The 144,179-nt window shown below is 38.1% G+C and overlaps 1 protein-coding gene across 2 annotated transcripts; it reads right to left on the bottom strand.

Annotated features, from left to right (window-relative positions):
• Positions 1-76,732: 76,732 nt before the first annotated feature.
• On the bottom strand, positions 76,733-143,337 carry LOC149796369 (uncharacterized). 2 transcript variants are annotated; one of them, XM_089961044.1, is made up of 5 exons: positions 143,300-143,335; positions 83,698-83,717; positions 82,941-83,012; positions 81,668-81,853; positions 76,733-78,021 (listed from the first exon to the last, which is right to left on the bottom strand). In XM_089961044.1, the coding sequence occupies exons 1-5, from the start codon at positions 143,317-143,319 to the stop codon at positions 77,876-77,878; spliced, it is 444 nt and encodes a 147-aa protein (XP_089817170.1). In that variant the 5' UTR covers positions 143,320-143,335; the 3' UTR covers positions 76,733-77,875. The 2 variants fall into 2 exon arrangements, with proteins under 2 accessions (XP_089817170.1, XP_089817171.1); XM_089961045.1 differs by lacking the exon at positions 82,941-83,012 and having other exon boundaries at positions 143,300-143,337.
• Between the last annotated feature and the right edge of the window lie 842 nt (positions 143,338-144,179).

Below are 144,179 nucleotides of genomic sequence, written 5' to 3'. Positions count from 1 at the left end.
AAGAACTACCGCCCAGGTTCTAATCTACCATTCTTGTCAAAAGTCTTAGAAAAAGTTGTTCTATCCCAACTTGTATCTCATCTGAATTCAAACAGTCTTTTTAGCAATGTACAGTCTGCATATAGCCCTTGCCACAGTACTGAAACTACTCTTGTGAAAGTAGTCAATGACCTTCCTCTGCGTTGGATAGAGGAATGATTTCAGTCCTCACCCTCCTTGATTTGTCTGCATAATTTGACACTATAGACTATGATATATTACTTCACCGTCTCCAGCATGTATTTGGCATTCATGATACAGCCTTACTGTGATTCAAGTCTTACTTGGTTAACAGGACACACATTTTGTTCGCAAATGGAATACACTCCAGCCCAGTTGATCTATGTTGTGGTGTTCCACAGAGGTCTGTTTTTGGACCTGTTCTCTTCATTTTATACACTCAGCCGCTTACAAGTGTCATAGATCATCATCCAGTGTCTCACAATTGTACGCTGATGACACCAAAATATACAATTCTACCCACCCAACTGAAGTTGATGCTATCATCCAAGGTGTAGAGAGGTGCATTTCTGATGTGAAATCATGTATGACATGTAACAAGCTGCAGATGAATGATGATAAAACTGAAGCCATTCTAATCACAATACAAATACTTTCTCATTCACATCCTTTATCTCCAACAATAAATAACAGCAAAACCAACATTTAATTCAGAGATTCAGTACGAAACCTAGGTGTTACTCTCACATTGTACCAACATTGTATGAACATATGCAAGCTGCATAACTTGAGCTGAGACGCATCAGCTCCATTCGCACATATCTTTCAACTGATGCCACTAAAACATTTCTGTCTTCATTAGTACTTTCAAGACTGGATTATTGTAACTCCATTATGTCTGATTCGTCTCAATATCTACTCAAGAAACTTGAAAAAGTTCAAAACACAGCTGGTCGAATCACCCTTAGAGTATCATGATCAGAGCACACATGCCCCTGCTCTGTACCCTACACTGGCTATCCATTCGATCCAGAATCAAACACAAAATTTGTTATCTGTGCTACGTTTCAATGACGGACTCCACTCCGATATACCTATCCGACCTCATCCATGTGTACACACCAGCAAGATACTTACGCTCCTCTTCTGACAATCGTATACTCATTATTCCCACTATGAAAACAAAGTGACATGGACAGCGTTCTTTTGCATGCCATGGCCCAGCAACGTGGAATGAATTGCCCACTGAACTTAGACACAAAGACACAGTGATCACATTCAAGAGTGCTCTCAGAACTCACTTATTTCGACTGCAAGAACAAACTTAAAGACCTAATAATGTTTCCTACCTTAAATATTCCCAGCATGTTTTTGTAATGTTTTCTAATTTCATGGTGTTTGTTTTTGTAATCATACCTTAAATATTTTCAACGCAAAATGCCTGTAGTGAGTAACTCAATTGCCACGATTTCTCTGGTCGTAGACTTCACTGCAAAAGGATACAAGTACTTATATCCCAGGATTATCTCTGTATAACCACTGTACAACGAGTTTTATAAGGCAGCTCTATACTTCACGGAAAAAAATCTTCAGCTCTAGAGGTATGCAAAATTTAAATCTGAGTTGAACAATGCTGTGCTAATTGTCTTTTAAGAATCTCTCTTTTGATTCCATAATATCCCAATATTATAATTGGAGAGGGTGGGGATAAAACATTACTGTTCTAAGAATTTATAATGGCAGGAATTGTTCTTGTCCAGGATAGAACGTGTGCATATGTCTCTGGATTAATTCCCAACCTGACTAATTGACCAGGACATTAAATATGCATGTGTCCCTGGATTACTGCTCAACCGGACTATTTGTCCAGGGCATTAAATACTCGTATGTCCATGGATTAATGCCCAACCTGACTAATTGTCCAGGAAATTAAGGATCCACGTGTCCCTGAATTAATGCCCAACCTTACTAGTTGTCCAGGACATTAGGTATGTACGTGTCCATGGATTAATGCCAAACCGGACTAATTGTCCAGAAAATGAAGTATCCACGTGTCCCTGAATTAATGCCCAACCTTGCTAATTGTCCAGGAAATTAAGTATCCATGTGTCCCTGAATTAATGCCCAATCGGACTAATTGTCCAGGACATTAAGTATGCACGTGTTCCTGAATTAATGCCCAACCGGACTAATTGTCCAGGACATTAAGTATCCACGTATCCCTGAATTAATGCCCAACCGGACTAATTGTCCAGGAAATTAAGTGTCCACGTGTCCCTGAATTAATGCCCAACTTTACTAATTGTCCAGAAAATTAAGTGTCCACTTGTCCCTGAATTAATGCCCAACCTGACTAATTGTCCAGGAAATTAAGTATGCGCGTGTCCCTGGATTAATGCCCAACCTGACTAATTGTCTAGGACCTTAAGTATCCACGTGTTCCTAAATTAATTCCCAACCGGACTAATTGTCCAGGACATTAAGCATGCACGTGTCCCTGGATTAATGCCCAACCTGACTAATTGTCCAGGACCTTAAGTATCCACGTATTCCTGAATTAATGCCCAACCTGACTAATTGTCCAGGAAATTAAGTATGCGCGTGTCCCTGGATTAATGCCCAACCGGACTAATTGTCCAGGACATTAAGTATTGACGTGTCCCTGAATTAATGCCCAACCGGACTAATTGTCCAGGAAATTAAGTATCCACCTGTCCCTGAATTAATGCCCAACCTTACTAATTGTCCAGGACATTAGGTATGCACGTGTCCATGGATTAATGCCCAATCGGACTAATTGTCCAGGACATTAAGTATCCACGTGTCCCTGAATTAATGCCCAACCTTGCTAATTGTCCAGGACATTAAGTATCCACGTGTCCCTGCATTAATGCCCAATCGGACTAATTGTCCAGGACATTAAGTATGCACGTGTTCCTGAATTAATGCCCAACCGGACTAATTGTCCAGGACATTAAGTATCCACGTATCCCTGAATTAATGCCCAACCGGACTAATTGTCCAGGAAATTAAGTGTCCACGTGTCCCTGAATTAATGCCCAACCTTACTAATTGTCCAGAAAATTAAGTGTCCACGTGTCCCTGAATTAATGCCCAACCGGACTAATTGTCCAGGAAATAAGGTATGCGCGTGTCCCTGGATTAATGCCCAACCTGACTAATTGTCCAGGACCTTAAGTATTCACGTGTCCCTGAATTAATGCCCAACCGGACTAATTGTCCAGGAAATTAAGTATCCACGTGTCCCTGAATTAATGCCCAACCTGACTAATTGTCCAGGAAATTAAGTATGCGCGTGTCCCTGGATTAATGCCCAATCTGACTAATTGTCTAGGACCTTAAGTATCCACATGTTCCTGAATTAATGCCCAACCAGACTAATTGTCCAGGACATTAAGCATGCACGTGTCCCTGGATTAATGCCCAACCTGACTAATGGTCCAGGACCTTAAGTATCCACGTGTTCCTGAATTAATGCCCAACCTGACTAATTGTCCAGGACATTAAGCATGCGCGTGTCCCTGGATTAATGCCCAATCGGACTAATTGTCCAGGACATTAAGTATCCACGTGTCCCTGAATTAATGCCCAACCTGACTAATTGTCCAGGACATTAAGTATTGACGTGTCCCTGAATTAATGCCCAACCGGACTAATTGTCCAGGAAATTAAGTATCCACGTGTCCCTGAATTAATGACCAACCTTACTAATTGTCCAGGACATTAAGTATCCACGTGTCCCTGAATTAATGCCCAACCTGACTAATTGTCCAAGACATTAAGTATCCACGTGTCCCTGAATTAATGCCCAGCCTGACTAATTGTCCAGGACCTTAAGTATGCACGTGTCCCTGGATTAATGCCCAACCTGACTAATTGTCCAAGACATTAAGTATCCACGTGTCCCTGAATTAATGCCCAACGTTACTAATTGTCCAAGACATTAAGTATCCACGTGTCCCTGAATTAATGCCCAGCCTGACTAATTGTCCAGGACCTTAAGTATGCACGTGTCCCTGGATTAATGCCCAACTGGACTAATTGTCCAGGACATTAAGCATGCACGTGTCCCTGGATTAATGCCCAACCGGACTAATTGTGTACGACATTAAGTATGCATGGTTACATGGATTAATGCCCAACCGGACTAATTGTCCAGGAAATTAAGTATCCACGTGTCCCTGAATTAATGCCCAACCTGACTAATTGTCCAGGACATTAAGCATGCACGTGTCCCTGAATTAATGCCCAACGTTACAAATTGTCCAAGACATTAAGTATACACGTGTCCCTGAATTAATGCCCAGCCTGACTAATTGTCCAGGAAATTAAGTATGCGCGTGTCCCTGGATTAATGCCCAACCGGACTAATTGTCCAGGACATTAAGCATGCACGTGTCCCTGGATTAATGCCCAACCGGACATATTGTGTACGACATTAAGTATGCATGGTTACATGGATTAATGCCCAACCGGACTAATTGTCCAGAACATTAAGTATCCACGTGTCCCTAGATTAATGCCCAACCGGACTAATATGAAACTGATACACGAATCAAACCAGAACTGACAGATTAAAGAACTATAACATTGGATTGTCGAAGAGAAATAGATCATGGTCCACTGTGTCTTATATACGGAATACGGTGTCGTGTAGATAAACATTCTGAAACTTACAATTAGTACCAGAGTTTACTATTTCTGCTCGTGCATTACAATATTTAACATAAGGTTATGTGCTTTTATTTTCCATATACCAGTCTGTTTACTTTCGGATGTATAGTTGAACATATTCTGTCAAGGGAAGTAGATGCACTTTCGTTTCAGGACACCAGATTATGTAGATTTTGATTACAGAGTAATGCACAATATAATTTTTACAAACCTCTGAACACGTGCTACAATTATATTGCTAAACCCTGCAAAATAAAAACTGCTTATTTTTCACGTAGTTTAGAAATGTCTACATTAATTAGTTTTAGGAATTATTCTTGGTATCTAGATGATATTCTTGTTAGAGGATTGGTGTCTAGATGATAGTCTGTTAGAGGATTAGTGTCTAGATGATGTTCTGGTTAGAAATTATTGTTTAGATGATATTCTTGTTAGAGGATTGGTGTCCAGATGATATTCTCGTTAGAAATTGGTGTCTAGATGATATTCTTGTTAGAGGACTGGTGTCTAGATGATGTTCTTGTTAGAGGATTGGTGTCTAGATTATAATCTTTCTTTAGAGGATTTGTGTCTAGATGATATTATGGTTAGAATATTGGTGTCTAGATGATATTCTTATTCGAGGATTGGTGTCTAGATGATATTCTTGTTAGAGGATTGGTGTCTAGATGATATTTTTTTTAGAGGATTTGTGTCTAGATGATATTCTTGTTAGAGGACTGGTGTTTAGATGATATTTTTTTAGAGGATTTGTGTCTAGATGATGTTCTGGTTAGAAATTGGTGTCTAGATGATATTCTTGTTAGAGGATTGGTGTCTAGATGATATTCTTGTTAGAGGATTGGTGTCCAGATGATATTCTTGTTAGAGGATTGGTGTCTAGACGATATTCTTGTTAGAGGATTGGTGTTTAGATGATATTCTTTTAGAGGATTTATGTCTAGATGATGTTCTGGTTAGAAATTGGTGTCTAGATGATATTCTTTTAGAGGATTGGTGTCTAGATGATATTCTTGTTAGAGGATTGGTGTCTGAACGATATTCTTGTTAGAGGATTGGTGTCTAGATGATATTCTTGTTAGAGGATTGGTGTCTAGACGATATTCTTGTTAGAGGATTGGTGTCTAGATGATATTCTTGTTAGAGGATTGGTGTCTAGATGATATTCTTGTTAGAGGATTGGTGTCCAGATGATATTCTTGTTAGAGGATTGGTGTCTATATGATATTCTTGTTAGAATATTGGTGTCTAGATGAAATTCTTGTTAGAAATTGGTGTATTTAATAGCATTTCTTACGAACATTTATTTTTTCTTAGATTGTCTAGAAATACTTACAGAGATTAGCATGATAATACATTTACTAAAGACGAAGTAAAATTTATCATTAAAAATGAAGGTATGTATAAAAAGACGGTTCAAATATACGATTAGCAAATGCATATTGTAGGCTTACGAAAATAGAAAAAAATTCACGTATAAAACATTTTTTAGAATATGACCTTTAGCAAAATTTGATCAGTAGAAAACATTGTACAAGACTGAATGTGCGAGGCTCGTGAATTATTCCTACAAACGTTCTATGTACTTGAAAACTGTATTGTAAAACAAAAAATACTGAAAGCTTTAAAACGCAAACAGAGGAGAAAAAAGCAACTAGCAAAGAAATAGTCAACGGCTCGACTCCTTGTATCGCTACTGAGATTTTTCAAAAGATATTTTACGATAAATCTTTCATTATACATTAAACTGGTTTTGTTTTGCTTTATGGTTGAACGTTCCATTTATTGAGGATCTATGTTGGTACGTTTTAGTGATGTTTGTATCGAATTGTTGACATTTACGTTTTACATTTATTCTTCATTTATTTCTTGATACATAAATAATGGATTTTATATCGAGTAAATGAGATGGCGATCTTTTCTTATTTTGATGGTGTATTTGCCCGGGTGTCCTATGGGTCATTTACACTGACTGGTCTTTCACCCCTGTAATCAACAATTTGGGGAAAGGAAAATGACACTTTGCTTGAGAATGAAAAACGGGAGTATAATGTGTGTTTATCAGATGAGGTCAGAATATGGTGAACAAAATTAATGATTGAAAATTCAAAAACAGGTAACGTCTTTATTTTTTGACCAAAAATAAGGTATCAAAGAAGCAACTGTGTTAGTGTTTTTTTTTCTGGGAGGGATTTTCCCGGTTAGAAAATATTATTTGCAATAAAGTGTACGTGAGTATGTCCATATATTCAAATTCTAAGAACCTTTAAGAGAATTATTTCAATTTTAAAAATAAATTGCGAAGATAATTGCCCGATTCTAGGCGAAGATGGGTATTACACAAATGAAAATAGGTTTCTAAGTTTGCAATACTTTAATGAGATGAAATAAATTATTAATTTCATTGTGTTTCAACGTTTTTTTTTTCTTTTCTGGACGAGTTTTACGGCTATAAAATAATACTTACGGTTATAATAGAATATTAACCATAAAGTGTAAGAACGTTCCGCCATATATTTACTCTAAAACATCCCATTGTAAAATAATTGGATTTAAAAAATAAATTACAAAGATAATGGAGTGTCATCAAGACGAAAAAATTATGGACTGAGTGACTGGACAGTTTATCACAAGTATCGAATTCGACTCTCAATGGAGTTCGTTTATCATTTATTTGAGCTGTTACAAAACATCTTTTATAGTATAATAACTCAGCCTCATTCTCTTGCTTGTTTTATCTTAGCTATAAGAACTTGGATTGACTAAACACAACTTGGATTAGAAATATGTGTGTTGGCTCATGATTCCAGGCACAAAGACAAGTATTTGTATCGAGAATATAAAACTTTAGGATAATTTGCAGAAGCGTTTAAAGAATTTTTGAAATATCCTAAATGTGAGGTTACAAATATATCATCACATAAGTCAGATCATAAAATGGTACGTGTTCTATAGTAGATCTTCCGACTACAAAATAATATATGTCAAATAACACAACTGATTACCTCGCACAGTTTCATCTGCAGATCCTAGTAATAAATCATTCTTACTTGAAAGATAAATTTCGTACATAATGTACTGCCATCTAGACGAGAAACATTCTTTCTCAAATGAAATTTGAATTAGAAAAATTATTATGCTTTTATGATGTAGTAAAATATTTCCACTTAGCACCATCTGCTCAAGGAATAGACCGCTCCGGTGGCCTAGTGGTTAGAGAGTCCGCGTCGGATGCGGGATTTCATGGGTTCGATCTCCGACCGAGTCATACCAAAGACTTTTAAAAAATGCTACTAACAGCTGCCTTGCTTGGTGCTCAGCATTAAGTGGCTACAAAATATAGTAGATGTAATCAGTTAGAATCTGTCGGGGCTCCTTAATTCTCATTTATTTGATCGCAATAAGGCTTTGTTAGTAAAATCATCATTATTAATTCACGATCTTGCTGAGGTCAACAAAATCACGCATGGCTGTCTTTTTTCTTCTGATTCTTAGAGAAGGGCAATAACTTGACAGTCTTATCGCATGCTTGCAACTGCCTCCTATTGGGATATAGGGCTATAAATATGCCATACACGTCATCTTCTTGAGAGAAAAAAAAAATGGTACTAATAGCTGCCTCACTTGGCGTTCAGCATTAAGAGGTTAGTGTTCGGACTGGTTGGCCTGGTTTAAGGATAATGTGACTGGGTGGGACACCATGCTACATGTCTGCGGCATGATGCCCCAGTGCTAGACATCACTATAAAGTGTTTCACTGCAGACATCGTAGCGATATGACTGAAAAATTGTCAAAGCTACGTTAAAAATCCAAAGCACACACACACTCATTAAATTAAAATATATCTAAAGTAGATTTTGCAGCATACCACGACACGATGTGAGTGACTAAGACTCTTGATTCTAGTACTTTTCATCGAAACACTTTGTCTTTACAAACAGCTAAAACGAGCCCGATAAGTCTGAAATCTATTCTTCTTGTTTGTAGTTCTTGCACACAGAATAACGAGACTATGACGGATAATTAATTTCGAAGGGAAGACATTGTTGATTCAAAATCCGACCATGTGCATGGACCACCCAGGTTGAATAACTATCCAATATGATATATCTTGACATCCCTTCCCATTTTAGAGCATTTTTCAAGCATTGCACTATAACCAGTCAGTAGTTGTTGTTTTTGTTTTTGTGGGGTTTAACGCCAATTTTCAGCACACGATAGGCTATACATGGCGGCCAGTATTAATGGTGTAGGAAGAACCCGGGAAAACCCCGGAAAGAACCACCGACCCACGAGAAGCTACTGGCAAGCTTTCTCACATACCCGCATTGGAATAATATATTATTTTTTTTACTGCCTGGAATTGAAATAACAATAATTAAGTAGTCATATTTATTTATAGTTCCAAATTGTCTTTTATTCTTGGAACGTCTGATAATTCCGGCTCGATTCGCTTCGTAGCTAGTATGCAGGGGATGCTTTCTAAAGTCATTATCATCACTAACTTGTTCAACTGAATCATCTCTAAGTTGTTCAACTGATTTGTCACTTACTTGTGCAACAGATTAAGATTCACAGTTCGATCAGTCTGTGTTACCGTCTGGTGTGTTTTACCTAAAACAATCGCTCTAACACACGATGAAACAAATTAGGTAAAAATATGACACCATCATAGATTAATTACTCCTTAATTGTTTTACAGTGTCGTCGGTTGTTGCTCACATTGCACAATAAAACAATCAATAGTGTCGAACAGCAAAGGGATTTCTCAATGATATATCACAGTCCTGTGTCGAGTTTGGCCAAGGCGGTCTCTGGAACACAAAATACAATTCTGCCGATATGATATCGTTTGATAACGTTGCTGCTTATCCGGCTGCTTTTCTTGGTTTTTGTTTGTGTAACCCGTATTTAGTATGATTCTACCATCCAACACATAAAATGAACAGAGCTGCAGTAAACAGACCACTGCCCAACATTGATCTTACTGGACTCAAGGAGATTGAATCGTTCGATTTTGGTCAAATATTCATCCGGTTATTCCAATTTGGTTTGATGGGTGGACACTTGAACAAACCTGATACAAAAATTAATCTAAACGATTATTGTGCAAATCTCAACGTGGTTGGGTTCCGATAGTTTTATAAAGATACTTATTAGATTTTGACGTAGTTAACAGTACCATCAAAGATTATTTCATACAAACCACAAAAATCGATTTGGTTACCATGTGATGACAAAGGGAACTGCGGGAAAATCATTGGAAAATTAACACAAGGGTCATAGCTCTTTTTTATAATAAAAGATACTACGACGCGTGATGTGTTTTCCACAATGGAGCGTGTAAACACAAAAGATGGTACACCTACTGGCACGATTGTTAGTTACAACGGCGGCGGATAATACGAAACTCATTTTTATTATAAAAGATACTACGAAGCGTGGTGTGTTTTCCACAATGGAGCGTGTAAACACAAAAGACGGTACACATATTGGCACGATTGTTAGTTACCATGACGAAGACTCGCCGCAGTTTAATCATCTTAGATCATCAATGTTCGCCTACGCGTCACGGAACCTGTTATCCATAATTAACCGGTTTTCAACGGATGCTGTTAGAATCGCCACGGATTCATTTTATATATACGAATAAAAAAAATGTATCTTATGAAATCATTTATCAATGACACCAAAGATTCTAGTTACGGTAATTGGAGAATAAAGCGTGAAGAAACACGTAAATGTTCTGGATCAGTTGACGTTAAAACACCAGAGATTTATTACCGCAACAATAAATTATCAAAACCATCATCATCTCGGTCAGTGAATGATCCAATCACAAGACATAGCACAGTCTATCTTAATGGTCATGGTGGTTTTGGTAAAACAAGAAGTGCGATATAATTATTTAAAAAGCTACATATGCTTGTGCTGACTCCTGCTCACCGTCTTCCCAGAGAGATGAAACAGCAGAGAGTTCAGTCATGCACATATCACAGTTTCGTTCGATGGCGTAGCGAATGGAACAAAAAAGCTGTTGAATCTTGTCTGAAGATTGCAGACTGCACAGAAGATCTTACCACGCTGTAAGTTTTATGTTCGGTTACACTCCAGTCGCGATCAGTTGCTCGTTCTGCACCAGGTTCATATAAATACCTGAGTTAGGATACTGCCCAGCACTGGTTGTTGTAATTGGTTTCCTGGTGATTTTCGTCGTGGTATATGTTTCTTTGCGATTGCCTCGATGAGTTTCATGTTAATTTTACGATTGACTTTCTTGTTTAACGTGGCCACCACGCGAGGTAGTCTCGCAACCCATTCACGAGATCTGTCCTTGCTTAGTAATTCCTGCGTATATTTATGTCCAAACAGTCGATGTGCAAGTGTTTGATTAAATCGTTCAACGAGGGCCTGATCATGATGTAACACGGTGTGTCCACGTCTGATTTTAACATCAGGTTGTTGGATCAGCGATGTTGCTTCACCGACAAATTCTTTGCCGGGATAAACCTGTAGCAACTTTGGCCCTCGCAGTCCGCCACGTTCAAAAATTCGTGCAAATGCTGCTGAGACTTCAATCACTCTTTTAGTCGATTGCAGTTCTGCTTGTTTGTATCTACTTGCAACGTCGACTACAGTCAACACATATTTGTATGTGCTTGGTTTACATGATGTGCCAGTGAAGTCATGTGGTACAAACAAGATATCTGCCTGATGAACTTCATTGGGCGTACTGACATCAAACCGTCCATGCTTAATCGTTTTGGTACGTGATAGATAAATTTACCGTACTGCCTGTCGTGACAACCAATTTGTGGCAACGGCATCTGTGACACCTATTGCATCAGCCGGTTTGCTAATAGCTGCTGTGCCTTTCCAGTATTCGATTGGACTATAATAAAATGACAGTTTGTAATTAACTGATAATTAGGTGCCCAGCATGGGAGCTTTGACACCCCCACCCCCCGCTAGTTTATCACTTATCGCCGATCTAATAAACCAGGTGGCGAGTTATTCTCGCATGTTTTTATTCTTCACTAACTTCACCGTGTGAATCAACTTAAAATCTGCAATATATCGTTGGAGATCTTTGTATACGCTACATCATGAGTATGGCACGCTTGATTTTTCGCATTTACCGGAAATTCGACTGGTTTTGGTTGATCTTTCTCGTCAAGTTTAATATCAAGTCAGATTCCAGGACCACAATAATTATATCCTGGAAGATATTTTTCTCCTGGGTACTTTGCCCATGGCGTTCCTGGTAATTTCCCGAGAGTCGTGGCGATATCACCGCCAGTGACTGTGTCGGCTCTCACAAACTTCTATTTTGTATGCCTCATCTCACACACTTATCTGTGAGCGCCCGAACGTTTTTCTTCAACATGGTTGTGCTTAACCTGGTTGTATCCGTGACCATCTTTCATCGAACACAATAAAAACTCATGACTATAAATAATGCTATATTTGTACAATATGAACGTGATCGACTTTTCAACGACACGCGAGCAGGCACCGGTCAAGCATCATCCCGTATTAAGAAATTATATTCGATCCATTATAATTGGTCCATCTTGGTCTGGTACAATTCATTTGATGCTCAACCTGATACTCAGGTGGCTAAAATGGGACAGCTTTATTTAGTAGAGCCATCTGTGGATGACCAGCGATGCTATACTGTTTTTAAAGAATATAATCAAAGTGAAGCGGCTGAAGATGATGTTATTGAAGCTATCACTCACATCGATGATGCACCATCCGTCGAGGATCTTAACGAGGATATCAACAATCTAGTGGTTTACGATGATGTCATGACTGACAATCAAGCAAATCCGGCTAGAATATTTTCATGAGGCAGGCATAAAACCACAGATATCATCTACGAGTAGTTAAGTGGGTCAACCTAGGGACAATGGGAATTAGTATTACAGACCCCCCTGGGTCACTCTGGGGACAATGGAAATTTAACATGGAGAAAAACGCTGGGTCACTCTAGGGACAAAGGGAATTTAACAGAGTTTGGGCTTGTCTAGGGACAATGGGAATTTAACATGGGGAATAGAGTTTGGGCTTGTCTAGAGACAAGGGGAATTGAACATGGGATTTTTTTTTTTTTTTTTAAATTTAAAAAAAAGGGGTAGGCAATTGAAAAGTCATTCTCTTTTCGAGAAATATGGCTGGCCCTGAAAAGGGCCTTTGGGTTTATGTTAATGTATTCATTAACATAAAGGGCACCGCATTGGTCTTCTTCTTGTTCTTAGGCTGCGTATCACTGTTGGTCCGTAAATCAGCACTCTTTTCAGGCATCCTTGTCTTTCAACGTAGATCCTACGTATCCACAGACTGGTGTTTGTCCTGTGGACAACGGTCCACTTGGATCGGACATACATGAGCATGTCCGTCCTAAACATCATGGAAGACACAAGGGTGGATGACTCAACTGTGGTTCACATCTTGAAGCGACGAGAACAGGTGAATTAATGCAGTGAACTGCGCTTATTTATAGGTAGAGGTAGGATTGAAACGGATTGAGTTCATTCACCAATCCGAACACGCGTTACAAAATTCAGTCAGCCCACATCCAATCCGAAGAGAGCAGTCTGTGACGTCACGTGGTCTATATAGATTCGCTAGTGCTTGTGTACAGTCAATCTATGCGACAGTGATTCAACATGACGCAAATTCAGAAAACGATCCATTGGGGTGCACCAGCAGGGGAGACTGCCCAAGGGAACCCGAACTTACTTTCAGAAGAGGTACATTGGGATTTTGTGGATTTTCTTACCTCGCAAGAATTTGTTCCGGAACCTTCGTTACCTTCTTCATTACCGCAAGTGGAGAATTTTAGACAGAGACAGAAAGAAGAATTGGAGAAATTTATACAACGACAAAAGGAAGTGGAACAAGCTTTTCTCCTACAGCAACAGCAGCAAGAAGAAGAGGTAAGAAAAAAACAACAGCAACAACAGCAAGAAGAAGTAGCAGCAAAGAAACAAGAGGGTGAAAATGAAACGGTCACGGTACTGTTGGACATTTTAGCGGAGTTAAGAAGTCTGAAACAAATGTATCAGACTTCTTTATTACGACCGAAGAGAATACGACCTTCCCGAGCTAAACACGTCAACCCTGTGACTAAGCCTACCGTACCACCCTTAGTGATTTCAACCCAATCATCATCATCAACATTACGCAGTCCAGAAGTAGGCCTTGGCCGTGGCAAAGGCTTAAGGCAGTTAAAGTTGATTGCTTAAACTCACCCCTACACCAAAATAAAAAGGCCCTTTTCAGGACCACCCATATTTCTCGAAAAGAAATACAATTTCAATTTGCCAATAACTCAAAAAAAAAAAAAAACCCACCCATTTTACCCTTATAGTACGTGTCTGTGTATGAGTGCATGAGTGTAGCTTCTTATTTTAAAATCACAACTCAAAGACACTTACCTTATATCATTAATTTATTCTTTTCTCCATTTTTTTACAATCCAATTCACAATTCTCAACAGAACACTTTAATTAAAAGTTCATTGACTTCTTCTGTCTCCTTGTTTAGTCTCTCTGTTTTTTGAATTTTTTCACCGTCACACTCTTTTCCTCTTCTTCTTCATCCTCCTCGCTTTCTTCCCTTCTTCTTTTTTTCTCCTGTTTCTTTTTCTTCACCTGTCTTCTTTCTTCCTCAGAAGAATCCCTCTCTTCCTCTGAAGAAGCCCTCTCTTCCTCTGAAGAATCCCTCTCTTCTTCTGAAGAATTCCTCTTTTCTTCTAATTCCTCTTGTTTCTTTTTTGGGCAATCTGGAGACCAATGTCCTTTTTCTTTACAATAATAACAGGTATCTTTACTTTTGTCTTTTTTAGCTCCTGTTTTTTTTTTTTGACGATCTGGACACTCTGAAGACCAATGCCCTTTCTTCTGACAGATATAGCAAGTATCTTGACTTTTATCTCGAAAGGAAGGAGAGTAGTCCGTGGGCTGGTCTGAAGAGAATTTTCTAATGACCCCTCGCAAAGCTCTGACGAAACGTTCGATTTGGTTAGTCTCTTCCATCGTTGTGCTCGGCTTGAGAGTGAAATGAATAGTGAAAGGACAAGACACACACTCTTTTATATACGCTGGTCTGCCATGACTATAAATTAGTCTATGGTGTTTAAACTTGAGTCATTTGACGTTTTGCACTCAAGATGAAACGATCCTATTCATTCGAGAAGAAAGAAGAAGAAGAAGAAAGTAAGAGGCAGAAACGTGATCTATCGCCTCGTACCAGGGCTGAAATCTTGGCACAAATTCATGCCAGTGATTTTGAAGAGGACATGAGTGAACCAGAATTTGAAACCTCTAAACCAAGTTCACCACTCTTAGTCAACCATGAAAAATATTATTCCATTCGAGAGACGGAAAAGCGCTCCTCTAGAAAATTTAGAACCACGGCTTACACCTACACGGTGAAGTTTAAAGATTTCAAGCCGACCTACCATTGGAGAAAGCAGAAGGGTTTATCACCGAGATGTGGGATTCTTTGCTCACCGCACTCAAGCGACAATGTCAACCCAAAGAAGACGATCGCTTGACACTATCCATAGATCACGACGGTTTGAAATCCCCTGTTTGGATCGAGTTTAGCAGACCCGCAGAACTAACCCCTTCCAAAGTCATGGACAAGATTCAACACGTACAACAATCTAATGACCAGTTTGACATCACCGATGGTAAAGCCACACTGAAAATGGCCCACGTCTCTCCTCCTCAAGGGACTGGACGCAAAAAGATGTTATTGGTGGACGACCTTCGCAACACCAAAACAAGTCTCGTCCGAATTAACAATCCTCAAGACCAGATGTGTTTAGCCCGTGCCATCGTGGTGGGACGAACCTATGCCAACAAGAACGACACGGTAGAATGGAAAAGAACCTGGGAGAACATTCGAAAATCGAACCGAACCAAACAACGAAACGAAGCAGAACTCCTGTTGCAACAAGCTGGCCTGTCCAAAGACACACCCTGTGGCATTCCTGAGATGCAAACATTGCAAGATGCCCTAGCTCCACGCTACACCTTGAAAGCACACCCTCAAGGAGTGCGTGGGCCTCTGTTGTTTCGAGGCCAAGATTTTAAGGATGGAAAATACATTCATGTCTATTATCACGATGACCATTTCGATACCATTACCAGTATCACCGGATTCCTGGGATATGTTTATTATTGTGAGAAATGTGACCGTGGTTATAATAATCGAGAGCAACACAAGCATTGTGGAATGAAATGCCCAGGATGTTTGGCCTCTCCACCCTGTCTGAGCGAAGGACCAGTGCCTTGTTCAACTTGTCTGCGCACGTTTGTCAGTCCTACCTGTTACCAACAGCATTTGAAAACACAAGGTTCACAGAAGAAATGTGCTTGTCAACTCCTGAGATTGTGCCCTACGTGTGGACAAGGCATACTTACCAATAATGCCAAGGCACACGTATGTCGAGGAAAGAAAAAATGTCACATTTGTCACCACATCGTGGACTTGGAACACCAATGCTACGTGCAAAAATAGCAACCCCCACCAGAGAAAGAGGACGGTCACAAGAAGAAAGGCAATTTCATCTTTTTCGATTTCGAATGCATGCAAGAGACCGGCATTCACATTCCTAATTTTTGCGTGGTTCATCGAGCGTGCGAGAAGTGCATTCAAGAACCTATCTTCAGTCATTGCCCTCACTGCAGCAAGATTCCTGGAGGGCGTGAAAAAATCTTTCGGGGACCGAACACGTTAGCTGATTTTGCCCAATGGGTCTTAGACCCCATCGACAAGACGTGGAGCCAAGAGGACATCGAACTTTACGGAGACTGTCATCGTCATGCCACGGTGATGGCTCACAATTTCTCCGGATACGATGGACAGTTTCTTCTCAGATACTATACGGAACAAGGCACCGACCGTTATAAAGTGACTTTGAACGGAGCCAAAATCATTTTCATGCACGTGGGACAAGTGCAGTTTAAAGATTCGATGAGCTATTTGGCCATGCCTTTGAGTCGAATGCCTAAAACGTTTGGAATGACAGAAATGGCTAAAGGGTACTTTCCACACTTTTTCAATACGGAAGCCAATCAACACGCCGTTCTACCCCATTTACCTGAGGCTCACTATTACGACCCCGACAACATGCGTACCGAACAACGAGAAGCTTTCTACGCTTGGTACCAGGCTCACGCCTCGGACCCTTTCGACTTTCAGGAAGAAATGCTAAAGTATTGTCGTTCTGACGTGGACATTTTACGGCGTTGCTGTGGAAAATTTCGAGAACTGTTCATGGAACACGGAGGGGTCGATCCTTTGAAAGAAGCTTGCACCATTGCCAAAGCGTGTTCCTTAGTGTACCGACAACGATTCATGCCTGAAAACACCGTAGCTGTCATCAGCCCTCAAACGACCCACTATGTCAAGCGTCAATACCCTACGCTGGTTACATTACTTGTGCGACAAGGAAGACAAATGGATTCAGCATGCCCGCAACGGAGGGGGTGAAACGACCCAGTGAACGTATTCGGTTGATGGCTGAGACTTAGAAAACCCCAAGATCGTGTACGAGTTTAACGGCTGCTTATTTCACGGATGTCCCGTCTGTTACCCTGACCGTAGCACTAAAAATCAGTTTTTACAACGAACCATGGAAGACTTGTACCAGGACACTTGTCAGCGGCGCCTAAAGTTAGAACAGCAAGGATACCAAGTGGTGGAAATGTGGGAACACGAGTACGATCACCGTATGAAAACCGATCCCGAGTTTAAACGCCTCGTGGAAAGTTACCAGTTCATGGACCCGCTGAACCCGAGGTATAGTTTGTACGGAGGAAGGACCAATGCCACCTGTTTGATGTACCAAGCCGACGAAGAGAAAGCAGAAGAAATCAAATACTTGGACGTGTGTTCGCTGTATCCCTACGTGTGCAAATATTGTCGCTTTCCTGTAGGGCACCCGCAATTGCTGACGGAACACATCGACCTGGTCAACATTCGACAATACGAAGGCTTGATCAAGTGTAAAGTTTTGCCTCCCACGAACCTATACCATCCCGTCTTACCTCACCATTGTCAAGGCAAACTGATGTTTCCCTTGTGCCGTACTTGTGCCGAAACGTGCAACCAAGATCAGCCTTGTCAGCACACCCAGGAAGAACGGGCCTTGACGGGAACCTGGGTCAGCGTAGAATTGTTCAAAGCTATGGACATGGGATACCAACTGTTAGAAGTGTACGAAATTTGCCACTTTCCCAAGACACAACAATACCACAAGGGTGACCCTACTCAGAAAGGCATTTTCGCAGACTACGTGGATGCCTTTTTGAAACTGAAGCAAGAAGCCAGCGGCTATCCTTCCTGGTGTCACACTCCCGAAGACCAAATAAAATTCAAAGAGAAATACTATGAATAAGAAGGCATCACTTTAGACCACATCGAGAAAAACGAAGGCAGGCGATCGTTTGCCAAAGTGATGTTAAATTGCTTGTGGGGTAAAATGGCACAACGACCGTGTTTACCCAAGACGGAATATTTGACAGAACCTTCCCGCTACTTTCAGATGATTCACGACAAAACCAAATACATGAAACACGTGGACGTCGTTCGAGAGAATTTGATCTTGGTCAATTACGAAGAAGATCTGGACTTTGTACAGGACGACCCTTTTGGAAATGTCATCATTGCGGCTTACGTGACAGCCCATGCTCGCTTAAAAGTGTACGAAGCTTTAGAACTGTTAGAAGAACGCGTCCTGTACTTTGACACGGACAGTTGCATTTACATCCATCACCCGATTCAACATCACCCTGACATCGAAGGAGACCGTTTAGGAGCCTGGACAGACGAGCATCCCGACGGCAAGATTCTAAGTTTCGTCAGTGGCGGTCCCAAAAATTACGGCTACGAATACCGGGACAAACAAGGAGAAGTGCACACGACGTGCAAAGTGAAAGGACTGACTCTGAATCATCGTACCAGTCGAGTGGTCAACTTTGGGGTATTGAAAGAAGCCTTGCAATCCGGAGAGGATGGAAACTTTAAAGTGACCACCTATCAACCGAACAAGATTGTACGTTTACCCACTCATCACATCGTCAGTCGGCCCTTGGAAAAAGTCTATCAAATCGTGTACCAGAAGCGAGTGCGACTTCCCAATCATTTCACCTTACCGTACGGACACGTCGGTATTGGTCTGTATATAAAAAGGAACCCTAGGCAAGATCGATAGTTCATTGTGACTACCAAGACCGAGCGAACAAGATGAATACTTTGAAAGAGACATCGTTCCAGTTTGGGGATTGTAAAAAAGTTGTATCTTCCTCTAGTGTGACTAATACTGGATGGATAAGACCCAGGCATTGCGACGGAAAATGTCCGGAAGGAAACTGCGATTGTCCATGTGGTTACCATTGTAATTGCGTAACGGAGTTTGCAGACGAGTGCGATTGTGAGCCTTGCGATGGGTACGATGCTGTACGTTGTGACCTTACCGATGCCGTAAAGCATCATGGGAACTTTAGTGTCCCTACCCCTATCATGGAAAGAGATGCTGTGCGTGTCAAACCTGTGGGATGCGAAAGTGATGCCGCTCGTCCTCTTGGACACTTTACTGGGTTTCGTTTTAAAGGGGAATGTTCACCTTCACGTCTACCCCCTACGGATGTCATCCACCCCTGAGCAAACTCCTGCCCATGTCACTCAACCCTCATCGAAACGAACCTGTGAAAGACGAATATTCGTTCCCTGTGCGTTTGTCGGAATACTGCGACTTTGAAAATCGTCTTCAATCGTTCAAAGGAAAATGGCCTAAGTATCTGGGAGGACCGACCCCCGAAGAATTAGCCAGAGCCGGATTTTTCTACTTGGGCGAAGGAGATAAAGTCAAGTGCTTCAGTTGCGGTGTGTCACTTCACCACTGGGAACCGCAAGATTCGGCCTACGTAGAACATGCTCGATGGTCACCGAATTGTCATTACTTACCCTTAGTGGGACCGAGACATTGAAGTAACTTCTTACCATAATCTGTTCATGGATACTTTAGAAGAGAACATTCGTGCTTTGCCTGTGGAGTTGAGAGAACGCATTTACCGAAAGCTGGTCAGAATACAAGTGAAACGTAAAGAACAATTGCATCCGTTACGTCACCGGTGTTTGAACCACTGGTACCTGAAGGCTATACAAGGATTGATTCAATTGAAAGTGTTCCATCGGACAGACATTGATGAACGATCCTCTAGTTTTAAAAAGGATTGGTTTGTTATGGACGATTCTACCTACATCATTGTAAACGTACTGCATCGAATTCCAGAGGAAGAGTTAACGAATTACCAACATCTTGAACACAATGTCAACTTGGTGAAAGAGGAAACTTCTGAACGAATTGTAATGTGCAAATTAGTGACTAAAGGATTTAAATTCGACACTAAAGTAAAACCATGTTTGTGGAAACAGTACATTTCTTGTGTCAGACCAAAGAGGATTTAGTATGACCTATTCATGGATACTTTGCTAGAGAACATTCGTGCTTTGCCTGTGGAGTTGAGAGAACGCATTTACCGAGAACTGATCAAAATACAAGTGAAAAGCAAACTCAAAGTGATTCATCCGTTTTTAAATTATGCTATGTTCCAAAGTACAAGAAGACTGATTATGAGTGGATATTACATTAGGCACAAAGTTAAACGAGGCTATTGGCCACCACCCAACGATTCCAAAAACAGTGTATATACTTATGGATACTTTACAAGAGAACATTTTGGGCTTGCCTGAGGAGTTGAGAGAAAGGATTTACCGAGAGCTGGTGAAAATACAAGTAAAACGTAAAGAACAATTGCATCCGTCACGTCACCAGATCTTTAACCACTGGTACCTGAATGGTATAAGAGGATTGATTCGTCAGAAATTTTTTCAGTGGTCAGACCTTGTTGAACACTTTCAGTTTGGGGATGATGATGGACCAGACGTTCGTAATTTTGGTTACTTAGAGATTCACTTACTGCAACGTATTGAGGAAGACGAGTTAAAGGATTACCAACATTTGTTACATGGAATCTGCTTAGAAAAAGACGAAAGATCTAGACAAACTCTGACGTTTCAGTTACAGTATGTAACATTTAAATTCCCTACTGGAGAACGAACATGTTTGGTTAGAAATTACCTTTATTGCTTCCGAAACAAAGACACTATAAAATCAAGTTGCCATGCCACGGATTATATCACATATCATTGAACAGATTCCGTGGAAGGTACTCAATGACCATATTCAAACCGTGAATCATTACCATCAATTATTACAAGAACTGTATCCATTCAATTTGGGACGACAAGTGGTGTGTGTCTTAGTGACTTGTTTTCTGGGATTTCGTTTACCAGCCGATTCTTTGTGGACTCTTTACGATCAGTACTTACCACCTCAATGGCCTTAAATGGTCACGAAAAACTCCTTTTGCTCAAAGCCTTGCGTTTTCATCTGGATACTTCTCGACCTCAACAGGAAAAAAAGATTCGTCAACTTTTAGCTACCCAAGACGTGTATGACGATGTGTGTGTAGCTTGTGACTTACATCCCCATTGGACCGATGTCCGTGCCTGGAAAGAATGGGGTTTTGAGGCTTGGACACAAGAAGTGGCCCAGTATGCACGAGAGTTGTTCAAGGAAAAAGTTACTTTTCAACCCGTGTTAGTGACGGTGCCAGAAGAACCCGTCACCCAGGACAGGACTGTCGTGGACAGGCCTGAAAGACCCTTTCGGGAGGACACTTGTGTGACCTTACCCCCTACTATAGAACTGGTTAGAACATTACCCAAAACATGTTGTACAGACACTTGTTTTTATTCCACGTTAATGGTTATCATGTGCCTTTTATTCTTGTACTTAAGCCTTTGGCTTTTATGTATTTTTGTCTTTCGTATTCATGTTTGAAAAAAAACATTCAATAAACGTGTTCTGAAAAAGTATATAAACTCTTGTCTTGTTTGTTTTCGTGTCACAAGTGACATTTCTCACACAATGGCTACCTCTGCTGTCTCTGCTCCCTCTTCCTCTATTGTCAAAGTCATCGACGAACACTTAGGTCGTGCGAGTTGGGAGGCTTTGTATCTTCGCCATCCCTTTAACATGCTCATTGCTGGACCTAGCGGTTCAGGCAAAACCGAATTCGTCAAACGTTTGATCGAACATAAACATCATTTGATCGATCGGCCACCTCAACGGATCGTGTGGTGTTACAAAGAGTGGCAATCGGCGTACAGCCTCTTGCGAGAAAGTCAAGGCGATTCCATCGTGTTTGTGGAAGGCATTCCTAAAGAAGACGACAGCATCGTCTCTGACTCCCGTCAAACCCATTTGGTCATTTTCGACGACATGTTAGGAGAAGACGAAGAAGAAATTAAACTGTGGTTCACGCGCAAAGGGCATCACCGTAATGCCAGTGTCGTTTACATCACTCAAAATTTGTTTCAACAAAGTAAAGCCCATCGCACCATCAGTCTCAATGCGCATTACGTGGTCTTGTTTAAAAGCCCTCGAGATAAATCGTAAGTGCAAGTCTTAGCCAAACAGTTAGGAACGCCTTGGCTGACTCAGGCGTACGACGATGCCACTCAAACACCACACGCCTATTTACTCGTCGATTTGAAACCTACGACCCCCGAGGATTTGCGATTTCGTACCCACTTGTTTCACCACTGGTGCCAAGACGGAGGACCTGTCCTGTACACGTCTCCGTCCTCGACTTCATTTCACTCCCCATGAAAAAAAATCTATAAAAACCTCAGACCCTTTTCGTCTGTCTCACACAAAGTCAACATGACGTCCCTTCAGTCGCATCTTCCCGTCAAATTGATTCGTGCCTTGTATGGCATCAGTCGAGAAAAAAATCCACAAACACGAGCCCGTGTCTTAGAAGCTAGTCTCAAAGAAGTCTTACGATGGTTCACGGTGACGGCACGTCAATTACTCCAAGGAATCATTCAGATTCTTCATCAAACCAAACGCTTTTTCGATCGAAACAAAGTCGCTTTGGTCCAACTGGCCGATCCCCGCATCGACACTCAAACCAAAAAACAAATCATTTTGAAACCTGGAGGGAGCGGTACTCTAGGAGGGGTCATCATTCGCTCTCTCTTAAGATGGGATCCTAATGCCCCCAAAGTTATCCCCAAGACAAAAGTCCAACGAAGCTCCAAGAAGAAAAAGAAAAAGACCAGGTCCCCAAGGAGAACTTCTCCAGTGGCAGGACCCTCCTCTTACCAGACACCACCCCGGAAAAAGAAAAGAAGCCCCCAGAAAAAGAAACAGAAAAAAAGTCCCCAGAAAAAGAAAAGTCCACAGAAAAAACTAGTCGCAAGAGAGGCACTTCGGCCAGGACGCAACCTTACACTCGCAAACCACGACCTGCCACAACGGTGACTGCGTCTCCGGCAGCCTCACGTTTATCCACTTCTCCGTTAATGACACCCAGAACTGAAGAGTACTTGGAGACGTTGATCACACCAAGAACTTCTCCGTTGATGACCCCCCAAAAGAACTTCCCCAGTGGCAGGACCCTCCAATTTAGCGGCAGTGGCTGCTGCTCACAAAGTACCTTCTCCCAAAATCAAAGTCCATGAAAGATCGGGCATGTTACAAAGTTTACTGGATTTGTCCAAGCAAGAACTGGCTCGATTTAGTCCGTTACGTACCCCTGCACGACGTGTCATGCCTGTCCTCAAACTGATACGACGTAAAGACAATCAGTGGCGACGCGTTTCAGTATAAAAAAGGCCTGTGACCAAGTAGGGTATCTGTTTTTTTTTTGGTGCTCCTGAAGACTCAAAGATGTCACCCTCCAGAAAACCCCAAGTAAAGAAAAGCAAAGGACTGCCACCACGTTTAGCCAAACATGGGGACATGTTATCTGTCCTGTCCAAAGCTTCTCCACCCCTACGAAAAAAACTCATTCAAACGGCCTCCAAAGAGGTCATCGATACCGTGTGCGAATGTTGTTTGAACGTTTTGAAAGGCACGATCCCTTTGTCCAAACAAAGGATACAATGCTTAGGCAAACATCGTCACGTTCGTCGGAAAATGGTTCAAAAGAAAATTCCCATTCGTCAAAAAAAGAAGATGTTAGTGCAACGTGGAGGCATTTTACCTCTCTTGTTAGGCCCCATACTGAAAGGAGTCTTGGGAACCATGTTGGGAGGACTGGTGGGAGCAAGATAAAAAGGCCCTCGGAAGTCCCAAGATCTCAGAATTGACCGCTGACAACCCCATGGAAGGACGAAAACTAGCTTTAGTGCCTTACAAACGATGGATGGAATACCATCGGTGGCAAGAACAACGCACTCCGCATTTACCTCCCAATCCCAATTTGAGCGAGATGTCCCAGTTACAACACGAATTGCAGTCCTTGATGGATCGCCAAGATTTGTCCGAAACAGAAAAATCTCAAAAGTACGGTAAACTCTTGCAACGACTGCTTTACCCACTTTGAAAGATTTTAAGACCTTGATGAAAAGTCCAGCACCATCATCATTACCACCACCACTACTACCATCCCCTGGGGTCACCAGAGATGCTACCCCACGAAGGCCTGAGGAAGAAGAGATGCGAGAAGTGTTTCAAACACCGTCAGCAGCTCCCATTTCGAGTAAGATTGCAGCATCCTTGTTTACCCCGTCCCCCACACCCCAACGAGAAGAAATGAAAGCTTGGGTTAAAAAGATGATGTCCACTCCTCCTTCGACAGAAGTGAAAAAGAAAGAAGGGAAACCAGAAGTGAAAAAAGAAAAGAAAACCAAAGCCATTCCATTGCCACCTCCACCACCACCACTACCTTCGACTTCTACTTCCGTAGCCCATCGGACACGTAAATCCGTTTCCAAACCACCCTTTCGACCCACCCAAAGTAACATCACCGAAGAGAGGGTGACTTATTAACACACCAAAAAAAATGGAAAAAGTCTTAGCCAGCATTTACTACGATCCCTCCCATCCTGCAGGTTACGCAGGAGTTCAAAAATTGTATCGTGCTGCCAAAACTCGATTGAAAAGTCTCCGTTTACCTCAAGTGCAACGATGGTTACAAGAACAAGCTACCTACACTTTACACAAACCCATTCGACGCAAGTTTGCCAGAAGTCGCACCCGAGTGGAAGACATCGATCATCAATGGCAAGCCGATTTAGCCGATGTCTCTCATTTGGCCAGCTACAATCGTGGCTACAAATATTTGTTTTGTGTCATCGACGTCTTTTCCAAATTTGCCTGGGTCGTGCCCTTGACTTCCAAATCGAGCAGCGAGTTAGTGCGAGCCCTGCAACGGGTGTTGAAACAAAGCGGTCGTCACCCTCTTCGATGGCAAACGGACAAAGGCACCGAATTTCTGAACCAAGCTTTCCAAAAAGGATTAAAGAAACGTGACATTCATTTTTTTACCACCGAGAATCCCGAAACCAAAGCCAGCATCGTGGAACGTTTTCAAGGCACTTTGAAAGAACGCATGTGGAAATATTTTACGCATCATCACACTCTGAAGTACATCGACATCTTACCGCACCTGGTGCAAGCGTACAACCAATCTTACCATCGAAGCATCGGACGTGCCCCGCAAGACGTGACTCCCGAGAACGAAGTGTTGGTGTTTGAGCGCCTGTTTGGTACGTGCCCGACGAGGGCTGTCCCCAAGAAAAGTGGAGTGTTGGCCGTAGGAGATTGGGTGCGCATTGGCAAAACCAAACGCACTTTCGACAAAGGTTACTTACCTAACTGGACGACCGAACTGTTTCGTGTCACTGGACGAGTGCATGGTCGTCATCCTGCCGTCTATAAATTGGAAGACATGAACGGAGAAGTGCTCAAAGGAACGTTTTATTTGCTCGAGTTACAACGTGTCACCAAAAAAGAAGACGACGTGTACGACATCGAAAGCATTCTCGAACGCAGAACCCATAAAGTGGGCAAACGACGTGCCAAAGAAGTCAAAGTACGTTGGAAAGGATATCCACCCAGTTTTGATTCTTGGATCGACGCTTCGCAAGTCATCGACTATAAAAAGAAGTGACCATCATGCCCTTTCACACAGACGCAGCTACGTCGACCACTCCTCCTTCACCCAGTTCTTCTGTGCAAGATTTACAAAAACAACTCTTGTGGGTGTGATGTGGAGAACGTGTGCCTAAAACGCAAATCGTCTTTTTCTGCCAAATCTTCGTGGTGTATTGTGTCATCGGGGCAGCCATTGCCAATTTGAGTTTGCAACAAGGAGACAAACAATTGTGGACCATTTTATTGAGCAGTTGCATCGGTTACCTGCTTCCCAATCCCTCCCTGAAATTCTTCTCGAACGGGAACCCCGGGAACCTTGTGTCCAGTGCCAGTGCCAGTCACCACTCCAACCACAATCAGAACCCCATTTTAGGCGGAGACACGCCTCTGACGTCCAGTAATAACCCCTCGGACAGCCACAGAACTCTGGAATTATGAGTCACGAAAACCAATTTTACTTAACCTTACCCAGTGACAGTTCCATGGAGGTGTTCCCCAACAACACGTTGTGCTGTTACATGGCCAAATTACCTCAGGCTATCCCCTTAGATCACGAAGCCCATTGGGAAGTGGCTTTAGTAGAAATGATTCACCCGACCCAAGTCCTCAATGTCCTTCCCAATCAAAATAAATTTGATGTGGAAGTTCATGACGAGCAATTGCAACAGGAATTGAATAAGAGAGCCACCATATCTGACATTAAAACCTATAATGAGAAAACTAAAACGTCCACCTACCACTTCTCCATTCTCCCAGGCTATTATTTTAGTGGTCATCATTTGGTCAGCACCATAGCCTCCAGGTTTAATGGAGTGTTTGGGAAAGCTTTTGAGAATGTCAAGAACAAAAGTGTCACCATGGAGTACCACAAAGTAGCTCGTCGCTTCTTGATGAAATTTGAGCGGAGTAAAATCATGTCCATTGTATTTTGTCCTGAATTATTTGACATGTTGGGCGGAGACATGGAGCTGAGGAAGAAATTAGAACAAAAAGGACAACCCGAATTACCAGTCATTTACGACAACGAGACTTTTGCCCAGTATTTTCGTACCCCGGTAGAACTGAACCAAGGACTGAATTTGATCTTTGTGTATTCCGATGTGGTGGAGTACAACGTGGTGGGACACACCTCCGTGCCGTTACTGCGTGGCATTCCTTTCAAAGTGGATTCTGCCACGAACGCTGACGAGGAAGGTGGAAACACTTACCACGTCCACCGCGAATTTGTCCATCCTCACTATTTGCCTGTCAGCAAGTCGTATTTGGACACGGTCAACATTACTATAAAAGGAGATTTGGGACAAAATATTCCATTCACCAAAGGAAAAGTCACGGTGAAACTCCATTTTCGAAAACGGTTTTCTCACGATTCGTAAGTAAGTCATGTATCCAGTGTACCGAGGGGTTGCTCGACAGCGAGGACACGGTTTAGGAGACATGTTAAAATCGGCCTTTCGTTCGGTGGCCCCAGTGTGGAAACCGATGGTGACACGCGGATTGCACGCCTTGAAAGATGCGGCACTGACGCAAGGCAAAGAATTTCTCCAAAATGTCATCATCGACAAACAAAACCCTAAAGAAGCCTTCATGAGGGCAGGCAAAAATGTCTTGCTGCAAACGAGTAAAGACATTATAGGCCGACGAGACACACCTATAAATGCCCTGCACGCTACCGAGTCAGGCATTCAGCAAGGACAAGGCAGAAAGAGACGACGACGAAGAAAACACCCTTTCACCAGACTTCAAGCTAGAACGGCCAAGAAAAGAAGAACCGTTCGAGACTTAGACGTTTTCGATTATTGAGAAAGAACAAAAAAAAAAAAAAAAAAACAGAAAAAATGATGCACCGAGAGTCTTGCGCTTGTTCCAAGACGGAACTGGATCTGTTTGCCATGCCCCCCACCATGATGACCATGCAAGAATCCCAATGGGTGGAATTTCACCCCGTCTCCTCATTGACCGATTCCGCTCCCATCGAGTTTGAAATCAAAGGACAGCCCGAAGATTACATCGATCTGAATAGCAGTTACTTGTACTTGAAAGTCAAAGTTCTAGATAAGGGAGGAGATTCTATAAGCGGCGAAGAGAAAGTAGCTCCCGTCAACAATTTCATGCATTCCTTGTTCAGCTCAGTGGACTTGTACTTGAATAACAAACTGGTCAGCAGCAGCATGGATACTTACCCTTACCGTGCCTACCTGGAAAATCTCTTGACGTACGGAATAGATGCCAAGGATACTCATCTCAATGCCTGTGTGCTGTGGGAACCTGACGAAGCGGGCGAATTTGATAAAACAGGTCTTGAAGCTGACCCCAAAACAAAAACAACCACCAATGAGGGATTTGTAGAACGAAGAAACAAAATCAAAGATGGAAAGAGTTTAGAACTGATGGTTCGTTTGCATTTGGACATGTGGTTGCAAGAGAAATATTTGCTGAACGGAGTCAATGTCCGCTTGAGACTGAATCGCAGTAGTGCCGCTTTCCATTTGTTGGCTGATGATGATGCTACTACTGGTGGCAATCCCAAAAGCAAAATCGAGGAGGCCAAACTCTACGGACGACGCGTGGAAGTGTTACCTAAAGTGGGAAACGACATCAGTCAGACGTTGAACAGAACGACCGCCAAGTATCCCATACGACGTGTGGAAGTGAAAACGTTCACCATTCCCGCTAGCCATCATTCCATGATCGAAGATCATCTGTTCCAAGGACAGTTACCCAAACGTTTATTCCTTGGTATGGTCGAGAATTCAGCCTTCAACGGAGCCTTCGCTGAAAATCCTTTCAACTTTGATCACTTCAACGTGAAGAAAATCGAAGTCAGTCGTGATGGCAAGACCTTGTGTACCCGAACTTTCGAACCTGACTTTAGTGACACGAAGATGAATTACTTGAGATCGTACTTGTCCCTGTACGAAGCCACCGGTCAGTTAGGAACCAACACCAGTCACGGCATTACGTACGAGGATTACGCAGGAGGCTATGCTTTGTGGGCTTTCGATTTTACTCCAGACCAAGGCAGCGACGAGGGACATTTCCACCCTATAAAATCTGGCCAGATTCGTGTGGAACTTCAGTTTGCAAAGCCACTGAACGAGACAGTGAACGTCATCCTGTATGCAGAATTCGATAATACGATAGAAATCAACAGTTTGAGAGAAGTCATCCTAGATTATTAGAAGCCATGGAAGACTGTTATCCCTCTTTACCTAGTAGAGAAACTTTAAAGATAGAATGTGAGGAGACCGTGGAAAAAGAAGAAGTGATCATGATGAAATCGAGATGGCCAGAACAAGAAGCCCATTTAGTCTCCTGTTTTGCCAAACACTTGGTGGAAAAAATGACGGAATTGATCAAGAAAAATTGTTATGGATGTCAAAACGATCATCCCAGTCAAATTCAACACGATAAATGCCTGATGTTGAGTCAAGAAGAAAAATTGGACGAGTATCTGGACGAAGCTTGGAGTCTCATCTCGAACAAAGACGTGTTGCACCAGTGGTATAAAGACTTGCGTGAACATTCTTGTCCACCATTAACCACTCAAGAGATCCATCGTATCGAAGCTTTCCTTAATCAAAGTGAGGAAACAGAACGAATAACCGTTTATTCGTCAGACATTTTCAAGCAAAAAGTCAGGATCGAATTGACGACTAATTATTACCTGTGAAGAAGAAGAAAAAAAAACCACACAAAACATGGATACCTGGGAACTTTATTACCTTTTGAACCACAGTTCGTATACTGCTTCTTGGAATCCTGTCGTCTGTGCTAAAGATGAACTCCCTCATCGCAAACCTAAAGACCATCAAGCTTACGTGATCAACACGGACGACAGTCATCTCCCAGGAACCCACTGGGTAGCCGTCTACTTTCCTCAAGAAGGATGTGTGGAATATTTCGATTCGTACGGATTGCCCCCTTTGGAAGACGATATCATTGACTTTATGAGAAGAAATGCTCAGACCACCCGATTCAATAACGTGAAATTACAAGGCACAGATTCCTTGGTGTGTGGACAATATTGTGTGTATTTTCTGCATCATCGCAGCCTGGGCTATTCCTTGGAACATTTAGTGACTCATTTTGATCCTCGTTCTTCTGCTAGAAACGATGTGAAAGTAGATCGATGGTTTTGTGACCATTATGCTTATCTTTTGTCTCAAGCTAGGAAACGTAGTGTCCATCAATGGCCTAATGATTTCCAACAGTGGAAATCACAATTTCATTCACAACGTTGTCAGCCCTGTTTAAAGTAGATTGTCAATTGAGAAAAAAATGTTTGTGATTTGAAAAAATTGTTTGATGTTATAGTGTTGGATTATTGTTAAAAATGTTAGAGTTGTTGTTTAGTGTTAAGTGATTTTTGAATAAAAAATGTTGTGTTTTGAAAAAAATGCCTTTGTCTTTTGTTTAGCTATAAGAATGTTGGATTGATGCTCTTTGATTTCTTACTATCCCTCTCATGACACTCATTGAACGTTGCGGCTCGAAAACCGTGTGGGGGATGTTTTCCTTCACGTCCGCGCTTTGACTTTAAGAACCGGGGTTGTTTCCAGTCTAACCATCCATTGTCGACTCATCCTCCTAAGAAGATGTGCTCCAAACTAGCTAAGCTCAACGAAGCCTACGTGAATTTGCATAGGGTCAGACACAGTCTGATACCGAAGCCAGAAGAAATAGAGAATGTGAGAATGTTAAAAGTCACTGAAGACCTGATAGAAGAGCTCTTCAGAGAAGAAATGAACAGGGAAAAAGAAGAATGGACAGAGAAGTACAGACTTCAGAGACAGCAGCAACAGCAGCAACAACAACAACAGCAGCAGCAGCAGCAGCAACCTGAAGCTGACAGAGGCTTTGTCGATTGTCGTATCGACACCAAAGAGTTCTTCTTCTCTTTCCGAAGAAGCAGACCTATCGCCAGAAAGTCCATCCTCAGAGGACATCGCATTCTTAGAAACTAAAAAATGATTGCCATAGCAAACAAAAAAAACAGCCCTTTTCAGGGCTACCCCAATACTCTAGAAAAGAAATAACTATCCATTTGCCAATGTGTGTAGGTAGAGTAGTGTGAAAATAAACACTAACTCTTTCTTAAAAAATGTGAGGGTATGTGTTTGTGTGTTTGTGTTTGTAAGTGCTCAAGTACGTTGGTATGGATAGTAGATTAAAATGATGTCTTTTTTGGTGTTTGAGGTATATATTAGGGGCTAGATTGGATTGCTTTGCGTATGTGAATAGTCTATTGAAGTGGTTAATAAAAAAATTCTTAGAATAGGAATGGGTAGCATAAAAAAGTGAGTGAGTGTTTCTTTTAGGTCCGCGCGTTGTTTTTTGGTCATGATCTAGGTAAGATCAATTTTATGTTTTTTAGGGGATGTTTTCCTTCACGTCCGCGCTTTCACTATAAATTGAAACTCGTTCGGCAGTCTATCTACCCTTGTTGATTGATCAACACCACCAGAAGAATGAACACCAGAATTGTGAAACTGTTAGAACTCCAGATGCACCTGGAATATGCCAGGCGCATACTAAATGAACTGGCCGCAGAGGCCATTGTCGAAGAAGCAAGAATGAAAGAGGAATAGGAGGAGGAAAGAAGAAAAGAAGAGGAGGAGAGAAGAAACAAAGAAGAGGAGGAAAAGGAGAGAAGAAGAAATTTCAGAATCCCAGAAACCGAAAATTGGGATTCTGAAGCCACATATCCTGCCTCTGCACTCCCAAGAAGAAAGGTGAAAGTAGACTGGGGAAGAAGATGCGTGTGTGGCGCCAGGCCAGGAAGGTGCAACCATTAGATAGGTGCATCTGGAGTTCAAAAAAAAACCAACAGCCCTTTTCAGGGCTACCCAATACTCTAGAAAAGAAATAACTATTAATTTGCCAATGTGTGTAGGTAGAGTAGTGTGAATATAAACACTAACTCTTTTTTCATTGTGTGAGGGTATGTGTTTGTGTGTTTGTGTTTGTAAATGCTCAAGTAATTTTGTGTGAATAGTAGTTTCTTTATTGTTTCTTAGCGTATGTGGAGAGTATAGTTTGGGTTTTATTATATGATATGAGAAAAGTGGGGGATGTTTTCCTTCACGTCCGCGCGTTGTTGGGTCATGATCTAGGTAAGATCAATTTAATGTTTTAGGGGGATGTTTTCCTTCACGTCCGCGCTTATCGTATAAGAACCTACAGTATCGGTCGTTGAAACCATTCTACGGAATAACAGATACAAGATGGAAGTGTCGGCGTTGTTTAATGACTTAAGAAATGTTTACTTTTGGATGATGGATGGAGAGTACACTATTGGAAGGATAGAAAGAGAATGGAGGTTGAGAAAAAGTCTTGACTATGTCAATGAACTACAATTAGCGAGGAAGATGATAGAGGAGATGATAGAGGAAGAAGTTAAGAGATTGAGAGGATTGATTCAACCAGAGTATGTAAGAGTGGGGACTATAAAAGAGTCTATGGACAAGGTAAAAGCAGTGAGATGCTATTTAGAAGAGCTAGAGAAATGGTCAGAGTGGAAGTTCGTGAAAAGGGGCATTGAACAACTAAAGAAAGCGGAAGAAAAGATGAAAAAGATAATAGAGGAAGAAGTGCAGAAAATTAAGGACAGGTGGGCAAAAGATAGAAAAGAACAAGAGAATAGAAAGAAAAAAGAAGAATATGAGAGACTGAACAATAACTGGATAAAAATCCAACAGAAGTTCCGAGCCATGGGTCACCCGGACTGGATACCGGACAATGAAAAGAAGAAGAAAAAAGGAATTTGGAAAAAAATTAGGGGCTGGATGAGTAAATGGAGGAAATAGAGGAAAGCCAAAGGCCCTTTTCAGGGCCAGCCATATTTCTCGAAAAGAGAATGACTTTTCAATTGCCTACCCCTTTTTTTAAATTTTTTTTAAAAAAATAAATAAAAAAATCCCATGTTCAATTCCCCTTGTCCCTAGACAAGCCCAAACTCTATTCCCCATGTTAAATTCCCATTGTCCCTAGACAAGCCCAAACTCTATGTTAAATTCCCTTTGTCCCTAGAGTGACCCAGCGTTTTTCTCCATGTTAAATTTCCATTGTCCCCAGAGTGACCCGGGGGGGGGGTCTGTAATGCTAATTCCCATTGTCCCTAGGGTGACCCACTTAACTACTTCTACGTTACACAGTGGTACACTCATATTCCCAAAGTAATCAGAGATAACTGTAATGTTTTTGGTTATTTTTAGCGGTGTTGACACACATACGTTACGCAATATTCATCAGACGTGGTGTCCGGATGTCATAGATATAAATAAGTTCAAAAACTTCTTTGCACATGCTCAGAAAACTCCGCATGGATTCATCACAATAATGTTACACGATCCTGTAACACGTTATCGAATTGGTCTCAATAAAGTATTTTATTAAAGAAATGCATATATTGTAAAATGAACTAGGAAAATATTAATGAAATTATCTCTGAGATTGAACAATTACAACAAGATGGTCTCGTGGTTTAACTTGATATTGAAAAAATCACCAATGATTTGAGATTATACAGCAGTGACGGTAGGTGGCTAAATATACACTTGCGACAGAGTACAGATTTATCAAATTTCCCTAATGTAGAATAGAATTGTAATTGGCGGATTTACGTCAGAGCTGTCTCGACAATATGAAACTCGTGCGGCTGAAAGTACGCGTGCCGGACAGTTAGAAAAACTTGTGTTGGAATCCGTCAGGATTCCCGAATCCACGGAATAGCAATGTCACCAGTACCACACACAAAAAATATATAAAAATGATATGTTAATTGTTTTCATGGTTGAGCGTTTATGGTTGGTCCTTTATGGCAGGTCATGCACATACAAACAGTCTTTAGTCTTTTCTTCACAGCGCGTGTCCAATAAATTACCGACTTGGTCGGTTAGACGAAAACGGATTCGTTGATTTACGGAAATCTTCGATATGATATTCCTGACGATACATGTTTCTTTTGGCAATAATTTGGCCATTAACATCTTGTTTTGCCCAATGCCGGATAGATCTTTGGAAAATATTATGACATCGAGATCTCCTAGCAATGTTTCGATATCCAACCCCGGTAGTTTAAATGTACGCAATTGCTCTTCGGTGATCTTACAATGATCAAAAAACTTCTTTTTGTAATTATGAGTAGAATCCCACTAAGGATGTACGATCAACAGAGTAAGCTACAGTTTCCAACACAGATTTTTGAAAGTATTTCACCTAGTTCAGATGTTGTATTGTCTTGATGATTCTTTGTTTAAGATTATCATTCGGATATTGATGATCATGCTGCTCAAAACTCTTTCTCAGTTTGAGGTGTGTATTTTCATGTTCAGCGCTATTTTATCGATAAGTGTTTTACTAGACTACCTTGATTTATGCAAATCCCTTAACCTTTCTTCACTAAAAAATACATTTCTGTAAAATCATTCTTTACTACCACCCGGGAAAAATAAGATCATATATCTCCGTAGAGCATCGATATCCGTCAGAAGTCTAAAATCTAACCTATCGTCTGCACCGCCAAGATTTATACAGGGTATTAAATACCCCAGTCTTCCCATAAATATTCGTTGATCTGATAAATAATCTCATCGCGTCGGTTTTGGTTATCCAGCATAAGCTTGCGCTTCTAGCGGCCATCCTATCACGGTTCTGATCGATGACTTATATACGTCAGTGGTTTAACCTGGTGTTTATATATCAATAGCGGCACTCAACGTTGGCTCATGTACTTTGATATCGATCTTTGATTCTTTTCCAGTTATAGATTTGATCCTGCGCTGAAGTTGATCTTTGATTCGCTCTACCTGATATGATCCTGCTGAAAAACAAACAACTTCCCAGACTGGTACTGGCTTGACCTCTCCAACATAGTTTTATGTGAGAATCCAAATGAATTGTTAGCGTCTAATCCAACAAATGATTTTTCTCTGATATTTGGCCAACTATAATGAAGTCGTAATTGTGCCATTGCTATCTCAAGTGACCGACTGGACCTTCCAGGTTCCATGGGAGCTTTTTTTTCGGAGCTGGAAAACCAATATCAAATAGCAGCTACTTTGACGTCGCTAATATTATTGTGGTAATCGGCGGTGTTGTGTTAGCGATGATCTGTTCCAGTCGGGTGGCTATTTGTGCGGTCATTATTATCTATGCGGAGGATTCTAAATGTCGCATTGGCAGAGTTGGCAATAGTATTGCATGCGCTGGTGTGTTTGCATTCTTGCGATACCGATAATAAATATATCTAATTGCAGCAAATTCATTATCTGATTTTGCACCGTCGTTGAACTCCGCCGTCAGTATCGACATTACATTTATACACGCATACGTCTCCGCGTAGGTTATTTCTGTGTGCTCATGTAATTATTTACCGGCACATGTACGCATTGATACTGATGCTACCAGGAACGCTGACAACTACACCGACACTGATTCCAATCACGGGCGATATCACGTGCGTAGCTGATAACGTGCCAATTAACGTCGTCGATGTGCTCGTCGATGTCTAGCTATGCCTTCCAAGCACATGCTTAATTATACCATGTGGAATTCATTATATGTTATACTAAGTTACAAACTGAGGTGTTTGCGCGACGGATTCCAGACACCACCGATATGCCGTTGCGGTTAAGACTTTATCTGCTGGTTCCAATATGAATGTTTCCTCTGTATTTTGGTTCAACACGACTGACACGGTTCCGGAAAATATATATGTGGAATGACGCCATGGATATGTCGTAAATATCCTAAAACACACATAGCTAAACACGGGGAACCTGTACACCACAATGACCCCAGCGGTATTTTATGGAGCTGTTTTGTTGTGATCATTTTGCTGATCCAGTCTCTACTGTTTATATAGCGTTGATGAACGGAGTCGTATGAACTACACCAGCGGTAATCGTTTTGATCTTTTCGGCGATGTCAGCGAGCTTAATGTAAACGATTGTTGGATTTTCAAAGAAATCAGTGAGGATTTTATTTATGGTTCTGCGATTATTCCTAAACGCCGTTACATGACTATTATACTCAGATCTGAAATTGGCCAATCTTTCAAATATTGTTGTTAACGAGGTCCTTATGGCGACGTCGTTGTTGTCCACGTATTTCTTCGTTTCAGCGTCATCGTCCGATTCTGGTTGTCTCAATTTAGCAATTCACTGTGGATAAAAATGAGTGATACGCCTGAGTCTTAGATTTTTTCCGTCCCCGGTAAAAACCACGATGTTATTATTGGTCACACTTGAAACTCGCAAGATACTTCTGGACCGCATATTGATGGATCCATTATAGTCTGTGTGTGTAATGTTGAATACCGGATTGTTTAGATTATATACATTAAAAATTATCTCGGTGGCGCCAACTAATAAGAATCGAAATAAACAACATGTGTATCAACTGCGTATGCAGCCCAGTGAGTACCTGGACCAGAACGTCCATCGAGAATAATGATATCAGTTTCGACAAGGCGTGCTCTTTCCTGTAAATGATCACGCATGAAAACAACCCTGACGTTTTTTACGTTTAATCGCTGAACAGCATGACGTAAATCAAAATTGGACATGAGGAACTTTAAGGAAGCGTCCTCGGCAGTATCAGACCTTGACAGTACCACGTATCTGGTAATCTTAGACCCCGTCCCTATTCTGAGGTATTTAGACCGTGTCATATTGCCTTTTACAATGCCATCAAGGCAGCTGTTTCAGCGGAACCAAGGGGGTTGCTTTTCCAACAGCTGGAGCCAGAGCTGCAATTAGAGATGGTATAGCCGCTAAAAGTTAAAACATAACACCGGTCTTTGCTGTGTCTCACACCAATTTTTTATTTCTTGGTGTCATTGTAGTGTGTGAGCTAACCTTCAGTGAACTATCATTTGTATGGGACTTGCAACGCTGATGATTTCAGAGATAATTTTGCCCTAGAATACTTCTTTGATGCCGCTTGCAGCTTTTTAATCTGACCGGGTGTCAGAGTAACATTGACGTAATGAAATGATATTATGATATCATGAATGATCAAATTACGCGTTTGAAAAACATTTACATGTTTGGAAAAGATTTACATGTTTTCTACGGGCGCATCAACCACTCTCATTCGTCCGCGAACACCTTCAAACAACATTGTTTTTTTCCGATAGTATTACAACGATTGCTCTGTAACCACCAGCTGGCATAGAACCAACAGTAGCTCGCACGTATACGTAAACGGCTGACTGTCTGAACAAATCGAGATATTCCAGACAAAAATATTAGATTAAATATAGCGTTGAGAAATCCCGCTGGGATAACTGCAAACCAGAGTCGACATTGTGATCACGCCCCATGAGTCATAAGATTATAATACTCCTGTGCAACGTTGTTGTGGTCAAAATTCAGTATTGTGTTTTAGGATGGTTCTTGATGTCCAATTTTTCACAGCGAAATCGTAGACACTGGAATGTTGCGAATATATGTCGTAGTGCTGACATTCCATGCTGTGATGCTATCTGACACGTGATGCGATGTGACATGTGATGCGATGTGACGTGTGATGCGATCTGGCACGAAAATGTTCCTGATGTGCCTATAACTGTGTCTGTGGTCATTGTGAGCCACGACAGCGTTGATTTACCACCACTATCTATCAATGATAACAAACGCGCTTCTTCTGTCACTGATGGAGTCATCGTTGGCATCCATGATGATAGTTTTGTGAGTGTTACTTCAGCAACACCCCACCACCACCACCAATTTCAGCGAGCTAGATTTCATCGTTGTCTATAGCGCTTCGTACCAGTGCAACCGTATGTTTTTACTCCAAAGAAAACTTTTATAACATGCCTGCAGAATATGAAGATATGTGACAGTAGTATCACGATTAGCGTTAACCTAAGATTGTTGTGCTGAACATCCTAGATTGAATGCTGTATTGGCGCTCTGCAGTGTCGTAGGACACCTGGCCATGGTCGGGGTATCAATCCAGCTGGCTGAGGACCAACAGTGCCAGCGTGTGTTAATTGTATCATGAAGTACTGTCTATCGTCAGGGTGGTCATTAATGGCCTTCGCGAACATCATGGACGTCATCAGATTATCTTGCAAGACCGATAATTGTCGTAGCAACATCAATGTTATCGAGGCATGCTTCGATTTCTCTATCATCAATGATATATCAGACACTGTTAAGCAACGCCATGATACCGTTATTAACGAATCCACATCGTTCATTTGCAGATCATGTGGTAACACTTTTTCACTACCATGAGTTTAAAAAATATCCTCGGCAAGAAATATCTTGATCTATTTTGGACTTGTAGTTCAATTCGTCCGCATTGGTCTGGTTCTTATGCTTCATAGAAATAATACTGATAATTACTCAAAGGCTCATCTTTGAGTAATGGTGCATCCGTGTCGAATGCGGGATCAGATACACGCTTGAACATTTTATTATATTTGTTTTTGTCTAAAACGATTTTCTAACACCGATCAATATCATCGACGACGCATGGCCAGACCACTACCCGCTATTAAATTTGAGGTTATATATTTTCCATTTCGGCTACGGCTTGTTATGTCATAGATGGCCCGGCAGCTAATTATTTCAACCGCTCATTTGCTGCTTGATTTATTATTTTGCTGACACTTGCTAGCATCATCTCGGTGCTGGTTAGATTTACCTGCTGTGGTCGGACCGCGTGCGGTCTGCGTACTAATCGTGCAAGCCTGTCTTTGATTGCTGAGATTGATTTACCAGCAACATTTCTAACAGCGCCAATACCCTTATCACGAACAACTTCGATTGTTTTCATGCCTAATGTATATTTTGATTCAGAAATACAGATAGTGCAGTAATACACAGTTAAGGTTATTGATTTATCTGTTAAGTAACTTTGCTGATAAATTTAACAAACTGTCACTGCAGGCACTTAGCCAACTGAATACAATTATACATAACGGAAGTGTTGTTCAGGTGTTATCTATTTTTTTTTGTGTGAACAATACAGCTTGTATATTTTATTTTAACAATTCTCAAGTACAGAGATAAATTATATATAGTCCGAAGATAAAGGTATTGATTTATCGTCAGCAGATATTTCTTTATATCTTAAATTTTAACAGATATACATCGAACTCACAGTAGTCTAGTGGTTAAGTAGGTCGGGTTTACATGTCGATTATGAATCTTCGTGGGTTCGGATCCCGTGCTGGCATATTTGTTAGCGGGTTATTGTTACGTGTCTAGGCTCTTACAAAAAGTAACAGGAAAAATTTCACAAATAATTTATTTCCCTAGAATATCAAGTGAAAAATGAGAAAAAAGAACTTCCGGTTTTACAAATCAAATCCAAAAATAATCCAAGAATTAAGAAATAGAAGTCCTAGTAATAAAAGGTCCTGGATGAAACTGAGTTCGAATCCCGATGAAATCCTAAATAGATGACGGTGACATCTGTTGTAACCTGCGAAGTGCTGCAGTGTCAACAGTCTCTGGATAATCACAGAAAAAATTATTTCATTTTTTGAATTCTATATAAATTTCGATAAGTTAAGATTTAATTTAGAACACTAGTATTTCCATGGAGAAGAATCACTTGAATACAAAATAATTTGAAGAAAATAAAATAATTAACCCAAACTGGCCACAACATAAACAACATGGCGTCTCAAGTGTTAAGGCACGGCTGACAATTCTTTCTCAATACATCAGTAATAAGTCTTAACTAAGACACAAAACAGATTCCCTGACGGGGTCAACCTTCTAGAAATGGAAGTTACATGATAAATATCACGTAATCCAGGTATGATCTTGACTTAAGTTAATAATTCTTACTCTGAGAAAGAATTTAAATAAGTGTTTATTAAAACTAAAACTGTCACTGGTTTTGAATCAAGGTAAGAAACTAAATACAGTGTTTCTATTATTAGGTATATACCAACGAAAATTAAAAACGTCAGGTCAAACAGAACTGAACTTTATTCTAAACATAATCGAGTCCAATAAACAATATTACATTACAATAGCATGTAATAGAAAAAAAAATAAACATCAGATAAACAATTAAATTAAATCACATATACATAACATTATAATGTTATCATAAGTTGGTGCCGCGCCCCAAGCGCTCGAAAGTCATCAGCAAAACGTACTGATTACCGATAATTTGCGTACAGCTTCCACCAGGTTAAGCAACGTGGTTGTGCGATTTTGCACCCAGCGGGTCTCACCTGGGGGTGGGGGTGCAACAAATCAACAGTGATCGGTACATGTCCTGTTGACGTTAGAGCCATGCGCGGAAGAACTGGACAACCTTCCGAATTTCGAGTATTTTATTCCTCATCTAAAACTTACATGAAGAGAAAACACTTTTCCCTTCCCTTCATGGTAAAAATAGACAGTAAAGGTAAAGACCACAAAAATAGCCAAACATAAATATAACCAATAATGCATAAAAAAGCCAGGAATAAATATAGCCAGAAATATATGGAAACGCCAAGAAATGAATATAGCTTGAAATACAAAGAAAACCCTCACTGAAGGGTATCCCATGAAGGGACCCAATGAAGGCACTCGCATAAATTGGCAAAGTTTGAAATTTGACAATAAATATGAAGGGCACCCCGAGAAGGGACCCCATAAATTGGCTACAAACTAAGCTGGCATAAATTGAGCTGTTACTGTGTATTTTCACTGCACAGTACTCCAAAGGAAGTTATGTTATACAAAAATTGTTTCTTTTGGCAATAATATGGCAATTGACATCAAATAAAATAATACTTGCTGAAAACATAACAAGACCCCAAAATTGAGTAACAAGGCTATTAACAATGGCCGGTTACGAAAACAGGGCCTTGTATATTTTGTTACAGGTAATATTCACCCAGTCTAACCTCTGTTAACCCCCCTTTGTAAATCATGTGTTGGAATACTCCCTGTGCTAAACTACCCCGAGTCTCACTATCTCGGGTTCTTTAGGATAGGTCCTTACATTTGGAGTGATATCTCTGCTGAATATGTCTGAGTACTGGCGCTCCAGAATGTGACAGATTTCTACCCAAGCGGGATGCCGTCTTATTCCTTGCTTCTTGTCGCTGACTTGGTCGCTGGGCGCTGAGTCGTCCTGTGGTGGCCGGCATTGTTGTAGACTTGGTCATAGAATCGCCGGCTGGGTCGCCGACTCGTTCGCAGAGTGGGTGACTTGGTCTTCCTCTGTTCGCCTACTTGGTCGCAGACTGACTTTCAGAGTCGCGGACTGGGTTGCAGACTTTTCGTAGAGTCGCCGACCGTGTCGCCGACTTGGTCGCAGAGTGGCCGACTGGTTGCAGACTGTCTCAGAGTCGCCGACTGTGTTTTCTTCCTGTCGCCGACTTTGTCGCAGGGTTGGTCGCCTAGACACCGACTTGGTCGCAGAGTCGCGTCGTTATCCGATCGAGAGAGAGAGAGAGAGAGAGAGAGAGAAATGAAAGTGCGAAATGATGAAAGAAGAGTTATCCTCACTCAAAATGTTTATTCTCGCAATACCTCTGCGTTTCTTGGATGAGCCTGTAGCGCCTGTATTTTGCTCAACTAAAGACCTCGTCCCTACACTTTTCCGATTCCATGGCCTTGCCCCTTCCGTCCAACGAAATTCTACCAAATGTGCTTGCTCTGGCCGGGTGGTTATACTTCTTCACTTGCAAGGCGACGTATTCACACCATACCGCTTCCTAACACACCACCATAGCATCCACAGTTGGCACGCATATATACTCAGGCACAATCTTGTGACCCAAAGCTAAGACGCTAGATGGCACTACAAAGCCAGCCAAACATTTTAAATCAGAACATAAACTTTATCGAAACGAAAATTACATTAACGAAACCACAATTAAAGTTGATGGGTTTTCCTCGTTACAGTACTATTTGTTTGATGCCCGAATTGGGTAACTGGCGTTTTAAAAAAATACTTCACTGAAACATAAAAGAAATTCGACGGTTAGTAACAGGGACCGGTTACGAAAACAGGGCTTTGTATATATATTTTTTTAACAAGGAAAATTCCCGTTCAATCGCCATATCCGTCTGTTCACCCCACCCCACCCCATCCGCTACTGCAACCTTACCTGCCTGTTAAAATCACAGCATACAAATCGTTTAAAATTTTTTTGCAATTAAAACCTTTCACAAAACTAGATCAGCAGAAAACATTTTATGACATTACATTTGTGAGGTTTGTGAATTTCACTAAACAGAATTATATGTACATAAAGCCTGATTAGTTTCATAGCAAAATATAAATTGAAATCTTCCAAAAAATCTTTTTTACCAACTACCACTAAAAAGGTCTACAGCTCCATTTCCCAAAGAGCTACTGGGAATTTGGTTTCCATTACTTTATACAGTCAATTCATTTTAAAATATTCAACAACTTTTAGTGTTCATCGTTACGAATTGTGCTACTTCTCATCTCTGTTAGTGTGTGCTAGTGATGTTTGTATCGGGATATTGACCTTTCAGTTTTAGATTTTGTTCTTGATACAAAAATAATGGATTTTACATCCAGTAAATGAGATGGCAATCTTGTCTTTAATGGTATATTCCCTGGGTGGCCTGAGATACGGCCGTAAGTGGTCTATCGCAATCACTATTCGGACGAAAGGTCATTGACACTCTGAGAGAGATTGATGGGTGTTGTTCACAAAAGATCATTATGTTTTTGACAAAATGACTGGCATTTTAGAAACAAAGCTAAACGGGTGAGGTAACACCTTTAATTTGAGATGAACAAAATTATCAAATAAATTATTTTCTTCCATTTTTGTTTTCTAGGAGAGTTTCCCGGTTGCAACATAACATTTCCTGTGTAGCGTGTGTACCTATACATGTATGACTGCACTGAACCTTATTGCAAAGTATTTTGATTTCAAAAATAAATTACACATATAATCACATGTTTCCTAGACCTTTTAAATAACTCAAAATATTTTTTTATGATATATTCTAAATGGAGTCTTCTGTAGCATGGGCAAATGTTCCCGTCAGGATATATGAAAGATAAAACATCCCTGACTATCGTGTTTAAATCTTTCATTATGTATTCAGGAACGAGAAAATAAAGAGTCATTATTTTGAATGAAGACGCATGTCGATATAGTGTTGAAATTGCACATTATAACCTTTAAAATGTCAAAAACACATGAATCATTGAAATTTGCTTATAAAAATAAATATTTGCAGATAAATGCTTTCAATGTATCTAGATCAGGAGATGACTTTTTTCCAACATAACAATTTTTATATTCATTACAATCACAATTTTTAGATTCATTACAATATTATATGCTTAAAAATAATGAGCTTTAAATAATTATACTGATACTTTGCTTTACAACGGATTACCAAGTGAAACATTTCCACTTTGCCTAAAGATATTATATGTTCGTTACATTTAAAGTCACTTCTATATAAAACTTTGTTTTTGGTATGTATTGATCACGTCTTTATAAAACATCCAGTCTGTTTTGACATGTATTGGTCACTTTTAAGGACATGTCATGGTCATGAGCTCAAATGTAAAGGTCCCTCATTGGTATTCTCCTCTAAACCGCTATACAGTCAAGCACATGGGACAAAATCAGGCAAGTGTGTGTCTGCCTAGTCATGGATTTCGTTGCACGAGAATTAACACTTACGGTTACTCATGATTATTTAGTCGTTTTATCTGCAAGTAAAAGCTGAATTTAGTCCAGCAATTATTACTTTGTGTTTGAAACCGTTTTTGTTATAGAAGTACGTACAAAACTGGAAACTAGCCAAATATAATTTGGGTAGTTCTTTTTTCCTTTTGCTCAAAGGGAATAATATAAAATTTTCTCTTTTGATAGATATGTTACATTTGTGTACAACTGTTGTTGTTATTAGGTTGCATATTGTCCATTGCCAGTTCATTAGCCCACATAGATGAATTTCATTTTGAAACTTTTTAAAAACATCGCATAAAAGAACGATGTTAATCTTTACGGTAAATACTAAACTTGACTTCCGGTTATAGAGATGCTTTATTGGTCGGAGTATAATGCTGTCATATATGTACATCCTACTGTATCAGTCATTACGGCAAGATAACAGTAAATGATTCCTTACGTAAAGTCAGAACGCTATGAAGACCGGAGGTACGGCTAAAACCGATACTTTTTCCATCTGAAATCATGTTACTACCAAGTTAAAATAAAAACGACTTACAAATATGACCATAATTTGTGAATCAGAAAAAAATCATTGACCTCTGAAAGACAAATCAATAGATTATACCTCATAAAGCTGTTATAACGAATAACTTCGCAGAAGACCGAATACTCTACTCACTTTGCGCTTAATAAAATGGGTATCTCACCATCGTTTTCCTTTAATAGTCAGGAAACACACAAAATGGGTCTTAGTGAAATAAGAAGGTCTGAAGGTCAGGGAGTTGCATATCGTCAAATCGAAATTTATTTTCCAAAATGTTATATGGTTTATGGATAATATTATCGCTTTCAAAATCCGTCGGGTGTAGCGGTCAAGTACCTTGTGGATCCGTATAAATATTTACAAGCAATACCTAAAGTCATTCATCTAGAGTCTCTGACCCTAGACATCATTTATCACGCATGTATTGTTTTCATTTTTAAGAGAAAAATAGATACACTACAAACCTCTGATACGGTTTATAAATTATAAGTTACACGCTTGTAAAGAACATAGCGTGCATTTTGCCGATAACATGGCGACATCAAAACTCAAATTGGCTTCGTTTCTTTTTCTGTGTTGTTTTGTTTCTTTTCCGAAGCTATTTGCTCAAAACAATGTTCGGGATGATACCTATATAGACATTCCTGTGACCGCTAAGTCAATCTTTGGACCCATTATTCACCGCGATTTGGTGGAAGCTTACTATAACGGGGACAAAACATATATTCGGATTTATATGACAGTATATGACGATAAAGGAGGTTATCCAAAAAGGAAGGATATATGGCAGGACAGAGAGGGAAATATTGTCATATTCCCTGCAGGGGACAGACTTTGGGTTGGTTTTGGAACGCCAAGACGGCAGCTAGAATTTGCTTATAAATATCGCAATAAGGGAAGAGAAAATGCAGATGAAAACAGACCATTAATACGTTCATTCCTGGTAGATTCAAAAGTTGCCCTACGAATAATGGAGAATGCTGTACCAGAAAGTTTCAGTGCAAAAGGATTGGATATCAACGTCGATCAGAGAGAAAGTCCGAACCAGTTTGGACTCCGAGAGCAATCAGCAGAACTCCTCAGACAAAACGCCTTGAGTGGTTCCCTTGTGACTTACTACATGGACCAAGAAAGTTTAATAAATGACAAAACAAGCTCATGGGGTATAGTAAAACCTATCGAAGATCTTAGAAAAAAGTTGGCGTATCCGGATCCTGGTGAAGCAGTGTACGACTCTCAGGAAACAAAATACCCCAGCCATATATCTGATCGGGAACGAAAAGACCTCCTAGCGCTCAAAGATCTTTATGACACATATCTAAATAATCTATACGATAGTGATCAATTTGCAAAGCTTAACGAATTTTACAATGAATATGTCAAAAGAGGAGGTTCGAAGAGTTTCCACGAATTTTATAAAACCACCGTTCCTTCCTGGGCAACTCAAGCAGAAATACAACATGTTCTTGGAGATCTTTGGTACAAGGAAATGCATACTGAAAATACTCTACAATATTTTCGACAGAAGGTTCTTAATATTAACCAAGATACAATTTCGGAAAAGGGAGGCATAGATGAACTAGAACAAAGAACCCAGCATCACAAGCAGAATCTAGAAAGAAGGAACAACTTGGTAGTTTTATTTGAAGAGGTATACGCCTTCCTGCAAACGGAAGTAGACGGAAGTCTTGGTCGATTTAAACAAGAGTTTTTGAAGCAGTTAAAGTCTCGTAAATGGCAAGATTTTTCAGTTGGAGCCGATGTAACTGTAGAAATCGTAGATTCTTTTAAAAGAGAGCTGAGTCAACATTTGCGACAGATGAAAGAGGCTTATACAAAGACAACACAGGTACCAGAAGAAAATTTATCCAGAATTCGTAAACAAGTGAATAAATTTATTCAGACACTGGATCAAGGATTAGAGCATGAGGAAAAAATCACAATTAGCATTGGAAATAAAAATGATGAAAACAATTTTGATACTTTTGCACATTATCATATTGACGACCTAAATGAAAATTTACCTTTCCCAAGTGTGGTAGGTAAAAAGGTAGTTATTGAGTTCGTGGAATTCGCGTCAAAAGAGGAAGCATCCACTTCAACGGCTGTGAGTAAATCCAAATTAACAGCTGAAGGTATTAGTAAATTTATAAAAAGAAATTTTATTTGTCAGTCCATTGATGAAATACATGTACAGTCTCCAAACTTAAAGCAGAAAGAAGAAATACATCTTTTCCTGACCACTTTAGCAACTCAATTGAGACAAAAAGGAAAAGGGTATGAGGAGAGGTTGGTTGAAGCTAATCAGTGTTCTTCCTATAACTCTGACTATGAAAGGGTAGTTTATTTTCCGGAACTTCAATATTTGTGGTCGGAAGATACGCAGGGGACACTTTTGATTTTTGACAAGGGTAAATACCAAATAAACGGTGTTCCTGTCGACAATAATGAAAATTTATTTCCAAAGCTGGATAAAGAAATTAAAGATCATCTGACTAGTTTAAAGGCACAACAGTTTTCAGGGACAGAAATCATTAAAACGCTTTTATCTAAAGGTGATAGGAAAATTATCCAAAATATCGAAGAAACTGCAAGAAAGATTGCACTCAAAGAGGAAGGAAAGAGAAAATTACGACAAGGGAAGGATATATCCCTGAAAGATTCTGCAAAGGATGAAATGAATCAGTTGATTAAAGAACGATTATGCCAGTCATCAAGTCGGAGAAAACGATCGATATGCGAATTCAAAGAAACAGATATAGGTCTTGTCGAGGAATCAGTAGAGGTATTTGGCAATAAGATTAAATTTCAAGTGTATGAAAAGAATAATCCTGCAATAATTCATGAAATAATTAATGATGTTCCCCCTTCTATAAAATTCCTGACGAAAAGACAAAGTAATGTAATGAGTAAGATACATCTTGGCCTTGGGACTCATGGTGCTGTGTTAAATTTTCTTGGAGCTTTACATTATTTCCATGTTGGAGACAACGCCAGAGGAGGTTTTTCCCTTTTTCAGAGTTTGCACTCCGTTGGGCAACTGAGTGGACTTAACGAGCAAATAGCTTACAGAATATCTGAAAGTGTGGCAGGTCGTGTCGTTAACAACTTTTTGCAGAAAACGTCAACCAAAATAGCGTCCGTGTTGTTTAAGAGTGACAAAATTGCTGAAAAGGCCGTCTCAAGCTTTGAACGCCTAACAAAATCTGCATCTGTTACTGGCATTGCATTTAGTATCTATTTCATTGAAGAAGACATTACTAATCTTGTGCAAAACAAGGACGATACGTTAATTCCATTGTATGCTATCGATTTAGCTCTCGATACTGCTATAACAGCATTGGCCGTGAATCCTGTACTTGAGCCTGTCGTGTTAGCGTTATCGCTGGTAAGAATGGTACTTGACGATGTTTATATGGATCTTTTAGACGAGTGGAAGAAAGCAAAGGGAAAAGGTGTACTAGAACACGTGTTTGCAGTGATTGTAGGAATTCTCGAGGGTTTGGGAGACTTTATTACGTTAGGTCTTGCAAGACAAATGAGGCAGCTGTCGCGGCAAGAGGAAACATACAGGGAGTTTTTGAGGAATTTGTCTAATATTGAAAACTATTTTCAAGTATCTGAAGGGAAAGACGGATTTCTGCAGCTGGATCTAAACGCCGGGGAAGACTTCATTTACGGTGGCTTAGTAACCGTGCGTCTGTTTGACAACAACACTTTTGAAATAGAGATCGAGGCCGTACCAACTATTTCTGGACGGACAACTCTAAAAAAGTCATTCAGTGGAAATATCAAGGACATTATTCTAGGTATCGGGGAATCACTTGATTTGGTCAACTATGGCATTACATCAGCTAAACTATTGATATTTCCGGTTAAAGATTACCATACTTTTGAATTTAAACCCATTGCCTCTTCCTCCTTTGGGCAGTACTTTGGCAACAGGTACAGCAATACCTTTGCAGCAATTCAAGGTAATCATTCACGTACACAAGAAAGCCAGTGTCAGGACACAGTTACTCAGAGTAATGTTTCTTTGCAACTGGAAAAAATATCATATTATATTAGTGGGAAGGATGGAGATGATGTATTTCTGCTCGGACCTGAATCTTTTCATATAGACGGTGGACGCGGACATGATTCGTATTTTATTCCCTGGTATGGTGGATTAACCGTTATTGAGAACTTTGCAGAAGATGCGGCTGTCGATTCGCTGTTTATTAATGTTAGTTATAACGTAGTACATTGTGTCAGGCATAATGACGACCTTTATGTAAATTACTGTAGTGAAAGAATTGTTGTTGTGCAGAACTGGTTTGCATCGACTGCGCGAACCTTTCACCAACATCTCCGAATTATTACAAATGACGGTGTAACACTGGAACCATTTGAAACTAATTCTGAAGAAAATAACATAGATTGTTATCCTACTTATATAGACTTGTCACATAAAACAGAAGGTAATGTTATAGATTTGTCGCAGCCAATCTTTCAGCACGTCGCACAAATTGTTGGTTCAAATTTCACCGATATTATTACTGGCAATGATATAGGGAATGTTTTAAACGGTGGTTTGGGCGAGGACATCTTGACAGGTGGAGACGGCGACGATGTGTATGTGATATCTTCAGGGGAGGGGTGTGATGTTATTAATATCACTGCAAATGACGGAAGCACTGAGAGAATATTATTTGATGCAGTTTACAAAAACATAGATATACGCCAGAAATCCTCACAAGAAGTGGAAGTCTTTGACATGACAGACAAGTTTAAAACGTGCTTCTCAATTGTGGATAATGGCAAATTTAAAGGTGAACAGAAACTTTTAATAGCGACTGCAGATAATTATGTATTTTTAATTAACTATAATGAAGAGACTGGAGAATTTGAAAACATACCAGTGATTCTCGACTTTAGCCTTTCAGATAAAACAGTTTCCATCAATTTGTTAGCTCCTGATTCGGGGGATCTACCAGTGAAAGATGCAGCTTGTATAATTACAATTATTGATTCCAAGCACAGTGATCGGATATTAGCCAACAACGGAGACAATTTTCTCAGTTGCTCTGGTGGTGAACTTGATTATTTAGAAGGTAGAGGTGGCCAAGACACCTATGTTATTCAAAAGGAATGCTTAAATGTTCACATTTTAAATTTTGATCCATCTGAAAAATGGGATAGAATGATTATTAAATCAGATTATAATTCACTTCATCTGGATTTGATGTCAGAGGATTCCATAGTAATTCGTTCTGACGTAGATGATATAAATATCGTGCTGCTGAACTGGTTTGTAAACTCGACGTACCAGCACATCGTCTTTGAGACAGACGACGGTATAACGTGTAGTGTACCTACATTGAAAGAGGAATTAACATCCAATATGAACATGTTGCCATATGAAATACGATTTACAGAACAATCCTGTAAAAGTGGTGATCATACTTCGTTGGACTTAAATAAGGATCCGTGGAAAAAGGTTACCAAGATTGTTGCCAGGCCAACGTTATGTCTTTGTTCAGTCACTGGAAATGCCCTTGGAAATTACATCGACTTGGGTCCCACGAATGTAACTGAACGTCGATACATGGCAGGTGGAAATGGCTCTGACACATACGTTGTGGAATACGGCTATGGTACTTTTAATGAAATTTTCAACTTTGCAAACGATGAAAAATTGGATCATATGCTTATAGGTATTCTATATTATGATCTCGAAATCAGTGTAGTTGAGGACGACATGATCATCACCTCCTCGTCTCATCCAGAGTCTGTCGGTGTTCGAATACTGAACTTCATGTCAGGAAAAGCCTATCAGCATCTAATAGCAACAACATCTGATGGCATTACGATGAAAATTGAACCAGTATTTCCGCATAAAATAGTTTTAATAGTTGATAAATCGTATTCTTCATATTCGGTAAGGATTGACAATACATACCCAGAGTTAATGACAGCTAGGAAGATAACAGGTTCAATGTTGGAGAAAAATTATATTGAAGGAGGCGAGGGGACTGTATCTATTTCTGGTGGTGAACAGGATGATACACTTCATGGTGGTATTTCCGGAGAGACACTTAACGGCTTGGAAGGCTCGGATTGCATTTATGGTCATGATGGAAATGACATTTTGATTGGAGGACCAGGTGATGATTTGTTAAAAGGGGGCGAGGGTGATGACACACTTTTTGGTGGCGATGGAGCAGACTCAATACATGGTGGCGCAGGGTCTAACACAGTAGTCTTCAAAGGTGACGGGCTTAATCAAGTAGGTGTGAATGTGGATCTCCGGACAGGACGAGGTGCAAAAGCCGATGCAGAGGGTGATTCCTATGAAGATATACAAAACATATATGGATCAGAATATAACGATATTCTTCATGGAAATGACCAAGATAACGTTATCAAAGGCTTTCAAGGTACTGACTACATTCAACCATATGGATCAAATGACATTTTGACAGGTGGACCTGGAATTGATGTTTACAACTGCAGTGGTGCAACTGGGAGAAAGCAAATCTGGCTTGATGGTGATTTGAATTCTCCAGACTTGATCATTATAGATAAGAACAAAATGAATGAGATTTGTTACTTTTTGATTGAAGATAACTTAGTCATAACGCTCACTACGTCTGATCCAAAGATAGATCATCTAGAACTTATGATAATGAACTTCACAGCAAAGAAAGCTTTAAAAAATTTCAATCTTCAAATCGGAACGGATTTACATGAGTCTACATTCAATGACGCGTACTCTGTGAATTATGACATTCAAATTTTTAAAAGACTATCGTGGATGCAGGTGCTTGATGTTAGCGATAGCGAAATCATTCTCTTACTTAATGGGTCATTTATACAACATTATACAGGAGGAAATGTTGATCTAAGACTTCTTCTATCTTACTCCAGCAACAATAATGTTAATGTGACCGACATCAACACGAAACCATACAACAGATCAGACCTGATTATTGTTAGTGATCTATTACCAGGAGTTGAATACACGTTAACGCTTTCTCTTTTAAAATGTCACACTGAATTTGTATCTTCTTCAGTGACACAATATACTCTTCCTCTTCCACCAAGCAATCTAAAAGCATTAGATATTTTGTCTGATAGCTTCACGGTTATGTGGACTATACCTGGACAATTAGGAACAAATTATAGCTTTGAGTGCTACGTTAATTCCACGGACGGAGCATACACATTTGTGTCCACCATCAAACAGCCGTTGTTAGTTATACAGTCTCTTACACCGCATACAGATTATGAAGTTCGAATTCGGTCTGTCGTCTCTACGCATATAAGTGCGTATTCGGTACCACTCCACGTACGAACAAATGCAACATGTAATAATATAAAACCTCCACAAGACGGATATACACAAAGTAAGGTACGGACCGAAAAGGGACATGAGGTACAAATGGCCTGCAATGAAGGCTATGTACTTATTGGAGACAAAACTGTTATATGCGAAAATGGCAAAACTGTCGGAAATCAAATATGTTCACAAAAAATGTGTACCATACCAGAACGTTTCAACTCACATGCTAAAATAAAATGGTCTAAGACATCCCCTTCGTCGGAGTGGGAAGTGACCTGGGAATGTGTCGAAGATTTTGAAATTGATCCTTGGAAGACAATCCATACTGCTATATGTAGGAAAGGGCAGTGGCAAAGTCAGCTTTTACCTTGTAATCCAATTGTACGCTGCCCCGCCCCAATAGCTCCAGAAAATGGGGAGATAAATATACCAAGTTCCATGTCATCTGGCTTCAGAAAAAATTCTTCCATTGATGTGTCTTGCAAACGTGGATTTGCCATTGCAGGTCCTACAAAAATAATATGCCTTGGATCCTCGTGGACGGAGCTTCCAAAATGCATCCAATTGTTTTGCCCATTTCCCCCGCAAGTAGATCATGGACATTATCAGTACATATCTGGTTCTGACAAGAGGGATAGAGCAGAACAAAATGCCACAGCAGAGTTAGTATGTGATTTGTATCACATTCCAGAAGAATGGAACAGTGTCAAAATAATTGATTACCTCAAGGGAAATGTGGTTGATGCTGAACATATTATATGCGATGAAGGAAAATGGATCCATAAAGTCCAAAATTGTGTACCAGCTGCTGAACTAGTGAACAAAGAGGAATATATTTTCCATGTGCGTGGTTACGCCAAACTTATGCCGAAAATAGCATGGGAGCAACTTGACGTTTACACAACTGAAACCGTTCTTAGTAACATCTGCAACAATATGGGTCTAACATACGCTGGAGAAAGTGATAACGCCATAATATGCAATAGGTCTGTCACATTGAAAGGGATAACTCAGTATGAGGGAGTACCATTTATTATGGTAGAAAACACATGGCAAGCTATTTGCATTCACAGTCATCATCAATCGGTTGCAGAAGATTTCTGCCAGCACATGTCCTATTCAGATTACACTGTTAATGTATACAAAAGTGAAAGTTTCACAGCTATGTATGGAGTACGCCAAACATTTGAACATGAGCATCCCTTATTACACAAATTTGAAACAAGCTGCGATACGTACTTACGGTGTCGTGGCAAATGCTCAAATCCATATATACATAATGCCAAGGACTGCCATGATAACGTTTCCAAGCAGAAGAAAACAACATGGTGGCTTGAGGGAGAAACTTGCTTTATAAATTGCAATTCTGGATACGTCAGATTCGGCAGTGAATCGATCACCTGTAAAGCAGATGGGAGCTGGTCAGAAAATCCGACATGCGCAGAACAGGTACTTGAAACGAAGAACACATATGAGGGAGATTATCTGACATTTTCCTGCGGCGAGGGCCAATTTGTGAATATTGTATCAGCTGACTACCACGGCCGGTGTCAAGAATATTACATTTTGATTCCGTTTTATGGATTGTTCTATGTTCGGTTGCTGGAACAGTGTGGAAAGGCCTGTGAATTCAACGACGTCACGGACAAAGTTATTTCCCATTGTTCCCATAGAAGAGAGTGTTCAATACCTGCCACAAATGATATGTTTGGTGATCCTTGTCCTCATTTATATAAAATGCTAAAGGTCAAGGCAGTGTGTGACAATAAGAAAATACTTCCCTAAATAAATCACATGAATGGTAATGACCAATGCCATGGATGGTAATGATCAATGCCATGGATGGTAATGATCAATGCCATGGATGGTAATGACCAATGCCATGGATGGTAGTGATCAATGCCATGGATGGTAGTGATCAATGCCATGGATGGTAATGACCAATGCCATGGATGGTAATGACCAATGCCATGGATGGTAATGATCAATGCCATGGATGGTAATGACCAATGCCATGGATGGTAATGATCAATGCCATGGATGGTAATGACCAATGCCATGGATGGTAATGACCAATGCCAACTCAAGACCATTGGAAATATTTAATATGTAGCATTTAGTTTCAAAATAGCAAATAGTCAGCCAAGCATTTAGAGGCAAAATTATTATTTTTACCCGAAATGATGACAATTCTACTATGCTTACTGAGGCTGAGGATGGCATTTAAAGAATTTAGATTTTTCGTAATGAGCTCTACTCTAAATTACGTCCATGAAAGTGTGCCTATTTCTCATTTAGCTTGTGGAGCTCACATCCATGTTACTACACCTATCCTTTTTCAAATAAAAGGTGCCACAAAATTATTAAATTCTTAAAATGCAAGACAATTTGAAAAAGATTTTGACATCATTTCTTCTTTATGAACATCATAACTCTCAGTCAAAACGCACTCGTCTAGAAATTGTCAGGTCTTTCTCTTCATCACCGTAATCATCATAGCATTTCATAAGGGTTTTCTGATGTCATGACAAGAAATTGTTTTCGTTAAACGACATAATGGTGGCGTGATGGAGATTATTTCTTCATCTTCTTCTTCTTGGCAATAACTTGACGATTTATACTAGTTAGTTTGTGGCCATGTTCCAATGACCTTGTAGCATATAAGCACGTTATGGTAGGGTCTTCCCCGTTTCACAATTATTTTAGAATGCGTTGGACAAGTACTGTTTGGTAAATATTCCTTGCAAGATTAAATAGAAATCACTTGACACGAGCAAACCGCTCCGGTGGCCTAGTGGTTAGAGCGTCCGCCTCGGATTCGGGAGGTCGTGGGTTCGATCCCCGACCGAGTCATACCAAATACTAACAAAAATGGTACTAACACCTGCCTCGCTTGGCGCTCAGCATTAAGAGGTTTTTGTTAGGACTGGTCGGCCAGGTGTCAGAATAATGTGACTGGGTGGGATATGACTAAAAAATTGTTAAAGCTACGTTAAAAATCCAAATCACATCACACTTGACACGAGGAAATGAAATTGCACATCTATATAGCTACGTAGAGAACCTGAACAGTCTGGATATTCAAACAAGTTTTTCAAGTGGAATCATGTTTGGGTATCTTTTTACATTGTTGACCTTCTGTTGACTGTAGGGCATATTTGATTGTACACTCAAAATTCTAGTGTTTATGCCCAACATTGGTATGGGCATATATTATTTAACTTATCTGTCCGGCCGTCTATCAGCTCGTCAAATTACTTATGCTTTACGTTAGGACATTTTAGCAACTATCAGTGGGCATATGTGTTGCATGGGCTAATTTCTAGTTCTTTACATTATTCCCCGTTTTCACCATGTTCTTCTAACATTTCTTTAAATATACACACCTGTAAACATATTTTCAATCATAAAAACCACTTACTGCTAGTTTTAAAGATAATAATATTTGTTATTAAAAACGCCTCATAAAAAAATAGCTTTTTTTGTGTTTCGTACACATGTATATATGAAACACATAATTTCCAGTATAGTATCAAGTTAGTTTCCGGTTCGGAAATGATAGTTTTAGTAAAATCGGAAACTAAATTTACCGATTGCATGGTTCAGTTGTATGATATGGTCAAGCGGTTCCACGTGAATTTGAGTGGTTTCGGTTTGGATTAAATTTACGTGAATTCGTGTGGTTTCGGTTTGGATTCCATTTACATAAGAATTCTTCTAATTTTCATTGCGAAACAAGGACGGATAGCTAAGCTAAACCTGGAAGAGCTTTTTCAGTTTTCATTGTATTTCAGGCAATTTTCGTAACATAGAAACTGTACGAAACCAATGGAATCTCTTCCAGTTCCGAAAGCTTGTGGCATTTTTCGTAACACTCAGAACACAGAACCCATACGAATTTATTTTAGTTTCTAATGATTTCTAGCCTAACACGGAAACTTAAGAATTTGCAAGATTGTTGTCAGTTTCTAGTGTTTTCTCTCAATTCTCGATATAATGACCCATTGAAAAATCGAACAAAATTTCATTTAAATTTCATATTTGTTTCTCAGGAATTCCTAAAATATTGAATAAATACAAGCGCAAGATTCCGTTACAGTCCAGTTTCTAATATTTTATGGCGCTTTAAGCAAAATAGGAACACCTGAAACCACATGTTACGGTTGAAGTTTTCAATGCTTTATAGAAGTCTCGTTAACAAGGACACAGCATGGACCACGATAATTCGTTACCATTTCAAATTAATTTTCTGTTACAAGTACAATGCCTTCTGTACCACGGAATTTTCATAAATCATATTGTTGAAACTATACTCATATTGTATTTTGTTTCGTAGAGAATAGAAAATAAATTATTTGTAGTATATCTATTATTTCTAATTTATTAATTACGAAAGGGTTAGCCCTTTTTTTATTAAGCAACTTATGTAAAGTTTCTATTGTTTGTATTGTGACAGAAATAACAAGCTTCCATGTTTGATTGTAACTTTTTAAAAGGACTAGAATACTAGAAAAATATTATTCCGCAAGCGTAACTAAAACAATTTGCTGCACAACACCGGGTATTTTTAGACTTGGAATGTTCATTAAGGTGTGTGCCCCTCGCTATTCAAGGAAAAATGTCATGCAGTTATGTGCTGTGCTGACGAAGAGGTGTAACAAAATTACATCCATTCTCTTCCCAAAATTTAAACTGATTGTAAACATTCTTACTAACGAGTGTGACAGAGTACAGCAGGGTACAGTAAAAACGGTGGCAAGTGAAAATCCACACCTAGTATTTTCAAACAGTATGAAACAATAGTCTCTAGCCATGATACCAGAACATTATGTGCTATGTAGCTTCAATAATTGCATTGTTTACGTTTTGTTCTTATAACAATTCCGATATCATAAAAAAGGTTTTAAAATTTGAAATGAAAACCAGAATTGAATCAGTTTAAATATCTAAAGATCGCATCAGAAGAACTGCAATTAAAAGTAGAGTTTTAAAAATATCAATGGAAGTAAATTTGAAGGACCTTAGGAAGATAAACGTACATATATAATGTCAATCTCAAAGGTCTTAAAACGGTTGCAAATAAATAAAGCTTACACATTGCTTAAATATCAAGATAAATGAACTCTTATAGCAAAATATATTTCCTCTCAGGTAAAATAGGCCAAAATTATAAAAATGTTTTGCATAAAACAATGAGGAAACGTTGAAATTTGTCCAATCAATGTCACAGCTTATAAGATATTATTTATGGAAAATCTGCCTCCGAGAATGATAATTAAACTTCTGAGCCAAAACATGTAAACGTTACTTAACTGTTGGCATAAACTAATTTTAACACATTTATATTTAAATACCAGACAAATTGGAGCACGCAAATCTTTGATTGAAAACAACAACCTGCAAAGCTACTAAACTAACTTGCTATGTGCCTCCTGAATACAATTCGATCTTAAAATATGCATAAGATGCTCAGAAAGACTTAAAGTGCGCAGACAAGTGGTTTTTCTAGATTTGCTTCAGCGTTCTCACTTAGAACAAATATATTTTAAGATTAGAAATAGATTTTATAAACATAATACACGTTCATCCAGTGAGACATTGTACTAGAAACGAAAGCGAACCAACTTTGCCATGTAAATAGTATTGAGTTTTTACAGCAAACATGACTTGAAAGTTATATACCATTTTATATAATAAGGCCTGCAGGCTGCTTGATATTGCAGCTTCAGCAAATAATATCTAAATGAACACAGTTTCTATGCTATCTAAGGTAGTATATCCTACAGTATTGCACACACTGCAGATAAGAAAAGTAAACGCTGACAAATCTTACCACCTCTCCGTTCCTCAGTCTACCTGCAAAATCGACACGCTTAAACGATGCAAACCTCTAACCAAGCCCTTAACAACACTCTAACCATGCCATTTACAAAACTCTAACCACGCCCTTTACAAAACTCTAACCATGCCCATTACAAAACTCTACATATGCCCTTTACAAAACTCTACCCATACTCTTTACAAACCTCTAACCATGCTCTTTACAAAACTCTAGCCATGACCTTTACAAATATCTAGCCATGCTCTTTAAAAGAATCTAGCCACGTTCTTTACAAAACCCTAACAATGCCCTTTATAATATTCTAACCACGTCCTTTACAAAACTCTAACCAGGCCCTTTACAAAACTCTAGCCATGCCCTTTAGAAACTCTAACCATGCCCTTTACAACATTTTAACCATGCCGTTTACAAAACTCTAGCCATGCCTTATACAAAACTCTAGCCATCCCCTTAACAAATATTTAGCCATGCTCTTTACAAAACTCTATCCATGTCTTTTACAAAACTCTAGCAACGCACTTTACAAAACTCTAACCACGCCCTTTACAAATCTCTAGCCACACCCTTTACAAATCTCTAGCCATGCCCTTTACAAATCTCTAGCCATGCCCTTTACAAAACTCTAACCACGCCCTTTACAAAACTCTAGCTATGCCCATTACAAAACTCTACATATGCCCTTTACAAAACTCTAACCACGCCCTTTACAAAACTCTAGCTATGCCCATTACAAAACTCTACATATGCCCTTTACATAACTCTAACCACGCCCTTTACAAAACTCTAGCTATGCCCATTACAAAACTCTACATATGCCCTTTACAAAACACTAACCATGCTCTTTACAAACCTCTAACCATGCTCTTTACAAAACTCTAGCCATGCCCTTTACAAAACACTAACCATGCTCTTTACAAACCTCTAACCATGCTCTTTACAAAACTCTAGCCATGCCCTTTACAAATATCTAGCCATGCTCCTTAAAAAGGTCTAGCCTCGTTCTTTACAAAACTCTAGCTATGCCCTTTATCATATTCTAACCACGCCCTTTACAAAACTCTAACCAGGCCCTTTACAAAACTCTAGCCATGCCCTTTACAAACCTCTAACCATGCCCATTTCGAAACTCTTGCCATGCCCTTTACGAACTCAAACTATGCCCTTTACAAAACTCAAGCCATGCCCTTTAGAAACTCTAACCATGCCCTTTACAACATTTTAACCATGCCGTTTACAAAACTCTAGCCATGCTCTACACAAAACTCTAGCCATGCCCTTAACAAATATTTAGCCATGCTCTGTACAAAATTCTAGCCATGTCTTTTACAAAAGTCTAGCAACGCCCATTACAAAACTCTAACCAAGCCCTTTTACAAAACTCTAACCACGCCCTTTACAAATCTCTAGCCACACCCTTTACAAATCTCTCTAGCCATGCCCTTTTCAAATCTCTAGCCATGCCCTTTACAAAACACTAACCACGCCTTTTACAAAACTCTAACCATGCCCTATACAAAACTCTAGCCATGCCCTATACAAAACTCTAACCACGCCCTTTACAAATCTCTAGCTATGCCCTTTACAAAACTCTAGCCATGCCCTTTACAAATCTCTAGCCATGCCCTTTACAAAACTCTAACCACGCCTTTTACAAAACTCTAACCATGCCCTATACAAAACTCTAGCCATGCCCTATACAAAACTCTAACCACACCCTTTACAAATCTCTAGCTATGCCCTTTACAAAACTCTAGACATACTCTTTACAAAACTCTAGCCACGCTTTTACAAAACTCTAAACATTGCCCTTTACAAAATCTAGCCATGCCCTATACAAAATGCTAGCCATGCCCTATACAAAACTCTAACCATGCCCATTACATATACGTATTCATATTAGATCAATTTGCTTTGCTTCACATAATACTAAAAATGTGTCTAACATATTTATCTTCATGAGAGAAGCTAGTCTTCTTTTCGCAGTACCAAATCCATTACAATTAAAGAAAGAAAGCTTTGTAATAATGCAAAATGCAAGAAAATAGTTTAAATTTATGCCCAGGCTATTTAAATAGGGAAAGAAACTCTAACTCATGCGACTTTTCATCTCATCAGCGTGAAGAGAATTTTGGAAAACCCCTCTACATTACCAGCAAGTAAACCCGCCGGGTTGCAGCGTCTAAATGAAGATAATCACAGCGTCTGAAGGGGGATGATACAACACAACCTGTCTTAGCGATGTCATCCACTCGTGTTTCAAAGATTAGTTCAAGGCGCGGCCCACAGAGCAGTACGCATGTTGTCAAACATTCAAACATCTCGGACCTTTTATAATATTCTGAGTGAATGTCCACTGTAGCTATATGGTGACTATATTGATTAGGTATTGAGTAATTCTGGTTCACTGCCTAACGTACTGCTTAAAGTACCGTTACGTGCAAAGTCGCAGATGCAAAATTATTTGAATAATACTGAATCTTGAAAGATATTAATCCTAAACGTTTTTGGCTTCAATTAAAACCAAATAATATCGACGATTCGTCACATTAAGATCCATGCAATTTATCTCTCGATCTCAGAAACCATTTTCACATAGGTACGAATTGACGGGCGACATCCACGAATCAACCGATTTCAGTCGAAAGGCGGTGCACAAGATTTTATGACGTATCCGTTATAACCATAAGAAGTTAGCAACACGCTATGTCGAATTGTCTTCATCCAATGTTCGCGCTTCAAATTATTCCAACCCACCAACTAATCACCAACATTAACCCGAATCTTATTTTTATATAATGCACTCTTTTTTTTTCTCAGATGCGCTTACAAAGGGGGCTTGCGCCTTTCTTCATTCCCTCTCAAATCAATTCGTGCGCCACGTGCGATTGTTATGGTTATTAGATTAGTCACTAATGGAATTTGTTCAATGTATCACGTCATAGCTTTTGGAGCACTCCCGCAAAAATGGAATTATGAGCAACTTCGTTCAGTGAATTAAGGGGTGGGGTGGCACCTCTTAAGTCTAAACCGTATATTTTTATCTTTAGCAGCTTATTTTCATCATACCAAGTTACAGTTAGTTTGGAAGAATGGTGACCTTTATGATAAACGGCGGCTTTAATGACATCAGTCGTTGACAACTGAGGAAAATTTAGACATCTGCAAACGTTTATCCATACCTGTCATATTCATTGACTCACGAACACGAAAACAATATTACGTCAATATTCCAGTCATTTAGTTATATATATATATATATATATATATATATATATATATATATATATATATATATATATATATATATATATATATATATATATATATATATATATATATATATATATATATATTTCCAGCTGCATACAAAAACGCAACGATGCTGTGGTAGAACTTGAGGGGCCCCGGGTACCCGAGTGGTCTAAAGCGCTAGCCTTTGCCTATCATTGCCATTTTATCTCTGTCTGCATGTGTTCGAGTATCGGGCTCGGTCATTGTAGATATGTGAGAAAGCTGCCAGTAGCTTCCCTTTGGATCCGTGGTTCTTAACGGGGTTCTTCTTCCATCAGTTATACTGGCCATCATGTATTGCCTATCATGTGCTGACAAATGGCATAAGACCGCAAAATAACAACAACGACGACAGCTAGAGCTCTAAACGTGTTCTGTTCGAAACATTTACCGTAGTATATACTTAAGCGATGACATAGTCCATTAAATCACTGTAAACTTTCGTTTGTTTAAAACGAAAGCAACAAAAGAAGAGAAAATAACTAAGGCAAAGTCATATGACCCAACCTCGTTTTCTATTTTTTCTTTTCTTCAAAAGCCACTCTTTTGGGGGGAATGATTACTACTTTCAAAATTAAAAACAAAACTCTAGAACAATAACGATTTAACAATATGGTCCAAGGTATATGTTTCATATTGAGCTCTCTTATTCAAGAAATCAAAGAACACGTACATAAACTATTCTAGATTTCAGCATAAGAACCCATGAGCTCTTCTCTTCAATCACCTTTTATTCACTACCCCTTTTAATTTAGAGAACAATTACTTTAAAAAAGTGACAGTTAGGAGTCATTTAGGATTGTTTGTATTGTGATGCAAAAAGTCACCTTGCGTACATAAATATCAAACAATTATGGAGTGAGATAAAAGAGGAGAAAAATGATACAATTTGCTTATTTCAAATAATGGCTAACAGAGGCGATGAGGTACACACAACATAAACACACAAATGAAAATTGCCGTTTAGAAGGTTCATAATACATAGAATGATCAATAACATGCAGATAAATGATGAAGGTATGAAAACAAACATAAAAGAAAATAATGTATATAAATATAGTTTACAAATAATTGGAATATTTTCGAAATAAGGATGGGATGCAACATTTAAAAAACAAAAACAGAGAATAAAGCAAGGAACTCTTTTAAACAATATTTAAAGAAAGAAAGCTAGATGAATTGCAATCTGAATAAGGAAGTGAATTCTTCAATAACGAAGCGAAAACCCGTTTTGAAGAGAAAATGCTGGCTACTTTTCCACATTAGTGCAGAGACTTAGAAGGCATAAATAGCATAGAGGGTTAGAAGGCAGCAGTGACATATATATTTAAAAGTCGTCAAAAGCATAGTGTTAGAAGGCAGCATTGGCATATAGATTTAGAAGTCATTCATAGCATAGAGTTTTAGAAGCCATCAGTGGCATATAGATTTAAAAGTCGTTCATAGCATAGAGTATTAGAAGGCATCAGTGGCATATAGATTCAGAAGTCGCTCATAGCATAGAGTTTTAGAAGGCATCTGTGGCATATATATTTAGAAGGCGTTGGTGGCATAGAATGTTAGAAGGCATCAATAGTCAATAGATTTTAAAGACATCATTAACACCCACGTGACATATTTGACAATTAGGCACGTCGCAGCAGAACCCACCTGACCTAACAATCTAATGGTAAATTACCCCAACCTTGTTAACAAGTTTAATATTACGACTGATAGTAAGATATACAAACACCTATTTATAGTCAATGTGCAATTTACAGCCATGCACCAAAAGGACAAGACACCATATGGATATACAACACACCAAAAGAACGGTAAGATCGGATGAAAGTGAATTGTTGCCCTTAAAAATTAAGCTTCACACAAGAAGTGAACGTAATGCATTTATTCGCAGCATAATCATATAAAGAGTAGCGTAATTGCAGAATGAAGACGAAAACAGATTTTATTTTGAGAGTAAACAGGAAATATCTGACCATTTTCAGAACAAAACTATGAATAAAGCTCACAACTTTTAAAGATCTGTATCTTTGTATATAATGTATTACCACATATATGTTGTGATAATATTCTTACCTGTTGCAACAAAAATGGAAATATTAAGGTAACAAATATAATTCAGATAGATGATGGCATGGAAGCATGTTGGCTATGTTATACAATTTGGTCAGCAGAGAAGGAAATATTCTAATGAGGTTGTCAGTAGAGTCATCTATTTAACTCCAGACGTAGATAAGGATGATTCGACAAGAGTTAACTTGAATATAGTTTACCAGATTGGGTAAAGACTATGGGAAGCTTGTATTAACGTTAAAAGAAAAAGAGCTTTTCCATGCAACTGAATCTGTTGTAAGTACTCCAGTAGAACAAACATACAAACCAACAATATAACGGAGACAATATTCATACTGACTTAATAAATACCCAATTAAGGTAAAATATATGATATGTTTGAAGATGAATTTAAGATTTCAGTGTGATATAATTCGTGAAAGAAAGGTTGAATAAAGAGGGGAATACATTAGAGAGCAAAGCCAATAGGGTCCAAAGACTCTCGTTCAAATTATCAACACCCATATCTATATGGATTCTTTTGAAACGTTTAAAGATATTTAACGCCCACAAGTTGAAACCTGTTTTATTATGTAATATGATCTGGAATTGTTTTTGACAGTTTGCTGACGATTAAACTTTATTTTCAGGAAACATTTTAGGGTTTGATGAAACTACTTTCAAAGGCTTTAGAAAAGACTATCAAGTAAGATAATGTAACATGCGGAATATAGACGCGAGTAATATTGATGTGGTCGAAAACTTTAATTACCGTGGTCTCACCTCGATCAGTGGACAATTCTCTGTTGTTCGCAAACATTTTCCGATAAACCACTAAAGACAATGAATAAGTTTATTTGTAATTTTGTAAAAAAAAATGCGAAATAAAAGGCAGGAACATTTTTATATTTATGTTGTTTCAGTCTTGATACACACATCAAAGACATAGGTTTTCACTAGACTGACACCATTGAACTTGTACTGCAGAGGGTTTTTTAAATGTAAAATGTTATTGAAGTCGCTGTATAAGATAAACCTCGAAGAGTCCCAGCTAATACATAAGGTTGGTTACGCTACTGAAAAGTTTGTTTATAATTTTAAAGATATTTCAAATAGTATTGTTACGACTCTCTGGTGAGTTTAGTAAAATTCAGCAAATAATGTATTTCACAAAAATGCGAAGTGAAACTTTAAAATGAACTTACAACATTGTGAATTAAATCCCAAAAATAGTCTTTGAACTTATTATATCACAAATCCAAAAGTATAACATTTTCCAGATAAATTCCAATATAGAATGTGCTGATGTGCCAATATTCTTGGGAGAGCAGATTTTCCAATAGTCTTTATGTATCACAATTATATCATTTACAATGTCATTTAATGAATTCACTATAATCCAAAACAGTGATTGATTTAGTCCCAAATGTCAATGAGAATTTTGTAATTCTAATGAGCATAGTTTAAATAAATGATTCCTCTCAAACTATATCTGAACGCAAGTTATAATGACTTCAGAGACTGAACATTGAGAAATACCATTTTTTCTATATTGTCAATATAATGATTTTACTAACCAAGCTCTGTTTACAATTCAAAATTACTTACCTTTTTGTATGCTTTCGCTCACAATATGTTTCTTCTTAATAAAACTTTCACCTATCGATACCGGTGCAAAAACCATTTATGCTTTAGATAAGCATTAAATTAGCTGTTTTCATTCATTTTTGAGTCGGAACAAACTATATTTATAATTTGGCCCTCTTTCATGCATTTAATGACGAAACGATGCATGAATATGAACACATACTTTGCAACTCTGCACGATATGTGGACATGTCATGCGCCAAACTCACTTTATCAGACATTTGTCCTGTATTTTGATAGACACATTCTGGAAACAGAGCGGTCACGCCTGTACGGTACAATGATTGTTCTGTTAATTGTTGAATGTAAAATCACTGTAAGCATATTTAATTTGTATGAATTAATACCATAGCTGGATGAAAATTTAAAAAGGTTTCAAGTTTGTTAAAAATACGGTAATTCACAACCTTATTTTCATCAAAAATATTTCTATTATCATTGATGCCAGTCTGGAAGTTGCTGTCATTAATTCTACATCTGAAAAAGAAATAAATAACTTGTTCATCAGTCGATTGATACTGTAATTCCTTTGTATGTTCTTGGTTTAAAATTATCCGATGAATTTGTTTTAATAATAATGAATTCATTCTGGAGATTGCTTTAGTTATCTTCCTTATTTAAAATATATTTGCATCAACGCATTACATTGTTTTCGGAAAAGCTGAACAGGGCAGTCACGAATCAGCTATCACTATTTATTAATCACCTAGTCGGAACAATATTTATTCTACTATTATATGATGTCAAATAAATGCTCTGAACTACGCAGACAATAAACCTGTCTGTTTCGGTAGGTATCGCTATTTGTTGAGGCTACTGAGCAATAATATTGGATTGAAATACGAGCACAGTTTTATTCAAATGATTATATAAAGATGGATTCTTCAGACATTGCCGAGCAACCTAATAGACCTGTCGTATAGATCCCATGGCCGGTCGTGAGTTTTGCTTTGTTTGCAACTCTTTCCACTCAAACTCAGATCAATTATATTTTGAGGCATACAAAAGATTAATTGCATCATCAAAATAAACCAAGTTTAACAACACTGCTCTCCGAAATGGAGGATAAAGAAACTACCTGAATCCGCTTGAACGCTGGTGACAATCTCTAGTTATGTCATCTGTATTTAAAAAGAGACTCATCGAGTTAAGGCAGAACCTACATAGTAATCTTTGTGGACTGCGTTACATACGTAAGCTAAATTTTCAAAACGTGCAGAACAATTATTTCAGCCATAAATGTTTGAAAAGAAATAATAGTTTCAACAAATGGATATACCAAATGCCAGTATCCCTAATATTTCTTCTTCTCCATTTTAGATACCAGACGCAGAAGTTGAGTGAAGAGGATTCGCTTATTGAAATTGTTTCTGGCTTTCTTTTGCTTCGTTTGCCAACTATTTTTTTTCCTTTAAAGTATCTTTGCAAATGATTATATGCTTGGCTAAAATACAATCTGGAATATGATTTGTTTTATTATACTGTCTTTTGAGATTGACGTGTAGGTAACAAATTTCAAAGATGTTTCCTTTCATCGAATAGTAATTGTTTGATATAATCATATCTAGGCTTCTAAGACCGGTCTCCTAGTCGGCTCTGTGGATTTTGAGACCACAAATTCTTGCCGGGCTTTATCATTGAAACATGAGTTTGACACAAATCCAAAAACGTTTAACAATCAAAGTTGGACTGGACTAGCTATGATGACCCCAAGTCCCCCGACAATAATACTGATAAACCAAATAGGACGAATTTTGAATTATTTGGTTATGATGCTGAAAGTAAATATGAATATCTAAGTCCTGATGAGGCCAAGAAATGTTTCTGCTTTCAAAATGATGCTTTACAGGATAAAGGTGGGATAAATTTATTAGTTCACAAACTCATCGCAACTGTTAGGAAACTGTACACTAAAAGTATGTGTATTACTTGAAAAAGCATTTCATTTCGCAGGTTCGACCCGTTGGTAGAAGGTTTAAAATCGACGTCCATTGGCGTATGATCACGAACCCAATGTCTATATCTGCTTCTCGCTGCTTTGGATAGCGGAAGGATTACAGTCCTCACACTCCTTGATTTCTCTGCAGCATTGTACACAATAGACCATGATATATTTCATCGTCTTCTGCATGTATTTGGTATTTATGATACAGCCTTACTGTGGTTTGAGTCCTACTTGGTCAACAGGACACAGATTGTGTCCTCAAATGGAATATACTCCAGCCCGGTTGATCTATGTTGTGGTATTCCACAACGGTCTGTTCTTGAACCTGTAGTTCATTCTATACACACAGCCGCTCTCAAATGTCATAGATCATCATCCAGTGTCTCACCACTTGGATGATGATGACACCCAAATATACAAATCGACCCACCCAACTAAAGTTGATGCTGCCATCCAATTTGTAGAGAGGTGCATTTCTGATGTGAAATCATGGATGACATATAACAAGCTGCAGATGAATGATGATAAAACTGAAGCCATTCTGATCGCCACACAAAGACTTTCTCATTCACATTCTTTACCTCAAACAATGAATATTAGCAACACCAACATTAAGTTCACACTGTCAGAACAAAATCTAAGTGTTACTCACGTCAGTACTCTCACATTGCACCAACATGTCAAGAACATATTCAAGGCTGCATATCTTGAGCTGAAACACATCAGCTCCATTCGGAAATTTCTTTCAGCTGATGCCATTAAAACACTTGTGTGTTCATTAGTATTTTCTCGACTGGACTATTGTAATTCATTGATGTCAGGTTCGTCTCAATTTCTTCTCCAAAAACTTCTAAAACGTTCAAAACAAGGCTGCTCGGATCATCCTTAGAGTACCACGATCAGAGAACAACCCCCCCCCCCCGCTCTGTACCCAGCACTGGCTATCCATTCGATCCAAAATCAAACACATTTGTTCTCTGTGCTACATTTCACTGACGGACTTGAGTCTAACATACCTATCCAACCTCTCCCATCTGTACACACCAGCAAGATACTTACGCTCCTCTTCTTTCAATTGTATATTCATTATTACCACTATGAAAACGAAGTCATATGGACAACGTTCTTTTGCATACCAGGGCACAAAAACCTGGAACGAATTGCCCACTGAACTTAGACACAAAGACACAATGATCTCATTCACGTATGCTCTTAAAACTCACTTATTTCGACAGCAAGAACAAACTTAAAGACCTAAATATGTTTCCAACCTTAAATATTTTCAGCATTTTTTAATGTTTTTTAATTTCATGGTGTTTGATTTTTGTAATCATATCATTATATATGTTTTTTTATCTTATAGGTGTTGTCTAATGTTGTAAAGCGCTTAAAGCTTCTAAAAATTAGGCGCTATACAAAGTCCTCATTATTAGCAGTAATCTGTTACCTGCAGTTTGTTTTCGACCAAGATGTTCGTCTAATCTCTCAAAAGATGGAGGCGTTATTAAAGAAGCTCGTTGCTAATATAAAAAAAAAAACATGAGTATAGTTTTCATTAGTTATAGAAAATGGCAGACATAATAGATGTCAAAATAAACTATAGTCGCTTTCTAAAAAGCTTTGAAATGTGGCATCGGAATCAAATAACGTAATCACCTTTACTATTGGATCTGTTCATGAAGGTACTAGGACAAAATGGTAGCGGACAAAGTGGTACGGACAAAATGGTATGGACAAAATGTTAAGTGGACATAATGGTATTGGACAAATTGGTATGGATAAAATGGTGCGGACAAAATCGTACGGATAAAATGGTATGGGACAAAATGGTACTAGGATTAATTGGCATAGACAAAATGGTATGGTTAAAATGTTGCAGACAAAATGGTATGGGACAAAACAGGATGAAATGGTACATATATTAGAATTTCGATTTCTAATGAAAATAATAATTACCTAAAATCATAATAAAATTTAATTTTTATACACATATTAAAATATTCACTCGTCCATAAACTAACTGAAAAAGATACCAATACAAATGATTTTTATTAAATTCGTGTAACTTCGGAAATGTTAATTGTATTTTATTTATAAAAAATAAAGTGAAACTGCAAATAACTTATTTCAAATCTTTCAAAATGCAACGATTTCAATGCAATTTTAATGACTGTTTTTCTATTACATACCCTTAATTTTTGGTGTCCCGTCGTTTGCGCGCATGTCAAAAACGTGCTGACAATATATTGCAGCAATTGTGACATTTGCGATTAGCGGAAAAATGACACACTAGAAAGCCTGGTAAAACTTATGAGACCTGTGTATATTGCGTATATTTGGTGACGGTCTGCCGTGCAAAATTTTCACATCTCGTACGAGTGACATTTTCCGAACTGCGCGAGTTGAACCTAAAATATAGCCAATATGGTGTCAGACAATGCTGACAGTTTAGAGTAGAATAAACTAAATTGCAGTCCGAGTTACAACAGTATTGTACGCCATGTAGAGTTTATTGATCAAAGTATCAAAGTGAACTTTAAGAGGACTTTATTGTCTTGATTATTTATATTTTAAACTTGTAAAAAAATCATCATGTTAGAATATGTTACTTCTCAAAAAGGGACTCGCAAGATTGCATTTCAAGGTTCTTTATTTACCAAGAACACCGATGGCAGTGATGGCAAGGAACTCTGGCTTTGTGAAAGAAGAACGTTTAAGGCACGAATTCATACACAAGCGAATGTAATCGTTTTTGAAGTTGGAGTTCATAATCACACGGTTACGCATGGGCAAATCGAGGTTGAAACAGCTCGTGCCAACATGAAAAGGAGAGCAGAAACAACCGAAGAAGCAATACGATCGATTGTTCACAATGAATTGCTGAGTGTTGCAGTTGCAGCCGCTCATCTACTTCCAAAACGAGCAACCTTATCACGAGACGTACGAAGGCATCGTCAAATGGCTGGACCGAATGATCAACAAGACATTATGGTTTATTCTCAGACACAGAGCAACCACCCATTCATCCGTGTCAACCGAGATAACATGATCATTTTTGCAGCCGACGATGATCTGGATTTCCTTTCGAGATGCCAACATTGGTTTGCCGATGGCACATGGCTTTTTCAATGGCGAAGTTTTTCCTGCAGTGTATGCATTACTATCCGAAAAAACCGAACAAGCATATCAACAACTCCTTCAAGAAATTCTCACCTTGCACGCCGGTTTAGATCCAGTTACTGTTGTTTATGATTTTGAATTGGCAGCAATTAGAGCTTTTCAGAATATATTTCCGATGGCAACAGTAACTGGATGTATGTTTCACTTCGGTCATTGCGTCTGGAGGAAACTGCAATCAGAAGGTTTTTCAGAACGTTATAGAGATGAACCTGATTTCGCGCTTCTTGTCAAGCGTCTTCTCTCTCTAGCATTTATTTCAACAGATAGTGTCATAGAAGTCTTCGAAATTCTGACCGCAGATCCAGCATACCGAGAAATTGAAGTAATATGTAATTACATGGAGGACAACTTCATCGGAAGACCAAGGAGAGGAAGAAGAGGTACACCAAGATTCGCAATTCAGTTGTGGAACCAATATTCTAGATGCATCGATAACCTACCTCGCAGCAACAATGCACTCGAGGGTTGGTACAATGCTTTTAACAATGTTGTTGGTTCTGCCCATCCGACCGTCACAAAATTGGCGCGAAAACTACAACAGGAGCAGCACAGCACTCAACTTCAGCGTCGTCAAATGGAACTGGGAACAACAACCGGAAAGAAGAAGAAAACATATGTTCGCATCAACGAAGCACTTTACACCATAGTGGTCGATTACAATAACCGAGATCCGGTTACATATTTGGGAGATATTGCTGGAGTGCGCAATATATATGTTATCTGACTGCGACTAAGTTAAAAAGTTTGACCTCATATGATAAATTTTATTTGAGTTTGCCTTGGATGTGTGACATTTTTTAGTTAATTTTTTCTATTTCTAAATTATATTGTATAGTAGTCAGAGGTTTTGTACATGTCTTTTGTCAAAGCTTTGTAGTTTGCGCTTTATTGTTCTTGAATTGCTTTTTTATTTTAAAATTGTTTGTATAGGTAATTTTTAGAAATCATCCATGGTCAGTTCACAATAGCAGCCTATTAATATAATTTAGTAAAAACTTGTCTGTTTTTTTTTTAAATTTCGTATTAATAAAATTGTAGTCGTACCATTTTGTCTGTACCATTTAATTCTAGTACCATTTTGTCCCATACCATTTTGAACGTACCATTTTGTCGGCACCATTTTATCCATACCAATTTGTCCAGTACCATTATGTCCACTTAACATTTTGTCCATACCACTTTGTCCGTACCATTTTGTCCGCTACCATTTTGTCCGGCCGCCGTTCATGAATAGTATCACACGCGTAGGCAGTGATTGGCACAAACACGTGACCCACATATACTTGTAAATGAAGAAACAGCCAAAACCAATACATACATAAGTAAAAAAGATATAGAAATAGTACAAAAATTAAAACGTGTTATTGACAGACTTCTTAATTAGAGAAGGATTTCTCATCATATAAGCATGCCAACAGTGCAATTCCCAAGCCCTATGCGAAAAGCGGACCTGTTGAATTTTTTAGACCATTATTGCACTGAATCAACCTGCTCCGTCATCGGATGCTAATTTACCACCGGTTGCTAATAACAGCAACGGTACAAGAACTGAAACAATTTGCAAGTGAGCAAAAGATACGATTACTAATAGGGGCAAGAAAAAACTGACATACATACGATATTAAACGCGCATGAGGATGAACTGAACTGTCGTCGCGATCAACAAGAACGTATTCCTTCTGTTATTGCTGTTGTTGCTATTGTGTTGCTGCTGAGTATGTTCGTGAATGAGCACAGCAACCACAAGTACCTTATTTTAAATTACATACGCGTAAAGGTGAATTAGAAAATCATGTGGTAATTGACCCCTTGCATACAAACTAGGCAAAGAAGCTCGACAACTGTTAACAAATATGACTCATGAATTCATATCGGTGTTAAAAGTTCTAGCTACTTTTGAAGTTAAAGTAGATTTTGTACTTAATGCACAGCTGGTTATGCCGCTTAGTAGTGATAAGGATGAATTTGAAACTACTTCACAATGGATTCATAGAGGTGCTGGTACAATTCTGAACCGTAGAGACTCCATCATCACTAAACATGAAATCGACCAAGGCATTGAAAAGAATCTCAAAAAGTTGGAGAAAGACACGAAGTCACAAAGGGGATTTACTCTTGACAGATGCGCACAGGTTAAGCTACGCATCTCTCTATATTAGCTGTTTCGTGGATCCAGTTACATTTCAATGCCGTAATGGATTCCGCCATAGTTAGTAATAAATATAAAGAATTCTGATAACAGATGCATTGAAATGGCGATTTTGTCTGGGTCATATCAGGCTAGCGATAATGAAGACCATACAAGAAAATACTAGCATCACCTGGGTGAATTCAACTTTGACAATATTGAATTTCCTGTACAGGTTTACTAAGACCACACTGAACAAATTTTAAACGCTTAAAATAGGTATTGCAGTTACAGTAAAGTTTTCACCTGGGATAAAGGCTTTTATCCAATAGCGCTATCAATACATGGACAATATGGACAACAGGGACGAACGCATGTTGATTTGTTGTTGCATAGCGATATGACTGGTTCAGAATCTGTATCGCTCTATGTGTGGAAAAGAATATTATTTGCTGGCCATGACCTTTACTGCAGTGGAAACATCCAAAGACCACAGCAAATAAAAATAGCATAACCTTGTAAAACCATTTTCAACTTTACTGCGCTGCAATGAAAGACGAAAGTCCCTTATAACATCTACAAGGAATTTGAAGGTCCCAACGTTCCAGTGGAAAGTTTTGTTTCCAACAACGACCAAACAATACAAGTTGCCGACCGCTCCCTTTGCGGGATTTGTTATACTGTAGTCAGATGCGACTGTCGAACTGAACCACCAATGTTATATCGGATTTGGATGAAGTTTTTCTTAAATCACTGGAGGTTACAGAGAAATCTATTGATACCATCGCTAGAGGTTACAGGGAAATCTATTGACACCATAGCTAGAGGTTACAGAGAAATCTATTGATACCATCGCTAGAGGTTACAGGGAAATCTATTGACACCATCGCTAGAGGTTACAGAGAAATCTATTGATACCATCGCTAGAGGTTACAGGGAAATCTATTGACACCATAGCTAGAGGTTACAGAGAAATCTATTGACACCAGCTCTATTAACCCATTGACATGAGTATGACCAGCGCCAACATTTGTGACTTTACCGCAGCCACTCGTTGCCGGATCTGTGAAGGAACATTTAGCTTCGCATATACCAAAGTCCATAACCATTTTCACATCAATAGCACAAAGAAGCCGCAAACAACACAAAAAATTTACAGCTACGAATTTACGGGGGAAAAAAACACAATTCCTGTAGTTTGATAACCTGTGTGGGTTTGATGGTTGGTCCCTTAATTATAAAAGCAATATCATCAGCGTCAAAGGCATCAATAAGTGATTTTCCAGGCAAAATAGAAACATATATGACTTTCCGAATGGGGCAATTACAGGACATCTATCCAAACCAGTTTCGATACTGCACCACTAACACTAACCTGTTAATGAGAAAAGCTCTGAATCCATTCTAGTACATGAGTGACATGGGCATGTGAGCTGAAACCCAGTTGCTAGCGAATGAAGCGTTTTATTTGTCGCTGCCACCTGAATGTATATCCGCCACGACTACGGGCACAAAAGCAAAGTTTGGTCCTCATTCGAATGCAAAACCGTGGGTGACTATCACAATCTGAATCAGTTCACTGATGTGTTATTCCTCGCTGATGTGTTTTGAACAATTTTGAGACAATGCCATGCAGGTGAGCAAGCTCGGTCCTGCACATTACTTGTCATCATCGATAATGGGTTGTGATGCATTGTTACCATAAAACAAAATCGAGTTACTACTGCTCACCGACATCGACCAATATCGATTTGTTGAGCGCTTACTTCGTGACTGGGTTTCTGTGGCGAGTTACAGTTACAATGACGCAAGCAAACCAATATGACCCCAAAGCCCCTAACAGTTATGTGATGTATCTCATTCCCAATAATATTTCTAGGCAATGATGCAACCGTTACATAATGGGTAATTTGAGTGGATTGATCCCACGGAAGCATCGGTTCTCGCTCAGGTACTCTATTACAACAGTAGCAATGACCACAGATTCTACATTACGTCGAATATCTGTAACATTTACATGATGTCCACAACGATTACCCGCTGTCCTCAGAAGCTTCGTCGGTGAGTGGTACAAGGTTGTCCCCATATCAGTGAATTAATCAGGGCCTAAATTTACTGAAGGCACCAAACTTGTTTCAAGTCTTAGGCAAAACAATATCAATTATATACTATACGTGAGAAATCTGCAGTTGTTTATGAGTTTAGGATCACTGTAACGAAGATCCATCGAATTGTTAAATTTCGCCAGCACACTTGGATGGCTCCTTATATCTAGATGAATATTTCTGAGAATTAGGTAACCAATGAGTTCGAGAGAGATTTCTTTTTATTATATGCTCATTTTTGTCTCTGTTAACCTTACATTGTCAGAATGGTGCAATATTTTACGATATTACACACCTTCATATTGCACTCACGTGCACGACAGGTGTGCCCAATAGTGTATTAGGAACTACTTTGTAAACAAATCGTGTACATTCAAGTAGTAGACGCTTTACGCTTTGGTTGAGTAAATATGTTTCTGAATGAACTAAAGCAGATGTTTCGTGGATTGCCACATACCAGCTACTTTGCAATATTCCGCATTAACGTTTTTGTTACAATGTTTCGGATTTAGGCTAGCGATTGACGCCAGACAGGTCATTAAACAACATTAAGTGTATAGTAACACTAACAAAAGTGTTGTTGGTACATTCGATGTCGAGTGCCCGGGTAAACAGTGGAAGGGCATGCGAACTTCACCACAGAATATATTCGATTGTAGTTACTGGATCTAAGTACACTAAAAAGGCTAAAGGTCTTCTACGGGTTATTGGTCAAAATGATCTTAAACGCAACATTTACGTGGAATGTCTTCGAGACCAACGTAAGTTTGCACACATGGCAAATATAATACGGTGTCGGAAACATCGCACTGGTGAATACCGATGCACCAAAGGGATTTTGTTACTGCTTGATACCAAGCAGTAGATACTCCCCGACGGAATCGCCACTTACGCGTTTGGTAATCATGCGATTGTGATGCACTAGCACATTAAAACAAATCTTGGCGTCAGTTCTGTATTCTCTGAAACGACTTGCATTTCCCCTCGCACAATTGCTCAGCTTACGTGGCTCTGCCTACCATGGTAATATTGCTGGGCGGTCAGCATGCCCCAGCTGGTAAAGTGCTGCTTGTCTTTGAGTATCAACCCCTTCAGAGACTGTAAATACATGATCGGACCATAACGTGCTAGTAGCACGACGTTGTTTAACTTCTAAATTTACATGTGCAAACAGATACCGCAAAAACTAGTTTCCGAATGGTTATAACTCTGCCGGCTATTAAATACTTCTCCCTGACTGAATTTTCCTAATAATAGTATCTGGTTTTAATCCAATCCGCGTGCAGTATCATTGTTCAATGCTGCTATGACTAATAGAAGTGGTTTAACTCCTGAGAACTTGAACTGTGGGTCCGATATAGCTCTTCACTTGATGGGCTAGTTACTTACCTTAGAGATCTCATTATCAATTTAGCGCGTGCTGATGACTCAATAAACATTCCATGAGCATGCTATTTAATTGTTCCACAATAGCTTGGTCACGAATATATATTAATATGTCCAGCACGAACTGGCACACAGTGTTTTGACAACAGCACAGCAACATGTCCAAGAACTGCTTTTCCAGGATTCATTTGTCAAATATCGTGGCCACGTTAATGGTGCACGTTCATAAATGCATTTGATTGCTTCTGCGATACTTACATGATCGTTTTACGTCAACACCTCAGTTTCTGTGTATATACTGGCATCATCCATAATGCTTAACGCGAACTTGTAGGTATGACTTTGACAATATCATGGGGAAATAAAAAATAGATCAGTCTAATGACCTTCAAAGGTAGGTAAATGTGCCACAGGGCTTGCTTGGCCGACTATGCTTTAGGAACCACAAGGAAGGCATTTGCAGCGCACGCTAACGTTTCCACTGCGACATTCAAGCTCGGATCTAGACGATATAGAATAATAAGCTTTACATAAAGGAATACATTTTGGAGTAACTCCTAACTTGTATCCAAAGTCGAAAATATCGTAAAGACGTATGGTGGCATGTGTATGTATATTGTAATCCTCTTATTCTTCGTTTGAATTGTCACAGCCCTAGTGTCATGGAGATTTCTTTAGAAAATATATGTCTCCTATGTGAGAATGTGTAAGAGAAAGATATTTATTATATGCTCATCTTTGTCTCCGTTAACTTGACATTGTCAGAATCGCGCAGCAATTTACGATACTGAACATCTTTATATTACACAAGCCACGTACACACGTGCAGCAGAATCTTTAGATCTCGTTGACCAAATTTTGTAAATAAAGATGTTTCGTCTGTTTGAAAGGTGAGGTGATAAAATTAACAATGTTAACGAGTTGTCTGAGTCAGCAACTATCAAAGAAGCAAACGAGTGAACGTGATATTCACAATATCAACAAGAAACGTGAGAGGCGCAGAATTGAAAATTTGTTCTGATGATTGAAACGGTTATTTAGGAGAATATTAATATCTTTTTCAAATCGAATGTTTAAAACTATGACAAAATCTTTCTAGGACCTCAACATATAGCATAGAATAGCAGATTGAGGCGAAGTGCTAACGCATCTATATATCAAAAACGCACAATTGTAAATGTCTGTCAATTCGAGATTCGAGACAAAATGCAACGGAAGGTTTCTCTATGAAATTAAGAGACTCAGAGCAAATAATTCAAGACGAAAAAGTATTATATCCGTTTGCTATATGGACTGTCACACAACAGCTGGTTTTTGATTTTCTCCATGTAACTATTTGGATACAATGTTAGCTACCGATGGAAGACACACTTTATGACACAGGTTATAGCCGGGGTTCCTCAAACAACGAAGATGCAAGTGACAAGGCATAAACATTTTGTTCTTAAATTAGTAATAAAAAGGGTAATACATATATTTACAGTTATGCATCTTGACTTTCCTGAAAATGTACTTTCTCAGTTAGTTCTTCAAATCCGACCGACATATCCAGCAAAACCTGTTACACATCGAAACTATAATGCAATTTCGAGAAGCCTACATTTCCAGCTGAAATCCATTCCTATGTATACACTGAACTGACCCAATAATCCAGATCCGTCATAATCAGAAAAAGCAGAATTGAGTTGGATCAAAATAGAAACAAATTCAATGCTCATATATTTTCGACATGACTCTAAATTTCAATTTTAAGTAGACCAAAACGATAATTCTTTTTGAAACGGGTGTAAAGAGTGCGACGGAGTTAAACGGTGGCTAGACGGAGCTATGTGCTCATGAATACTGTTTTTTGTGTAGAGATGAACCTAACGTTGTGAATAGATTTTGGAATAAAGCATAACGTCAACAGCATTGTGTCTTGTAGTGTCTTTTATTATTAAGCTTTAGGTAGCTAAACAAAATGAGCGTATAATTAGAAGGTTACAGCATTTGTATGGGAAAATATGAAGTCATCTTTTCTGAAAAATACTGCACACCGCCAGGACGTGCATTATTTAGCAGGAATCAAACTTCGTTCATATGTTCTCATTTAAATGCAGTAATCTATCAAAAGATAGAGATATAACGATATTCAGTCACCAGGTACACGAATCATCAAAATATACAGCATAATACAACCTCTTTGTGACTCACTATAAAAACGCTTTTAGATGCTGATAATGTTAATATACAGATGAAAGAAAATTTCGCGTCGAACAAGTTCAAAAATGAAAACAGATCTGGAAGTGAAATAATAAATAAATCGGTTGGAAAATGAAGCAGGTATATTATATATAAAAAAACTATTATATTAGGTCGGTCTAAAGTTACAGTGCTTTATAAAAAATACTGACATTTTATTGCTTTATATTTGCTCATCGGTAATAGTATTATATTTGAAGAAAGAAAATTCTCTTTGAAGAAAAAAATCTCTAGAGGATTTCTGTTTGGATGTTCAAGTTAGTATTCGAATGAATTTGTATTGAAACACCGAGGACCTGATCTCTCTCTCTCGATCTCTCATATAAAATTCACTTAAGAGACTGTCCAATTAATTTTCTGGACGGAGTTGAAAGAGCCTGCGATTTTTATAAAAAAAATGTCTGGACTTCAAATGACTTGAAGAAGTATTTTGCACTGTAACATACATTATATTAGTCTGAAGATAGATTATTGTTATTGAGGTACAAGAAATAACAAACTGTTGTCTCTTCTCGAGCAAAAATCCCTGGTCACTTCCTTCCCCATCCCAACATTAAATGGTTGACTCTAATCAGCATATCAGATGTAGTGTGTAAGTTTACAATTTGATCAATTAAAAGGGTACTTGCTATTTACAAAATGGAAGAATAACCTTTACATCTAGATGACAATTGATACATTAGAAATGTAATAAAGAAACAAAAATTACAAATTAATTATATTTACTTTACGTTTTAATAAAGACACGTCGAATTAGAATTGGTACAAAAGACACATTCAAACGGCATTTTTGATACACAATCAACACCCCAATCAGTTAGCTTTGCGCTCATAAACAAGAATACCAACAATTATGAATGCAACAAGAAATAATTCGACACCCATAGTAACCACAGCTCCCACGTAAAAAAAGGTCTGATCGGTGCAGATCTTTCTCGCACGAATGTATATCATCAGAGCTGAAAAAGAAGTAAAATTACTAAACGAAGGAATCAATGAAGTATTTTCAAGAAAGCTTGCATTAAACAACTAGCTACGCAGAAGACAGACTTCATTTTATTTCTAAGTAATATGAATATACGTTTATAGTTTGTTTGATCCTGTAAAGGACTCGGAGTTTCATGATCTTAATGATTAATGAACTAACATTAAAACATTATGTATAAGTAAATATTTAGAAAAATTATCAACAATATCATTCAAAAAGAATGCGATAGCTCTACTTTGAATTTTTTTATTTTATTTTATTTTTTTTTTTTTTTTTTTTTTGATTGTGCATTGTTTGTTAGTTTTTATAATCTTTCTTATATTTTATTTTATTATATGTTATTATAATGTAAAATTGTATGTTTGACTTAACCTTGCCCAAAAATCAAGTTTATTTTCAACTTGATCTGAAATATTGACTTTTTTCAATTCAGGAAGCAACTAATAAATAGCTAAAACATTCTCTATTTGTATTGGTTTAATGTCAGGATTATTCACAATTGAAGTAAATATGTTTATTTCGTATGGGTCCAGATTACTGTAATTCCCCTACAAATTACCTGGCTTTCCTAACATTTTTCATGTTATATATTTTTCCTTTAGTGACCGACATTCCAGTTATAAACGAGATTATATATTGTAAACAGAAAGAAGTTTCTAGATTGTTATTTTCCATTAGGTAGTTTATTAGAAAATACTAATTGTGACCTCAGGTCATCTAGAAGACTTATAATCTTGTCCCTGGATAAATTATTCATTCGTGGTCGAACATCCAGCAGAATGAAGTTGTTGTTATGCACAGTATTTGATTTGGAATTATTTAGATTATTTCGTCTCTGGAAATACAAAAGTGCTTTGATAACATTCTTGGAAATAGAAACTTGAAACTACACTGACATTTCAAATAAGGATTTATCCTTGGACTGTATTATTGGTTTAGTTTTTTTTTTAACTAACTCTTGGCCACATAGCTCGTGGATCACCGGAATTCTTAAAATAAGAAGCTGTTTTAACAGAGGTCTTCTGTCTGTGAAGTAGCAAGTTATAATCTTCTGTCTACTGACCCAAAAGTACAATTAAGGCAGATGAAAATCACAAAGATAAGAACTTTTCAACATGGTGTCACAGTTCTGTCTCTCTTGCCAGTACTTCAAAATCCTCATCAGGTTAGAAGGTATGGTCCTTATAAAGATAAAAAGACAGTGATATGAATTTTATCAACACTCCTGGGAGGCGGAAACAGAAATACCTCCGACACCAGTTATGTAAATATGCAACAGGAGTATGTTGATTGAGATAGCTCTGTAAATCATTTCGTAAATTTAGTTGTTCTTCATTCACAAAGGTAAAATTTTAATGATGACCTACAACCGGATTTTGGTGACTTTGGTTGAACCAGTGTTCCAAATTCTGAATTATTAAAGACTCGAGACAATAAAAATTCACATCTACAGCCACAGGAAATGAATGAGTTAAAGCAGTGAATATGTGAATATGAGCACTTATTCCCAGATGTTTCATCTCGAACAAACACAATTTACCATGAAAATGAAATTGTAGATTCCAAGCCTGTAAAAAGCATCCTAACGGGATGAATTTTCTCAATCAGGAATGCTAGAAAAATGAAGTTCAATATTTGTTGGAAAATTACTTTATTGAAAGAAGAAAAACTATCTGGAGTTTGCCATTGATTATAATGATTAAACCATATAATTCTTTTGGTATGTGCACTGACTACAGTAAATAGTGTCACCAAAACAGACTTGTTTCCAATACCTAGAAGACTGTATTGACTGAATTGGAAATGCAAAATATGTCGCCAAGTTTAATCTGTTAAAAAGATTTGACACATTCCACTTATGAATAAAGCAAAAGAATGATCGGGCTTTGTAACTCCATAATAATTTTACAAAAACAAAGTGATACCATTATGCTTAAAGAACGTGGTATCAGCTGGTATAGATGAATCTGATGCATACATGCACGACTTTATCATTTACACCGCTTCATGGAAAGATCACATGGAAACTATTCGGAAAATTTCGTTCGCTTGAGCGAGGCAAATTTGACAATTAATTTAAATAAAAATGAGTTTTGCCGAGCTTGTGTCACATCTTAGGACATATTATGGGGCATTGTCAGTTTAGACCGCGAGAAGCTAAGGTTAATGCTATTTTTGAATTCCCGTTGCTCATCTGTAAAAGCAAATGATGCGATGTTTGGGTATGACTGGACATTATCGGAAATTTTGCTGAATTTTGTCTTAAGTGCATAATCACTTACCACTTAATTAGTAGGTTAAACCAAGTTGTGTTGGCCTTATGTATGTCAGGATGCGTTCGATAAATTAAAAGCCCTACTTAAATGACACAAGATCTTTTTATCCATGGCTGTAAATTGTAGACATTATCTTGAGTCAAATTTTGCCTATGCGACAAGGCGTTAAATTTACCTATTATCTATAAATAGATGCTTACGTATGTGTTCACAATTTCTAATAGTAATCTTAATAAAAACTGGATGGCTCTAGAAGCTTTCAAAAACTTCCCATTGGATGATCCAGGTCACATGAAGAGGCAAGTTAAACATAAGTTGAGTTGTTAAATCCATCACGTGGGGTACGTTGTGAAATATATTATTAATAGAAGGTGTATATAAGCGGAGAAATGAGCGAACTGATTCATTCCTATTTTGGAGTCATTCTTGTTTCTTGTGCTTCTGTCCTGAGTCTGCAGACGTGTTTTCTGTTGTTCGTAGATATTATTAGAGAGAAACAACATTTTTTAGTCTGTGCAGTGGAAATAGAAAGCGCTGATTATTTGGATTAAAGTATTATTCGGGAACTGTTGTGAATTATTTAAAAGGACAACGTTCTAGACAGCACCAACTTTTGAAAACAGCTTGTTTCGTGACGAACATATCTGGTTTCGAAATTTATACGGAACGTTTCATTCTTTAGGACTTTCATAAAAGTTAGCAGGATTATTTTGGATTCACTTTATAATTCTGTACGTTTTTCGGACATTTTATTTATAACTTTGTTAACGAAAATATTTGTTAAGTCTTACAAAACTTGTTTTTGCTTTTGCTTTTCTGATACTCAGTCAGTTTATGATCATAGAGTTGTAACTATATATATATATATATATATATATATATATATATATATATATATATATATATATATATATATATATATATATATATATATATATATATATATATATATATAAATTGAGTGCGTCTGATTTTCTGAACAGGTATCAACTATAACGGATCTGTCAACGTTTGTCCATTTAGTGCTGGTTCATGATAATTTAGGCAGATCTTTGTCTATTCTTTCATCTTGTTTTACAGGGAATATTTCCAAGTACTCAAAAAAATGTTCGGATACTAAATTCTTATTTAAGATTTCAATATAACTTCTTGCTAAAATCTGGAGCTTTTCAGCCATTTTATTTTGCTTTCCTTTTTTTGTCTGCAGAAGAGTCATCTCCGTTATGCATAAAGGAATTGTATCTTTCTAAATTTTTATTATAGGGAGGTTAGTTTATTTTTCACACAATAATAAATCTTTGCTATGTTTCGAAATATGATAGGAATTGCGTTGCACATTACTTAGCATTGATATTGCTGCGCCTATGCAGTAGATCTTGAATAAGACCCGAAAAACTTTGTGATTCTTTAATTCTGGGTACTTGGTGTAACACGGCATCACACTTCCCAAAGCTAGTATGAAGATTCCATGCATTCCGACTACAAGCGATGCAGGTTCTGCGCAGTAGCGATCATAGCACAAAAGACCTGGCAAAGAAAGGAGATTGCAAAGCATGAAGCAAATTTCACCATATCAGTTAAACTAAGTTTAGCTGACAGCAGCAAACTGCAGTCTGCAAGTCAGCTCAATGAAAATCAATGTAATGTAAGAGAGGACCCTTTATCGCATAATATTGTAATTTTACAAGTGTCTTGCCATCGCATAGAAAATCAAAATGTCGAGTAAAACATCAATTCCTCCTTATGTGCAGACTTAAATAGAGTATTAACCCATAATAATATGCAACTATTAGCTTTAATTAAGTTTGATAGTTTTTGTTTGGAGATGTTATTTTGGATAACGTGAAGTGGACCAATATCTATTATTCACTGCTCATTCGAAACTGTAAAAAATAGTGGTTTAAAATTATAATGCAAGTTGAAAAACAAATAATATATGAAATTTGCAAGTTTTATTTGCCATCTGAATTTCAGAGGGGAATACAAAATAACAATATTTAACCAAATAAAAATGTAATGGATATTTAACGCTAGCGTGTAAATCAGTTAGTCTGGCAAATCAAGTTATCACAGAATATATTATTATGCGATATCATATTCCCTATCCTCACAGTAGTATTCTTAAAATTTAGTTTACAAACTGATTGTTTATTATGCATGTTTAAGAACTACAAAAGTTACAGTCTTTTAGCACCTATATCATTCGCATTCATTTGGAATATTTGATACCCTTTAATCAGTTTTGCAATTCCTGATGAACGTTCGATATATGCAAGTTTTTATGAGTTGTTAGCTTTTTTACAGGATTATTTTTTAAACAGTAATGGCTAATATATGAACTAATGTTTGGTTTATATTAGAAAAAGGTTTGATTTTTATTGACTCAGATTTATGAATGAGGAGTGTGTACCAGACAATACATCGTAGGAATGCCATTAAATTTGGAGTTATCCGATTTTCTTTCTAAATTGTTTCATAATTCTGTTTCAGAAACGTTTCACGATATTTGGGCACCTTAAAGCCTCAGTCAATGGGGGTGTTCTGTATAAACCTAATGACATTAGAAAGTCATCAAGATAAAGTAAAGAAAACCTGAGTTGAGAAAAGAAATTACCTATCACGATTTCGGATAATCCAAGGACAATAATAATGATTCCTATGACGATTGGTCCTAAGCTAAGAATCGCTGTAAAATGAAGCCGTAATAAATAATTAAAAATTGTCAATTGCTTTATCAACAATATTGCATTTCAGTAGAAGTGCATAACATGTCAAAATTTGTAAGCAGTATTATGCGATTGAATCAATATAATATCCTAAACAGATTTTAAGCTGGTAGTTTTAGGTACTTTCTTAGAATACAGTTTTTACTGATTACCTAATCTTTGAGAACAAAAACCATTTTCTAACTTAATTGCTTTTAATATGCAATGCTTAATATCCATTGACATACTAGGCTGTAAAAGAAATAACTATATGGTAACATAAGATAAATCAAAAACTCTAACAAGAAAAGGGAAACGTATGTACATGTGTCAAGGAACATTTTGAGTTTGTATACGAGTGGTTGACATTAGTTAAATACATAGGATTGATTTGCCTTACACATATGTATCTTAATTGTCCGTATTATTTTATGTGCCAGTAAAGTAATACAGTTATCGAATTGGCAAGGTTAATCTTAATTGTCTGCATTATTTGCAGTATCAATACAGTAATACATTTATCTTATTCGAAAGGTTAATCTTATTGTCTGTACTGTCTTCTGTACCAGTACAGTAATACAGTTATCTAATTAGAAAGGTTAATTTTAATTTGATCAGTTATTGAACTTCTCAGTCGAACAGGGTTTTGGTATCCTAATTACGTACCTTTCGGCAATCCATTTGCACTGCGTATAAGGAAGAAAATAGTGTTTGTCAGTGACAATACTTTAATACAATTCAAAATTCAAATAAATAAAGATAATAGTCAATCAAGACGTCCATAAACTAACTAGCTAGATATAATTCCAAACTTCAAAAGAGTTTTCCTAGCTTCAAGTTGGAGAGGATTCCATTATGCAACCGAGCGAGTTTAGTAAAAAGAACTTCAGAATAGCTCCTGGCAAAAGGTGTCAGTAGATTGTAATTGGTGGCACAACTGTATGCTACTTACCTGCCGAACACTTGGTGGAACCTAGCCCCGCATATTAACGAGTGAAAAACCATGAAAATACATTTTATTTTTAAAAAATGTAACATAATATGTTTGCATCTTTAAATACATAGGTCTGTCCTTCTAATTTGTCCCAATGTCTGCATCTGAGACTATTTAAGAGTAGTCATTGCACGTAATATTAAATAGATACAGCCTGTGCCTTTCAATAGCATCTTCCTCGTGTTCTTTGCAGTTGTTACAATTTGTATCCTTGTATTCTAAAAGTTATAAAAAAATATAGAAATATGGAACCTATAATGCCTTTTTAATGAGATAGTATAATAAACTTTGCTTATGTCGATTATTTTCCATGCTATTCATGAAAAATGTGTGTAACAATGGAGAGATTCATCTATAGTTAAACCGAAATGTCCATGAGAATGTTTGTAATTAATTACTGCATTATTCACGAACTAATGATGGTGTTATGTATGCATGTGTATAGCCCTGAGTACGACCATAGAATGTTCTGGAAGCGAACATGTTGACAATATTTTTGAATTTTGCGAAAATGCTATTACGATGTAAGTTAAGTTGATTCTAAATAAAATTTTCATTAAACCCTACAACAACAACAACAACAACAACAGCAATAACATGAACATACTAACAAATACAGATACTATATCACATAGTCCATGTATACTGAAATGCAAACAATTGCAACATAAATATTGCTTATCCTTCTGATACCTCTTTTTGAACATTAGGAAGTTACTTTAGAAAAAGTTCAAAGGCTTTTGCCTAGTTAGCATATTTTTTTTCCATAGTCAAATTGAATTTGCAGGATTTTTCAATATATAATTGCTACATTCAAATAATGAAATGAAATTTAAAAGTTACTGGAAATCTACTTGCAGTTTTTGTTTGTCAGTACTAATTACTGATATAAGGAGATTTGAAAGTGCTTTTAATGATACTTTGGGAGGCAGTAGTAATTACCATGTAAAAGTTTAAATACAGGGACAGTTTCTTACTGTAATGTTTTCCACCATTTTTATTCCCTATCTTTTAAATCATATTTTTTTCTCTTTAGCTGTCGTTTGATATTCTTTTTGCTCCAATTGTATTTTTGTCAAAACTTACATATAACAATCACATTAAACTCCTGTTGTTTCTATTCACATACACGTCCAATCCTTTAGATCTTGAAGATTATAACAGATGGCATGTGAGAACTACATGATTGTTGTTGCTGTTGTTGTTGTTGTTGTTGTAGGGTTTAACGCCTATTTTCAGCACAAGATAGGTTATACATGGCCAGTATAAAGTATAAATGGTGGAGGAAGAACCCAGGAAAACTCCGGAAAGAATCACCGACCAACGAGAAGCTAGTGGCAAGCTTTCTCACATACCCACAGTAGCCGAATCCGAGACTCGAACCCACGCAGACAGTGGTGAGATGGCAGTAATCAGTAATGGTGAGCGCTTGAGACCACTTGGCTACATGAATGTAATTGGTGGTTTTAACATTAAACTTAAAAAATTCACCATACTATTATGAATTGTTCACAGAGAGAAAATATTGATCATATTCAGTGTGGTTTTTTCTTGAAAGTGAATTCTGCATGTGTGTCTGTACACACACACACACACACACACACAAACACACACACACAGAGACACACACACACACACACATATATAGGGCCTCATGATTTGATATAGAGCATTAGTAGTTTTAATACAAATTTAATTACAAAAGTGTTCAATTGCACACCAGTTTTATATTTAAGACACAAAGCAGGTATATGTATTTATTACTTCAAATCAGCATCTGGCCAAGAGCAACAGTGTACACTGGATGAGAAGAAAAAAAAATTACAACAAAATCATTGGAAGAACAAGATTTGCTCTGTAAAAAATGTCTTAAATTAAAGATCGTAACACGTGATAATTTCAAATGAAAGTTGTGAAATGAGTTGAATAATTTCTCTCATGTGTGAGACTTAGAGGGCAAAAGATCGAAATTATTTAACATGTTCATAAATTTACTTTGAGTACAAAATGCAGGTGTTTATTATATTTTGATCAAATTGCAGATGTGTCGTGAAATTATGTCCAAATATATTTTGATGCTTTATTCATAACACCTTACCTTGGCATGTTATGATTATGCCATTTGTAATGTCATTAAGTATAATTACATGTGTAAACATATAGCAAATGTTACATGTATCAATTACAGAAAGATTTCCAAAGAATTCAGATAGTCGTTGAATAAATTTAGTTAATACCGTACAGTTATTCTAGCCTGTCATGCAAAAAATAAATCTTTTCAAAAACCAAGTTGGGAGATTTAATCTAAAAACACTCAGATTGGGACATACCAGTGGAATTTTTTTTGCGTCACATTTAAGCATCGTTTTCACTAAATATTCACCAATTTTCGGGTCCAATACGTCTGAAATTCTGAAAGGACATGCCGTTTCTCCCTGTGGAGTGCCTTCTTCCCCCCATCCGTCCCAACGTGCCTCCATTTCATATTCTGGTCAGCTGTGCCCAAACTGCACAACTGCTGAAGGTTAGACTCAAGTCTCTTCGACATACTTCAAAGAAACCGTCTGTTATACAGTGAGTGAAAACACTAGCATTTGATTGACAAATAAACAATGACTTTTTTTTTTGTTATAACTAGAAATGTCTAAAATGGGTGTGAATTTATATTAACAGTTCAAATATGGTCTCAAGCTACCATACATGTGATTATTGTTTAACGCATTTTATATACCATTGTATTTCTTTATTGTTAACTCATATGTATATAACACAACTTACTAAATAACATATTTATTCTGAATTAGTTTTTTTTTTTTTGGGGGGGGGGTGGCATACATGCTCTGCGATATCTTTCTTTATTGCTTCTTTTAATTTAATAATGGTAATTAATGTTTATATATATGGTACATTAATGCCAGATTTTGAGTCGTGTTAGTTTCATTGGTGGGAATGGAGACCCTAGTTTGCTTGTCGATAAAAATTCTACAGCATTCAGAGGTCATTCTTGGGATTTAGGAACAAATTCACTATCAAAAAAAAGCATGTAAAGCGGGGCAAAAATAAATTTCAGAAGTCCTGGTTGACGGAGATATACTTTGTGAAGCCAGCCATAAAAAGGGGGGGGGGCATTTAATTGATGAATGCATGAGACTGACGGTCGCATTATACGTCACTTATCTTACATTGCAAAGTACAATCATTGAGTTTTAGTATTAAAATGTCATTAATCAACGTTCAAAAGTTCATTATAAAACTACTGTTTTGAAAATAATACACTTAATATAGATTTGCTTAATACCTGATGTTTCTATTAAGAAAACGAGAGAGAGTTGTTGTAGTTGTTGTATGGTTTAACGCCATTTTTCAGCACACGATACATGGCGGTCAGTATTAATGGTGGAGGAAGAACCCGGGAAAACCCCGAAAAGAACGACCGACCCACGAGAAGCTACTGGCAAGCTTTCTCACATACCCACATTAGCCGAATCCGAGATTCGAACCGACGCAGACAGAGGTGAGATGGCAGTGATCAAGAAACGAGAGAGAGAGAGAGAGAGAGAGAGAGAGAGAGAGAGAGAGACTGTAGATGTCAGGAAAGTAGATATTTTACATTTAATAATGCATTTATTTCAGGTGACAACAGTCCTGCCTATGCACCAACGGTGATGCGGGATGCAAAGACCATGGAAGTAGTGCAAAACAGTCATGTAATGATTTATTTTGTAATATAATAGCTGTAATACTTCCTGTCAATAAAGTATTAACTATCCCATCTTTTTCAATTTTCATTGCCTATTACATTATTAGACTTGAAAAAAATATTCATTGCTTGTTCTGGCGACATTTTTTTATAAAACTGACGACAAAATATTGAAGTTGGCATTTTTTTGGGGGGGCGACAATTTTAAAAAGCCAGGACCATCCCTGATAACGGGAATCCCGAATGGCCGAGTGGTCTAAAGCGCTTACCGTTCCAGATCACTGACATTTCACATCTGTCAGCGTTGGGTAGAGTCTCAGGCTCGACTTACGTTGGTATGTGAGAAAGCCTGCCAGTAGCTTCTCGTGGGTCGGTGGTTCTTCCCTGGGTTTTCCAGGGTTCTTTCTCCACCAGTTATACCGTCTGTCGTGTATAGCCCATCTTGTGCTGAAAAATGGCGTTAAACCCTACATCATCAACAACAACAACAACATCCATAACCATGTAAAATGTGTGTGTGTGATACAGTTAAAACTACAGTTGTGTTCGTCATTTTCTGACTTACATCCACAATAAAAACTGTGTATTTTTGTACCACTAGACAACATTCTTTGAGTATTCTTTTAGTGGTATTTATATATATAACATTATCAAAATGGAAGGATAAGGACTTTGACGTATTTATAACTGGAATTGTATTTCCATGTTTCTCATATTTGAGCTGAAAAATTTACGGTCTCTAAAGACAGAGCAAACTTTGTCTGATATCTGCATTCCATCGTATTAGACTAAACTAATGTAAAGATTTTTATATGCAAATACATTACATGGACCATTCGACTAAAATACACATTAAATCAAGTTGAAGGCAATATCCTGCTCTGTTAGAGGTCCAAATCATTTGAACACGATTCAGTTGTATAGCAGTAAATTATTATTTCAAACAGACTCAAGCAACCACAGATCTTAAATTAAAAGCATACTAAACATTTTACAGTGCTATTTATATCTGACAGACGTCTACAAATCATCGACACTTTGCGATTCAAGTAGAAACGATCATGTTTCAAAACGATGCTGCGTACTCATAATGTTTAATCGTTCCCCAGTTTTAAGTGGTCTTACTCTGTACAAGAGTACGTTGAAAGTACTTATAAGTTAACGAAAAGGAAATGTATAATTTATTTATATAGTAGTTGTATGACTTCTCAAAAAGCAGTGGCTATTGAAAGAATAAAAAGATCAAGATCTGATACTAAAATGTCAATCGGATATTTGAACAAAAAATAAATGTTCGTTTTTTTCACAATACAAAATGAATGTTTCTACTGCCTACGCATCCACATGCCTGCTAAATCTGTTTTTATTTTACTTTTTACATTACTTGTTTGATATTACTGTAAGATTTGCAAAACTTTCTTGAACCCATTGCATTACAATTACTATCGTTCGGGTAACATCTATTAACAGGACTAGGGGATTAATGGTGGTTGTATGTGGAACGGCGAGTGAAAACCATACATCGATTACAATCTTTTACGTCACGAGGCATTATATATATATATATATATATATATATATATATATATATATATATATATATATATATATATATATATATATATATATAATCATGAACAAAATCTTCACAACAAAGTTTAACGAGAAAGCGCCACGAATATTCTTTACATAAATAGCTTCACAGATAAATATTTTTATATTTTTCAGAACCTCTATCTCTGAACTCTTGTTTGACAAGTCAAAACTTGCTGCTAAGCGACACTTAATGCAGCTTGTATGAAATGTGAAACAATGCCCTCACGTGGAACCTAATGCAGCCTCTATGGAAATATCAAGGGTTACTGCTTCCCGATACCTAATAAAGCCTGTATTGACATTACAAACCTAAGTAATATAGAAACCCTAGGCCCAAGGCCACTTAATCTGTCTTATTCAATTTAAATCATGTAACAGTTTATTATCCACTCTACACAATGGTACTAATAACTTCCTCGCTAGCCGCTCAGCATTAAGAGGTTAGTATTAGGACTGGTCGGCCTGTTGTTAGGATAATGTGACTGGTTGGGTCATTATGCTACTTGTCTGCGGCAGGATGCGAGAGTGCTGGACATCACTATAAATTGACACACGGCAGGCAGCCATATGTTAAAGTTACGCTAAAAAATCAGTCACACACAATATTTTGTTAACCATTTTCAGACGAAATTTCATTGCTTATTTGTATCTTGTCTACTATTGTCGGCGTCTGAAAGCTACACTACTGGTGAAACACAGTTGAATATTTTACACTGAATTCTGATTTTGGTTATTGTTTGTTCCGGTCCAGGTAAACACTAGCCACCAATAAGAAAATGAATGTAGTCTATTCACTGCGAGACAAAACAGAACTTAAGGCAAAGGAACAGAGCAACGTTGTGCAAAAGTGAGCATTAATTGTTCTACAAAGCACTTAATTTTAACGGAGATGACGCCAGTTTCACGAATTCAAGCACTTGGAAAGCAGTATAGGGCGGTAACTCCAGCATATTAAGTGAATGTGGCACGTATGAAAATGTTCTTGGCGCAGTATATAATTTTTATTAACCGCTCATCTTTAAGTACTTTTTGCGTCATTAGTAACGCCAATAAATGTACTGTAGCGCTTCTCGTGACATCTGTTTGTCGGTTTGGCAACTATTTATACATAAGCTCGACATGATTATTTGTTAAACTAAATTTTATTAAAGCAAGCATTATGTCATACTTTGAATCTTTCTTCAAGGAAGTTTTACAGATGCTTGTTTAAAATACGAGCAACCTTGAAAACCAAAAATGGCTGATTCCCAGCCTGGTTCATCTTCAGATCAGCAAATGTCGAAAAGGCAGAATACCAAGCCCAGTTAAACTACAGTTTCGAAGTCCGATGCAATTTTAATTTCTTTTCGCAAAACACGTTACCCCTGTGGGATCCTGCGCTGCAAAACTATATATTCCTATCCGAGTTTAGACAAACTGAATAAATATGGATGAAAAAAATATGAAATTAAGAAGTGGATATATTTATTGGATCAAAACACATCTGTCTGGTGGATAAAGTAAGTCCTGCTTCTGATGAAAATGATCATCCTTAAATGGCCTAAAAAGTTCATTAAAAATCACTGACAATTAAGAGGTAGTTTGTTTGAAAACATTTTATTGCTATGTCATGGATGAGAACGGCATACGACAAATAATTCTAAGTATATAACATAATAAGTATGTGTCTGTAATATGCACACTGGGAATACAATCAGTGAATCACTTACAAAGGCATACTCTATCTCTCTCAGACCTCCGAAAGATGGAAAGACCATGAAATTCATCTGTATCGATAATATATCTTATCGTACCCTGTGTATCGTGAATCGTATTGATACACGCCACATTTGTATCGTTTCATCCATATTGATATTTAAAAAATAGTAATTTCATTGCATCGTAAACTTGAAATTGCTATTTGTTTCTTTGACTATAACAAAAACAGGAGTCACCCTAAAGGAAATGATGTTCAATTGGCGAATTTAGTTTCTCTCCAGTTATCAAAAATAAGACCATTTTTTCTTCTTTTAATTGCTTAGTGTTGCAACTATCTCTGATATTCTTCACTTATAACAATAGTTTCAAGATGGCTCTCACAACAGCCAAATTGGATGCAAGATCGACGCTTTGTCATTTAAGACCAACAATATATCTTTAGAAGTCTTGTCGGGATACAGCAAGAAATGTCCTACTTCAGCCGATGATAAATATTGCTAGCCAATGTTTCGAACATAACAAAAATATTTTGCTTGCTTTGAGTGAATAATGGATGTATTTCACTAAAATACTTTCATCCACCCGATAAAAAATGTCTGTTATTCGCGCATTTTAAGACAATTTCTTATTGAGGACACTTCAATATGTGGGATGGGAGAGGGATTAATTTCATCTACTAATGGGTCCAAAAACTAATATGACCACACCATTTTAGAAGGAGTTAAATACTGTATTATGGCTTGAAAATAATATTGCAGCGTCTGTATTCCGTCTGCATGTCTGCCTGTGACACTAATTCTATTAGAGGACAGTATTACAATATTTTAGCTACGGCGAGAACTAAGCAAGCTTCCGGCAAGTCCAATGGGATTAATTGGTAAAGACCCTTCACTAACCAACTGTACACATAAGAACAAATTCATTTTATACCCAAAAAGTACGATGACCCTATTTTAAACATTTCAGAACTAGAAGTGAAAGGCAAATATATCAGAAGCCCCTCCGATAGTCCGAGAGGTTGAGGCCAAGATAACAGATATCAACATATCAGGCCTCCCCTTGGACATTGAGGGGGAGAGTAGAATCTGGAAAGTATAAGCGATGGAAATAATATTCATACACAAAAAGATGATATATCGAAGTGTATAAAAATACTTTCAAGATGTACATACTTCTTAAAAAATAGAAAACAATATTATAAGTGAATACTTGCAAGAGATAGAATGTGAGTTGACGTCATCAGAACACAAAGACGTGTAATGATTTCAATTCAGATGAGGAAATAAAGAAAACAATTTCATCCCTGGCTAAAGAAAAATCGCCAGGGATGGATGGGCTCATAGCGGAATTCTATCAGAAATTCCAAACAGAATTAACGCCGATTTAGAATCACTATATAATAACATATTTTAACGAAAGGGAAAATTTATAAATTTATAGGAATGACCACGATATTATAAAAGGAGAAGGGAAAAAGACCTTAAAACTGGAGGACTATCTCTCTTCTAAATGTAGATTTTAAATTATTGAGAAGGATTTTATCAAATAGAATAAAAAAGTGTGTGATGAAATTAATTAATGAAAACTAAAGTTGTGGTGAAAAAGGTAGGGATATTCAGACTAATATTTTAAACAATCAAACCGTGATAGCTTATGTAAACCAATCTAGTCAAAAGGGTGCCATGATACTCTTAGACCAAGGAAAAGATTTCGACAGATTATAACACAACAACATACAACAGGTACTAAATAAAATTTGGCTTCGAAAACAAAATTCAGGAATGAGCCGAAATCTCATACACTGGAATGAAATCGAGAGTACAGGTAAACAGCAATCACAGAAGAATTTGAAATTCAAAGGTCAATGAGCAGGGATGCCCACTGTCCATGCTATTATACTTAATATAAATTGAGATCTTGAGTTACAAAATAAGAAACAACTCGAAAATAGAAGGTATACGCTTTCCAAACTTGAAACATGAATTAAAGATGCTAAAACACACATATGATTCCACGAATTTATCAAGGATGCAAAATCTGTAAGCACCTGCAAAACGAATTTGAAATTTCGGAAAATTCTCAGACTCAAGAGACCAACCACGACAAAACAGAAATTTTAAAGATAGGAAACTGGAGGGAGAATCACCCGGGACTCAAACCTCATCTAATCAAAGATAAGGTCAACCCCTTTGGCCACAAAGCAAAATAGACTACTACAAATACATAGTATCAAAACAATATAGATATCTGGATGCATAATGCGGCCAAGACATACATTTAAACCTAAAGAAATATGAATTATATCCTAAAATCCGTTGACCTGGAAATAAAAACTGAATGAGTTAAACAAGCAAATTGTAAAATATATACGGAACAGCAATACGCATTTTCTGCCCAAGGAAACGTTAGATAAGACGAATACTACAAACTACCACGCAAAAGCTCAATGTGAGAATAATAACGTAGAAAGAATTAACCTCATAATGCAGATATGCAAACAAAGGAGATACTGAATAAATAATTTATTGTATCTAGAGGGAATATCTGATAAAAAAAGTTATACAAAATGTAACTGATTATATTTTTAAACAATGTTGAAATGGTGGCATGTAGTTAGGATTAAACAATAAGTACTTCACTAAAATAACAATTTTTCCTGTACCCTTGTCGATGACCACTGTGGGGGATCAGCCCCAGTTCATCGCCCCGCTTAGGGGGCAGTTCCAGCCCGTACGCGGTCTGGGGATCCTCTCTTACATGTCACAAGTACACAGAGATACTGGAATAGAATTTTTACATCTTTGAAATTTGTGTCCTTTCTTAACGGTATCTTCCTTAGTTTTTCATTTTATTTTCGCTCATTGTCAAAATCTAACATTTAAACTCACATTACACAAAAAGGCAAACCCACCAATCTAACACAATATTAACAATCTCTTTAGAGAGGTACACCAGGCCTTTCAGACGAGGAACGGGGATCCTACGTACCGGAGGAAGTAATGAGCTTACATAGCACGAAGTGAACAGGGCTGTGGGGTAGTTCATGAAAACATCTGACGCAGCATGTGGGCAAACACACAAAAACATATGGGATACACGAACACAACACTAACAACATGATTTCCCTCTCAATAACAAACACACTCACACAACTAAGCATACAGAAGCACAGGAAAAAGTTTTACCCATTTTTTTATTTATTTTGATTTTCGTCCTTTTATCTTTAGACCTCTTTTCCAGCTTTAGGAAAACTTGAGGTACCACAAGACCACGCCCCAAAATAAAGAGCAGTACAATTATCAAATAAAGGTAGTGTAGCCCCTTATAGCAGGCTAGGCAAAGTGTCCTCGAATAATATTGCAAGAATGAGAGAGTAACTTACAACATGCAAACAGAAAAACACTGTTTAACGTTTGCATTGTATTTTGTACCTTTTGGTAGAATTCGTCTCTCTCATTGTTAAAGAAATTTAAAAGCAATAAAGAACCAAAAAGAACTCCAAAAATGAAAATGTTCCTATTTAAAAACAAATATAACAAGTATGCAACCAGGGGAATGATATGACATAATGCCGTCCTTACAATATATAGCATACAAACACTATAACAAATATACATATAGCAAACACAGGACATAGGCAATCGCATAAACAACAGGAGGAAGGGAATCATCCATAAGCAATGGTCTTTGGTCAGATGAAAAGCCCCCATTAGCTAGAGGGACCAGCTTGGGTACTTCACACCTACACATATATATATCGGCAATGGGGAGGGTGGCAAAAAAATAAAAGTCATTTGGTAGATTATCCGCAAATAATTCACTGGTATTTGCTTGGAAAACAAACCCGGATGGAACACCAGACTGGTATATTGTTATCATTCCAACAGGGGGTGATCAAATCGAACAAATCAACGTTGAATTTCAATGCAGAATTAATTCGATTAGTAGGGATATATTCTTTACTCATTTACCCCTGAGGTTACCCCTGGTCATTTGATTTTATCAGTACCTGTTAATCTTGTTGATATACGATGTCATAATCCGCCGTTGTCACAGATACCATTTCAGACTTATTAACCAACACGGGCATCTTCTTGATTTATGTAGAGTAGCTATAATAATAAGCGCATATATATATATATATATATATATATATATATATATATATATATATATATATATATATATATATATATATATATATATATATATATATATATATAAGACAAACCATATAACGCAGAATAATGGTCCCAAAGGACTATCATACAATGTTTCATACAGCTCAATAAAAATAAGCAAACAAAAAAGCATTTTATTGTATTTGAGTGTCCAGAACGCTGTGTTCCATCAGCAACAATACTTGCGTTTTTAGTGTCCAGAACGCAGAGCGTCCCACCAAGATACTTTAGTTTATTATTTTCCTTGATTGCTGCACGTTCCACATAACAAAAATTAAACACAGAGTCACATTCATTAGCATGGTTCCTCCATAAATTTCATTAGCTGTCTTACACGCAAGCCCACACTCATTTTTGTTTCATATTTTTATACAATTCTGATCTACACTTTTTCTATAGCCTGTGCGAGTTGAAAAAATTGATGAATTTGTGTATCATCGGTTTTCCTAGCTAGGGACATTTTTACTGCTTTCTGGAGTAATTTGATTAATCTATATTTTGTTGGTAGTGTATATCTTCGTTCACGTAACATTTCAAACTCATATGAGATTTTTTCAAAGTCAAATTGATAAGTAAGTTGTCTACCATTCTCATGTAAATATTCACTCGCAAAAAATCGCATTAATATTTTCGTGATTTATTAGATAATAAAAATAATTCTTTAAATAAATGATTCATGTGCTAACACAAAAGAAGATAACTAGGCCCAGGTGATGCCCATATTTCCTGTAGTACAGATATACTGCTAAAGTAAACTGATGTTTTATATAATATTGTATGTCCAACAGGCTTCTGTACTGACCAACGTTACTTTATGCGTAGACACTACCCCCGGTGAACCTCTAGATTAACAACGACATTCCAGCAAGTCCACAGGGTGTTCTAAGCGACCTGACATCCCAGGAATTATGTATGTCAAGTTGAGCAATTGACGCCGATCACACATTACCAAGTTAGATCTCAAAATTATATTTACACCATCTCAGCCAAGACCTGTTGTCTCCCCAATTATATGGAAAGAAAAATAATTTTTTGGTCTGTGGAGATTCGAATGTGTAATAATTTGACAATGTGATTGGTATTCAAACGCTCTACCGATTGTGTCATGGTTCATGTTTTCATATATCATGTTAGGAACTCATACCGCTATATAAAATTACACACACTGGGAAAAACCGACGAAAAACCCCTCATTCTCTAAGGTTTAATACACCAGCCATGTTACTGATTCAGCCAGCCCACTGAATTAAATAACCTGACGATTGTATTATACCTGTACATGTTGAGCATTTATTTAAAATAAAGTCAATCTGTCTCTCGGCCAGAGATTGATTTCATTGTTTAAAAGCCCAGCACGCAAGTACTAAAGTCTGGGCACTTTAAGTCCCTACTCAGACTAATGAATGAAAACACAGAGTTGTTTTTAAAACAGGAACACTGATTTTATTCCAAAGAATATGTGAGTTTTCTCACACAGACATACGAAAATCAGGCGCTTACAAATGCATCGTCTTAAAGCAACTCACGTTTTGATTTCCTTTCACGGGAATAGGTGGAAAAAATCACACACAGACATACGAAAATAGAAACAGTCTATCAATGATTCCATTCATTAGCCTGACTGCGCAATTATTAAAATCAATACAGGCTTCCAGGGACACGCAGTACTAAAATTGAGTAAATACCAAAATATTTTCCAGTTTTTGGTCATTGACGGAAATTGTATTCTTATTTCTTTACCGGAATTTGAGTATATATGTATTGAAAAAGCCATTGAAACACTCATAAATAAATGTATGGGAGTGATATGTTTTCCCTTACAGTGAACATGAGATAAACAGCATTAGTAACAGAAACGACAAGCCTTTTTAGTCAACCGTTTATGATTACAGCAGCGAGATTTGCCTCATAATTGTCAAAGATGGGATGCTTTCTGAATTTCTCGACCGTGTTTTCTTGCTCCATTTGTGTAGTATATATCTTGTGTCTAAATTAATATTCTCATATTACTCAAAACTATATGTGGATTGCTTGCTTTGCAATACAATGAGATAAACTTTAGCGTCTTGTACTGGACGGCCATCATTCTTTCTATCATAATACCGTTTCAAAGCTCTGTATTTTCTGCCACCACAATTTCTTTCTGACACCAATTCCACATTTCACACATGGTGTTGGTCCTAAACTACCGCGTTTAACAGCAACGCATTTTTGGTCACCATTAAACCTTATGCAAGACGATATTTTCATCGATGCTATAATGAATGACCAAAGAAGCAGCGTCGATCGTGATGATGGATCGCTAGCCATAAAAAAATTCATTTTTAGAATAGAAGTTATCGTGCCGTTAGTGAACCAACTTCATTACGTTCGTGATGGTGACGTTGAAACATAATATGGATTATCTGTGACAAGCGTAACCCCGTTGGTTAAGCACAAAATTCAAACCAGGGATGCTGACAGGTATTGACAAACCATATTATGATCCTGTGACGTTAGTTGTTTATGCTATTTATCCACTGAATGAGGAAAATGATACTGAAGTTCTTCTTCCGATGTGGACTACAAGTATTGTTCTCAACTGTGTGAGAATCACAGAACATTTCAGGAATGCGTTACGAGGAAATGGTCCGACATATCTGCGACGCAAAATAATAAACGAATGGACGGGAGGTGTATGAGAAAATGGAGGCAGAACAAATGATATCGCTGTGTTTGAAAAGAAATTAAAATTCCAATCACAAATACGGAAAATAACCGACTAGATCGTGTACACGTCGAAGTATAAATCGAGGGGCTCCCCGATAATAACAATTGACCACAACGCTCACACGTGAACCACGAACGTAACAAAATTTCCACCCGGAAAAAATATTAGATTTTACTGCGGTGATATTATAAGTATAAGCGCGACCCTGTGCAAGTATTTCTGTTTTTATAAGCGATGAAGACATCAACGGATTTCATCAATTCATATAACCGTCTGGTGAACTTTATGGAACATAATCTCTTCATGAGCAAGTGACTAATGTTGCAGTAAAATAAACCGATGTCATTGGTGTGATAGAACAATTACTGAATAATTGTTTACTATCTGATCTGTCCTGGCTCATTTTTGTTCAACAGAAAAATTCATGGCGACCAAGACGTGTTAACTTTCTTGAAGATATTCAGCTTTAATATGTTGAATATGGACACGGAGGTCACTGGAATGCCAAATATGATTAAAAGGATGTTATTTCCATTGATATGGTTGCATGTTATCCAGGAGTTTTTTTTGTGGGATGGGTGAGTATAGGACTTATTTTGAAAGATTTGGGCATCCGACAAATAAAATGATTCGAGTCGCGATAAATGTCCAGCAGCCTGATTTCGATCTTACAGGATTTGCTGAGAGTTAATCATTCGTACTTGCTGAGAATAATCATCAGTTCATTGTTATTTGGTTTTGGTCGCCGTTTTAATGAACGAAATTCAGGGATTGACAACTGCGAAAAGAATAAACGTGGTTGGGATCCAAAAGTACTATTGAGATATATGTTTGATAGGAAGATATCGTTATTGCTGACAGTGAATGAGGCACTAATTTCATATAGACTACAAACTGAGGTTTGGATGCCAAAACCAGAAGGAAAGACAGCAGGGATATATCATTTGCTAAGAACATGGGTCGACAAATCATTGGTAAATTTAAACATGGAGCCTCATCTGGTAATAAGAGACTTAAAACAAGATTGATCACTGACGAGGCAGAACTAAGCATTATAACTGCCGATACGACAAAGAAGGGTGTATTTGGGGATAGAAAACTCGTAAATCAACCAGAGAGAACCAAGCTAGGTACTAGCATCAGCTACTATGATGCTTGCACATGTCAATAAACCTGTAATCAATGATTAAATGATTTCCTAGGGAAGCTGTCAGAATCGCCGCAGATCCATTTTATATAGACGCGTCAAAACACAGGATTGCTACATGAACTTCCGATAAGTGTAGGAAATGCGCCATGGTGGCATAGGCGAGTCAAACCTGAGCTGATACTTGATTATTCTGAGACTACAGATTATCATCCACATCCTGGGTATTAAGAAATGGATAATGGGCATATTCGACATTGACACTATCAGTTAATGATCCTATATCGCGACATAAACGGTTTATCTTGATGGTCTTGGTCATTCTGGTAAAACAAAACGCCCATTAAGATTGCTTTGGAATTTAGATATGGTAGTTCTAATCCCATCTGACCAACTTGCCAGGGAGATGAAAGAGAGAGGTGTGAAGTCTCATACTTATCACAGATTCTTTCGATGGCGCGTTGATGCATGGACTCCAGAGAGAATGGATGAGAAATATATTCCTAAGATCGTCATCTGGAATGATATATGTACGGTATCTAAAGATAGATTAACAATGTTTCTTGATTAGCTTATGACAAAATCAACGGAGAGTATCATCTGCGGCGGTCATGGTCAACCACCATCTACTGTCAGAGAATCACCACATTGTTGGTTACGCGAATACGTTGATTATTAAGAAGAAATGGTAGAAGACCACAGGGCTGCGGATCAATCATTGAAGAAGTTAAAAGCGAAGATAGGATTTAAATCCAACCATGCTCAAAGCTGGAGAATCAGTTAGGTAATTACAGAGACTACGATCGATGAATTTTGGAACTTATGGCGCCCGACTGATCTGATAGTTGCAACCAGGAAAATAGTTCGTGATGCACTTAAAAGTAAATTATTTTCACTTCCCAAGGAAAGCTTTCCAAATCTACCAATCCCATTATGCTACCGCCCAGTAAATACCCATCGATAAAATATTAACTTTTGAGATTCCAGTATCCGTGAAGAAATAAAAACTCTTTAATAATATTGTTGTTGTCCCTGTGGATTTTGTTGAGAACGCTTTCGCGGATCCATCGGGGGATTGGACTCTATGATATTCAATAACCATTCATTCGGCACAGGGTCTAACAATGGACGATACTTATATTTGGATAGTCTTGTATAATGGTCAAATCTAGTGTACGGAGCAGTATCTAGAGTTACGAAAATGTCACTACTACACATGATGGTTTATACTGTGAAAGAGAGTAGAATCAAGCTCAGAAAACCAACGCGAATATGTTAAGGAAAATTTAGCAAGTTATCAGCTAAATGACAGAAAGCGTAAACCCGAGTTTGATCCTGACGTTGAATTTATAATGACGCTGAAACAATTACAAAAATTCACTCTGCTTACTGTAACACTATAATGCTGTGGGGATGCTCTCCTAATGACCCACGATAATTTACCGTGGACCAATTTAATAGCAATCTCGGCCATACCGTGTGAATGAGATGCTGACCTGTCCTTAATATAACCGACGTCAAAGAAGCTAACTCCTTGGAGCTAGTGTTTTGATTTGCTAGCAGCTCCTTGCTTGCGGTAAGCGTGTATTCACGAATTAGCTGTAATTATTCACAGACAAACTCAGGCTGAGGAGCCGTTGAATCTAGTATGCAGATTGCCACATTGAAAATTGTATGTGTGTTTACACTTCAGATAGGATCAGTTGCTTTTTTACCACATTCAAGTTGCCAGGTTTACATAATTGCCTGACAGTCAAGTTTCCGAGTAATGGTTGTTGTGAGGAGGAGTTACGTCACTGGCATACGCGCACTGATATGTGTTTCTTCGCAATTGATGGGTTTCATAGACATTTCACTGGTAGCTTCGTTGTTTAAAACAACAATCACACTTAGTAGTCTTGCAACCCATTCACTTCATCTCGCGTCCATGGAAATTCCTCACCATATTGATTTCCTAACAGTGGCTCAGCGGATGTTCAGTGGAATCGCTCCTCGATTACCTGATCTCGTGAATGTCAGCGTGTCCTCGACTGATTATAACATTCCGTTGTTGCGTCAGCAATGTTAGTGCACAAAGAAATTCTTTGCCAGGATAACTCTGTAGGAACTATGGCCATCGGAGGGACCCACGTTTATAAATTCGTTTAAAGGCGGCTGAAACATTAGTTGCTGTTTCTTTGTACCTGCTAGCAACGTCGACGATCATCAGCTTGTATTTGTATGTGCGTTTTTGACGATTACTTTTACTAGTGATAGTGTCATGGGGTAAAACTAAAATATATGTCTGTTGAACGTCGATGGGATTGCTGACATCAAAACGTCTGCATTGATTTTTAGGTGGCGGTAAATAAATTTGACATATTGCCTTTCGTGCTAACCAGTCTGTGACAATATCACCAGAGACACCTTCTGCATCAAAACAAAAAAGAGTTTCCTAATCGCTGATTTTATTCCTCCAGTATCCTCTTGTTCTATAATATACTGATTCCATTATTAAAATATTGGACTATTAATTGCTGACCCCTGCGGCTAGCTTACTACTTACCGCCGATCTCACCAGAACTCATAGGCACGCTTTCCTTTCAGCGAATCAGTACCTCTCGTTCAGCCATCCCCAAGATGTAGCTCTCTCTCTCTCTCTCTCTCTCTCTCTCTCTCTCTCTCTCTCTCTCTCTCTCTCTCCATCTCTCCATGGCTGAAATACATTTTGTGAGTTATGAGCAAATTTCTCTCATAACACTCGTATTTGAACACTTCACACGAAACACTTAAATACATATGAATATATATATATATATATATATATATATATATATATATATATATATATATATATATATATATATATATATATATATATATATATAATACGCAAAACGAAAATACATAAACGTACTTCTGTATCTATCATTAAACACTTCTTTACATAAATTAATCTTGAACTGGCTATGACTATCAATTATCCCCTCATAAAGAATAATCATACGCAGATCAATTGAAATAATTCTTCCTGGTGAATCCTTTAATATTGGAATTGACAAGAAAGACATGAACAATGCAAATTAGAACTGGTATAGCAAAGTTGCCATGGGACTAAACACTATCTGCACTGTGATTAGCGGGAAATCCGGCTTACAAGGTCGGCACGCCAATAATAATGTAAGGGAAGCAAACATGATGACTATTCAATAATTGCTGTTTGTGTCCCTTTAGAACGATATTAGCATATAGAAAACGAATATAATGTTTAAAGTTTAAAAGTGATGCTACAACGGTTAACTTAATCTCTTCATAGTAAATGGATGAACGTGTGATATATAGAACAGAGAAAACAGCAAAACACGATAACTTATAATTGTCCCTTTCTGTTAATCTTTTAATTGGCTACAAGTGTCATATTGTGTAAAGTATATGATACAAATGTTAATACATGACATTGACCCTATCTCTGAATCAGCTCTCGAGTTTGGAGTATCAGGGTGGATGGTATGTCCAACGTCATGTATTAACCTCCACAAAAACAAGTGAAGTTAGTAGCATTGCAAATGGTCTACTAGCAAATTATATTGAAACTGTAGGCAGGAATCTATCAGTGTCCTGGATCCAAAAAGGCATATCACCTTGTTATATCAATGCCTACAGCGTCCATAATAAATTAGATCATGTAAGTAACAAACTAAGCTATGTTGATGTTGTATTAATCAGTCATACGTGTCATTTTGGGCCTGTTCATACCGAATCTATCCTCAAACTAAATTGTCATATCCACCAATTTGTTTCGAAATAAATAGGATGTGTGTGTGTGTGTGTGTGTGATTTGGATTTTTAATGTAGCTTTAACAATTTTGCAGTCATATCGAAACGATGTCTGCTGTGTGACAGTTTATAGTGATCTCTAGCACTGGGGCATCATGCCGCAGGCACTTAGCATGATGTCCTACCCAGGCACATTATCCTAACACTAACCTCTTAATGCTGAGCGCCAAGCGAGGCAGCTGTTAGAACCATTTTTGTAAGTCTTTGGTATGACTCTGACGGGGATCGAACCCACGACCTCCCGTATCCGGGGCGGACGCTCTAACCACTAGGCCACCAGAGCGGTCAGATAAATAGGAATAGAGCTGGAATAATAATTTACTTCACAATATAAATTGCGTTATTGGAAAGGAATAATTTGTCTATACCAAGTCTTGAAGCTATCTGGACTAAAAGTAAAAACGATGATAGAAAATTTTAAACATATTCATGATTGGATGATTAACCCTTAGTTGAACTGTCAATTGAACTGAAAAAATAGTGTTGAAGTTCGATTATTCTTGGAGACTTTAATGAAGTTATATTGGTTCAGAATTGAAATAGAAATATCATGACTATCTTCAGATTAGATTAATTAATTAATAAATCCTATAAGACATAAGAGCACAGCTCAGGACTTGATGTATATATACATGCTACTGACAACATAACAAATTTCGAAATCAGGGTCTTCTGTCATTTTCTTTTACCCCTTTATTGCGCTAAATATTTTATGAGGTTTCAGCAACATAGTTTGGAGTCAAACAGTCAAGTCAAACTGTAAAGCTTACAGTAATAGCTTAGATGCAAAGTGGAAATTCGGTTTAATAGATCGCTAGCACACCTCTACTAAATTCAGTTGAAAGTTGTGGAGGCCCGTAGCAAAGAAATCTCTCAAACAGAATACAAACTCACTATACCAAACCTTAAAACAAATTAATAAATGCATCCATTATAGTAAAAACAATGGCACTGCGGAATGATGGCTTTTGGACTAGCTGTTTATTTCTTTGTTAATTTTTGTCTTAGTTGTTTAAGCTTTTGCGGGGAGTTATTTCCATTTGCGTTATGAAATATGCAAGCCATGTACCTTCCAGAGTTAGGTATTAGTAAACCGTCTCAAAATGAACTATAACACCTCCTGCTAAGCAGCAGAGGGGGCGAATCCTACAAAGGTCTAGAGACCACCAAATGATAAAATAAGCCTTAAAAAAAAAGCTAATCCTACAACAAAACGAGACTTCCAAATGCTAAAATAAGCCTTCAGAAAGGGGGGGGGGATTCTACAACAGCAACGAGACAAAAAAACGCGACCCCCCCCCCCCCCAACTTGTTGTCGCCGCCCGGGGGCTGCTCTCTTCGAGTTTCTCACGTTAACCATACAATGTATCAAGTCCGATACGGTATCGTGTCCGCGGGTCGTGTAAATTTATTGTCACAAATCCATGCGGGGGAATTAAATCATGGACAAATAAATAATGGCAAATATTGGTGAATCTCGCGCATCTAGACTAGCACGAGAACGACTCGAAGCAATTAAAAAATTTATTCCTGTCCGTGATAGTGTCAGAGAAAAATTACAAGCAAGACAAGAAGCAAAAATCGAATTTGCAGCTGGCGCGGAAGAATTATTTAAACCCGTTACAACAGCTACACAAAAAGCCGCAACAGCCGCTGAAAGGCAATATGGGGCGATATTAAAGAGGAGGAGAGAGAAAAGTTGGGTATTATCCCGTTGACTCAAAAAATAGCAAAAAGAACGAAGCAAACAAAAAAGATTTTACAAGATCTTCCGGCTGACATAGTTGCAGCTCAGCCTCCACCCGTCGCTGAAGTCGCTGAAGTCTCCGAAGCTGCTACACCCCAACCAGCAAAGGAAATTGTTGAACTAACTGCGAGATTTGATCCGGGTTTTATTAAATTCCTTAAAAATACGCCAGAAGAAAAATTACCTGAATTGATATTAGGGGGTTTACGCAACAAAGAAAAAGTTTTAAACAAGAAATATAAGTCCACGGCTGATTACAATTTTGTTAAGTGGGTGTATCGTATATACTACGACAAGAAAACGGTTAAATCTAACGATTCAAAATTTTCAGCACTTATAGGCGCAATGAAGAAAATTGACAAAAGTATACAACAAGGATCTCCTCCTCCCTATTCACCGCCACCAGAGAAGCGTCCAGATGAAGTCAGTGATGTTCTCGGAGATCTCGGCCTCTGGGGAGCTACAGGCAGTGGTCTTGGTGGTCACATTACTTGCCCTGATAATATCGTCAATGACGTATCACGGTTGGAAGTTCTCATCGGAGGAAGACGTGCCGGAAACAACTCTCCGGAAATTATAAATGAAGCCGCAAATATCTGTCAGAGACTATTTCAGCGTGGCATCATGGATATCGGCATCTACCGGGGACTCATTGATGAACTCGCGGATGGTTACTACAGCGACTAGTAAATTTAGTTAGAGAAACAATAATTAAATAAAATGATACTACACGATTCTTTTCGCAGACCAAGAAGTGTCAGAGTAATAAACTCACGATTACCAGTATACGAGGTTGTTTACGGAGATGGAGTCGGTGATGTTGTTAGGGATTTAGTCACAAGAATCGCTCCGAAAGCTGGACCGTTAGCAAAACAATTCGCGATGAAAGCCGCTGATGTTGTCAAGGATAAAGCCATTGGCACTGTTGGTAGTCTTGCCGGAAAAGCATTTCAATCAATCAAGGATCGACTAGCACAGCTGATACAAAAAAAAACCCCAGTCAAGAAGTCCGCGCCAGTAAAACTACCATCCACTGAAGCTATGCCGGCAAATGTTAGTAGCGTAGTAAATAAGGCCGTAAATCAGAAATTAGCTGAGATCGCAACAGCAGGAATTACCTCCAAAGCGTTGCAAGATAGTGTAACTGCTAATTTGATAGCTGGTAGTGGTTTCCGGTGACGATAACATTTTAATTAGATCATCACAAATAATAATAATGTTTGCACGAAAATCCAATGACGCGTTTGATATGTCCAAACCAGTACTTAAAGATGATTCTGTACGTGATTTTCAATATTATTCTTATGAAGCACGTGATCCTAACCAACGCGGAAGAATTGAACTACAGGTCCAGGATACAAGTAGATACTTCTTGCCCGCTGAGGCCTTCATCGAAGTTGAAGGTAGGCTTTTAAAGAATGATAACACCGGCTACGGAATCGGCGACCGAGTTGGATTTGTTAACAACGGCATCATGGCGTTATTTAAATCCGCTATTTACATGATAGATGGAAAAGAAATTGAAACAATTCATGATAACGTCGACGTTGCCACAACAATTCTCGGGTTGGCGAGATACTCGGATGATTACACCAGATCAGCCGGACCATCAATGATGTTTGCAAAGGATATAACCGACATCCCCGAGAACAGGAATGTAACAATGAATGCTGCCGGTGACGCAGTTGCATCGATGAACGAAAATTTTAATTTGGGTTTTGCAACACGTAGATCGATGTTAAGTGGAGATGAAGAGTTCTCAGGTGTGATTCCATTGTCTCACATCTTTGGATTCTGCAGAGATGTCCACAAGGTCATATTCGGTGCCAAACACACAGTTGTACTTGTGCGAAAACCTGATGATAATGACGCTATCTGGCGAGATGCTGCTGTTGCCCCTGGTCAGGTAATACTAACTAAACTGTGGTTGTGGATGCCAGTGTTGTCTCCGTCAATCACCGAAGAAGAACGACTGTTGTCTTTCATGAACACGGACGGTAAATCACTGCTATCCTGGAAAACAACAACCACAGACGTTATTCAGGGTGATCACGGTGGGTTGTTTACATGGCATATATCATCGCAACAAGGAGTATCAGCACCACGACATATTTTCATTGCATTTCAACTCCGTGCTAGAATAGGTAGCCAGGAAAGAAATCCAATGGTATTTGATACACTTGGAGTTTCTGAAGTTTCGTTGAGAATAAATGGGCATCAGGAGCCATCTGAGGATATATTAATAGATTTCGCACATCATCGTGTCGCACGCGCGTATCATCGTCTGATGTCATTTATGGGGCGCGACCTTAATGTAGACACTGGCCTGCAAATATCACAGCGAGACTTTATGAGTTTATATCCGATTTATTACTTTTCGCTGGAACATCTTGATCTGGTTAAACAATCTGTTGTCGACCTACATTTCCGAGCTCGTGTAGGTGTTCCTGCTGGTGGTTACAGAGCGATTGCGGTTATACTCTCCGATAAAGCAATGCTGCTTGAAGGTGTTGGCGGACGAATGAGGGTCATCGACGCTCCAATCGAGAATATGTAACGCAATTAAAATCAAACTTAGGATATAATGTCATACAGTCGTGTTAATGTCACCTTGACTTCCGGTCAAACGAAGAAATTGCAATCGAAGAACGCAAGCACGTGCGGGACATCAATAACACTAAAACGAGATCAACTTGTTGGTGGTCCAAACAAGCTGTCGTTGACTAATACTCAGATTAAACATTTTAATAAGGCACTAACAGCAAAAACCGGTGTCCGACTTAATTTCTCTGCTGCAGCTATCAAGGACATGACTAAAACCGGTGGAATATTTCCTCTTCTCGCAGCAATACCGGCGTTGATTGCCGCGGCAGCACCAGCCGTAGCAAAGGCAGCAGCACTTGGTGCAGTTGGAACTGCAGCTGGAATGGCACTAAAGAAAGCAACCGGACACGGGTACAAAAAAAAGGGGAAATCCGCTCGCGGATCAGGTCTAAGACTACCAGGAACTCCGGCATCATGGTACCCAAAACGGGTTTAAAAACGCTTCGTAAGACGCAGTTTCCGATGAGCAATTTTGATTTACTCGATGCTGTTAAAAAATTGCGTATAAAACATTTCAGAGGAGTATTTATGCGAGATCAATTACCGCAACAACCGAATAATCCAGAAACTGGCATTATCAATCTCGACAACAAAGATGGTCCGGGAACTCACTGGGTTGCTTACGCGATCGATCCACGTGGAATTATCTATTTCGATTCGTACGGTTTAGCACCGCCAACTGAGTTTCTCAGGTATGTCCGCGGAGTGCCTCGCACTCTCAACAGCAGATTTTCTAATGTTCCAGTGTGGCAGTCGACGTTACCAACACAAACATTAATTGATCCGCCCATTTGTGGGAGCGAGGTTTTAAATGTTCTTGATGCAATCTCAAGAAATCCAGCAACGTCTCCGCATCGAGTAGTGTATGAATATACCGCATCGAGAAATGCTTAGCATTTTCATGCTCGCATTTAAAAAACAGCAATAAGAATAATGGTGGATATTTACGGAAGACCTTTCACACGAAGAGGTAAACCAAGCACAGATGTTGATCTCTCAAAATATGCGACCCGAGATGAAGTCGATAATCTTTTGAATCTAGCCGGAGTTGACCCAGATGAAGTTGCTGTTTTTCAGGACAAGCAAGGAAAACTAAAAACTAGCAACATCAAGTGGAATGATTTAATCCGTAATGTTCGTACAGCTGTCCCTGGTAATTTTCCCGTTTTTACTGACCGTGGTAGCATCAGGGATTCAAGTATATCGAACAAAATCATCAAAGACATCAACGATGAAATTAAAAATTGTGTGAAAAAAACCGGTGACACAATGACAGGAGAACTCAGCATGAGCGGCAACAAAATAACCGTTCTAAAAAATCCGGAAGGTCTCGAAGATGCCGCAAATAAACAATACGTCGACACGCAGTACCAACACGTTGCTGGCCTAATCATCGACAGAGTAATAAAATCCGGCGACGTAATGACCGGTGAACTCAGCATGAGCGGCAACAAAATAACCGCGTTAGCGAATCCCGAATCCGACCAGGATGCGTCAAACAAACAATACGTGGACATCGTCAACGGTAAACTAAATACGCTGCGGTCAGAGTATGATGTTCACGTGAACGGGTTTAAAAGACTCCAAAGAAACTTCGCAAAAACTGATGAGACCGTGGATAAGTTCTTTGGAACTCCTCCAGTCGTCGACACGAAACTTTCTGAAATCATACCAAATCTTACTAATAACGCCAACGATATCAATAAGATTAATACCCGGTTAGGTGTAGTCAGAACGGAAAAAAGTTTTTCAGATCAAGTTCAGATAATAGAAAATAACATTAACACGATCAAACAAACACAGCAGAATATCGTAGCGGGAATTCCTGAGATCGTTAACAAAACCAGTTTGATTAAAGTTCCCACTGGAGTTACTCCCGGGAATATCACCAACATCGTATTCACGATATTATCGGGATTCGCAACATGGTCACGACAAAATAGCACTATCAAATACACAGCAACAGCCACCGGTGTTTACAGGTTGTCTGTGTTTTCAGCCGCTAAATTTGAAATCTTTACAACATATCCTTGGAGACATTCCACCGATAAGTATTCCGGGGTTGTAACCGTAATACTAAACAGCGGAACCGAGGAAACATTTATGCTTGAAGCCGAGGACGATACTTTAACATCAACATCTTACTGGTGGTGTTTGGAATTCGTCGCTGCAACGCCTGAGTTGATGACCGCGTAATTGAAAATCGCCAGCGATTTTAAATAATATGTCAACGTTGAAATCCGAAACATTTCCAGATGCTCAACAATATCGATACAATCAAGTCCGTGAGTGGCAATCTGAGTTAAAAACTGTCATCGAAGTAACCAGTCAAAAAGTAAAAAAATACCGCAGACGCATAACAGTGTTAGACGTTATGGTTTATTCAGTATCCGCCGTTGTTGCATCCGCGGGAGTAATACTATCAGCGGTCACTCCGGTAATTGCAGTCGCGGCCACGATCTCTGTTTGTGCGACCACAACCACGGCAGGAGTTTTCGGCATCATAGCAAAAAAAATATCCTCGTGTGCTAACACAAAATTACACGATTACACGACAAAATTAAATACAGCCACGACCGCATATCAGAAATTATCATCGCTGATATCATCATCGTTAGACGCGCAATCCAGCGACGCTACGTCGATATCAGATTCTGAATTTAAACTAATGTCAGATGCGTACAATGACTATTTGAAAACTAAACAAATAAATAATGTCACTGATGGCAACGCCACAGGAACTGCTTCAACAAATAGTCACAAACACAACACCGGTAAGGACCACAATGATCTCAGTGTCCTCGACGACACCAGAATTCAGCATTAATTTTCCAACTCCAATTCGTGTGAGTGAAATCGCGTTAGCAAAGCTCAGCGTGTATCACAGCTGGCCCAATATCAGGTCGGCATCATTTGGCGGTCAGCAGCCGAATAATTCGTTCGTGTTCGGGAAACCCAGCGCGGACCCACAACAACGTGAATTTGAATGGGATACAATTACACTCCCCACTGGGAGTTATCAGATCGAAGAAATCAATAATGAGATACAACGCCAAATAAAACGAATCACCGGCAAGGAAGCCAAAATATCTATAACAGCTCATGAACCAACGCTGTCTGCGGTCATTGAAATCTCAACACCGGGATACGCCGTGGATATATACAATAGTTCAATCAGGACCGTATTAGGATGGCCACAAATACAACCGGGGTTTGAACAGGGTCCACCAGAACCTAAAAAATCGGATTTCGAGACCGATAAACAAGAACTACACGACATTTTCGCGAGACCGCGGACCGACAAATTTGGTATACCTCAAACTCCACCAATATATGATGAAGTTTATTTCATGGATACCTTCGAAGACGGGTTGGGGTTAAGGTTCTACCGAACCGGGTACCCTGGTTCCCTTAATATACACGTGACCCTGGTAGGAAATATATTTGATCTGATCAAACAATATCATCAAGAAGAGCTAAGACTATTGCGGTGGTATTTTCAAGAGTATATTTCTTCCAGTGATAAAATCGCGACTCGTAATAAAATTATCACTACCATAGAAAAACTAAATAAACTCGCATCCTTGATGGAAAAAACAAATCAAATAGTAATTCAAAGATTTTTGGTTGATCCTACCCCGGACAGAAGAATAAAATTTGCGACGTTGAATAATATCCGTGTGGAAGATATTCCGGGGTTTAAACTCCCCGGATATAATGTGCCCGCGATGAAAAAATCAGTCAAGGATCTCATCGAGAAATCTTTCGAAGATATTCTTGCCGCGTACACGCGAACAAAACCGCAGCCGGTTATTCTCAAGCACGACAACAGCACTACCGCGGACGGCAGACACATCTCCGTCGGGATCGTAAATATCACAGATGTTATCGCGGTCAATCTTGTATGTGACGTCATCGACGGTAGCTACAGCGCTAGCGCTGACACTACGGCCCAACAGGGGTTTATCCTGTATACGTTCACACCAAAAGACCCCCCTGGTTTTCTGATTGTGCAAGAACCAATCAATGTGGTCTATCTACGGTGTAATAATCCGTGGTTGTCAACGATAAATTTCAAACTCACCGACCAACGGGGAAATTTGTTGGACCTGCGTGGCGAGACAATCTCGGTGAACTTACTGGTGAAATCCTGAAATTGGCGATGCTAGCATCGCTCATGCAAAGCACATTTTGGAAATGCTCTGCATCACTCGAACTCAAAGAGTTTCACGCATTTAAAAAAAAACGGTTGTATATAATGTGTGAATACATTCACGCACGAGTTCATATTCATGATAAGCAAATTCTTCACGAAGCAATAAAAACCGCATTTGGAAACGCTAGCGTTTCTGGAAACTCAAAGAGTTTCTCGGAACAGTATTTCCCCGTTAAAATAATCGTTGACGTGTACGGCGACGAAGACTTCTTGTTGCCGCGGTCACAATTGACGCAGTTACAGCAAAATCATATGATCACAGCTTGGTGTCAACGAGAACAGATTATGAACTATTCTCATTGTTGTATTGATGCGCCCGCGCTCGAGCAAATCCTGGAAGTCTAAGGACTTCTCATGTAAAACATTTCTCTGGCGATGCTAGCATGAGAAGTCCCTTGGACTTCCGGAGAAACTCTTTGAGTTTCCACGCTTGGGCAAAAAAAAATGTATTATTTTTTTTTACCGTGAAAATGTACAAAGCGTGAGACACTTTCATACTTGGCGATGCTAGCATCGCTCGTCGACGGAGTCACAAACACTAGTACCCGTAGGCGCTTCCGTGTCAGAACTCGAAGAGTTTTCGGAAGTGTTAGCGTTTCCAAGATTCTTTATGTGACCTTGTAGCCGTCGTACCCTGGTGTTGATTAATTTTCGAGTCTCATATTGTTGTGACAATTCAAGCCTGATCTTCTCAACTGCGCCGCACAGTGGAACGAATTCAGATACCTGATCGTCAGTTATCGACGCAAGTGACCCGTAAACGTAATTCTGTATATTTTTAATGAACCTATAACACGCGGCGAGATTGTTCTTGCCGGCGCGCTCATTCAACGATTCAAAATCTGACATAATTGTTTCAGCGTTTAGTAAAATATTAAAACCACGCTGTTGCAATTTTTCGAGTTCAACAATTATGACATTTATGTTTTCGTGATTCATATTATTATATTTTTTATATTTTTAAATTGCATGAGAGTGTTTACGAGTTATCGTCGAGGATAAGCTGTATGTAGGAAAATGAAATATATTGTTTGAGCTTTTTTGAAAATGCTGTTTTGTAGATCCCATTTGCGACTCGTTGTACCGAAGGTTGACAAATACCGAAATATTTGCCAGCTGCGGCCATTGATTGAAATATCATTTCTTGGCCCGTCTCTGTATTTCGAGACTTAACAGCCCGTTTTCCAACTGTTTTACAATGACCTGTGTTACCCAGTAAGCAGTTCTTGCGTTGCGTGACCATCCGAAGATTGTTTATGGCATTATTGGTCGGATTCCCGTCAACGTGGTCAACGACAAGACCCTTAGGGATCAATCCATGGAAACATTCATAGACGAAACGATGACAGAGATAATCTTTTCCTCCAGCATGGAATTTTAGATAACCGGTATTGGATACAACACCGATTGGTTTCCGTCGCCGGCAGTGTCTGACTGTACCATCGTGTGACGCTTCATAATTTGGAATAGTTGGATGTGGAACAAATTTTTGTTCGGGGGCGAATTCTTGATTCATTATACTATAAGCAAATCATTTGTCTAATTCATAATTTGTCTGAAAACTTATTTATGTAATCACGCTCCGAGAGAGTGTTCGAGGCTGGATATTTTTTATCATAATACCGTTTTAGTTCTCGATAGCGTTTTCCACCACACGCTGAACATAATTGCGTTTTTCCTCGTACTCCAATGCCGCATCTGATACACGGTATCGGTCCTAGACTCCCACCGCGGACCTGTTGAGCATGTTGTCCACAGTATTCGCCTCTGCAACGTCTGTTACACGGCGCTGATGAATTTAGTTTGATCCACTTGCATGAGAAACTCTTTGAGTTTCCGTTCATTATATATAATATATTTGTCTATTTAAATACTTGTCTTAATTATAATAATGAGTTTTGAAAGACTATCCAGAATAAAACCCGCAGGTTCTCGATTCGATCTTGACCGGTTAACCACTGATCGTCGACGAAGAGAGTTAGCAACGGTAATTGGTGTTATCAAGGATGCCAAAGAAGAGTTTCGTCGTGATGGTGCCGCACACACGTGGTCTTCGTATAAAATTATCCCCGGCGATGCTAGCATCGCTCATCGAAGAGTTTCCCGTGAAAACTCCTTGAGTTTCATCATTGATGGTACCATCAACGATACAATCGCGCGTAATATAATTGAGTATCTCGACGATAGAAGATATTTCGTGCAGATAAAATTTATTGTTGGAGTCGACGACGAGGGAACCCGAAAGTGGATTATCAGAGACAAACTAGACCCTGTTCTTGATCCGCGCGGAAAAACCATTTTGTTGAGCAAAGACTCAAACCCGGGAGTACTTGTTGGGATTGATAAACCGTATTATGCCAGAGCGTATCCTGTGACCGCGGTCGTTTATGGAATTTATCCGATAAAGAAACCAAGTGTCGATAAACTCGCCCCGATGAGGGTGTCGCCGTTGACAGAGTCAAGGATGAATTGTGTAGCTGAGCGAGTAATGGAACATTTTAAAAATGCACCACGTGGAAATGGTCTAACCGAGATCAGAAAAAATAAAATAACAGAATGGGCTAAACGAGTAGCGGATACAGGCGCATCAATAAATGATGTTGCCGCGTTGGAACGCTCGCTGAGATTTCCTATAACGGTTTCATCGTTAACCGGTACGGTATTGTACGAGCCAAAATATAATCGCAATGGAGCTTCAATAAATATTATCGATCATAACAGTCACGCTTGGACTGACCAGGTTAGAATATTTCCGCGAGACCGTGTTGTGAAGTATTACTCGGGAAATATGTTTGATTGTATTCATCGGATAAGTAAAACCGATCCAGTGTCGGTGTGGTTATTCTCGAGCGAAGATGGAGAATATAATCAGTTTGTGAGACCCGACGGGGAAATATACAGAACGGCGGCGTTACAGCACGAAATGAAAAAACTCGCAGAAAAATATCATGCGACGGACACTGATACGTTACTGCGACACTGTTTTACTGTCCCGGGTGTTGCCGCGCATGTAGCCCGGGAACGAAATTCATGGAGACCAACTCCGAAAAGTTTCCTTGGGGATATCCAACAGAGCTGTGTCGAATACGGACACGGCGGTTTGTGGAATACTCGGTATGATTACCGCGATATGATATCCGTGGACATGACGGCGTGTTATCCAGGAAGTTTCCTTGGGCGTGGAGAATGCAGCGAATATTTTAAACGGTTTGGCCACGCTACAAACTCGATGACAAGAGTTGCTATATACGGACCATTGCCTGATTTTGACTTGACCGGATTTGCTTGTGTGTCGTCGTTTAAATTCGCTAAGGATTTACATCCTGTGTGTTATGTTTGGTTTGGCAGACATTTCGTTGAACAGCGATGGGCACCGATAGTGTTATTGCGATACATGCTTGACAGTCGAATACTGTTGTCGCTGACGGTCAGCGAAGCGATTATATGTTATTGTCGTCAAACCGAAGTTTGGTTGCCAACTCCGGTTACGTCACAAGAAGTCATCGAAGATTGGTCACGAGAATATCCAGAAGCTTCTATCGACGATATTATCAAAAATGATGCAAGCACAGCAAAAGATCTAGGACGAAAAATAATAGGAAAATTCACTCAAGGTGGAGCGTATGATCATAAACAACATCACAGTCGATTAATCATGGACAAGACTGAATTGGATCTTGTTGTCGCTGATGCAGCCACGAACAACATGTTCTGTAAACGCGAAGATGTGTTTCTGTCAAACGGAGAAAAACTAGGGACTGTTTTTAGTTATATCGACGGAGAATCATCTCAGTACACACATTTGAGATCTTCGATGCTAGCTTATGTATCCATAAATTTGTTGTCGATGATTAATAGATTCCCCGTTGACGCAGTAAGAGTTGCAACGGATTCATTTTATATTAATAAAAAACACTTAGCGGTGTTGAATAATGTTATATCGGATGATCCATCGTGGGGCTCGTGGAGAATAAAGAATGAAATGTTACACGGATATTGTGAATCAGCTGACGTTGAAATCGTGGATGAGTATCGCAGCGCAGAAATGTCTTCGACGTCGTTGTTGCCGCCGGTGCACGATCCTGTTACAAGACACAAAACAGTTTATCTGAACGGTCCCGGTGGTTCTGGTAAAACAACTCGAGCGATTGAATTATTTCGCGGTTCTGACTTGGTCGTGCTGACTCCCACACACAGACTTGCCAGGGAGATGAGACAACGGGATGTTAACGCGTGCACGTATCACAGTTTTTTCAAATACAGCGGCGGCACGTGGACACCTGAACGAATGGGAACGAAATATATTCCCGAGAAAATAATCTGGGATGAGATAGACACTGTGCCGTTGGATACATTAAAACAGTTTCTGGATTGGTTGCTAAAGAAAAATACCGCAGTGGTGATGTGCGGCGATCATGGTCAACCACCGCCATTTACAGGTGAATCTCCACACACGTGGCTGAAAACTTTTGTAGATTATTATGAGGAAATAACTAACGATGTTAGAGCACTCGATGAAACGCTGAAAGAGTTTAAGGCACTGATCAGGCTACAAACCAATAAAGTCCAGTGTGAGATAATGCGTGAAATAATTCCAGAGACTTCGCTGAGCGACTTTTGGGAAACGTGGAAACCAAGTGATCTCATAGTGGCAAGTAGAAAGATAGTCAGGGACACACTTCAGCAGCGGTTATTTCAGTTACATCAGAAGAAATTTCCCATGTTGGGCGTGCCGTTGTGTTATAGACCAGCTGATACGCGATTGCAGAATATTGATGTTGATATTCCAGGAAAATCGGAAAAACAAAATTTAGTATTAAATGATATTGTTATCGTTGATGTTGATGCTGTCGAACAGGCACTGAAAATGAGCAAATCCCCGTGGACGCTAGGATACGCTATGACCATCCACAGTTCGCAGGGACTAACTATTTCAGATACAACAGTTTGGATTGTTGATGATCGCATCGAGTGGTCAAATTTAGTTTATTTAGCCGTGTCAAGAGTAAGAAGGATAGGTCAGTTACGAAGAATTGTCTTAGATGATGTTGTCAACGACAGCATCAACAGATCAATCGCTGATGATACAATAAGAAAGAAATTAGCCGGTTACAAACAGAGCGACAAAAAAAATGGTAACGAGTTTGATCTCGACGAAGCATTTATTATACAATTACAACAACAGCAGAATAATCACTGTGCGAGTTGTAATTGTTTATTGCTGTGGCAGTATTCGAAAAATAATCCAAGGCAATTTACCGTAGATAGAATAGATAGTAATCGCGGTCATACGCGTGAAAATGTAATGCTGACCTGTCTTGAGTGTAATCGACGCAGAGGTGCTGCTGCAGTTATTTAAGTGATCGGGGTGGTAATTGTGTATCCGTGGGAATCACCTGAAGTTGCTCGCGTGTAAATCCACGCTGAGGAGCAGTCGAATCTAATCTGTAGATTGCGTTTCTCCCAGTTGATCTGGTTATGCTAGATATCTTATGTGTTGTAACGCTCCATATAGGATCAGTTGCCCTTTTTTTTCCTCCTTCGAGTTCGCCGGGTTCGTATAAATACCTAACGGTGACATTACCCAGCAGTGGGGACGCTAGCGTCCTTGGCCGAGCTGAAACATTTTGTTGCTGTTGTCCGCGTTCACTGACGCGGGGTATATATTTTTTTGTGATTGCATTTACAGGTCTCATGTTTGTTGTTCTGGTAATTTCATTATTCAGCGCGGCTATCACGTTTGGCAGTCTTGCAACCCATTCACGAGATCTCGTATCGTAAATGAATTCCCTCGCGTACTGGTATCCGAATAATCTCTCAGCGAGTGTTCTATTAAATCGCTCAACAATTGCCTGATCCCGATGAATTTCAGTATGTCCTCGTCGTATGGTAACGTTATGCTGCTTTGTCAACGATGATACCGCGCCCTGAAATTCCTTGCCAGGATCAACTTGTAATAATCGGGGCCAGCTTAGAGGTCCTCGCTGATAAATTCGTTTAAACGCAGAGGCGACTTCGGACGCTGTTTTAGTCGCTAACGGTTCTGCTTCTTTGTATCTACTAGCAACATCAACTACTGTTAGCGCGTATTTGTATATTTTTCTACGGACAGTATCATGAGGAAGAAATAGTATGTCAGCCTGATGAACTTCATTGGGCACACTAACATCAAAATGTGCAAAATTGATTTGTCGAGGTGGTGGTAAGTAGATTTGCCATATTGCTTGTTTTGACAGCCATTTTTTAGCAACCTCGCGTGTTACTGATGCCGCGTTGGCGAGTTTATTAATTGCTGAGTTACCTCTCCAGTATCCGATTGGGGAATAATAAATCGCTTGCATTGGAAATGCTTGCATTGTTATTAATTATCCAGCACCTAATGCTAATTTAGATTTCATCGCTGATCTTACTAACCAATTAGCGAGTGACTCCTTAAATGATTTATTTTTTATGGCGCTTAGTGCATGAACTAATTTCACATCCGCGATATGCCTGTCTTGTAGATCTTTACTTCGATAAGCAACATCATGTATGTGACACGCTGCGTCGATAGCGTTTATCGGATACTCTCCCGGTTTTGGTTTAGACTGTTCATCAAGTCTGATATCTAGTCGTGTCCCTGGACCGCAGTAATTGTATCCTGGGAGATGCTTTTCTCCGGGATATTTAGCCCAAGGGGTACCTGGAAGTCGTCCGAGGGTTGCTGCGATGTCACCTCCGCTGACTTTGTCAGGCTTTTTTTTTTGAAATCTAAATTTTTTTGTGCCACATTGCGCACACTTACCAGAGAGTGCTTGTCTGTTATTTTTTGTTGTAATGGTTGTTATGTCGTTTGTAGGGGTTCGTGCCTTACACTTTACACAATATAAATCCATAATTATTATTCCTTATATACAAATGGAGATCACTGATTTTTCTGCGACGCGAAGAAAGGAGCCAGTCAAGCATAATTCCGTGCTACCAAATTCTATCAGAATGATCATCATAGGACCGTCAGGATCGGGTAAAACGCAACTGCTACTGAACATGATAATGAAGTGGATGAAGTGGGATAAGCTGTATTTGGTAGCACCATCTGTAGATGATCAGCGATGCTATAATGTTATAAAAGATTTTAATGAGAGTGCAAAAGCGCTGAGTGAAGACGGAGAGGAAGTAGTTGAATTTATCACTGATATCGAAGAAGCTCCCAGCGTTGAAGACCTTAACGGGGAAATAAATAACCTAGTAGTGTATGATGATGTGATGCTGGACAAGCAAAAAAATCCTGCAAGAATATTTTCCCGGGGTCGTCATAAAAACACCGATGTCATTTATGTTACTCAACGTTACACACAAATACCAAAAGTAATCAGGGATAACTGTAATCTTCTTGCGGTGTTTAATGGAGTTGATGTTCACACGCTGAGAAACATTCATCAGACATGGTGTAGCGGTGATATGGACATAAATAAGTTCAAAAATTTCTTTAGTCGCGCTCAAAGAACCCCGCATGGATTTGTGACAATAAATTTACACGACCCGCGGACACGATACCGTATCGGACTTGATACATTGTATGGTTAACGTGAGAAACTCGAAGAGAGCAGCCCCCGGGCGGCGACAACAAGTTGGGGGGGGTCGCGTTTTTTTGTCTCGTTGCTGTTGTAGAATCCCCCCCCCCCTTTCTGAAGGCTTATTTTAGCATTTGGAAGTCTCGTTTTGTTGTAGGATTAGCTTTTTTTTTAAGGCTTATTTTATCATTTGGTGGTCTCTAGACCTTTGTAGGATTCGCCCCCTCTGCTGCTTGCTATCATTAGTACTAACATTAACTGCAAACTGTTTCTTTTTCAGTGGTCGATATTATCTTTGTTATTTTCTAAATTGTCATCTGACCATTGATCGTCTGACATAACGGCAGTAGGAACAGTGTCGTGATCATAGTATTTCTTCAGTACATAATTCTTACTATAGTTATTCTTCGTCCTACATGTATATTTTCTTCTTGTGCTATTACAGATTGCTTATCAGCGTTTTTAACTGCGTTCTTAACTACCGCTTAAGCCCAAATTAAACGAGCGAGGAGATTGCTGTAAATTGTTGTTGCATCCGACAATTCTACTTATTTTCATTAGATATCATTCGTTAGAAATATAAACCGCTGAATATGTTATGTTTAGTTGGAATGACAACATGATGTTGTCATCTGTATCATAACCTTGCTAGTCTAAACTGAATAACTCCGTTAGCTTTTTTGTAGTCTGATAACACTGAAACAGACTGTATAAACGTTATCTTGTCTTTATTAGATACATATCAGTTTTCTTACTAAAGAAAGAGCCGGGATTGTACCATCTTTTCCAAAACGTAGGAAAATGAAACTCTCGTTTTCGGATTCTGTATCACCATTCATTTAAGCATGAGAGTAGCCTCGAAGTTTTAAATACTGATGTCAGTCGTTTAGAACGGTATAAAATCATATACATAACATTTTACGTTTGACAAATTGTGTTTAAGAGCTATCAACAAGTGGAAAATACTAATGTCTAGAGCATGTACTGTTATCTGCAAAAATTCGTTGTTTTGTTTAAGGTAAACTTATTCTTCATACACATTTGATCAATGTCTTGGCCGAATCGATCAACACAGACCTTGCAAATTTCACTAGATCTTCGCATATTGCTGTAAATTTAATTGAATATAATACATGTATATTTCCTCGTATTGAATATGCAATGTATTTCTTCTTTAGCAGCAGGGAGGGCGAACAGACTCTAATTGGTTCACCTGTATTTTACCAAAATACGACTTCTTGGGGGATCGCAAAAATCGTAAAAAAATGCGATATTCAGCGTAAAACGACTCCGTCAATGACAAATTGGTTTACCTGTTATCGCTGATGGTTTTTTTTTCTTCGATGCAACTTAAGAAAAAATGCGCAATTATCGGTGACGTGTTGAGAGCGTCGCCCTCCCTACTGCTCAGTTAAAAAATTGTTATATAATAATATGGTGCATTCGGAATCTTACACAGCTAGACTAGCCAGAGAGCGAGAAGAAGCACTTAAGAAATATATCCCCGTAAAAGATGAGTTCAAAAAAAATGTACAGTCGCTACAACAAGCACAGGTTGAATTCGCGGCTGTCACAGAATAATTATTTAAACCCGTTACAACAGCTACTGAAAGAGCTTTATTGGGAGATATTGAGGACGGGGAAAGAAAAAAAGGTATTCTTTCAATATTAAAACAAACCGCTGAGCAAGCTGAAAAAATTACGACGAGAACTAAAAAAACAAAAAAGATTTTACGAGATCTTCCAACTGATATTGCTGCAGCAAGACCGCCCGGAGAGGAATACAAACCCGGTAAAGCAGAAATCAAGGAAGATAAGGCAAGCAATATTAGGATGAAAAATTACAATAACGCGGTTGATCTTGTAGGTGAATTTGATGATCGTGAAAACTACCTGGAGCCTGGTTCACCGCAGTTGACTTATGAACAATGGGAACGGTTGGTGTTTACTACACACAAAGATATTAGTCGGGTCACGGAAAAATACAAAAATGAATTTGAACAATTTAAGAAAGATGTTCAAGCAAGGAGAGTTGCAAGCCCTGTTGTGACCGCAGATTTGTCAACGCCGTTAAAAACACCATTAAAAACACCACCGATAACAACACAGCCGACTAGCACAAAAAAAAACATCCGGCAAGGGTTTGGGAAGTGGTTTTATTCCTTGTCCTGATAGTATCTTCAATGACGTTTCGCGGTTAGAAGTCCTCATAGGAGGAAAACGCGCTGGAATAACTCACCAGATATAATTAATGAAGCAGCTGATATCTGTCGGCGATTGTTTCAAGGTGGTGTCATGGATGCTGGTATTTACCGAGAACTCGTTGACGAACTCGTTGATGATTACAGCGATTAAACAAATAGTAAATAGCATAATGGTCATATATAACAGACATACACCTGTGCAGATCAGAGCAGTAAACTCACGATTACCAATTTATAGAATAGCTTACGGAGACGGACTTGATGATGTGACTCAAAGATTATTTGCAGGGTTAGCACCAAAATTTGATTCTCTTGCAATTATCGATGAAAGCCATTAATGTTGTTAGTGAAAAAGCTCCTGGTGCAATTGTTAGCGCTGCTGGTAAGGTGCTCTCGGCAATCAAAGAAAGGCTAGCTCGATTAATAAGACGAAAACCACCGGTGAAATTAACGAGTACCGAAATTATGGCCGCGGATGTTAGTAAGGTGATAAATGAAGCTGCAAATCAGAGACTAGCAGCGTTAATAAATCATTAATGTGACGCACAAAAAATATAACAGCAAATTTGATAGCAGGAAGTGGACTTCGTGTGCGACGAAGATAATCACCATTTGGAAAAATACGCAATAGTATAAAATGTTCAAACGCATATCCGACCCAGCATTTAACATAGATGAGCGGGTCGAGCAAGATAACTCAGTTCGTGATTATCAATTTTATTCCTATGATGCAGTTAAACCAGATCAACGGGGGCGTATCGAACTTCAAGTTCATGATACAAGTAGATATTTTCTACCTTGTGAGGCTTTTATTGAAGTAGAAGGTAAACTTATAAAGGCAGGTGGTGGTAACTACAATACCGATGACCGAGTTGGTTTTGTCAACAATGGAATCATGGCACTGTTTAGTAGCGGAGCTTACATGATTGATGGAAAAAATATCGAATTGATTCAGAAGGATGTTGATATTGCTACAACAATAATTGGTCTAGCAAGATACTCTGACGATTTTATAAGATCGGCTGGTCCATCAATGATGTTTGCTAAAGATGTTACCGCCAACGCTGACCATATTCAATATGTTATTAGACGACCAAAAAACCACTCTGCCGGTGCTGATGACGCAAATGTGGAGTCGGTGGTTATGGGTGCTAACCCCAAACACAATCTAGGATTTGCAACACGCCGAGCAATGTTGTCAGGAGCCAGTAGGAATTTTTCGTGTGCGATTCCACTAACTCATATCCTTGGATTTAGCAGGGATTTTAGAAGAGTTATCTTTGGAGTTAAACACACATTTATGCTTTACAGAAAAGAAAGTGATAATGATGCGATCTGGCGAGGAGCTGGTGTTGTTGCTGATGGTGATGCTGATGCTGCTCATGCTGGCAAAGTAGAGATAACAAAACTTTCACTGTGGATGCCGGTATTAACTACATCGATCACGGAAGAACCCCGATTACTTTCTTTTATGAATCAGGGTGGCAAGTCATTGTTATCGTGGTTAACAGTGATCACAGACACCCTCAAAGTTCTGCCGTGGGTTTGTTTACTTGGCATATAGCATCACAACAAGGTATTTCTGCGCCACGACATATTTTTATTGCGCTGCAAGATAAAAGCCGGGAAAATAACCAAAAACGACCTCATATGATATTTGAGAATCTTGATGTTACTCATGTTTCGTTGAGAATAAACGGGCAACAAGAACCATCTGAAGATATATCACTAAATTTTACACAAAATCATGTAGCGCGTGCATCTCATCGTTGGCTGACGTTCCTGGCGCGTAACACAAATATAGATACTGGGACGCAAATATCACAGCTTGATTTTACAAATCTGTATCCGATTTATTGAAGCATCTTGATTTATCTAAGCAATCTGTCGTCGATATATACTTCCGAGCTCAGATTGGTCGCCTACCAGTTATCAATCCTGATCCAATAGCTTATGACACCGGTTACAAAGCAATCGCAGTCATACTCAGTAACAACGCAATGTTACTTGAAGGTATCAGTGGCCGAATGAGACTCGTTGATGCACCAGTGGAAAATATGCAAACCAAATATGGCAGACAATTAGATCAAAAAGTTAATTATAAAATGTCATACAGTCACGTTAGTGTTACTTTGACCTCTGGTCAGGTAAAGAAATTACAATCAAAGAACGCGAGTGTATGTGGGGCAACGATAACACTAAAAAACGATCAAATCGCTAATGGTGGTCCAAACAAGTTATCGCTGACTAAAACCCAACAAAAACATTTCAGTAAAGCAAAGCAAGCAAAAACTGGAGTTCAACTTGATTTCGCTCTAAAAGCTATCAAGGATGTTGTTAAAACCGGTGGTATATTTCCTCTTCTCGCAGCAATACCAGCGCTGATAGCTGCTGTTGCCCCAGCTGTCGCAAAAGCAGCCGCGTTAGGAGCTGTAGGAACAGCTGCTGCGATGGCATTAAAGAAAGCAACTGGAAAAGGATACCAAAAAAAAGGACGGGGCCTAAGACTTCCAGGAACTCCACCTTCATAATACCCAAAACGGTTTTAAAAACCACTGGTTTTCTACCGATGTCAAATTTTGATTTGCTCGATGCTGCTAAACAATTAAATATAAAAAATTTCAAAGGTGTTTTTATGCGAGATCAATTACCATAACAACCGAATAATCCAGAAACTGGAATTATTAATCTCGATAACAGCGATGGCCCTGGAACTCACTGGGTTGCTTACGCGATCGATCCAGGTGGAATTATCTATTTAGATTCGTATGGGTTAGCACCGCCAGTCGAATTCCTCAAATATGTGCAAAGTTTTCCATCTCCCATTCCAGTCTGGTATTCAACGCTACCAACAGAAACACTGACCGATCCACCAATATGTGGCCGTGAAGTATTAAATGTTCTTGACGCGTTATCAAAATCAACCATACCGCCTCATAAAGTCGTGCACGAGTATACCGCGGGTCGATTTAAATAATCCTTAAGAGAATAATAGTAGATATTTACGGAAGATCTCGCATCGAAGCAGAGAAAAAAAACGCGGTTAGGTAGATTTATCAAAATATACGACCAAAGATGAAATCGAAAATCTTTTAACGTTATCTGGGATAGACCCAGATGAGGTTGTTATTTTTCAGGACCGATACGGAAAACTAAAAACCAGTAATATCAAATGGAATGACATAGTTCGCAGGGTTCTTGGAGCTACCCCGGATAACATCCCTGTGTTTACTGACGGTGGAAAAATCAGGGATTCAAGTGTATCGCTTACAACAATCAGAGACGAGATGAAAAAAGTTGTATCAAATCGTTTAAAAAATACCGGTGACACAATGACAGGTGAAACTAGCATGAACGGAAACAAGATAACAGTGTTAAGAAATCCAACATCCCCGGAAGATGCCTCAAACAAACAATATGTTGACGCGCATTTCGCAACCCTAGAAGCGTTATTATCAAATCGTTTAACAAAATACCGGTGACACAATGACAGGTGAACTCAACATGAACGGGAATAAAATAGTAGCTGTAACAACTCCAAAATTCGACAACGACGCCGCAAACAAATTATACGTCGACACCGTAGACAGTAAATTATCCACGCTGCGGGCCGAGTATGACGTTCACGTAAACGCGTTTTCAAGATTTCGCAGAAATCATCAAAAAACCACAGAAGAATTCTTCGGCGCTCCTCACACCGTTGACATAAAACTTGCTGATATCAAAACCAACATTGACACGATCAAACAAACACAAGAAAATATCGTAGGTGGGATTCCTGAGATCGTTAATAAAACCAGTTTGATTAAAATTCCTCCTGAAGTTACTCCTGGGCATATTACCAACATAGTGTACACGGTATCAGCTGGGTTCGCAACATGGTCTAAACAAAATAAAACTATCAAATATATCGCAACAGTTACTGGTGTGTATAGACTGTCTGTGTTCAGTGCTGCAAGATTTGAGATTTTCACAACATATCCCCGGCGACATTCCACCGACAGGTTTTCCGGGGTTGTGACTGTGATAATAAATAGCGGAACCGAAGATGAATTTATACTGGAAGCAGCCGATAAGACATTAAACGCAACATCTTACTGGTGGTGTTTGGAATTTGTAGTTGTAACCCCTCACTTGGTTACTGCGTAAGATAATAAATGACCCTGACAGCGTCAACGACAACATTAGATGCGCAACAATATAGATACGATGAAGTACGCGAATGGCAATCAGAGTTAAAAACCCTCATCGACAAATACAACCTAAAAGTAAAAAAATATAAACGACGAGCAGTCATCCTGGATGCGTTAGTATACTCAGTATCCGCGTTAGTTGCATCCACCGGAGTAGTAGTATCAGCACTAAAACCAGTAGCAATCGCGGTAACGATATGCGTCTCTTCATCAACTGCCATCGCAGGGGTTTTTAATATAATCGCGAAAAAAATATCCTCGTGCATAAGCACAAAATTGCACGATTATGTCATACAACTAAACACAGCCACAGCCGCATACTCAAAATTGTCGTCGTTGATATCATCAAGCATCGACGACACAACAATAACAGATTCCGAATTCGAGTTAATGGTTAAGATATACGAAGACTGCATCCGCCATCTAAAAACAACAAAGATAGATAATGACAGAATTACTTCAACAGATAGTCGAAAATACAAGCCCCAAGAGAATTTCAATGATAACGGTAGGTTCGACTAACCCTGAATTTAGTACTAATTTTCCAACTGCAATTCCCGTGAAAGAAATCGCACTAGCACAATTACGAGTATATCACAGTTACAGTTAGCCCAATATCAGATCAAAATCATTTGGTGGATTACCAGCGAATAATTCGTTCGTGTTTGCAAATAAAAATAAAGAAGATGGTACACCAGACTGGAACGTCATTGGGATACCAACCGGGTCTTATCAAATCGAAGAAATCAATGAGGAATTACAACGTCGAATAAAAAATATCACAGGAAAAGAATCCAAGATAGCAATAACTGTTCATGAACCAACGCTATCTTCTGCAATCGAAATAAGCACCCCAGACTACGCCGTAGATATATATCAGAGTTCGATCAGAACAGTGTTAGGATGGCCTGAAATTCCACCTGAAGCACCATCTATACCACCAAAACCGAAAAAGTCTGACTATGTCACTGACAAAAGATCGTATCATGGTTATATCCCAAAATATGAAAATAATCTGTTATGGAAAGGTGTAAATACTAAACCGGATAATAGCAGATTTACTATCACATCGAGTGGTAATCGACCTTAGGGGTGGTATTATGGATCACCTTTGCGACCGTATCTCGAGCAAGATATCAAAATTACTCTTGAAGATATTAGTCGCGAGCATGAAAAGCAACAAAAAAAAAAATTGCGTCAATTATTTACCGAGTATCTCCTTGACACGTCGTCGGCAAAAAATGAAATTATTAAGCAAACTGAACTATTAAATCAGCTTGTATTCGACATAGAAACCGTTCATCAAACTATTATACAAACAGTAGTGGGATGGAATAAACAACAGTTTTTAACTATATATCAAATAACAGAAGTAGATCTGCCGAATTTTAAATTTCCCTGGTATAACGCAGATGAATTAAAAAAATCCACCACCAAAATCATTGATGAGTTCTTTCCTGACATACTCGCACAGTACAAAAAAAAACACTATCACCAGCAACTATTCTTCGGCACAACAATGACTCTAAGGGGTGAGGCCGACATGTGTCGCCGGAAATTGTAAATATAACCCCTGTGGTCGCGGTCAATCTTGTGTGTGATGTAATCGATGGCAGCTACAGTACGGACACGACAGTATCAAATCAAGCTCAGCAAGGATTTGTTCTTTATTCATTCACCCCGAAAGAACCACCTGGATATCTGATTGTGCAAGAGCCAATCAATCAGGCTTATTTGCAGTGTCATAATCCACTGTTATCAAGAATAAATTTCAAACTAACAGACCAATCTGGCCACCTTCTTGATTTAAGACATTAAACACTACATATTAATCTACTTGTGAAATCCTAAAGATTTCCGTTGTAAAGATGTTTGAAAATCTTATTCAAAAATCCTGACAGTCAGCGTGGGTATTTTTGCCGTCGCTCAGAATTATTTTTTCCTGACAGATCCTGATTCCTAATTAATCAAACGAGTATTATATAATGTACCACCATATGATGGTTTTTATTCACGACAAGCAAACACTTGAAAACTATATCAAAGAGGTGTTTATGCAGTCCCCGGTCAGCACAGTTGATTTGGTTATTGATGTATTCGGTAATGAAGACCTTTTATTAACTCAGGAACAATTGGATGAACTGCGGCAAAAACGTATTTGTGTGATCACATGTGACAGAGACCAGATTTTAAATTACGCGCATTCCTGCATTACATTTGATCGGCTTAAGGAAATATTATTTAACTCTGCAGATCAGATTGATACAGATGCAGATGATACAAGTGATTGATGTAGGTCAGATTGATGTAGGTAAAAAAAATTGATGCAGGTCAGATTGATGCAGGTAAAAAAATTGATGCAGGTCAGATTGATGCAGGTAAAATATATTTTTATTCTGTCAGTGCAGCGAGACTGACATTCTAGTTTCAATTTCATTTCCACGTACCTGACTTCCTTTCCAAGAAATCAAGGGGATCTAACTCTCGATCTTTTTTCTCAACTGTCTTGCACGAGTATTAATTATTTTTTTGATTCGTATTCTTCAAACAATGCTGACCTAATTTTTTCGATTGCACGGCATTGAGGGACAAATTCATATAATTGCTGTTCTTCTATTTAGCTAGTGATTTATATAACGCTGTCTGGATTTTCTTTATAAATTTAAACTAAGCAGGCAAAATATACCGACCTTCCAATTTAGCCTCATATAGTGCTTCAAAATCAGACATGATCTTTTTAGGATTTAATTCATCAGATATATTAATTTTGTTTTCTTCTAATTTTTTAATAGCAACAATTACATCATTGATATTTTCGTAATTCATTATTTATATAATTATATATTTTTTAAAAAATCCAAAAATAAAAACAGTAGCCTTGATGAACGGCTGTTGCGCAATCACCTTGATAAAATCAAGGGGAGAGAAATCCATAATTGACTTTTACACAATCGTTGCAGAGTCTACATAGGAAAACGAAATCCAGCTATTAAACTTGTATGAAAAAGTTGATTTGGTTATATTATCAGCAACACGTTGGACTGAACTCTGGTTAATACCGAAATGCCTGCCAGCCGCGTTCATTGACTGAAAATTCATCTTTTCGCCGGTCGCTATATTTAAAGATTGAATCGCTCTCTTTCCATTGCTCTTAAACCGACCAGCTATTCCACGTGCAACATTCTCGCGTTGTGTGATAGCTTGTAGGTTAGATAAAGCATTGTTAAGTTTTTATCCGTCAATATGATCGATCACAAGGCCGTCTTTGATCTCTCCAAAGAAATATTCGAATACAAACCTGTGATTGTAATATGTTCTTTTATTCCAAGCTTTGAACTTTAGATAACCAGCATTATTAACAGCATCAACTGTTTTTTTTCGACCTACAATTTCTCATATTACCATTACGATTCGCTTCGTAATTCTCGATGACAGGGTGTCAGACAAATTCCTGGTTCATTTTATATAATAATTTTATTTGTCTAATTTATAATTTGCTTAATTTATAATTTGTCTGAAAACTTAGTTGTATAATCGCGCTCACATTTCAACGCATCATGATTATTTTTTTTGTTATAATATCTTTTAAGTTCCCTGTATCGCTTACCGCGGGAACCTGCGCATAACTGTGTTTTACCCCTGACCCCAATACCACATTGCAGACACGGTATTGGTCCCACACTCCCTTTCCGAACACTTTGGGAATGTTCCCGCAGAATTCTTTTCTGCAGCATTTGTTACAAGGAGTTACAGATCCCACTTTAAACCACTTGCACTGATTGGTTTGAGGCATTATATATATATATATATATATATATATATATATATATATATATATATATATATATATATATATATATATATATATATATATATATATATATATATATATATATATATATATATATATATATATATATATATATTATTTCTTATTTAAATGTTTGTCTTAAATATAATATGGAAGAGTTTGAGAGATTATCTGCAATCAAGCCCCGGAAAGCTTCTAGATTTGATCTTGACAGACTAACGCCTGATTCGCGGAGGCCAGCTGTGACTGATCTGTTTGATATTATCAGAGATGCCAAAAAAGAATTTCGTGATGATGGGGCATCTCACGTGTGGTCTACATTCAAAATTATACACCACGACGATGTCAAAGACGCTACAATGAGTGACGCACGAGCGAAAACAATCATCGATTACCTCAATCAGAAATACCATTTCAGAATAAAGTTTATTGTGCAGGCGGATTCCGATACGTGGATTATTCGTGACAAACGTGACCCTGTCCTTGCTAATGCAAAGACCGCTCTGTTAAGTAAAGATTCCAAACCAGGAATGCTGACTGGGATTGACAAACCATATTATGCTCGAGCGTATCCTGTAACAGCGGTCATTTATGGAATCTATCAGCTAAATGATAGACCCAACATTAATGATCTTGCCCCGATGAGATTCTCAAGGTTGAATTGTGTAGCCGAGCGAGTAATGGAATATTTTAAAAATGCGAAGCGTGGAAACGGTTTAACTGATCTACGACGTGAAAAAATAGCGAAGTGGGCTGAATCAGTTAAGGACACAGGAGCGTTAATGAACGATGTCGCTCAATTATCAATTAAATTAAATTTTTTCCAGTGATAGTAAAAACGTTAACAGGAGAGGTTTTATATCAATCAGATAGTAAATCGAGAGGAGCACCAATTGAAATTATTGACCATAACGCTCACGCTTGGACCCCCGCGGTAACAATATTTCCACGAAATCGTGTTGTGAGATATTACTCGTCAGAGAGCTTTTGGAGTGGAATATTGGATGCTATCAGCCGGATAAGCAAAAACGACCCTGTATCAGTGTGGTTGTTTAAAAGTTCCGAAGATGGCGAGTATGATCAGTTTGTAAGACCTAACGGCGAATTATATCATAAAGAATCTCTCCACGAAGAAATGAGAAAACTCGCACAGAGATACTCAGAAAATACTGAGCAATTATTAACTAATTGTTTTACAGTCTCGTCAATTGCTGCCCTCGCCGCGAGAGAGAGAAATTCATGGAGACCAACACACGCTGAGTTCCTTGAAGATGTCCAGGATAGTTGTATCGAATACGGACACGGCGGTTTGTGGAACACCAAGTATAATATCGGCGAGATGATTTCCGTGGACATGACCGCGTGTTATCCCGGAAGCTTTCTTGGGATGGGCGAGTGTGCTGGATATTTTAAAGGATTTGGTCATCCTTGTCATGAGATGGAAAGAGTATCAGTTTATGGTCCATTACCCGATTTTGATCTGACAGGATTTGCTCGTGTAACGTCGTTTGAATTCACTATGAATCTTCATCCGATTTGTTATGTTTGGTTTGGCAGACACTTCTCTGAGAAACGTCGGGCGCCAATAGTGTTATTACGATATATGCTTGACAGTAACGCATTAATATTGTTGACGGTCAGTGACGCAATTATATCATATCAACCGCAGACTTCCGTTTGGTTACCAACACCGGAGCGTATCAGTCTCGATCAAGTCATCGAAGAATGCAAACAGAAATATCCAAACGATTCTGTTGATGTCATTGTTAATGATGCTCCTAATATTCTTAAGATTAAACTCAGCAACAATGAAAAAACAGCAAAAGATCTCGGTAGAAGAATAATCGGTAAATTTACTCAAGGTGGTGCATATCATCATAAACGGCATCACTCACGATTGATTATGGATGATGTTGAATTAGATTTTATAATTGATGATGCCACTGCGAGAAATATACTTTGTAATCGGGAGGACGCTTACTTGTCTGACGGAACACGGTTGGGCACAGTTGTTAGTTACATCAACGGAGAATCGTCTCAGTACACCCATTTAAGATCTTCGATGCTCGCTTATGTTTCTATAAATTTGCTATCGATGATAAATAGATTTCCTGACACTGCAGTTAGAGTTGCTACGGATTCATTTTATATCGATAAAAAATATTCAGAATTACTGGCTCGTTTCACAAGCAATGATGAATCATGTAGTTCATGGAGAATAAAAAAGAAAATGTTACATTGTTATTGTGAATCCGCTGATGTTGAGATCAAAGATAGCTATTTTAAATCAGAATTATCAGAAATATCGAATGCACCATCTGTGTATGATCCAGTATCCAGACACAAAACCGTTTATTTGAACGGGGCGGGATGTTCTGGTAAGACAACTCGAGTAATCGAATTATTTCGACAGAATTCAGATATAATCGTGCTAACACCTACACACAGACTTGCCAGGGAGATGAAACAACGTGGAGTCAATTCTAGTACTTATCACAGCTTTATAAAATACAGCGGTGGTGTGTGGACTTCAGATCGAATGGGAGAGAAATATATTCCAAAGGTTATTATCTGGGATGAAATATGTACGGTACCATTAGAAACAAAAACATTTCTCGATTGGTTATTAACAAAAAATACAGCTGTGATAATGTGCGGCGATCACGGTCAGCCACCTCTGTTTGTTGGACCATCCCCACAAGATTGGTTGAAGAATTTTGTTGATTATTACGAGGAGATAACTGATGATCATAGATCTCTCGATGCAGAATTAAAGGAATTTAAAACATTAATCAGACTACAACCGAATAAAATTCAATGTGAAATTATGAGCAAGGTGATTTCAGAAACTTTTTTGAACGACTTTTGGAAAACGTGGAGACCAAACGATTTCATAGTGTCAAGTAGAAAGACAGTCAGAGACACACTTCAACAACAGTTATTTCAGTTACACAAGAAAAAGTTTCCAACGTTGCCAGTGCCATTGTGTTATAGACCAGCTGATACGTGGTTATTGATATTGACGTTGATATACCAGGATAGTCAGGGAGGAAGCAGAATCTTGTGTTGAATGATATTGTTGCAGTTGATGTCAATGTTGTTGAAGATGCACTGCGCGCTGATAAATCCCCGTGGACGCTAGAATATGCAATGACGATACATTCATCTCAAGGACTAACTATCTCTGATACAGTTGTTTGGATCATTGATGATCGAATCGAGTGGTCAAATTTAGTTTACTTGGCTGTGTCCAGAGTCAGAAGAATATCTCAGCTGCGAAGGATTGTCTTGGACGAGTCAATGGCTGATGAAATTAATAATGAAAATAACAGTGATATGATAAGAAAAAAATTAGCTGGTTATAAACAAAGTGACAAAAAAAAAATAATCGCGATTTTGACCTTGATGTTGAATTCATGATGACACTGAAACAACAGCAGAAAAATCACTGTGCAAGCTGTAATTGTATAATGTTGTGGCAGTATTCGAGTAAACACCCAAGACAATTCATCGTAGATAGAAAGATAATCGTCTTGGTCATACACGCGAAAATGTGATGCTGACCTGTCTTGAGTGCAATCAACGTCGGGGTGCTAGTTAAGTGATGTAGGCGGTAATTGTGTGTCCTCGGGAATTACTTGTAATTGTTCACGTGTGAATCCACGTTGAGGAGCAGTCGAATCCAACCTGTAGATTGCTGGTCTACCAGTAGATCTAGTTATGTTAGATATCTTGTGTGTAGTGATTCTCCAGATAGGATCAGTCGCTCTTTTTTTACCCTTTTCAAGCTCACCTGGTTCATATAAATATCTCACAGTAACATCACCCAGTATTGGTTGTGTTGAAAAATCACGTCGTTGTGGTATATGTTTTTTGGATATTGCGTTAATAGGTTTCATGTTGGTTGTTCGAGTAATTTTATTATTTAATGCAGCTATCACATTTGGTAATCTTGCGACCCATTCGCGTGATCTCTTGTCCTGAATGAATTCCTTCGCGTATTGATATCCAAATAACCGCTCAGCAAGTGTTCGATTAAATCGCTCAACAATTGCCTGATCACGGTGAATTGCAGTATGCCCTCGTCTGATGGTGACGTTATGTTGCTTCATCAACGATGATACTGCACCTTGAAATTCTTTGCCAGGATCAACTTGTAGCAGCTGTGGCCATTGAATACCACCTCGTTGATAAATTCGTTCAAAAGCATTGGCTACTTCAGATGCTGTTTTAGTCGTTAACGGTTGCGCATCTTTGTATCTCCTTGCAACATCAACTACAGTTAACGCGTACTTGTATGTGTTTTGACGTCTTCGGATTTTAATGGTATCATGTGGCAGCAATAATATGTCAGCCTGGTGAACTTCATTTGGCACACTGACATTGAAATGTGCAAAGTGAATTTGTTTAGGCGGTGGTTGGTAAATTTGCCATATTGCCTGTTTGGATAACCAATTTTTAGCAGTAACTCGCGTAACTTTTGCTGCTTCAGCGAGTTTACTGATTGCTGCGCTACCCCTCCAGTATCCTTTTGGCGAATAATAAATCGACTCCATTATAATTAATTACCAGCACCTAGCGCTAATTTACCTTTCATCGCGGATTTTATTAACCAACTAGCTAATTTTTCCTTAAAAGATTTATCAGTGATGGAATTTAACGCGTGAATTAATTTCACATCTGCGAGATGCCTATCTTGTAGATTTTTACTTTTATAAGCTACATCATGAGCATGACACGCCCTATCAATAACGTTTATCGGACACTCACCTGGTTTTGGTTGATCTTGGTCATCAAGTCTGATATCAAGTCGGGTTCCTGGACCGCACTAACTATATCATGGAAGATGTTTTTCTCCTGGGTACTTAGCCCACGGAGTCCCAGGTAGTTTTGTTAATTTTGCTGCGATGTCACCCCCGTGTTGCTTTTTTTTTTTTACTTGATTTTGGCTTTGACTTTGACTTGGTTTTGGTTTTTCTTTGTGCCGCATCGTTCACACTTACCCGTAACCGCAGATCTATTATTTGTTGTTGTAACGGTTGTTAGATCACTTGTCGATGTGAGCGCCCTGCATTTCATACAATATAAATCCATATTCTTTTTATATATTTTCTAATGGAAATCACTGACTTTTCTGCTACAAAACGACGAGAACCAGTTAAGCATCAGGCAGCGCTACCAAATTCTATTCGAATGATTATCATTGGTCCATCCGGAAGTGGTAAGACGCAGTTGTTACTTAATTTAATAATGAAGTGGATGAGGTGGGATAAACTATATATGGTAGCTCCATCTGCAGACGATCAGCGTTGCTACGAAGTGTTTAAAGATTATAATGAAAGCGCAAAATCGTTAAGCGGGGACGATGTTGTTGAATTTATAACTGACATTAATGAAGCACCAAGTATTGATGATATTGATGGGTCAATTAACAATTTAGTGTGTACGATGATGTAATGTTGGATAAACAATCAAATCCTGCCAGAATATTTTCCAGAGGTAGACACAAAAACACAGATATAATTTATGTAACCCAGCGATATACACAGATCCCTAAAGTAATCAGGGATAACTGCAATATTCTTGCTGTGTTTAACGGAGTCGATACACATACGCTGAGAAATATTCATCAAACTTGGTGCAGCGGTGATATGGACATGAATAAATTTAAACATTTCTTTAGTCGTGCTAAAATAACCCCGTATGGGTTTATAACAATAAATTTACATGATCCTCGAACACGGTATCGAATCGGGTTAGATAAAATTTTTAATTCATAGCAGCAGGGAAGGCGCGCCTCCAAATTGTCACAGACAATCGCGCATTTTTTCTTAAGTTGCATCGAAAAAAAACAAACATCAGCGATAACAGGTAAACCAATTTGTCATCGACGGAGTCGTTTTACGCTGAATATCGCATTTTTTTTGCGATCCCCCAGGAAGTCGTATTTTGGTAAAATACAGGTGAACCAATTAGAGTCTGTTCGCCCTCCCTGCTGCTTCTTTATACCGTGCTTTTTAAACAATATTTATATCAATATTTATTACGCTTTTTCCAATGTCGTAATTATTGAAACTAATATGAAAATCCTACTTGTTTCTAACATATTGCAGGATATTAATTTTCTAATATATTGCAGGATATTAATGTTCTAATATAATGCAGGATATTAATGTTCTAATATATTGTAGAATATTAATTTTCATATTATATATCATCGTATTAAAAGTTTAATCTTTCGAACATTAATCAGTACAATAATTTGCTATAAGCAGACTTTAATCCCACACGAAATTTACCACTATGTTAAACTCATGAAATGTTTATATTTTCTATCGCAAAAACGGTATTTTATGCTACAATAGAACTTGCATTAATTATATTGTTATAAAGTTATCATTGTATTTGAGCATATTCACGAGAGTTTAATTCATTTCAATAATAGTATATATTGTTTTATAGAAATATTAGTGGTCTATAAATGTTCTTGCTGGTTATATGAAACACGGGCTGTTCATATATCGTTTAGACACGGGATTTTAAATTTAACTTTTCATTTGTTAAATGTTCGTTTCTAATATTTGTACTGGTTTAGTGTGAAATTTCGCTGTGTTCCAAGTTAACAAAAAAAAACATTCTCTACATTAATCAAAATACATTAGCTGATGTATTGTAGGAATTTAAAGTAGAGCTGCAATCTTCTGTTGGGTACTTTCCGCTTTCAATTATTTGTTGCTTCTTCCAAATTATCTGAGATATTTTATTTACTCCAGGATCAGTTTTTAACTTTGATACTGACCTCGTCGTTGATAAATGTCAGCCAAGTTCTGTCTAGTATTCCGTTTTGCATGCGTTCTGTTTATTAAGGAAACTGAGCAGTTACGATTTTATTTGGTCACAAACGCTTTTAATAACTTGATCATAGGTTGTGTAATCCAGGTTCATAATCGATGGACAATATTTACTGCTTCATTTATATAACAATTATTGAAGATGGCTGGAAAAACATTTGGCGGGCGGGGGTGGGGTGGAGGGACTTGTAACAGTTTCAAAATTAAATTTAAATAAAATGTTCTTATCCAAACCGTTCCGTCATAATAAAAATCTTTAAATCATAATAAAAATCTTTTCCCCATCTGTTTAATCCTTTTGTTGCGATATTTGACAGTCTGTGATCTCATTTTGTTTTTATTTTCTTTTATTATCATTTGAATGAACGATTTGTTTACTAAATATTCATGAATGTTCCTTGATTCAAATAAAGTGTGTTATTGCTGACTGTTTTAAGCGTTAACTGTAGCCAAATCTATAACATGTACTGCTATAGCATGGTTGGTTTTATAGCATACATGAAGTTTTCCTGAATGCTGGTGTCATGCATGAGTTTTTAGCCATGTAATGTATTTTTTTAAAAATTGTTTAACACCGGTGCTGCGATTTGAGCAATGTAATACATCAAATCAGAATGAAAATGTAAGGCCACCTATCTTAAACATTAGTGACAATAAACTGAATCGATATGACAATGATGATGCCTTTATTCTTTCATTATGGAGCTCAACGTTTCAAAGGAAAAATGAATAATTTAACGATTTTTTTAAATATATTATCTGGACTTTAATGTAACATAATGGAATTAAATGACATTTTGAACTGATGAATGTGTTTTAAGGTGACATGTGTGTGTGTGTGTGTGTGTGTGTGTGTGTGTTGCTTTTGTCGCTTGTGACGTAGTAAGAAACTATTACATTTCTTGTAGATCATGCTACCAAACTGACTTTAACTTGAAATGTACATTGGATAATGGCAATGATATAGATGGAAGAGCAGTATTGATTGATTTAATAATATTCAAGAGTCATGATAAATGTTAACATCTGTCAATCTAAATAAAGTCGTTTATTTCCGACCAAGTGGAAATACGCAGAGCCTACAATTTGCTACTAGAGATCCAGAGAAAGATACAAGACAGTACAAACATGTGAGACACGAAATACACACGACACTAGATTATGAATCGGCCACAACGAGGCCATTCAGTGTACGTGTCTCCTGTTTAAGAAGGCTAACCTTCATAGAAGAAAGTAAAAGATAGAAAAACGAGGAAAATTAGAGTTGTAACTATCTCGAGTGCTCGAAGTGCTCTGAAGTGTTCCTGTGATGAACCTGGTCAACTTTTTCTTGCATGTGTCTAAATATCGTTGATATGGTGGTTATGAAGACGCTAAATGGGATGGTCTTTATTGGATCTTGGGGTGTAATGTAACCTTATAGTCACAAGATTTTATCTGTAAGAACTTGACTTGCGCCTTTTTGCTATATTTCTTCAACGACGAATGTTCATAGAATCTTGTTTTGGCTTGATGAAAATCTTGTATCTAAATCAATATTTTGCACACATATATGATATATGTTGACTTTGCCTTTAAACTAAAATATTTCTTAAACCAAGCGTGGCTCTTCAGAGGTTCAAAGTCTGCTGTCATGCGAGAAAGATACATGCATCTCTATCTTCCGAATGTCAAAAAAATCTTCTGAATACATGATGATTCATGACAATGCAGCGCGAGACAAACAAATATAATGTTCTGTACTTGCAATATTCAAAACCAATAGTTGTATTACGTTTTTTTTCTGCCCATGTTTCACATTGTTTCTTTACTGATAAACATCATCACTTGAGCGCAGGTCAATGAAATGTTTCTCCTATGTACTGACCGTATGAATGTTTTTGTTTCCTAGAAGTAGTATTGATTTGCCGAAAATGTCTCAAGACAACGCTTTCTATGAATATTGTGAATAGATGTTTGATACTTTTTATTATGATTGTGTTCACTCTTTCTTTGTGTATGTGTGAGTGTGACATGCGCAAAACGAGGATACTGGTGAGAATACACACCAACATACTGGGCACATGCCACAAGTCAGTGATGTCTTCGTTTTGCAATTGTGGCAGGAAAAAAAATGCCTTAACCTTTTTTAGTAATAAAAACTTTGATATATACATATCTGATTGTGTCTCCGTTTGGTTGGAATGCTTTTGCATCCTATACAATAATACACACGTCCCACCAAACTCAATAAGTCGTGTGTATCAGTAGGGAAACCGGTTCCCCTTTTGCGTGGTAAAATTCTCATTTGTCAGCTACACTGCTGTTTCACGGACTTTGCTACCGAATTACTAATTAAATATGGCACCAAGAAGATCTAACGTGATTCAAATATAGCATGTAACATGACGTCTGCTTTTAGTAATGGTTAACCACTTTGAGAAATATTTTCCCAACACCTGCTTCCATAATCAAGACATAATCGCCAAAGGGGGTCCCTAGTGGCCGAGTTGTCTAAAGCACTCTCTGTTACGGATCACTGCCATCTCACCTCTGTCTGCGTGGGTTCGAGTCTCGGATTCGGCCAATGTAGGTATGTGAGAAAGCTTGCCAGTGGCTTCTCGTGGGTCAGTGGTTCATTCCGGGGTTTTCCCAGGTTCTTCTTCCACCATTAATACTGGCCGCCATGTATAGCCTATCGTGTGCTGAAAAATGGCGTTAAACTACACAACACCATAATCGTCAAAATCTCAAAGCTATAAACGGATGCGTAAGTACAAAAAGTACAGATCCAAGGTTGATTACAATATTTCATGTTTTATTCTATCTTTTCTGACACCTAAACTACCGTCTAAAACAGATCATTTTTAAACATGTCAATGACTGAATTTCTCTCTCTCTCTCTCTCTCTCTCTCTCTCTCTGTCTCTGTTGGCGCAGTTATGCTATCGTTTTAACTCAGTGTATCCAGATGTATATTTTCTCGCTGTATGAACCTATGATTGTAAATGAAACTGTTAAACTGAGGAACCGTGTGCGCACATGTATGTGTGTGTGTATGTTTGTGTGTGTATTTGGTGAGGTTTTAGATGATAATGTGATACTCATTGGACTCGTGTATCTTTGCATTACTCAACGCCTTCTATGCAGCGATTGAGTTAGGGATCGAAGTTAATGGTTCGCAATCAATTTATATACTACTAATATTCCCGAGGGTTGACAAAACTTAAGAAACTTCGTCTTCTACGATTTTTATTGTTTCAAAAAAATTCTTCGTTTATTTTGACTCTTTATATGCTGTAGCCGCGGCGTATGTCACGTGTTTTGTAACATTAACTGTTATCCAAGTGATGCTGTATGCTATCATATTTATGAAGATTCTTTTTCGATATGTTGGAAGCGAAAATGTAGGTGCCAAAGTTTTATGATTAGCTGGTTAGTTATCTCAGTTAATTATTATGCACCATTTAGCAGTGGGTCTGTGAATGAATAGCTTCTGATTAACACGATACCATGCCTTGTTGCCCCACACATTTTGATATAATGAACAGCAATAAGGAGTTGTATGTAGTAAAAATGAAATGGCGTTGACACTTACGAATAATCTATTTAGTGGCAAGGAGATGTGGACTTTTAATGATACTTGGAGAAACTGAACATCAGTTGTTTATCCGCACTTTCTGTTTGTATCTAAAATCGATTCTAGTAAGTCCTGAACAAACTTGACAGTAGTTCCTAAAATGAGTTACGAAGGCCTGTATTGGTCATAAGCATCGTTTTATGACAAAGACAATAATACATTTCTCCATGTATATGGTAATCATAATAGTGACATAACTTTAGTCCCAAACATTATGATGTTCCACAAAATCAAGAGTCTGGAATATTAATGTTTTCTGCTCACGTGTATTTTTGTACATGATGGACTATCTTTTGTATCACAATTGGTAATTCGTTTTATTAAACTTTATTAATTAATGAATCTTGAATTTAAAATAACCCTAATAATAGGTTCACTAGACAGAACTTGGCTGACATTTATCAACGACGAGGTCAGTATCAAAGTTAAAAACTGATCCTGGAGTAAATAAAATATCTGAGATAATTTGGAAGAAGCAACAAATAATTGAAAGCGGAAAGTACCCAACAGAAGATTGCAGCTCTACTTTGAATGTATGTATGTATGTATGTATGTATGTATGTATGTGTGTGTGTGTGTGCGTGCGTGCGTGCGTGTGTACGAGTACGTAACAGAAATACCAGTCCTAACTCAGTCGTAAAGTGTGAAAATTTTGAAGACGTCTGTCATTTTAAAATAAAATGTTAATATTTTTAGTATGTCCTTACTTTAAGATTTATGGTTACTTCAGTCGGCATGAAATAATAATTTACTGCTATAAAACTGGATCAAATTCAGATAAATATTTTCCTTGAACGAACAACATTGTGTTGAACATTTTCTTTCATTGCTTCACGAAGTGAAATAATGTAGATCGTTATGTGGTTTTGGTTAGATAGTAATTATAATGCATCGACATCTATAAGGTTTTGCGGATCTTACTGTAATTATTATATCAGTTAAGTGGAAAATAAAATAAAACACATCAAAAGTATATTTAGGTCAAGTCGACAGACATTTAACAGGTAGACAGATGTATAAGCAATAGAAACACTCAAAGCAAAATACTTGTATTTAGAAGGAAATGAACTTGTCTTTCTTTCTTTAAATATCTGATTGACATTTTAGTAAACACAGATTAAACACATTGAACACTGTTTCCTCTCAATATGAACTTCTCTTTGAGACGTTAAACAACTACATACAATAATTACACATTTCCTTGTTCTTAACTAAAGAGTGTTTTCGACTGAATTTTGTACAATGTAGTAAACAACTTAGAACGTAACGAGTAAGTAGCATACAAGTTCTGAAAAATGCAAGTTATCAACTGAATTGTACATTGTCTAGTATGCCCTTACTTTAAGATTTATGGGTGCTTGAGTCAACATGAAACGCAATTTACTTCAAATTAGATCATGTTCAAATAATGCGGACCTATACGCTAGTCAAATATTGCTTTGAACTTGATTTAAAATCTAGTTTAGAAAAATATTCCATGCAATTTGTCTGCATAAAAAAGTCTTTAAATTATCGCTGTTGAAATGATGGAATCAAAATATAGGACAAAGTTTGCATAGTCTTGTTTAGACTTTAAATATGCAGGAAAGACAGAAGAATAAAATGTCAGTCATAAATATGCCACATTACTTATCATTTCTTTTTTAATAGTGAGACGTCATATCTGCCATTACCACTGAATCACAAGAATGAATATATATATATATATATATATATATATATATATATATATATATATATATATATATATATATATATATATATATATATATATAATATTTTGAAGACGCAAAGTTTAATTTATTTAATTTTATACTGACTTCGGTTTGGAAAAATGTCAGCAAGCTCGGTGGTGTTCATTCAAGCATTTAATTTTGCATGTATTCTTCTTATTAAAGAAAATGCATTATGGGAAAGTGTTCTGGTCTCAAACGCGTTTAATAACTTTACCATACCTTATGTCTTCCATGTGTATAATCGATCTAGCACAGATTTATTGCATCAGTTATATAGCAATTATTGAAAAGTACAGAATTTTTAGTGGGTTTTAAATAAATTGAAAGAAAACTGTCAGTCATCAAAATGTGTGTTTAATCATTTTGTTCCAATAGTTGACAGTTTATCATTTCATTGAGTTTTCTTTTCTTTTTTGTCATTCTAATAAATTATTTATTTAGTGAAGATCCATTAATGTTCTTTCTTCAAATAATATGTGTAATTATTGTTCCCTGTATGAAGTGTTAATTGTAGCGAAATTTACAATATAGACCATGACTGGTTTTATAACATAAATTTAGTTTCTCTGAAAGTGATCGTGATGCAATGGAAAATTCCAGGTGATAATTATTACATTTAGTTCTGTAGAAGAAAACATACACAGACATGAACTTATAGGTTTATAGTATGTTTTCCAGAAACGCATATTGTGAAGAAAAATAATAATGAAACATATTGCGCTGCTGAACGGAGTTTGAATACTGAACATATTTGTTTGGTGAAAGAATGTATGCCTGATAGTGTAGACGAATATTATTTGAGGAGAAGTATAATGATTGTCTATCTGTTTTTCTTGTTTGTTATTTGAAGATTTCACAATGAAATGAATGTCTGAAACATTCGATTACCCTATTAAGGCACCCAAAGAAGTGATAAAAGATCTGTAGCATATTGTAAGAATAATTCTAGATATTGATGACGAAGTATCTGACTCCAGAAATGGGAAAACTTAGGAAAGTTTAGAAAAAGGAACGTTTAGAAAAAGAAAGAAAAGATAATTATGAGATTTTAGATAAAAGTACGAATAAGGTTGATATTGTTGTTGTAGGGCTTAACGACATTTTTCAACACAATATAGGCTATACATGGCGGCCAGTATAAATGGCGAAGGAAAAACTCGGATAACCCACAGAAAGAACCATCAACCCACGAGAAGCTACTGGCAAGGTTTTTCATATACCCACATTGGCCAAACCCGAGACTCGACCACGCAGACAGAGGTGAGGTGGAGTGGTCCGAAACGGTGATTGTTAAGACCACTCGGCCACTGAGGGCCCCTCCGATGAATGTGTTAGATCCAATGCTGGTTGATTTCAATTTTGGAGGATAAAACTTCTAACCTCTGTTTTCATCTTGAAACACAAAATAAATTATGTTGATAAGGCAAGGAAAGAACTGATTGCAGATGGAAAAAGGCATGAACACTAGGACAACAAGCTGACTCCAACTTGAAATATCCAATGGATTTTGGAATATATTTGGAAGAACAAAGTTGAATATCTCTAGTGTTAAAAATAGTATAGGGTCATAATAAATGTTGTGTCAGTTTAAATGAAGTCTGTTATTTTCTGACCCAGTGGAAATTTACAATGCCGAAAATGTGTGAAGAGACACCTACAAAAAAACGCAAGAATATATATATATATATATATATATATATATATATATATATATATACACACACACACACACACACACACACGTAAGACACAAACTACACAATACACTGGATTAAGAATCAGCGAGAACAAGCATAGTCGATGTTGGCAATGTATGTATCTCATGTATACGAAGAATAACCATCATAGAGGAAAATAAATGATAGATCAGGAAGAATTAAGAGTTGCAACTACCTGACGCCATTGTTACTCATGACTGCTCCTATGATCAACCTGGCTACCTTTATTTGCATATGTCTTAATGTCGTTGATATAGCGGTTATATTGGCAGCTAATGGAATGGTCTATTTTGGATATCGGGGTGTACAATGTACCATATAGTTTCAGCTTGTTTTTATAAGAAACTTTGCTGCACATATTTGCTGTAATATTTCTACAATGACAAACGTTCATAGAAACTTACTTTGGGTTTATGAAGATCATGCATTGAAATTAATATTTTGCACATATTTATAATGGCTTTACCTTTAAACTAAAATGTCTCGTAAATCACGTGTGGATCTTCTAAGGTTCAAAGTTAGCTGACATGCAGAAAAATATTAATGCATCTTGATCTGCTGACTGTCAATATATCTTGTTTATACACTCATATATCCAGGTTAAAGACTCACTTGAGGGGGTTATTGGAACCCCCCAAAAATGGAGTCAGTAGTCGAATATTTCAGAATATCAATATAAATTATTTGTTATGTAACAGCGTATCATGATGATATAATACCTCATAATATGACGGAAATACATTGTCATGACCTTCACAGATAATATTGTGGTGACTTTAACATCCTCACGAATTTCTCGTTTTCAGGATAGATCAGCAGGAATTATATCGACATTTTATTATTTTTGCTGAGGAAATGTCATAAAAAAACAGATCCTATACAGTATTATGATCGATATATAATGAGCTTCAGGCGAAATCAGAATCATACAGGTCATACACAACAGTTGTTGTAAACAGGTTAATGGTTTATAATGGTAGATATTTACGGAATCCCTGCTGCGTGCAAGAGTCTCAGCGACATTGATCTGTTAGCGTATGCAATACAAAATGAAC

Source organism: Sinohyriopsis cumingii, chromosome 6 (assembly GCF_028554795.1).
Source record: "Sinohyriopsis cumingii isolate HCF-2022 chromosome 6, ASM2855479v2, whole genome shotgun sequence".
Lineage (NCBI taxonomy): Eukaryota > Metazoa > Mollusca > Bivalvia > Unionida > Unionidae > Sinohyriopsis > Sinohyriopsis cumingii.
This window is presented reverse-complemented; position numbering and strand designations above follow the sequence as displayed.

What these genes read in the sequence shown, in the direction of transcription:
- LOC149796369 (XM_089961044.1), bottom strand. Translation starts at nt 143,319, where the DNA reads ATGAGTAACAATGGCGTCAG. An exon ending in ATGAGTAACAATGGCGTCAG is followed by an intron (nt 83,718 to 143,299) that starts GTAGTTGCAACT and finishes CCTTATACGCAG; the next exon opens with TGCAAATGGATTGCCGAAAG. An exon ending in ATTATCCGAAATCGTGATAG is followed by an intron (nt 81,854 to 82,940) that starts GTAATTTCTTTT and finishes TTTCTTTGCCAG; the next exon opens with GTCTTTTGTGCTATGATCGC.